The sequence below is a fragment of the Mustela lutreola genome, chromosome X, assembly GCF_030435805.1.
Source record: "Mustela lutreola isolate mMusLut2 chromosome X, mMusLut2.pri, whole genome shotgun sequence".
Lineage (NCBI taxonomy): Eukaryota > Metazoa > Chordata > Mammalia > Carnivora > Mustelidae > Mustela > Mustela lutreola.
Genome location: NC_081308.1, coordinates 114,085,740 through 114,229,918, shown reverse-complemented (window position 1 = coordinate 114,229,918; position 144,179 = coordinate 114,085,740). Strand labels below are relative to the sequence as shown.

The window sequence follows — 144,179 nt, the reverse complement described above, 5'->3', positions numbered from 1 at the left end:
AGGGTGGTGCAATTCTGCCTCGGGCAAAGACACTTGAGAATCAGTACAACAGGCCCCTCCCCCAGAAGATCAACAAGAAACCCTCTCTGGAGAAATAAAAGCCCTTTCTGGAGAAATAAAAGAACTAAAATCTAACCAAGTTGAAATTTAAAAAGCTATTAATGAAGTGCAATAAAAAATGGAGGCTCTTACTGCTAGGATAAATGAGGCAGAAGAAAAAATTAGCAATATAGAAGACCAAATGACAGAGAATAAAGAAGCTGAGCAAAAGAGGGACAAACAGCTACTGGACCACAAGGGAAGAATTCGAGAGATAAGTGACAGCATAAGACGAAACAACATTAGAATAATTGGGATTCCAGAAGAAGAAGAAAGAGAGAGGGGAACAGAAAGTATATTGGAGAGAATTATTGGAGAGAATTTCCCTAATATGGCAAAGGGAACAAGCATCAAAATCCAGGAGGTGCAGAGAACCCCCCTCAAAATCAACAAGAATAGGTCTACATCCTGTCACTTAATAGTAAAATTTACAAGACTTAATGACGAGGAGAAAATCCTGAAAGCAGCCCAGGAAAAGAAGTCTGTAACATACAATGGTAAAAATATTAGATTGGCAGCAGACTTATCCACAGAGACCTGGCAGGCCAGAAAGAACTGGCATGATATATTCAGAGCACTAAATGAGAAAAACATGCAGCCAAGAATACTACATCCAGCTAGGCTATCATTGAAAATAGAAGGAGAGATAAAAAGCTTCCAGGACAAATACAAACTGAAAGAATTTGCAAACACCAAACCAGCTCGACAGGAAATATTGAAAGGGGTCCTCTAAGCAAAGAGAAACCCTAAAAGTAGTAGATCAGAAAGGAACAGAGACAATATACAGTAATGGTCACCTTACAGACAGTACAATGGCACCAAATTCATCTCTCAATAGTTACCCTGAATGTTAATGGGCTAAATGCACCAATCAAAAGACATAGGGTATCAGAATGGATAAAAAAACAAAACCCATCAATATGTTGCCTACAAGAAACTCATTTTAGACCTGAAGACACCTCCAGATTTAAAGTGAGGGGGTGGAAAGCAATTTACCATGTAAATGGACATCAGAAGAAAGGGGGGGGGTTACAATCCTTATATCAGCTCAACGAGATTTTAAAGCCAAAGAAGATGAGGAAGGACACTATATCATACTCAAGAGGTCTATCCAACAAGAAGATCTAACAGTTTTAAATATCTATGCCCCTAATGTGGGAGCAGCCAACTATATAAACCAATTAATAACAAAATCAAAGAAACACATCAACAATAATACAATAATAGTAGGGGACTTTAACACTCCCCCCACTGAAATGGACAGATCATCCAAGCAAAAGATCAACAAGGAAATAAAGGCCTTAAATGACACACTGGACCAGATGGACATCACAGATATATTCAGAACATTTCATCTCAAAGCAACAGAATACACATTCTTCTCTAGTGCACATGGAAATTTCTCCAGAATAGATCACATCCTGGGTCCTAAATCAGGTCTCAACCAGTATGAAAAGATTGGGATCATTCCCTCCATATTTTCAGACCACAATGCTCTGAACCTAGAACTCAATCACAAGAGGAAATTTGGAAAGAACACAAATACATGGAGACTAAACAGCATCCTTCTAAAGAGTGAATGGGTCAACCAGGAAATTAAAGAAGAATTGAAAAAATTCATGGAAACAAATGATAATGAAAACACAATAGTTCAAAATCTGTGGGACACAGCAAAGGCAGTCCTGAGAGGAAAATATATAGTGGTACAATCTTTTCTCAAGAAACAAGAAAGGTCTCAAATACACAATCTAACCCTACACCTAAAGGAGCTGGAGAAAGAACAAGAAAGAAAGCCTAAACCCAGCAGGAGAAGAGAAATAATAAAGATCAGAGAAGAAATCAATGAAATAGAAACAACAACAACAACAACAAAAAAAAAACCCAATAGAACAAATCAACGAAACTAGGAGCTGATTCCTTGAAAGAATTAATAAGATTGATAAACTCCTGGCCAGACTTATCAAAAAGAAAAGAGAAAGGACCCAAATAAATAAAATCATGAATGAAAGAGGAGAGATCACAACTAACACCAAAGAAATACAATTATAAGAACATACTACGAGCAACTCTACGCCAAAAAATTTGACAATCTGGAAGAAATGGATGCATTCCTAGAGACATATAAACTACCACAACTGAACCAGGAAGAAATAGAAAACCTGAACAGACCCATAACCAGTAAGGAGATTGAAACAGTCATCAAAAATCTCCAAACAAACAAAAGCCCAGGACCAGACGGCTCCCCAGGGGAATTCTACCAAACATTTCAAGAAGTACTAATTCCTATTCTCCTGAAACTGTTCCAAAAAATAGAAATGGAAGGAAAACTTCCAAACTCATTTTATGAGGCCAGCATCATCTTGATCCCAAAACCAGGCAAGGATTCCATCAAAAAAGAGAATTACAGACCAATATCTTTGATGAGCACAGATGCGAAAATTCTCATCAAAATACTAGCCAATAGGATTCAACAGTACATTAAAAGGATTATTCACCATGACCAAGTGGGATTTATTCCAGGGCTGCAAGGTTGGTTCGACATCCGCAAATCAATCAATGTGATACAACACATTAATAAAAGAAAGAACAAGAACCATATGATACTCTCAATAGATGTTGAAAAAGCATTTGACACAGTACAGCATCCCTTCCTGATCAAAACTCTTCAAAGTGTAGGGATAGAGGGCACATACCTCAATATCATCAAAGCCATTTATGAAAAACCCACCGCAAATATCATTCTCAATGGAGAAAAACTGAAAGCTTTTCTGCTAAGGTCAGGAACACGGCAGGGATGTCCATTATCACCACTGCTATTCAACATAGTACTAGAAGGCCTAGCCTCAGCAATCAGACAACAAAAAGAAATTAAAGGCATCCAAATCAGCAAAGAAGAAGTAAAACTATCACTCTTCGCAGATGATATGATACTATATGTGGAAAACCCAAAAGATTCCCCTCCAAAATTGCTAGAACTTGTACAGGAATTTAGTAAAGTGTCATGATATAAAATCAATGCACAGAAATCAGTTGCATTTCTCTACACCAACAAGAAGACAGAAGAAAGAGAAATTAAGGAGTCAATCCCATTTACAATTGCACCCAAAACTATAAGATACATAGGGATAAACCTAACCAAAGAGGCTAAGAATCTATACTCAGAAAACTATAAAGTACTTATGAAAGAAATTGAGGAAGACACAAAGAAATGGAAAAATGTTCCATGCTCATGGATTGGAAGAACAAATATTGTGAAAATGTCTATGCCACCTAAAGAAATCTACACATTTAATGCAATTCCTATCAAAATCCCACCCATTTTTTTCAAAGAAATGGAACAAATAATCCTAAAATTTATATGGAAAAGACCTCGAATAGCCAAAGGGATATTGAAAAGGAAAGACAGAGTTGGTGGCATCACAATTCCAGACTTCAAGTTCGATTACAAAGCTGTCATCATCAAGACAGCATGGTACTGACACAAAAACAGACACATAGATCAATGGAACAGAATAGAGCGCCCAGAAATAGACCCTCAACTCTATTGTCAACTAATCTTCGACAAAGCAGGAAAGAATGTCCAATGGAAAAAAGACAGCCTCTTCAATAAATGGTGTTGGGAAAATTGGACAGCCACATGCAGAAAAATGAAATTGGACCATTTCCTTACACCACACACAAAAATAGACTCAAAATGGATGAAGGACCTCAATGTGAGAAAGGAATCCATCAAAATCCTTGAGGAGAACACAGGCAGCAACCTCTTCGACCTCAGCCGCAGCAACATCTTCCTAGGAACATCGCCAAAGGCAAGGGAAGCAAGGGCAAAAATGAACTATTGGGATTTCATCAAGATCAAAAGCTTTTGCACAGCAAAAGAAACAGTTAACAAAACCAAAAGACAATGACAGAATGGGAGAAGATATTTGCAAATGACATATCAGATAAAGGGCCAGTGTCCAAAATCTATAAAGAACTTAGCAAACTCAACAGCCAAAGAACAAATAATCCAATCAAGAAATGGGCAGAAGACATGAACAGACATTTCTGCAAAGAAGACATCCAGATGGCTAACAGACACATGAAAAAGTGCTCCACATCACTCGGCATCAGGGAAATACAAATCAAAACCACAGTAAGATATCACCTCACACCAGTCAGAATGGCTAAAATTAACAAGTCAGGAAAGGACAGATGCTGGCGAAGATGCAGAGAAAGGGGAACCCTCCTACACTGTTGGTGGGAATGTAAGCTGGTACAGCCACTCTGGAAAACAGCATGGAGGTTCCTCAAAAAGTTGAAAATAGAACTACCCTATGACCCAGCAATTGCACTACTGGGTATTTACCCTAAAGATACAAACATAGTGATCCGACTCTTAATCTCACAAAACAAACAGGATTGCTGGGGGGAGGGGGGTCGGAAGAGGGGGGTTGGGTTATGGACACTGGGGAGGATATGTGCTATGGTGAGTGCTGTGAAGTGTGTAAACCTGGTGATTCACAGACCTGTACCCCTGGGGATAAAAATACATTATATGTTCATAAAAAATAATAATTAATCAATCAATTAATTAATTAATTAATTTTGAAAAATCAAAAACTTGCCATGGCAAACAACACACCTACACCACAAGCAAAGTTGAAAGACAAAGGACGAATAGGGGACAATATTGGTAACTCACATCATGGGCAAAGGGCTAGTGTTAAAATAGTTCCTAGAGATTGAAGAGAAAAGGACAATAGCCAATATTTTAAAGAGAGTCTATGGAACTGTGTGAACAGAGAGTTCACACAAAAAGAAATCTAAACAGCCCTTAAGCACCTGAAAAGATGCTCAGCTTCTCTCATAAAAAGAAAAATTAAAATTCAGACTTCAAACGGCACTGAGAGGGGCTCCTGGGTAGCTCAGTCAGTTGAGTGTCCAACTCATGATCTCAGCTTAGGAATCGATCATGGGTCATGAGTTCAAGCCTCACGTTGGGCTCTACCCTGGGCATGAATACTATTTAGAAAAAACAAAACAAAACAAAACAAAAAAGAACTGGACTGAGATTCTTTTTCTTTCTCTCACTTAACAACTTGCAGAAACCCCAAAGTTTGACACCACACTCTGTCGGTGAGCCTGGAGAAAAGAAGCCCTGTCACACACTGTTGGTGGGACTGTGCCCTGCTACAACCCGTGTGCTAGTTTGGTAGGTCTCCCATCAGAGATGAGGTGGGTGGCTTACAACAACAGGAATTTACTTTCTCACCATTCCTGGAGGCTTGAAGTCTGAGATTGAGGGGCCAGCAGGGTTGGTTCCTTCTGAGGCCAGTCTCCTTGGCTTGTAGGTGGCCATCTTCTCTCCCCCATGTCTTACATGGTCTTCCCCTTGTACATGTCTGTGTCTTCATCTTCTCTACTTAGAAGGACACCAGTCAGATTGGATTAGGGCCCAACCTAATGGCCTTATTTCAGTTCCATTATTTCTTTATAGACCCTATCTCCAAATACAGCCACACTCCGAGAAACTGGGGGTTATGACTTCAGCACATGAATTTAGGGGGATGCAATTCAACCCATAACAAGTTTATGGAGGAAAACTTTGAAATCGCTATCAAAATTACCAACATGTAACTCTTGGCCAGCCATCTTACTTCGGTGAGTTATCCGACCGCTGTAGCTGCGCACATGTAAGATGACATACGGATGAGGATATTCGTTTCACCCTTGTTTATAATAGCCAAAGGTTGAAAACAACCCACGGCCACCGATGAGGAACCATTTGAATAAACTGTGTTTTACCTCCGTGGTGTAAAATCACAGAGCTGTCAATAGAAACGAGGAAGCTCTCTCCGTGCACGGCTAAAGCGACATACGAAGAAAAGGAAGACACGAAGCAGTGTAATAGCATGCTACCTACATAGAAGAAATATGTTCGGATGTGCTTGTACAGCATTTGCTTAAAGAAACACTGAAAGCTAAATAACTAACAGCAAAAAAAAAAAAAAAAAAAAAAAAAAAAAAAAAACGTAATAAAATTGGTTACTGATAGGGGTGCATGGGAAGCCCCCAGAACACGGTGGGCAGAGGGGGAAAACGAAGCTTTTCGGTATATTCCCTTTCACATGGTTTTTGTTTCTAGATCATGTAAATTCAAAACAATTAAAATTATTCTACATAAAGCTTCCTAGTTTGGCTATGAGCTTTCTAGTGCCCTATGAGACTAAGGTGAGTACCTAATCCCTTGACTTTGAAGAAGAGCTGTTCTCAGTTTATTCAAGCTTCACCTCAGGATTTCAGACCGTGCTCTTGTGAAATAAAGAAAATCCCCAGGGGTTGCGAATGCTTTCTCTCTTTTTCTTTTCCTTTGAAGAAAGGAACTAGTTTCAGAGGGCTAGAGAGAGTCCAGTTGGATTTGATGTTGACCAAATAGACGAGATTGCCCAGATGCTATCGATCACCAGCGCGGCGCAGCACAAACGCCCTGCTGGGATGGGGGGGGCTGGGTGGGGGTGGGGGCCCCCAAGCGCACGGCATCCAGCTGGAGAAAGCCCCTCTTCCTGTCACAGCTCCCACAGCACTCCAAGCCTGCTTGCAGCCCAACGGCCTCGCCGAGAATGCTACATTTAAAAGTACAGTTTTTGGATGATTCCCAGAAGATTTTTGTGGTTGATGTAAGTGGAAATCACATTGCTATTATTCCTTTATTATTCATTCAATAGTGGTCATTTGTGGACAGCCCATTAGCCGGCGATGTTATGTCTTCTTTAGGACCAAATGAAGGAGGACTGTGGTTTTTAGCTTTGGAAAAAGAAATCTGTGCTTAATATCACAGTGTAGCTTGTGTTTTCCCATTAACCTTTCTTCTAGAACAGGTTCTCTTTCCTCAAGGGACAACAACAGCGAGTTTGGAAGAGATGCTAAATATTTGTAAAAAGACAAAGCAGCAATAACTTATTCGTCTTACCCTGAACGGTATTAGTGCTCACTGAAATAACTTGTGAGTCTCACCCCAGGAACATTTGTGAGGATAAAAGTATGGTTGTGAGGGAAAGGAGAAGCTGAAGGCTACCCTCCTTTTCTGAAGGAAACCTGGGGGTTCGGCGGGGGGGGGGGGGGGTAGAATTATGCAGTCGTAATGAGAACTTCAGGAAGTAATGACAAGTATGAAGAGAAAAATAGGATAAGAGACTATTTAGTTTGATTTAGTACTTATAGTTCAGGGTTCTTAATATAATTCCTAGCTACGAGATGATTGCGTACAATTATACCTCATCTCTTCAAGGAAGAACAAATGTATTAAGCACATCATTTGGGGCTTGTCTTCCAGAATCTTAAGATTCGTACATTTTGATGTAAGGATTCATGTAGGAGCGTTTTGAAATGTTCTGTGATTTTATTGGAACAAAAGATGCTATTTTGCTCTCATATTTATATTAGCTACTAACAAGGAACAAGCAGTTCATGTTCTTTGAAATTCGTACAAAACGCCGCTTGTTTTCTTTTATACACAAACTAACAACGGCTGTTGGGTGTGTGGGTAACCCATTTTTCAAATGAGTATTTCATTTTTATTTGAATCATGTGCTTCGTGGGTGATGACTTCATGGCCGTCTCTTCCTTTGACTTCTATTTGCAAAAGGCATTTCTAGGTCCACGGACCTGAATGATTTGTTTTTGTAGCACATAGCTTCCATTATAGGGATGAGGCATTTCCTAGTCTTTCTTGGAACTCTATTTAAAGGGTGGAAAATATCTTTTGAGTAGTTTATCCATTTGCAGGCTGGTGGTGTAGGCTCGTCGTGCTCCCGGACCTGAATGAGTGAGCTGGGAATTCAAAAGACATTGCTTTAGGCTAAGTTTTTAATAGAGATTTCAAGCGACTCAAAGAGAAATCTTTGACCAAAAATGACAGAAGAGCTTTCTGAATATGTAGCTTAAATTCAGATCCAGTTAAATGAGGGGGGGGGGGGGGAGGGCGGGGGACAGAGCACCAGAGCTTTATAAAATTCACCTTCTGGGGAACTGGAACCAGTAACAGCAACTGGAAGCCAGCCTGACTTTGCTTCGAGTCAGTCTGTCTCTTTCCAGCTGCGGCACATTGTGTTCCTTGGGAAGATAATGGGAGAGATTTGATACCCAGCAATTCGGGTGTCAGAGCATCTGATCCCTTCTGCCCTGGGAAGGCTCCTCTGTAAGTAGCAATCGGAGTGTCTCCCAGAGTGGCAAGAGCACTGACGGCAGTCCCACGGGCAGCTTCGTCCCGAGGGGCGTGGAACCTTAACTTAGCATCCGTTCGTCCAACACCGTCTTTTCTCCTTAACGACGGGAGACTGATGAGAAGGGGGCGATAATGATGCTGACAATGATGGTGGGGATGACGGCAACAGCATCGAGTCACGAGTGGCTAACACTTTAAAATAGATAAAGCAATCTCGCCTCCATTAGTTCCCTGGACCCTCCATTCCACCCTGTGAGGGAGGGTAGGGGGAAAGTTCATCTTTGCCCATTTTGCAAATTAACAGGTAAAGCCTCGGGAGCTGAAGTGACTTGTGCTAGATTACGCGGCAGATAAATGCAGAGTGGGGACTTCCAATGCAGAAGTCTTCTCCACTAGTTCATACACAGTGTTCTATCTGGAAGGCTCATCTGTCAGTAGCCTTCTAGTCCTGTATTACTGCTCATGCACAGTATTTATTTTCTATTACCCTCAAAGGTCATACCTACAGTGAGCCTTTTATGACAATTGTAAACCAATGAGTAGATCCTTCCTTCCTTACAAATATTTGAGGAGTTATGAGAGAAAGTGGTTTCTAGAGGCCAGGAAGACCCTGGTGTGAATTTTTTTCATTGACTCAGAAGCTTAAAAAGGTCCCTCAGGGGCACCTGGTTGGCTGTCAGTGGAACATGCAACTCCTGATCTCGGGGTTATGAGTTCGAGCCCCACATGAGATGAAGAGATTACTTAAAAATAAAATCTTTTTAAAAAGTCCCTCAATCCTATTAATAATTCCTTAAAATGCACCCCTGCACCATACGTTGGGAGACTTCAAGTGGGAAAAGGGGGGAAAAAGCAACCTAAACATCCTCTTTCATTAGTACTAATAAAAATTTTTTAAAGATTTTATGTATTAATTTGAAAGAGAGAGTGGAAGTGTGAGTGGGAGGAGGGGCAGAGAGAGAGAGAAAGGAGAGAGGCACAGACTACTTACTGAGCACAGACCACCCCCCCAATCATGACCTGAACTGAAATCAAGAGCCCGAAGCTTAAAGTCTGAGTGCCCCAGGTGTCCCCATTAGTACTAATATCTAAAACAGGTGAAGAAATGCTTGGACCCATAGTAAAGAGAACCATTAACAGTGACAGAAAGCCACACAGAAGGGCTTTTGGTAGCAAAGTTGAAGTCTCAAGAGGCATGGATCAGTCCCGGGGAGAATTGTTCTTTAAGATGGAATTTAAGAAAAGAATTGGCTGCACGGTGGAAAAGAATGGTGTCTTGGGCACTGGTGTTGATTTTATAGAAAGTAGCATGGTAGAAATACAACAAGGATGCATGCTCAGGTAGAATAATGTCTCCCGGATGAGACTAACTGACATCTAGAACCCTCTGTTTTTTACTCCTACCGCCCCCCCACAACATTATCTTGATATTTACAATTGGGATGCCAGTGGCACCATTTACAGTGGGACCAGGGACGCTAGGATCCCCCCTCAGTTACATCTGATGCCGAGTATCAGAAGAGTCCGATTTAAAGGAATCGGACCCGTGATGCTAATACCTGATGAGCTGATAGGGCAGCCATTTCCTCCAAGGCCCTGTCACTGAGACCTTCCAGTCACCCATTCATTCATTTAGTCTCTGTTCTGGACCCTGAGACAGCCTGGCTCTTCGAAGTTTCTTTGCATATCTATACTCTGAGGTTCTATGTGTTGATTTTATAGATGAACTCTCTGAAAATATTAGTCAAACTTTTCCTTTATGCATTTCCAAGAGTATTTGGGGCGATGCAGGGTAGATACAGATACAATTCAGAATTGCTGGCATGTGCCTACTAAACTGTAATCCAATGAGGAAAAATGTGTTTAGTGAAAAGAAACCTCATCTTACTTTTCAAGGTGTCATATTTATTTGATAAAATTGATCATTTTCAAATATCGACACCATCCCTAGTGTCGCACTGATCCTTCAATGACAGAGAAGGACTCGATCTACAGAATGATGATGGGAGTAGACAGTCAGGAGGAGAAATGAAACAAGGTCATTACTTTTTAAAAATAATTTCAGATTTTAGTGTAAATTCAGTTTTGCCTCTTCAACATGAGGACCAGGACTCTTCGTGAGAGAAAAATGGAGGATGAGACCAAAGCTGAGGCCTTCTGAGCTTTCAGAAAAAGTAGAGGAGGTCAGGTGTCCAGCTCGAGGTTGAATCATCCCAACACCCACAGGTGCCAGGTGCAGTTGTGTCCTTGGAGGCTGACCTTCCTTTAAGCCTAATGTTTGTTTATCTCTGGGTTAGACCGTGAGTTTCAAGGTAAATAATCCCATCACCATATCTGACAAATTTCTGTCTGATACCTCCCCCACCTCCCTGCACCCCACTCCCTGAACCTGACACAGTTCTACCTTGGTAGAAGCATGGTGGAGGGGAAGAAAAGCTGTTGTTGGTGAATTTCCAAAAGCACACTTTGTTTCAATGGTTTCTAGAACCCAAAGTCCAAAGAAGAGGTCTGAAACCTCTCAGATCTTACATTTTACCCGATTGCTAAGTGACAGCATTGACCACTGCAGTGGGTACCTCGTAGCTTACCCAGGGAGAGAAGGTACCGAGTCAGCTTACCTCAATCCCTTGGGAACCCCTCAAAAGGCCACCGGGCCTCATTCTCTGGAAGAGGCAGAGGGGAGGCCGTGCCAGGACTAAGCACTGTTCAAGCTAAATAAGAAAGCAAAGAACTGTCCAGGAATTTTTCTTTTTTTTTTGGTAGTGGTATTTACCTTTGGTTGTTTGACCAGGAGGTGGTTTTTCAATTTATAATGATGAGGGATCTTTTGTACCTCTGTCAACAGTTAGATGTTATATGTCAATAGACATGCCACCCCTTCCGAAGGCAAAGCTTTGCAAACTCCCAATGAGATGGAATTGCGCCAGTGTAAGTAGAATGTACCTGGATTTAGGGCTACAAGAACTGCATGGTTTTAGTGTGTAATCTTGGTCCAGTCACTTAACCCCTTAACTCCCTGAGCTGTTGTGAGAAGTCATAGAAATTATATAATGTGCATTTGGAATCTCATAAAACAGGGTAAATTAGACTCTGCCCCTTATAAGCTGTGTGGCCTTGGGCAAGTCACTTGGCCTATCTGAAACTGAGTTCTGTCAACTCTGAAAACTTGGACTGGGGCGCCCGGGTTGCTCAGTCAGTTAAGCAGCGGCCTTCAGCTCAGGTCATGACCTGAGGATCCTGGGCTCAAGACTCCTGTTGGGCTGCCTGATCGGCGGGGAGCCTGCTTCTCCCTCTCCCTCTGCCCTTCCCCCGATCATGCTCACTCTCTACATGCTGGAGGTGCCAGGGAGAGTCTGGATGATAGTTTCAAGTTCAGTGGTGCCAATGTTAGTCAGCCTCTGTGCTAACCCATACTGCCCACTATCACAGTATTCCAGCCTGATAGGGAATGGTGGAGACAGGAAGGACGGATACAGAGATGCTAATGAGGTAGAATTTCTAGAAGCAAATGATGCTGGTCCGGATACAGGAGATGACCTTCAAATTCCTGCCTCAGGCCACCGGTTGCATGGGGGCCCCCATTCACCAAGATGAAGAACAGAATGAAAGGAGCATGTTTAGGGTGGGCAATAATGAGTTCTGTTTGGATTTATCGATGGCGTTATGGAAAGAAAGAGTTCTGGTCCCAGCCCTGGCAGCCTTAAGCAGAGGAACGTCATGATCTCGGGGTGAGTCCCCTTAGCTCTCTGGGATAATCATAGCACCTACCTCATGAATTCGCTGTGAAGACAAATGAAATGACCAGATTCCTGACCCAAAGTACAGAGTCAAAGCATGTTAATTCTGCACCCCCACCCCGCCCTTGCTTACAGACCTTTGGACTTCTACACTTGGCAAATCGACAGGGATCAGCCCTGATTTTACAGCCTACCTCCAGGCAAATAGCTCTTTCCCCAGGTCTGCCTTCCTCTGGGACTTCCTGGGGTTAATTTATCCCGCCTTTCTAGCAGTTTGCCCTTTGCTTAGTCAGCAGCCACTGTGGGGGAGGGGATTTGCTCTTCCCCCTGGAACCATTAATCCTGGGAGGGTCCCTAAGAACTGTCTAGAGTTACCTAAAATAATGTTAGGCTTCCTTTAAGGAAGCAGATGGAAATTGCCAAACCCTTTGTGTTTACCTACATTTTAAATTAGTCTGTGGTCACTACTCATAGTTAATCATGATAACAGTACCCCTGGCTAATAACCACAGATCTGATATATTCACAGCCTACATTGTACGTATGTTTTGCTTGGACTATCGTGTGTAATTTTTACACAAATCAACGAAGGAGCACTGTCTAGGGTAATTATATAACTCTCTGTTGTAGTGGGTTTTCTCATCTGTAAAATGAGGATAACATTAGTTAGCCACTCCATAGGATTGCTACAAAGGTTGGATGAATTAATACACATGAAACACTTAGAACAACACCAGTAAGTGCTATAAAAGTGTTTGCCACACCAATGCCTTATGGAACCTGGCTCCAAATTTAGATGGTGAACACATGTACTGATATTTATGTCCAAGCAGGAGGAAGGTTTAGAATGAGGATAAGGCCTGGACTATTATTATAAAAATAATAAAAATCCCCAATTTACAAGCATGTAAAGTGAGGTACAGAGAGGTCAACTTAGGCAAGGTCACTGTGCTGTTTAAGTTCATGGGTGAGCCAGGGTTCAAGCCCCAGTCTGCGTAGCTTGAAAACCTTGGCTTGTCATTTTTTAGGTGGTAGGTTTACGGCTCAAGCGGAATCACTCTAGGTTTGGTTTAGGGCTCAAGTCGGGGTGTGGGGGGGGGTCGCTGTAGGTGTGGTTTACAGCTCAAGTGGGGTCACTGTAGGAGTCGTGAAGCTTCCTGGTTTTCCAGAACCTCGTGATGTACCCTCTAGTTCCGAGCAGCCTGGCCCAGGCAGGCGTTCCATCGGTGCCAGATGACAGACTGCCTGTCTCAACTCATACCACGCCATGCCTGTGCAAAGAACTCCGAGGAGCATCCAAACCACGTCAGAAAAACTATCCTGCAATCTTCATAGCATCCCAGCCTAGCCAATGGAGGCCGTTTCTTTGCCAGGGATTTATTTGTCATTACAGGGGGCCCCAGCTGCCTGATGAATGCCTTTGTTTAAACTACTGAGTTTGCTTTGCCCCTCATAGCCTAAGGTTTGTTGATTCAGAGAATAAATTGAACTGAAAAAGAAAGAAAGTGCTTGTGCTTTGTCTGGCCCCGGGCCAGGCTGAGCAGCAGGCCAAGAGGGGTTTGGGTGCTGCCCCGCCCACTCCTTTAGGGGCCCCGGGCCTTCTGCTGTCACCTGGCTGCCAGCCTTCCCTCTAGATGCTCCATCTCAGAGAAGAGGCCTGAACTCAAGCCTCCCACCCCCCGCTGCTTGCTGCCAGCCCCCTCTCCCCACATCCCTGCATCTGAGAGGAGGAGGGAACCTGAACTCCAGAGCGCTGGAGGCACTGGGGGCGGGAACTGGGAACTCTTTCTGGAGCTGGTGGGTGGTGGTTGGGTGCTCGTTCAAGTCTGCACTCGTGGGAATCTCTGCAAAGAGTTTCAGTGAGTTGGGGCTTTGCCACTCCACCTCTCATCCGGGTGCAAGGCCCGGCCCACCGTGTGCACCACCCCCGCCCCATCTCAGGGAGGACTAGCCTAGGCTTCCCCCACCCCCCCCCCCGCAGCTAAAGCCCTCTGGGGGCTTCTCTGAATGCAACGCTAAAGGGCAAGATTCCCCTGAATTCTGTAGGATTTTCTCTCTTTCTTTCAAATGCCCTTGACCGCGCAGTTGCATTATCGGCCTGTCACGAATCCGAACCTATTATGCGAATAAGAGCTCAGCCCTCACTGGCGCTTTAAGCCAAGGCTGTTGTCAATTGCACCCATAGCAATTCTTCGAATTGCCAGTGCCATCTGGGGATCAAAAGGGGACAGCCTGAGGAGCAGAACCACCTGTGAGGTGGCCTGACTGAGCCAGCAATTCCTTAAAAGGACCCGGGTCCTGTCATCCCAGCTGCTGAGAGCAGTGCTGGCCTTCGGGAGACGAAACACTTTTTCCCAGACTGTCAGATCTGGAAGAACATTCGGTTAGACCAGTTCTACCGTGGGAGAGATCCACCCTTAGCTGATCATTTGCACCTGGGGAGGTCCTGGGGGATTGGCCAATCAAGTGTCTAGGCGAGGCAGCACGGGGAAGATCTGCAAAGCTCAGGAAGAATGGAAGGTGACAGGCGTTCAGGGGGGCACTTCTCCGGGGGCCGTGGAACTCTCTGATGTAGAACTTGTCTGTTCTAAACACAGCTGCTCTGCAAAAGCTGCAATTATTTACCCCCACAGGATCTTATTCCAGCCTTCTTTGCTCTATTCCCTGTCTTCTCCTTTAACCACTTCCTCCTTCTCTTCGGGGTCCAAGGTGTGGGGCCAGAGAGGGGTGGTCTGTCTGGGTGAGCTGACCCCAGGCCCTGGAAGCAATTAGGCGCGGCACCTCACCACTAATCGCCGGGCTTAGCTGTCTTAAACAAAAGGTCCTTTGTCCTCTGAGATTCGTTCTATGATTATGAAATTCACCTGTCAACAGACTTGAACAAAGACAAAGTTTCTCCAGAATTTTACACCAGAACGTTTTAAGTGATTGCAAGAGATCCATCACAAAGTTACTGTCAATTGCCTTTGGTGCTCTGAGATACCATTTCCTGACCTGTGTTCCAGGAATTTCCACTTACATTATGCCATTCAATTGTGAGTTAATAAGTGTGGTAAATAGGTATGATTACACGACTTTGTTCATTCATCAGTCAGTTGACAAGTTCTTAGGAGCCTTCCCTGCGTCCGTGCACCGTGTTGGCTACTGAGGATGCAGAGAAAAGTAAGAAATAGTGCCTGACCTCAAAGACTCATGGAAGAGCCAGAAATGCAAACAGGTACCCACACTACAGTGTGACATGTGCAAATGACAGCAGCAAGGATGGTGTTTGAATGACACAAAAGAAGAGGGGCAACTAACCCAGACCAAAGTGTGAGTGTTGAGGGGTCGGTCAGAAAGGTTTCCTTGACGGAGATGATCTCTGTCTTAAGCCATCATGATTAGTACTAATTACTGCGCGGAGGAGAGGGAGTTGGACTAGAGTTGAAGGTTGGTCCAGACAAAGGGAGAAACACAGGGAAAGGCCCGGGGAGGAGTTCAGTATGACCGGATCCTGCCGCGGAGGGCAGAGGGTTCTCTGAGAGCCATGAGAGGCAGAGATGAGTTAGGAGAGAAAAGCATGAGCCAAGTCATACAAAGGGATGTTTCAAATGAAGAAACTAAGGTTCAACAAGGTTAAAAACGAGCCCAAGTTCATACAACTGCAAGTAAGTACTTGTGTTGACTGTAGAGCCCCCCCCCCTTCCTTTCCCTACAGCCTGCTGCCTCCAGACTTCCCAGCAGCAAGTCTGGGTTCGCAAACTGCTTTCGCTGCTTTACCCAGCAAGGGCGACGCCGCCATGATCTTTTTCACGATTTGTATTTGTATTTCGGTATTTAATTAAAATCTGATACAGAAGTTAAACTCTCTAATATTTCACTGAAAGTCCCAGACAAGGTGGGATCGGGAGGGAGACAAACCACAAGAGACTCTTAATCTCACAAAACAAACTGAGGGTTGCGGGGTGAGGGGGGGGGAGTGGGGGAGAGGGTGGTGGGGTTATGGACATTGGGGAGAGTATGTGCTATGGTAAGTGCTGTGAAGTGTGTAAACCTGGCGATTCACAGACCTGTACCCCTGGGGCTACTAATATATTATATATTAATAAAAATAATTAATTAAAAAAAAGAAAGTCTCAGACAAAAATAAGACAAACAGCCAACAAGGCAACCTAAATAAGCCGAGGAACTCTACTGCTGGATAAACGTCTCCTAAGGAATGATTAAGGTTGTGTTCCAAGATGGAGGTACATCATCGTAGTGTTTGCAATAGCTAACAGGAGGAAACGATGTATGTGTCCATCATGTAGGTGGTTTCCTATACAGTAACTAAGGATGGTATTCAGTTTTTTTATATAAGATTTTATTTTTAAATAATCTCTACACCCAATGTGGGGCTCGAATTCACAACACAAAGATCAAGAGTTGCATGCTCTACCAAGCGAGGCAGCCAGGCACCCCTACTAATGATGATATTTATAATATAATGCTAACTTTTTAAAAATCTAGTGACCAGAAAGTGTTATTATATCATGTGAATTGGGAATTATCTGGAAAGCTTTACCCTAAGGTCCTAATACTGTCTGTCTTTTGATGGATGAGATTATAAATACTTTATTTCTTCCTCTAGCTTTTCTGCTTCTTTTTTACCCTGCTTTTTAAATGAGCATATTTTGATTCTGAATGGGGGTGGAGAAGAACCCTCAAAAACAATGAAAAGGGGGGCGCCTGGGTGGCTCAGTGGGTTAAAGCCTCTGCCTTCAGCTCAGGTCATGATCCCAGTGTCCTAGGATCGAGCCCCGCATCAGGTTCGCTGCTCCATGCAGGGCCTGCTTCCTCCTCTCTCTCTGCCTTCCTCTCTGCCTACTTGTGATCTCTGTCTGTCAAATGAATAAAATCTTAAAAAAAAAAAACAAAAAAAAAACAAAAACCAATGAAAAGAGGGTGCCTGGGGGCTCAGTTAAGTGTCTGACTCTTGATCCCAGCTCAGGTCTTAATCTCAGGATGGTGAATTCAAGTCCCACGTTGGGCCCAGCGCGGATCCCACTTAAAAAGAAAACAATGAAAGAAACTTCATTTCTATAATAATGGTGCTGTATGAGGTCCATTTCCCTCATAAGCAATCAAATTAGGGATTTTCTTTCAAAATGGCTGGGTCACATGTTCCAATCTGCTTACACCCACACCTGCCTCAAAGTATCAACCCCATTGCCAGTAGTCCACAGTTACTACTCAACTCCTTTCCAATCTAAAAAGTAATCATAAAAGCTAATACACATTACAAGAACATTTATTATGTACTAGGCACTAGTATCAGTATTTTACACATATTAGCTCATTGAAATCCTCGGTGAAGTAGATGCTATTAATATCCCCATTTGACAGATGAGCAATCTGGGCAGAGAAGTATAGTGAGTGGTTGAAACAGAATTTGCACGGGACTTCTGGGTTAAGAACTCATTCAGTTGACTACCATATCCAGTCTTTACAGCTTGTCTTTCAGGAGTCACTGTGCTGGTGTTATCTTGGTATTGATGCCTCCTCAGTGGTTAGGGCTTGTGTGTGTGCTCGGAGAGGTGATGCAGAAAACCAGCTCAGCAGCTTCAGGGGAAACTGACTGGGGGTAAGCAGGACCTGACATAGTTATCAGGGGCTTTCGTGGGACAGATGGACAATGGAAACAGTTCTCACAAATGGACAGGGTTAGAGAGACAAGGTTTAGGGTGTCTGAGAATTACATGAGGCAATCAGGACAGGTCGTTCTTTGGGGCTCAGTGTTGTGGGGGGTATCCTTCCAAAAGGGCACCATTAGTTGTCTTAATCTGGTGAAGTCAGAGACTGTCTGTAGTATATGGTCAGCACCAGCCTGGAAACATAGTAGATGCTCAAAAACTATCCGCTGAATCAATGAAAGAATGAATTGTCTTCTTGTTCTCAGCTGCCAGGCAGCTAATCCCTGCTCCGATGAGCTCACTGATAAAATGTCAGGTAAGAAAACCTTCTAGGAAATCAAGTCTTAAGTCAGGGGGGATGTGGAACAAACCTTTCATATACTACAGTAACAAAATTTCCCTGGACTAAACCTGCACCCAGGTAAAACCATGTGGTCACGGGAAACCGTCACTGACTGCCAGAGATGAGAAATGCTATGATTGGGCTTCCCCAAAGTTCAACAAAGGAGAGGTCGTGTCCTCTCCTGATAGCCTGCATAAGCTCTCCAAGTCTGTTTGGAGATGCCACCAACATGCCTGTTCGATTTCACATTTGTAGGAATGTGGGGTAGAGCCTCCTCAGCCGGGACGAGCAGATGTCAAGTTCAACATTCAGAAAGGAGGAGTATTTTTGGTTTTGATTTATAAACATCAATGAGTCAACTTCACCAGATCCTTCTGCACAGATAATCGCACCTAAGAAATAAGGAGCAAGATATGGGAGTGTGGGATTTGGGATTGTGCAACTAATTTTAAGACCCAAAGGTTAATATCTCTTGGGACCCCCGTTTCCCACTGAGGATGGCTCGTGACAATTCCTGCCGCTACTTCCTTCCCAGCTTCCCCCAATTCTACATTTTGCAAGTGAAACCATGCTTTGTCTTTCTTTCTTGAATGCTAGAACTTTAGAGGTCCAGTAGTTAAAAATATATATGAATGCAAATTGTTCTGGGCTTGGCCGTGCTTGTCCCTGTGTGCAGTAAGAGAATCCCAGACAACCGCTTTGAGTTAGGCTGCACATCCCAGCGACAACAGATCTGCCATATTGAAATAGCCCGGAGGAGGGAGGATGGCAGAGGTCTGCAAACCTGGTATCAGCCCCCAACTAAGTCCGACTGAGAAGAATATGTAACCACCAGGCTTTGGGTTGACAGAGCCCAGGTTGCCGCAAGACCCACATGCATGGGTGAGTCAGCACTCAGGACTTGGATGGCTATACACAGGGTAGACTAGAAGGAAAGGGGCAGAATGCAGCCCGCAGGCCCAGGAGTTCGGTGATACCGCTAAGCCACGGGCTCAGCAAATCTCACCTGTGTGCATGATGCAAGGTGAAGATCAAGCAAGAGGAGGGCGGAGCCTGGTGGAACCGAGCCAGCTGCCACGGCGGGAGCCAGCAGCAAACGGCAGCAGCCCAAGTCAGAGACTAGGCGAGTGAGGGTCAGGAACTCAGACAGACGTCTAAGAAGGGAAAGAGGAACAAAACCTTGAGGGTGGAGCTTGGCAAGATGCCAAGTTGGGTCTGAGTCAGGAGCCCCTTACTTGCTTCTTGCTGCAGGGCAGAGCTGGTCTCTTGGTGTAGTCCGCAGGTGTCGAAAACGCCAGCACACCTGGCTAACGTGGGGGTGTTGACGGGGTGTGGGAACGAGACGCTCGGTGGCAGGGAAATTAGCCTGAGTGATAGTTCATATGACCTCACGTCTTGCTAATCAGTTAAAAGCCCTTAGAAATTCATTATTATTTTTCCACTTTCACATCCAGCTTTAATACGTGATAAGACATACATTCGTTATGGAAAGATTGGAAAATTCTGGCAACAAAAAGAAAAAAGTAAAATCCCAATAAAACTCCACCACCTAGATTTTTAACATTTTGGTATATATTTTATACACTGATCTACTATGTTCTTAGGGATCCCCAAACTTCACATGTGCCTCCCCCACTCCATTTAGTTTGGCAGACTTTTCTGGATATATTTTTAAAAGATTCTCTGTTCAGACAGCACAGCTTCTCCACAGTAACCTTAATACGTTGTGTTTCATGGCCTCTTATTAAGTAGATGTTTTAAAAGGCATTATTCTTTAATGGCTTCTTTATAGAGTTTCTGTGAAATTCACAACCTGTCAGAACAAAGTGGCTTCCAACCAGTTCAGAGCCCCGCTGGGTGACATACTGAGCACTCTTTCTAAAGGCAATAAAACTAATTCAAGGAAGGAAGAGACAGAAATGGAGAGACGTTGGAGTTGTAAGCAGCACAGAAACAGGAGTCAACAGTACAGTCAAAAGGTGAGAAAAGATGAGGTTAGGAGAAAAGAGTGACCATGAAAGGGAAGAGTGGATCAAAGGAAGGCGTTTTGGGTGTTTATCTCTTTCTTGTCCTCCATGGACAGCCTGGTGTAATGCAATGGGCTCTGCTTTTATTTTTTTTTTTTTTAAGATTTTATTTATTTACTTTAGAGAGAAAGAGAGAGCACATGGTCAGGGGGGAGGGATAGAGGGAGAGGGAAGAGCAGACTCCCTGCTGAGCAGGGAGCTGGATGTGGGATTCGATCCCAGGACCTGGAGATCATGACCTAAGCCAAAGGCAGACACTTAACCAACTGGGTCACCCAGGTGCCCCCAACCCCAGTTTTGCTTTTAACCTGCTGAAAGCCCTTGGGCGAGTCTCTTCCTTGCTCTAGATCCAAATCTCCTCACTTAGAAAACGAAGGGGCCAGACTACATGACATCTGATGGTCTCTCTTGTGCCCTGCGTGTCCCGTATTGCTGCATACATACAGAATGTTTTATCGAATTCAGATTTAAAGAAAACTCCTGCTAGCATTTGGAATCTGGTTGTGCATCACGCACACCACACGGGTTTAGTGCTAAAGCATTACATGGAAACAAACAATTATCATTGTTTTAATTACCCGGAGTAGCTAGCAATTTCGACAAGACTTGGGAGCACTGTCTTGAAAACGCTATTATTACCCTGTCACTTTTCAACAGCCTTTCCAACATAGGCATGGTAATAACAGTGTCCCAGGAGTGGGGGCAAGATAGCTATTAGAGTGGTACTCTTGTTTTTTTTTTTTTCTTTTTATTCCTTTAGTACGAAGGCTAACTCTGAGCAATGAGATACCATCCAGCAAAGAGTGTGAATCAGTTGCAACCTGTCTAGATCATTGCCAGGCCTCCGTAAGGCCTCAGGCAATAACACCAACCATTTTCTGGTAGCTTCAAAAAGGTGTCTGCCAGAAAGTATCTATCAGGTACTAGACTAGCTCTCTGTCTCCAGAGTTCTCTCCCGAACTTGGTTTGGTCAGTATCAATACGGCCGGTAAAGAGGGCGGCAGTCAGGCGGCCACTCACTTTGATTCTCCTTGATTCTCCCAGACCGCTCCCTGCCGGGGCCGCCACGTGGGCTGGAAATCTTGCTGAGCACTTAATCTTAAACAACGTTGAGCGCCCATCTATCATACACGCAGTACTCTGAACTGCCTTGTGTTCTCAGAAATGAAACAAAACCCAGTTGTAGCTTGGTGTGAAGGTCACACATGCACAAGCAAATACAAGGGGCGTTCTCTCCGTTTAGCCCCACCAGGAAATCGTAAGTACCCAGTTAAACTGTGCTTCCCTCCGGAGTTTATGGCTGAGCCTCTGTGCTCCTTGGAAGAGGCCTTGGTTGACTTCCTACTTATTTTCTGCTCTTTGATGTGTCTAACTGCACCTTGCTCTCCACCGGATGCCTGCAGAGAGGGCTCCGTTTTAGAATGAATGGCTGCTACCTGGAAATCAGCCTCTCAGTGGTTCTTTCTTTTTACCAGGAGTTCAACCCCCCACAGAAGGGTTACAGCATAGCCAATCATTTCTTCTGCCTTGCCCTGAAGGAGCTCCATTTCCTAGGTTCCTGGGGAGTTTACCTAGTGCATACTCTGAAATCATGTTCAATTTCTTTCTTAGAAAACTGGTTGCGTCTGACTCAATGGGTAAATGTGTGAGACATGGGCTTAGCTGTTTTACTTTATTTTTTATTTTTTGCAACTTCAGGTTATTTGAATTTTTAAAAAAGGTTTTATTTATTTGACAGAGAGATAGACCCAGAGATCATGACCCGAGTGGAAAGCAGAAGCTTAACTGACTGAGTCACCCAGTCACCCCAGGATATTTTCAGTTTTAATGAAAAGTGAAATAGCCTTTTAAAAGGGGCCATCTCAGGGTTTAATCATCTCAGGGTTTAATCCCTAAGGGGTTCTGAGATTTTTTTGGATATAGCCTGTGCATGACAGGGAAACAAAAAGATTTACCTCTGGAGGGACCCACACTCTCTGTAAATGAGATGTATGCCTGTTGCTGTTTATAAACAAAGAGCTAGACTGAGGTGAAGGAGGGTTTTCCATCATTGAAACTAAACCAGCGTCACTGAAAACATTCTAGCCCTGGATCTGTACCAAATGGTACCCAAGTCCAGAAGTATCTCCAGACTATTCTACTCAGTACAAATCAGATACTCTTACTAGAGTGCCTTTGTGGTTCTGGGTTCTGAAATGCCATTCGGAGTTCGGTACATGAAGAGGAAAAGGAGAGATGGAAATTAGCCATCAGGTTGGCCAGAAGGGACTAGCTCACAGTCGTCTACATAAAGATGCCGAGTGGCAATGTGCTTATACTATCCTGGACAGACCTGATTCTCAGCCAGTTACAGAGCGGGTGACTGGGGTAAGTCGCAAATGGGATAATACATAAAAGACCAGGAAAAAAAATTTCCAAGTGGATGACTTTAGAAGGAATCAGTGAGAACATCAGAAACAGAGTGTCAAGGTCACCTGGGTGGCTCAGTGGGTTAAGCATCTGCCTTTGGCTCTGGTCATGATGCCAGGGTCCTGGGATCGAGCTTCGCATTAGGCTCCCTGCTCAGCGAGGAGCCTGCTTCTCCCTTTACCTCTGTGTGCCGCTCCCTCTGCTTGTGCTCTCTCTGTCAAATAAAGAAGTAAAATCTTTTAAAAGAGAGAGAGAGAGACGGAGTGTCAAGAAGATATTTTGTAAGTGTACATCGGCAGAAAACTTGGGTATGACAAACCATGATTTTCTTTCCAGACTGACGCACAGGGTAGGGAGTGTCCAAGGAGGGGCTCAAGTATGTGCAGACATTGGTGAGGAATGTTCCAAGCATCCTCACTCTCAGATAGGTGGGTCTGGGAAGAATTCAGTGGCAAGGAGTGGTGGGAAGTGAGGGAGGCAAGCTTCGGGGGGGGGGGGGTGCGGTAGCCCCTTGTTGTGCATGTGGTCGGTGAGGCACCCGGCAAAGAAACAGATGTCAGGAAAGAGCAGGGTGATGCAGAAGGGCGAATAAAAGGCAGCAGAAGCTCTGCCATGGTTGATGCAAACTCTGGCCCTGGCCGAGAGCAAAAGGGGGGCAAGTGAAGGGAACACCAGGACCTCCAGGCCTCTCACTCTCCCTGACCTCCCCAGCCCCAGTGCGCCGGCCGTGGACGCGTGTCTCATACCTCACCTCCTTGGCTGCCGAAGTCCAGGCCACCATCTCTCTTCTCTCACCCAAGCTGTGGAAGGAGCCCCCACCCCAGCTCCGCCTGTTGCCTCTTTTGCCCCCCACTCCCTCTGTTCCTTACACCCTCATCCTGCAAGTTGTTGGTAACAGAGCAGCAGAAGGACCAGTCTCACCTGGGAAATTGCAAGAAGTGCAGATTCTCAGGCCCCTCCTCCCACCCATCGAATCGCAATCTGTATTTTAACAAGATCCCCAGGTGATTCATATGCACTTTACAGTTTGGGAGCCTCTGCCCTAACCACTGTCCAGACGGTGCTCCGGAAACCCAGCTCTGACCATGTCAATTTCCACTTAAAGTCATTCAGCGATCCCCACCTTGAGCCTCGCCTTCCGGTTTATGGCTCCCCTGGCACAAAAGGCCCATCTTGGTAAGGCTCCCACCCACTTTTCCAGTCCCCGTGTCTCAATTTCTCCTTTCCGAACACCTCACTGCTAACAGTTTCGTTCACACCAGGCTTTCTAGGCTCTGCCTCTGACATCCTTCTCTTATCCTCCAACTCTTGCTTTCTGTCTTGGGTTAGGTGTCCACTCCAATCGGAATCCATCATGCTATGCCCTTTCCCATCTTTCTGGGTGAGGGGCCCATTGGATGTGATCTTTTATTACCCTCTGCTTACATACTGCCACAAGGGCAGTTAGCCCCAGCTACTGCGATTACCTGTTGAAGTGCCTGACTGGCCTGCCAGCCTGTTCTGTATTCCTTCATGGGAATGCCTGTGTCCAGTTCACCCCAGGATCCCTGGAGCCCCATAAAGTACCTGGCACAGAGCAGGTGCTCAGTAATGTGTGTTACATTGACAAGACGGGAGAAAGGTCACAAAAGAATAAAGGCATACATAAAAGGACCAAGGTAAGGGCATGAGAAGTAAGCCCGGAGTTGGGGCCAGGGGAAGGGGGATGATTACAATAGAAAAAAAAAAAAAAGAATTGGATAAAGAGTCTAGAGAATGGAGAAAAACATGCTAAAGGGATTAGCTTTTAGAGGGTTTATTAAGGAGAAGGCTAAGACTGATGAAGGCATTCTCTTCCTGTCTTTTTTTTTTTTTTTTTTTTTTTTTTTGCGAGGCTGTTCTGTGGAGTCAGAGGGTTAACAGGCCCCAAAGGCAACTCATTCACTTGCCAACGAAGGTCTGATCCACTGGCACTGGCCTCTATGACACCTACATTTACGTGGGTGATCCTTAATATTCCAGATCTTGAATATTCAGTGCCACCCTCATCAAACCAGACCCCTTGGGGGGCACCTGGGTGGCTCAGTTGGCTAAGCAACTGTCTTCTGCTCAGGTCATGATCTCAAGATCCTGGGAGTGAGTCCCGCATCAGGCTCCCTGCTCAGCGGAGAGTCTGCTTCTCCCTCTGACCCTCTCCCCCTCTCATGCTCTCTCTTTCTCCCTCTGTCTCTCTTCCAAGTAAATAAATAAAATATTAAAACAAAAAAAACCCAGACCCCTTGGGTGATCCAGATTCTAACAGCTAGGTGACCATCCACCAGGCTTCGTCCAGGACGATCCTGGTTTGCAGCTGTTGTGACGATATAACAATTAGTAGCCCTGTCAACCCTTGAGAGTGTGCCAGTTTGGACGACGGTCCTCCGACACTTAACACTTCTTTTTGAGCTCTTCCTACGGCCCTGACATTATGTAAAGCACTCAATGTTAATATTCTCATGAAATGCTCTCTATGAATCTTTAAAAATTGAGAGGCGATTAGGATGCCATAAGAGTCATCCTTTTAAAGTGTACGATTCGGTGGTTTTTAGTAGACTCACTGTGTCGTGCAAATATCACAACTACCTAATTCTGGAGTATTTCCATCCTTCCCAAAAGAAACCCCATCCTAATGAGCAGTCATTCCCCATTCCACCCCCCCCACCCCAGTCTCTATGGATTTGCCTGTTCTGGACATTTCCTATAAATGGAATCATAGAACATATGGCCTTTTGTGTTTGGCTTCTGACAATCCTATTTTACAATTAAGGAAATTGAAATTCAGAGAGATGAAATAGCCTGTCGGAGATCGTCCCTCCAGCAGGTAGAGGGCAGAGCTAGGGCTCCAGGGCCCACATTCTTAGCCACCTCCTCGTATTTATTACAGGTGCTCAGCACAGTCTTGGAACTCTGTTTTGGCCTTCTGTAACCGGGCACATTCTTTCCCAAATGCCTCATAAATCTTCGTTATTTGAGAGTGGATTTAATGTTCGGAGAGAGCCAAAGTCATAAAGAGTGGATATGGTAACTAAAGTGGGTCCTCCAGCATCCAGCTGGGTCAAGGCTATGGACAGAATCGTGTCCCACCCAAATTTGTCTGTTGAGTCCCTAACCCCAATGGGACTACTGTGGTCCTGTTTGGAGATAAGACTTTAAGGAAGTAATTAAGGTTAAATAGGATCATAAGGATGGGGTCCAGATCCAATGGGTCTGGTGGTCAGAGGAGAAGGAGGAGGGGGGGGGGCAAGGGAGGGGGGGGGGGAGGAGGAGGGAGGGGGAGCAGTAGAGGGGGAGGGGGGCGGGGAGGGGACAGTTACCTTTCCGTTAGGTGAGGACACAGCAAGAAGGCAGCCATCTGCAAGCCAGGAAGAGAGGTCGCCCAGAACCCCTACCATGCTGGTACTCTGATCTCAAACTTCTCGCCTTCAGAACTAAATGAGAAATAAATGTTTGTTGTTTAAGCCATCCAGTCTATGGTGTTTTGTGAGGCAGCCAGATCTAATCCAGTCATATTTGGGGATAAAAGTAAGACATAACCATAGAGTCAGGAGAATGAGTGATAACCATCTGTGACTTCAAGAACAATTTCCTGCGGGGAACATGAGAAATATTTTGAATGTGGGAATCAGCCCTGGAAACAGGAAAAGCATCTTCTATAAGACTTTTTGTACGGCACTACACTTTTAGATTTTATGCTGTCTATTGCGTCTTTCTGAAAAATGTAACAACTATAAGGAAAATGTGAAAATAATTGATTATGCTAGTGTTAAAAATATGCTGTATTCAGTTCCAGTTCATTCTTTTCCAAAACCTTAATGACAGTGTATATTTTTTTTAAAGTACACATTCAGGTGTAAAAACATTAGACTCTACTTTACCTAATGTCGTCAAAGGTGATTGTTGGTCAGTTAATCAATAAAATTTGTTAAAGCAGAAAATCATAAATACACACACACAAACACCTTAAACTTCTATTTTTTAAAGATTTTATTTTTTTAAAGTAATCTCCACATGCAACAGGGGACTCAAACCCACAACCCTGAGATCAAGACTCTCATGCTCTGCCAATCGAGCCAGCCAGGTGCCCCTTAAAATTCTAATTTTGACATAAAACATATACATCATTATTCATTTGCCAATCTTTTGCTCAAGGGTCAAAGTTTTTTGAGTAAGGACTTCTGATTCCTTTTGTCTTTCTTCTATACACCACACCCATGATGCATCCTCTATGATTTCCAGCGTTTGCTTACTTAGTGTGGAGAAAGAATGTGGATGTTTGCAAAGCATTTTGAGTACAGAATCTTTCCGGTATTTTCTTCCCCCATATTTTACTGCTGTCATATCTAAAGCTAATTTGACAGCACAGTTTTGGGGATTCCCCTCTATTGAGTTTTTGCAAAGTGATGAACTTAGTTTTTATAGAAACAATGCTTGCTTTTAGAAAACAATTTAATGATTCTCTGGGTCCATGCAATTTAATGGTGTGATTACATTAACAAGTAGAATTCTCAAAAATGCTTTCAAGAAAACAATTATTATTGAGCATGGAACTCAACTGATGGGTGCAGAAGTACACAACCTTTAGAGTAGCCTACTGGTCATGGGCTTTCATCATGACATAGGGTCCTGTCAGTGTTTTTTTTTTTTTTTTTTAAAGATTTTATTTATTTATTTGACAGAGAGAGATCACAAGTAGGCAGAGAGGCAGGCAGAGAGAGAGAGAGGAGGAAACAGGCTCCCTGTTGAGCAGAGAGCCCGATGCGGGCCTTGATCCCAGGACCCTGAGATCATGACCTGAGCCGAAGGCAGCGGCTTAACCCACTGAGCCACCCAGGCGCCCCAGTGGTTTTTTTTTTTTTTTTTAACATTTTTTAAATTTATTTGACACACAGAGAGAGAGAGATCATAAGTAAGCAGAATTGCAGGCGGAGAGAGAGGGGGAAGCAGACTCCCTGCTGAGCAGAGAGCCCGATGTGGGGCTCGATCCCAGGACCCTGGGATCATGACCTGGTCCGAAGGCAGAGGCTTATCCCACTGAGCCACCCAGGCGCCCCTCCTGTCAGTGTTTTAAAGGGGGAATGTACGGGTGTCTGGCTGGCTCAGTCAGTGGAGCGTGGGACTCTAGATCTCAGGATTGTGGGTTCAAGTCCCATGTTGGGTGTAGAGATTACTTAAAAATAAAAGCTTAAAAATAAGTAAAGAGGGACTGTAAAACATTCTGAGTGCATCACTGAGTGCTCGTTAAAAACGTATCGAGATATTCACAGAGTAAAAAGTTAAAATTCCCCTTTAATCTATCCTCCCTCCATTTACTGTGTATCTTTCCAGACTCTCCTATGCATTTATCTATATATGTGCATTGCTTAAGTCGTATGATGTGCTCGGCACTGTACTAAAGGCTTTGATGTGAATTATCTTGTTTATTTCTCACAAGTCTATGGGATAATACTCCTATTATCTCCATTTTACAGATGAGTTAACTGAGGCTCAGAAAGAGTCAGTAATTTGCCCTAGGTCACATAGTGACTAATTTGTTCTTCCTCCTGAAAGAGCTGTCTTCTTGATGCATAGGAATCAAGTTAATCGTTTGGCTCCGTCCATTTATTCAGCAAATATTTATTGAACATCCGCTCTTTACCAGGCATTGTACGTACTGCCGGGTATTCAAACACATGGCCTGTGTCTTCAGGTACCTGGAAAAGGCAGGTCAATCTGTGAGCTAAAAGATTTTCCCCAATTCATCCAGTTAGTAAGTGGGTAGAGCAGGATTACAATTCGGGTTTGAGTTAACAAATTGTTATATGACAGGTATAGCTGCCGAAAGGCTGTGGGAGATTGTTTTGTATGGGAAACCACCTTGAATATTTGTTGTGCCCATGAGAAAAGGAATTTGGAGCCCCCAGAAATCGTTATGAGTAAAACACAGTTTGTAAATTGGAAATTATAGATAGAAGTTCTAAAAAGTTCTAAATTATATATATATAATATATAAAAATATATATAATAGTTATATATATAAGTATTATATCTATAGATATAGATACAATACTTGAACAACACAAGAGTTACACTGTTGAAAATCCATGCATAACTTTTGACTCCTCCAAAACTTAACTACTAATAGTCTACTGTTGACTAGAAGCTTTACCAATAACACAATGCAGATTTTGTATGTTCTGTGCTGTGTGTGTGTGCGTGTGCGTATTTTTTTTTTTTTTTTAAGACAAACGCTGTTCTACTAAAATCAGGGGAGAAGGTTAAACAAGATTCAGGATTGTAGTTCCAATTCCTTGAGTGGGAGGACTGGTAGTAAAGACTTTAGATCGACGAAAGAACTGGGTTAGAATGTTGACAATGTCAGCTTAAAGAAGAACTTGCAATAGAAAAGAGAATCAGAAGTCCAGAAAGGGAAAAAAGAAAAAAGTCTTGAAAAGTTGCGTGTAAAGAGTTATTATGAGAAAAATAATCGCAACGTAAAAATCACAGAATTGGATTGTAACGGTTAAACAATATTAAAGTCTGCACGCTGAGACAGAACCAAGAGCTTGCCTATTATGCAACACGTTCCACAAGGCTGGCCAATTTCGAAGTACATTATGGAGGGCTGAAGGGAAATGCCTCTCCCGAGGTGGGGGTGGAGAGCCCCAGCCACGTGAGCACTGACCTCCAAATGCATTATTGCCAAAGGCTTTTAGAGCCAGTTGGCAACATGTGCAGGGACAGAAGAATCAGGAGATTATTCTTATAAACATGGTATGGGAATCTTATGGAAGAGAGCAAAAAGGAAGCCTTGACTGGCATCCTTACAAGAGGGCTATATATTCTTTGTGACAGCAGAAACCTTTAAATATACAAACACATGGAATGTGGCAGCCTTGATGGGGAGGATTAAATAGTTCAATGGAAAAAAAAGAATCCAAAAATGAGGAGGAGAAAGGAAAATCTTGAGTTTTTTAAATTGTTTGCAAAGAAACTGGAGTCTGTGACGGAATTTGGTCCTCATGACTGAAATGTTTCCTTGGTGTCGGAAAAAGTATTGCTGTCGTATCTCTCTTTAGAAATTCTTCTTCTTCTTTTTTTTCTCATAATAAAAATCCCATGGCAGCTCCTTGTCTGGACGACTTTAAAAATAGGAGCGATTTCATCTGTCTGGAATGGTCTGTGTCAGCATTTGCCCTAGGCAAGGTTGCCACATAGGCAAAAACTCCCCCTTCCCTCCTCCCTCCCAGACGCCCCCTCCTCCACCGCCCCCCAAGGCCTTTCACCCCCTTGTGTTCCACCCCCAACTCTGTGTGGGCTGACCCCCCTCTCCAGGACCGCAGCTCCAATGTGACCTCGAACATAAAAATCCAAGTGCCCCCCCCGGGGGGGGGGCTCTGTCCAGGTGCTGGGGATGCAGTAGGTGTCGCCCCTGGCGGCCTCTTTGCATTTCAAAATAGGACCCTGGTTAACCCACGTGCCTGTTGAGTCCGTGCAGCTTTGGGGGGTGAAACCAAGCGGAGCGAGGTCCAGGGGAGAAGGAAGGATATTTGGTCACTGGGGGAAGAGAGTGGGGTAGGCCACCTTCCTGGAAGCTATTAAATCCCAGATGTGGTCCCTCTGCTCAGCGTGGCACTGCCTGGAGGGAGAGGGTAGGGGGTCGGAGGAGGGTGGCCAGACTCTCTGACCTCTCAAGGTTGCCGTGAGTTCTACGGGTCGGTGATTTCCAGCTACATTTCCCTTCGCCGGGCTTCCTGAGCAGCACCATGGGCACTGCGTGACTTGGCTTTAACTAGGGGTTTTCAGTGGCGTGTCTCTGCACCCATCCACCAGGGCCCAATTTTCCCATCACAGTCCTCCTTGCAACAGCCACCCTCGGGTTCAGCTCTGATGGTGGCTGGAGATCAGTCTGGAATGGTCTGATGCTCCGCTTAAAGCTGTGCTCTGCTTAAAGAGATTTGCAAAGAGATCTTCAAAGCTCCTGTTCTCAGAGAAACCTGGGAAAGGGGCTCTTTTGTGCTCACAAGTCTGCGGGCTTTAGGGGAGGAAACATGATGTGTGGCGTTATGGGAACGAATTGCTGGGAGATGTGGTGGGAAAGGCTGCAAAGTGAAGTCTGCTCAAGGAGCTCCCATGCGTCACTGGGTCAGTTTCACGTCAGAGCAACAGACATTCAAGAGTCCCTACTAGGTGCCAGGCTCTGAATTAGACGTGGTGAGTCACAGGAGAAATGAAGCGAGGTCCCTTCTCTGAAGGGACTCAGTCCAATGGGGAAGACACACATCCTGAGTTGAGAGTATCACGTGTGAGGCAAGCGAGGGTGCTTGGGAGCACAGAGGTTGCCCTTGTCTCAACCTGTCGCCGATAGGATCAGGGCAAGTTCTCCAGGCAAGACAGCCTTTAAGCTGAGTAGGAGTAAGCCAAACCGAAGAAAGGTGGGAAGGGCGGTCTGTGGAGAAGGAATGACAGGAGCAAAAGCACGAGGCGCGAAACCACTTGACAGGTGTGGGGAACCTGGGCAAGCGGGCTGCGATTCTTAGAAAGGGGGAGGGGCAAGAGGAGAGGCTGGAGGGGCGGGCAGGGCCAAGGGAGGGAGAGAGGGCCCAGCCTCCCGATGGAGAGCCTAGACTGTAAACTGAGGGGAGCCACAGAAGGATTTTTAAGCAGGTCAGATTTGCTTCTTGACTAAACTGTCTGTCAGTTTGGGGGAAATCATTCAAATTGCCCGTGGGATGAATTGATTAAAGAATTCCACTGAAAGGGTAACACTGCCAACGTAGTTCAATGCAAGGCTCTCTTTTTCCAAGAGGGTTTGTGATGAGTCTGGGGCTTTTTGGAGGGGGGCGGGAGGGCTAAAACAAGCTACAGGTAGATGCATGTATTTATCCGTAAAACTTCGCGGTTTGAGAGGATGCAGGACGGCTGAAGGGTGCTTAGAGGAAACGGTGTCTGCCAAGAGGTGGGTGGCTTCCACCCCTTCTTCCACGTGGCCTGACAATCTCGGGTTAGGAACACAGACTGTGCTATGATCTCTCTGTTTTGTTTAGCAAAAGTCATCCGGGAAGGCGCTGTTTAACCTGAGTTGCAGCCACCTAAATCTCGCTGAAAAGGAGTATTTCGGATTAGAATTCTGTAGCCATTCTGGAAATAATGTAAGTTGGTTTCATTACAGGGTTTTTTTGTGTGTGTGTAGCCTCTAAAACGCTGTTTGCGGCTAGGGATGTAGGGCTCAAATCGGATTGAAAGTATGAAAAAGCGTTTGAACCCTTGCAAAGTGCCTGGATTTAATAATGAAGTTTCCCTCCTCCCTCCTTGCCTATCTAAAATCACCTCAGTTTCCCAAACTTTTCTCCCCTCTACTCCTCTTTCGTCACCCGGAGAACTAGAAGCTCTGCTTTATCGGTTCTGATTTCCCAGAGGCTGGACCTCAGCCTCTACCAGGAAGACTCCTAACTCACCAGTGAGGGTTCAGTGAATTCTTCACTCCTCTCTCAGCTCCCTGCTTTCTCTGTAAGTTCTTCCTCCTGTGTCCTGCCTTGGCATATCTGTTATCTGGCACCTTCCCAGAAAGGCTCATTAGATCGATTAAGCTGGCATTTGGGGGATATAGGATTCAAATGCAGAGCCAAATGCCTTCATTAGTCTTTGTAGTAACTAATGAGCCTTGGATGTGACACCTTTGTCACCCTACTTAGGCAAGGGAGCAGTGATTCAAATGTCAACAACAAAGAATTTATAGATTAACAACGTTCACTGTCACTGGAAAAATACAAGGGGGCTAACTGAGTGTGGTGGAGATACGTCAGCTCTTTGACACGGCTGTTTCTAACTTTCTTTAGAAGGGGGCCAAAATAGTTTGGTATTTGATTATTTTGTGCTGACTTCTGTTTGTTACAAAAAAAAAAAAAAAAAGCTGTACTCAATGCCATGTTCTACCAATTTCTTTTCATTACTCTTATCACAGGTCTGGTTGGAACTGCTGAAGCCAATTACAAAGCAAGTGAAAAGTAAGTATGGGAAATCACCGAAGGCATCTAATTCCCAGTTACAGCTTGAAAATGTTTCAGTGACACCATGCTTCCTCACCAAATATAAGCGGAGAAAAGGGCTTCGAAGCATCGTGTTAATCCTTCACAAGTCCAGTGAATTTAGCAATTTAAAAAATCACTGTAATGTTGTCCGAGATGGAAGAAAAAATCATGCTGCTGGATCTTTGGGGAGATTGGAAGAATGCTGGTAATGACAGCATCCTGGGGATTGGCTCAGATCTTGGGAGCATCCTTGACGTTCCCAGGGAGGGAAGAATTTCCTCTGGCCTTCAAGGTCCTTCTAGTCAGACTAAGAATCAAATTGACACAAGACAGATAAACAGAGGAAATTCAAATTTAATCTCATACATAGGGGGAGGCCACACAGACCTGGAAATTAAAAGACAGTCAGACATCCTGAGCAAAGAAAGCAATTCGCAGGGAAAAAGGAGAAGTAAATGTTTGGTAGACAAATGTTTGCTGGGCCACTCAGAAACAATGGAACAGGAGGACTTTGATCAAACAGACCTTGGGAGGTCCCTCCCTGTCTACCACACCTAGTTCATATTATAATGTAGTTATCTAAGGTGATAGCTCTCTTCCTGGTACAGGCTCTCCTTTGCAATGTAGGTTTAGCCTGTTAGGGTTGGGCGGTGAAGAGCGTTTCCTGAACTGTCTGGGTTTTGATTGCTTTTAATTCAGAATACTCTTTTTAGAAAAGATTTTATTTATTTGAGAAAGAGAGAGAGAGAGAATGAGCAGGGGGAGAAGCAGAGGGAAAGGGACAAGAGGACTGACACCAGGCTCGATCCCAGGATCCCAAGATCATGACCTGAGCCAAAGACAGACCCTTCACTGACTGAGCCACCCAGGTGCTCCTTAATGCAACATAATCTTAATTCCCAACTGGCCCATTTTAGGCAATCTGACCTTGCTACTTATAATGCCATTCACGCTCGGCCTGAAGATGTTTTAGTTTTATCATGTTACAGACATTGTCCATTTGTTTCAGTTCACATTCGAGTGCCCGCAGTGTACGAAATCTCCCCCCCCCCACCCCCGCCCCTTTTTTCAGCACCTAGTGCGGCGGTTCTGAGATTCCAGTGGGGAGTAGGAGCACTTGTTCTAATGCAGATTCCCGGGCCTCATTCCCGGGTTGGGGGGCCAGCAACCTGCGTGTTAAATTCCACAGGTGTCTCTGACGCAGGGGGGTTTCAGTGAACACTTTTGAGAAACGCTGTCGTATGGTGTCCCCTGGCTCACCTGCCCTCTCCATGTTGGTTCTGTCTATTCCCACCGCATTGTAATCATCTGTCACATTACTCCAACCGCTTCCTAACTGGCTGTCCTGATCCGTCACCTACCCTACATCCCAAGGGAACTACTGCAGATACAAAGGTGACCACATCACACTCTGGCTCAACAAGCTTCTGTGGCTCCGTATTGCCCTTAGAATGGAGTCCGAACTTGTTCGCCTGAGCCACGAAGAGCTCCTGCCGGTCTAGTTTTCCCTCTGCCACTGACCCCTTCGAATGCCTACCTCTCCTGTCTGTGGCAAAACTAACTTCAGGTGTAGGGCCCTCAGAGAAAAGAAAACATGTCCACCTAAATTGGAATTTCAAATTAAGAAAGAAAATTTCTCGGTGTAAGTATGTCCTTGTGTTATGATTGTTTATCTCCAATTTCGATCTAACCGGAGCCCTCTGTCCTCCCTCTCGTGCTTGCTCGGTGCTCTGTGCTCTCAACCGTCCGCCGTTCGCCAGGCTGCCTCTTCTGAGGGCTTAATTGCCTTTCTATTCCCGGTGCCTGTGCCTGCTTAGTACAATGCCTGACCTGTAATAGGCATTTGACAAATATTTGCTGAACGAATGGTGTTAATGGTGTATGGAAGTGTTTGCTTTTGATGCAAAGAGTTTCTTTTATTTTCTTTTCAAACCCGAGCAGGAGTGAAGGCAAGTTGATGTGTTTTCTTAAAGCAGATTTTAAGCAACAAAGAAGCAGCATCCATCCACTTCTAGTTCCCCTTATAAGATGCTTGATGCCAGATGATAATCACCTGCTTCTAAAGCTGAGCTCTTCTCTCAGCCGGGAATGCAGAAACCCAAGGGGCAAGTGGTGTATATCTTTTTAAATGGGACACTTCTTAGAGGACCCATTAGGGCTCCGGAAAGAGGCGCCAACTTTACAGAAAGAAACTCAGAGGGAAAGAGGGTAGAAAGAGGGCTGCAGGAGAACTTTCCCGATTGCTAGCCACATGAAGACACAATCCAGAGATAGCACCATATTAGAAAAGTGGAAAATTGAAATTTAAAAGAGAAGTCTGAGGGAGGGAGTGATGGGGCGGGGGTGCAGAAAGTACAGGGGGAAGCATATCTGTGTGTGTGTGTGTGTGTGTGTAAAAACCTGTAACTATTGTGATGGACATTTAAATAAAACTTATGGAGATATTGTGTTTTAAGATCCTAAGGAGGTTGTTTTCAAATTTATGGTGAAATTTTTCCCAGTGGACCCCGGACATCTTCGAGAAGAGCTTACAAGGTAGAGTAAATTCCCTGTGTGTCTGCTGCATGCTGTTACTTAAGAATTGTTATTCTCCATTTATCAGAGAACGGGCTTCCAGACTTCTTTGGAAAGCTTGGCTCTCACTCTCTGGGAGATCGTGAGGAGCTGGAGAGAAGGTGGGCCTAGCTGGTCCCCAAAGCGTTAATTTTGCAAAGAGTGGGGACCTCAGGGAGAAGGAAGGGTGGCATTCTAGCAGGGTAGCCGGCCTGGGTGCCCACTTGGGGGTTCTGCCATTAATTGCTACAACAATAAGAGCACTCGCCTTCAGTGCATCTGTGTTCCGGTCAGAGGGCAGCTTGATGGCACAAGTGTGATACCAGCTAATTTCCATAGATGTTGAAAACCGTGTGTGTGTGTGTGTGTGTGTGTGTGTGCGTGCACGCATGTGCGTGCACATGCGCGTGCATCCCATAGGTAGAGAGTGATGATGACGTGTACTTATAAAAAATTTAAAAAGTAAAAAAATTAAAAGTCTAAAAAATGATTTAAATAAATTATTTATCATATATAATATAAATCATTGATAATTTTATTATAATTCTTTAATAATTATAAATTATTCATTGTTTTATATCATTTTAACAACCATTTATAATTATACATTATTCATAATTTTCGATAGGTAAAATATTTTATACTCATAAAAATAAAAAAGTTAAAAAGTCACCAGTATAAAACAGTTTTTAAAAGTATATTTATCCTTACATACAATGCCCTTCATTATTACAACGTAACCCTGTTTCTCCAAAAATGCACTGTCAACCTAACGCTCTTCCAAACCTGAATGTGCTTGCTAGACTCTAGAATCTTCCCCTACAAGGGATGCATGTTATCATCTAGCCCAACCCTCCTGGTTTATAGAGGAGGAGAAAGTTCCGGGAGTTAGAGTGACTTGGCTGGGCCTTCCGCACCCCCACTCCCCCCACCCCCACCCACCACACGGATCACCCCTTCTGCACAGGGGCCCTAGTTTTCTGAGGGGTCTCTGCAGATGTCACCTTTCACAAGTCTGTCACTGGCTCGCCCCTCGCCCCACATGTGTGAGTTGTAGGCCACTTTCCCAGATAATCCGATATCTTGGTATCTGTATCGGTTTGCACTAGCTAACCCATTTGAGTCTCAAATTATGACCAATTTTAATGGAGATAAACTTTCTCCCCCGGCCACCAAAAAAAAAAAAAAAAAAAGGAATGAGAAAATCAATGTGATGATAAATGATTCATCAGCTGTTCAGAGTGAGGATTTGGTATTTGTAGCAGGCAGCTGCCCTCTTAATAGCGAGGAACGTGTCAAATGACAAGAAGTTTCCTTTCTCGCTTGCTAGGAGCAAAATGAGATTCTCTTTCCCTTTAGCAATTGAGGCTTATTATTCTCATTCACATCTATATTTGAAAGCAGGCAATGGCAAAGGTTAGACTTCCTTTATTTTTTCCTTGGTGGTCCGTTGAAGATACTTAACCATAGCTAACTTCACAAAGATGCCTCATTTGGGGCCAATCTGTGAGTTTCTGAGAGTGGTCTGCAAATATAAATTTTCTATTTGAGTCATTTCTAGCCCATTAGAGGAGCTCATAATTTGAAGGATTATAATGATGAGTGCGTTTAAAATTGAATAATCACCTACTAATTTTGCCTGTTTTTCTATCACCTGCAATTAATTTTGATTTACCACATTGTTTTCAAGGCTTAATTGATTTAAATTAAAAAGTCCAGATAAAAATGTTATTTAGAAAGGCTCATCTTATATTGGGAAATGCCCACAGTAGATACTCATGAATGCTGGATACCTACCCGTACTTGCTGGGTCCCTGACGAGCCTTCGGTGAGCAAAAGGGCAGTGTGGCTTCATTCCATTCAGAACATTGGCATTTCCTACCTGCCCCGTGGCAAGTGCTGGGCTAGGCTCTGAGGATACAGAAAAAGTGGTACAGGTGAAGCCCAGCCTCACGTCCTTGATTTCCACAACACAATCTTTTGGGTAGGAGGAGGCCTCAACTCAGTGGGTGACCTGACATCTGGCCGCAGTTTTGCTATCTTTGGGCAAAATCACCTTGCTTAAAATCCCTTCACCTCTGCCCTTCTATAATTGTAAAATGGGTCTGATCGATCCTGCCCCACCAACCTAAGCTGTTTGATAGAGAGGGCTTGATAAGCATTTGCTAAACAGAGCGGCCCGAGCCAGCTTTGTATTGCTGAATCTCCCTTTCTCTCGGCCTGGGTCTGTGGCTTTGCTCCGTGGCAGAAACCACGAGAGGATGATTGGCCAACTCCCCCAGGCTGGCAGAAGGATTTAGCCGGGGTGAGGGAGGCCTGCCAAAATGCTGCACCAGACCTCTGCCTTAGTCACCCTCCCAAAAAGGCATCTCACTGTCTTGGGGTCGCCGTTTCTTTCTTGAAACATCTTGGATCGGGGAGAAAGGAAATAATTCTCTCTTGTTCCTGTTTCTTTCTCAAGAGTTTTTCCCCCAACTTCTTTTCAGGTATCTTTTTACTCTTCAGATAAAGAAGGATTTGGCTCTAGGAAGGCTTCCATGCAGTGAGAACTGTACTGCGTTGATGGTATCTCACATCCTACAGTGTAAGTAGCAGACGGCGGCTTCGGGGCGAGAGCCAAGCAAGGGAGCCGAGCACCCTCCCTATGCCCATCCTGTGGTAGGACTTACAGAGGAGAGAAAGCCTGCATAAAGTGTCCGGAATCCGCATGGACCAGTACAAAGAGGCTGACCATTATAGCCACTCAGCTTTGAATTCCAGATCCAGTCCCTGCTATGTTCTAGCTGTTGTAGGCTTGGGTGAAGTCCCCTCACCTGTCTGTGCCTCAGTTTCCTAGTCTTTACAATAGTGACAAGAGGTGCTTCTCATAGAGTGTAGATTATAAAAGTCAATGCGGGTTTTCTTCCATCATGGTGTAACCTCCACCCTCACCAACCCCCACCCCCCACCCCCACCTGGGGCTTGCTGTCCAGGAGCTGGGCTGGACTCATCTGTCCAGGCATGGATTTTGCCAGGCAAGCTCCACCTCCTCTGCTTGCCCCGGGATACATTTCTGGTATGTGCTTTCTGTAGCACACCATCATGTTTGATGGGATTTCTGCATTGCTCTTTATCCTGAGTCTGGGGAACCAAGCACAGAATACAGCAAGTAAAAGAGGCTAAAAGGAAAAAAGGCCCCAGGGGTCTACTAGGGTCCCCCATTTGCTGGCAGCCAAGTAGCTGGACTAGGCTGAATAATGAAGGCAGGGAGAAGGAGACCCGGGGAACCGCGGGGGCCTGCTTGGGAGGGGGTAAAGCAAGGCAAGCCAGTCTTCTCCTGCGCCCCTAACAGCGGGGTCGAGGCGGCTGGAGACAGTATTTCATCTCCTATGGCCAGTGGACTCTCTCCCTTTTCTAGAGAGGCCTTCCAAGAACAGGCTGTTCTTTACCACTTTTGCGGAATCGTAACATCATTTTTTGGCTTGTTTTACAAGTTCGGTGTTGACCTCTGTCCCTGACCATTCTGACAGGCCAGAGCTGGTCGATTTCTGATTTCACTGGGAGCACCAGGATGAAGTGCTTGGAGAGAGACATTGTCTAAATCGGTGTTTATCTCAGGGATGCCTGCCTGGGATAGGTGACCACAGCCCCAGGGTATCAGGAATGCAGTGGGCAGTGAGAACAATAGTAATCAGGAAAGGCTTCTGGAGGAGGTGACTTTTGTGCTGGACCTTAAAGGAGCGCATAGGTAGTGATAGGCAGAGACACAGCTCAGGTATAGGTCAAGCATAGGGTCTGTTTAGGGGAAGTAACAGAGAACTACAAGTTGTATGGGTGGGCTTAGAATGCTCGGCTGGTGGGGTGGGGTGCGGGGTAAGGCGCATAGACAAAACAATGTTGGAAGACTTCTCCTTTTTCATTATCAGCCTGTTAATGACTGGGGCTCCCCCGCAGCCTCTCATGGCTGTGGGGGAGCCCCATTTCAATTTTAATAGCTGAGCATTATGGATTTGGGCATTCCCTAGTGGCCATTTGAGGCATAGCACTGAGGACTTTTGCTTTTCTAGAGAATACTTTGTCAATACAAGTTCTTTCCATAGGGAAAAATCTAAAGTTTCAGTGAGTCCTAATCCTCCCAGTGCAAGTCACTGGAAGCTAGGGCAGTGTGCAGAACATCAGCAGGTGGCTCGTTCTTTTGCCCATTTAGTCATTCATCTGATATTTACATCATAGGCACTCCAGAATCTCCACATGCTGACCTCATCTGCCTAAGTCTCTCTTACACATCCCTTTTATGAACGCTCTTAGTAATTTGTTTGTCATTCATTCAACAAAAACTTATTGAGTGCCTACCACATGGCAGGTGCTGTTATAGGCACGGGGAACTGGGCAGTGAGCTGGACAAACACAAAGCCTTGCTCTCATGGAGCTCACCTTTTGGCAGTGAAGGACAATCAGACAACCTAAATGAGGAAATATAGCATGTATGTTAGAAAGTTGTAAGTGCATCGGGGAAAAATCACATATGGGAGGAAGATGGGGAATCCAGGGAGTGGATACTCAATTTTTCAATAGAGTAGTCAGGGTAGGCTTCACTGTGAACATGACAGGTGAACAAAGATTTGGAGGAGGTGAGAGGGCAAGCTTTACAGAAATCTGCTGGAAGGTCGTTCCAGGCGGGGATAACATCCTGTGCAAAGGGCCCGAGGTGAGAATGTGCCAGGAGTGTTCAGAAACATTTAAGCAGACTTTGTGGCTGGCTGGAGCTGGGGGAAAAGTAATCATGGAGGGCCTTAAAAACCTACTAAAGAACTAGAACATTACGTGAGATGGGAAACCATTGATGCATGTTAAGCAGAGGAATGAGATTATTAGAATTAGGTTTTAACGGGAACTTGTTGGCTGCCGGGGTGAAAACCTTATTCTGGAATGGTGGAAGTAGGGAGACCAGAGAAGAGGCTGTAGCAGTAGAGAGAGATGATGGTACTTTGGGCCAGCGTGGTAACAGTGAATATGCTCATAACATTTGCTACCTTCTTGTACTGCTGATATTTACTCATGTGAGTTTCATAGGTCTCTTCCTAGATTGTCATAGTCTTGCATGGAGTGAAAAACTAGCAGTCTTATGTGTTCTTGTGTTTTCCAAGGGTCAACATAGGGTCAGGGTCATGTGCTTAATAAATAGTAGGGTTGGGTGTGTGTGTGTGTGTGTGTGTGTGTGTGTGTGTGTGTAATTTATTTTTTAAAGATTTTACTTATTTAATTGAGAGAGAGAGCAGGAGAGCATGAGTGGGGGGAGGGGCAGAGGAAGAAGGAGAAGCAGACTCCCCACTCAGTGGGGAGCTTGATTTCAGGACCCTGAGTTCATGACCTAGGCCAAAATCAAAAGTTGGACACTCAACTGACTGTGCCACTCGGGCACCCCCTCTAATTTATTTTTAAAAACAGCTCTATTGAAGTATAATTTACTTATCATAAAATTCACCCTTTTAAAGGCTACAACTAAACAGTTTTTAATAAATTTACAAAGCTGTGCAACCATGGCCACAGTCCAGTTTTAGAACTCTCCCATCATGCTGAGAGACCTTTCCTGCCCATCTGCAGTGACTCCTTGTTTCCACACTCAGCCCCAGTAACCACTAATTTACTTTCTGTTTCTATAGATTTGCCCTTTCTAGACATTTCACTCAGAATGATAGAATATGTGATCTTCTGCATCTATGTGTCTTTGTTTCACTCAGTATAATATTTTTGAAATTCATGTATGTTACACCATGAATCACAGCTATTTCTTCCTTTCTTTTGCTGAGTCGTATTCCATTTTATGGACATACCACATATTGTTCATCTCTGTACTTGGCTGTGGACATTTGGATTGTTTCCAGCTTAGCTAATATGAATAATGTTATGGACATTCGTGTGCAAGTCTTTGTTTGGGCACGTTCTCATATCTTTTGAATAGATTCCCAGGAGGGTAATTGCCTCATCTTAAGGTAAATTTATGTTAAAAATGGTAAGAAACTACCAAACTGTTTTCCAAATTCTAACAATAAAACCAGAAATGTATCACATTTCTAACATGCCACATCTTCACCAGTAGTTGGTATTATCTGAGTTTTGGAGTGTGTGTGTGTGTGTGTGTGTGTGTGTGTGTGGTGTTTATTTGGTTGTGGCCATTCTAATGGATATGAAGAGCTATCTCACTGCAATTATACTTTGCATTTTCCTAGTGAGTAACGATGTGGAGCACCTTCTCATCTGTTTATTAACAGTCCCTTTTTGTTGGCAAAATGCCTTTCAGATCTTCTGCCCATTTTAAAATGGATTGTTGTCCTCTTATTGAATTTTGAGAGATTTTTATATACTCTGTTTTAAGTTTGCTTATTCTTGTAAATAATCTCTATGTGGGGCCTAGACTCATGACCCTGAGATCAAGAGTTGCATGCTTTCCCAACTGAGCCAGCCAGGGGATGTTTTGAGTTATTTTATTTTTTTTTTGTCTGCTTGTATGGTGTATGTTGTGAAGTGGGGATCCAACTTCTTTTTTTCGTGTGGTTGTCCATTTTCCCTCATTTGTTGAAAAGACTATCATTTCCCCCATTAAATTGTCTTGGTGTCTTTATAAAAAAACAATTGACCATTAATGTAAAGGTTTATTTCTGGATTCCTAACAATATTCCATTGATCTATATGTCCTTATGCTATTATTATACTGTCTTATTTATTGTAGCTTTGGATTGAGTTTTGAAATAGGGAAGTGTATATCTTCCAACTTTGTTCTTCTTTTTCAAAATCGTTCTGGTTATTTTGCATCCATGTGTTTCCATGTTAAGATTATCTATCAATTTCTATCAATTAATCTATCAATTAAGATCATCTATCAATTTCTATTTAAAAATGTGGTGGGAATTGCATTGAATTTATAGATCAATTTTGGTAGAATTACCACCTTAATTATATTGAGTCTTATAATGCATGAACCCGAAATGTCTCTCCATTTATACAATCTGTTAAAAATTTAAAAATGTTTTGTAATCATCAGTATACAAGCCTTATACATCTTTTTATTAAACTTATTCCTGAGCACTTTATTTTTTAGATGCTACTGGAAATGGAAATTTTTTAGTTTCATTTTTGGATTGTTCATTGCTAGTGTATGCACATACAAGTCCTTTTTGTATATTGATCTATTTTGCTAACTTGATGAACTCCTATATTCTAGACGTTTTTTGTGGATTCCCCAGAATTTTCCACACACATGACTGTGTTGACTGCAAGTAAAGACAGTTTTATCTCTTCCTTTTCAGTGCAAATTATTGATATTTTTTCTTGCTTATTAATTGGATTGACTAGAACCACCAGTACAATGGTGGATAGAAGTGGCAAGAACAGATGTTTTTGTCTTATTTCTGGTCATAAGAGAAAGCATTCAGTTTCTCACCATTTAGTAGGATTATGATGTTAGCTGTAGGTTTTTCATAGATAACCTTTATCAGTTTGAAGAAGTTCCCTTCTATTCTGTGTTTCTTGGATTTTAAAAAATTTTTTATTATTATCTTTTTCTTGAAAGAGCAAGAGAAAGAAAGAGAGCAGGAGCATGGGTGAGGGGCAGAGAGAGGGAGAGGGAAAGGCAGAATCTTAAATAGGCTCCGGGTCCAGTATGGAGTTGGATACTGGGCTTGATCCCACAACGCTGAAATCTTGACCGGAGCTGAAATCAAGAATCAAATGTTTACTAGTATTTTGTTGAGGATTTTTGCCTCTGTATTCATGAGGTATATTGATCCGTCGTTTCCTTATGATGACTTTGTCTGGTTTGGGTATCAGAGTAATACAGCCCTCATAGAATGAATTAGTAAGTATTTTTTCTATTTTGGGGGAGAGTTTGTGAAGAATTGGTCTTCATATCTTCTTTGAATATTTGATAGAATGAATCAGTGAAATCATATGGGCCTGATTGTGTTTTAATGAGATTTGTACATTTATCAATTTTGGCAAAAAGTAAATTAAAAAGCCACTGATATGGCCTTTTTAAAAAGAACTTGTTTATGAGGATTTTTATGTAATGCGACTTATATACATACATACCTCATCTGTCATGAGCATATTGGTGAACATGTCATCTGTCTAAAATGTAATACAAGGGTGCCTGGGTGGCTCAATTGTTAAGCCTCTGCCTTCCGTTCAGGTCATGATCCCAGGGTCCTGGGATCAAGCCCCGCATCAGGCTCCCTGCTCAGCGGGAAGCCTGCCTCTCCCTCTCCCACTCCCCCTGCTTGTGTTCTCTCTCTTGCTGTGTGTTTCTCTCTGTCAAATAAATAAATAAAATCTTTTAAAGAAATGTAATAGAAAAAAAGAGAAAAGAGGAAGTAAGTTTCCAGCCCTCAAAATCAGTGTCCCATATCCATATATTTTAGTCACAGGATTCCATGGAGAATGTATTTACTCTTACAATTCATAAAATGCCAATTGTTTTGGATATCTATATCTTGGTTAGGAATCCTAATTATGACCAAGTGTGGAAACCTTTTCGGGAGAAGTCAGTAACCAAGAAGTGATTCATACCAATCTGACAGAGAGGGAAAAGGCATAAAAATTATAAGGAAGACCCAGTAATTCAAAAATTGAAAGATTTTGAAGCCATTAACTATAGGAACAGATAATCCTATATACCTCAATCACCTTTGTAGGCATTGTGCTGTGACAGGTGTTTACAACAATAAGCTAGAGACATCTAGAAATGAGTAGATTATGATCAGGGATAAGCTGCCAGTGATTTGGGAAAGCCAGAATGATTTCCAAAATGATTCATTTACTGGGCATTCTGGATAGCTGGGGTTTTACTCGTTTCGTCCACAGTGATGAAAGGCTGTGGCTGGCTTGCATTTGTACTTGGGATTCAGTCTCCTTTTCTGTTAATGCACAATCGGGGTAGAGTGAGATTAGGGGCCCGTGTGAGTTTGCTAGGGTTGCTATAATAAAACACCAGGAACCAGGTGGCTTAAACAACAGAAATGTCTGGACGCATCCTCACCCGCCCTTTCCTCCAGGTACCAGGTTCCTGGTGTCTCTCTGCAGGGTCAAGTTTGCTCTTCTTCTAAGGACACCAGGTCCAACTCACATAGGGCCCACCCTACTGACTCGTTTTAACTTAATCCTTTCTTTATAGGCCCTATCTCTGAATATAGTCACGTTCTGAGCTATGGGGTTTAGGACTTCCACTTCCGTGGTGGGCAGGGGGTGGGGGCACCCATTCAACCCATAATATGCACTGGTGAGAAGAAAAAGACCAGAAACAGAGTGTGGAAGAAGGAACCAAAGAAATATTCATCTGTGATCCTGGAGCCTTTAAGACACACTGTGCCTATGATTTACTATACCGAGACTTCATGGCAACCCACTGCTTCTGATTTGAAAAAGACCCAGTTATGCGGCACGTGGGTGGCTCAGTTGTTAAGTGTCTGCCTTCAGCTCAGGTCATGATCCCGGGGTCCTGGGACTCAAGCCCTGCGTCGGGCTCCCAGCTCAGAGGGAGCCTGCTTCTCCCTCTTCCATTCCCCCTGCTTATCTGTCTGTTTCTCTCTCTCTCTCTGTCAAATAAATAAGTAAATAAGTAAGTAAGTAAATAAATAAATAAAATCTTTAAAAAAAGGAAAAAGACCCAGTTAATCCCCCCCCCCCATCCTAAAACATAAATACATATAAAGCATGGAGTAGGGGGCCTAGGGCTGCACTGGCTGCAAAGAAAAGGCTGTTGGCGTGGTTGGAGGGTCTGCTGAGTGCTCCGTTGCTAAAGCCCCCAATGCTAATGTGAAAAATGTCACTTCTCCATCATGCAGCAGAACTGGGAGACTTTCATGAAGAAACAGACAAGAAACACCTGGCACAAACCCGCTACTTACCGAACCAGGACTGTTTAGAGAGCAAGATTGTGCACTTTCATCAGAAGCACGTGTGAGTCCTTCAACCAGTACCCACTTCTACCAGCAGGGAATGGGACAGCTGGGGTCAGCCTCTTAAAAGCAAGTCCTTGGGGCGCCTGGGTGGCTCAGTGGGTTAAGCCTCTGCCTTCGGCTCAGGTCATGATCTCGGGGTCCTGGGATCGAGTCCCACATCGGGCTCTCTGCTTGGCAGGGAGCCTGCTTCCCTCTCTCACTCTCTCTCTGCCTGCCTCTCTGCCTGCCTCTCTGCCTACTTGTGATCTCGGTCTGTCGAGTGGATAAATGAAGTCTTAAAAAAAAAAAAAAAAAAAAAGGAAGTCCTTAAGTCAGAGAAGCTCCAGGCTCAAGAAAACACTGAGCTCCTCCAGGATCCCTTAGGGAGGAGGTGGCATTCTTGCTGCATTTATTAAGCTCATAAATTCTTTCCCTTTGCAGTGGCAGGAGCCCCGCGGAATCTGACATCCTGCTACTGGATGTAGCGAGGAAGCTGGATATGTACGGCATCAGGCCTCACCCTGCCAGCGACGGCGAAGGCACGCAGATCCACCTGGCTGTTGCTCACATGGGAGTACTGGTGTTACGGGTAACAACCATTTCATTCCAAGTCCTGCGGCTTTGGGGGTTATCTTGGCTCCAACTTGGGTGACCTTGCCCCTCAGTCTTACCACCAGCCAGGAAGGAAGGGGATGCTTATGAGTGTCCCGTGTCCAGATTCTTGCCTGCCTGGGCTTTGTCTCCATTTGTGACACTAAGTACACCCACCTTGTCCAGATCCACCAGAAACAACCCAAAGAGACCCAATGAGAGCTCCGAAGAAAGTCCCAAACAGGTCAGGTGCAGACTCGGCTAGAAGTTTCTTGGTCTTCTCATGTTTCGGGTTGTAAACTTTGCAGCACGAGAGTCACACAGGTGGGCAAAAGACCCAATGGGTCACAGGAATAAGTGTTCCCCCAGGAAGGAATTTGACCCATTCTACTCTAACTGCCCCCCATTAGTCCTAGCCGTTTCCTACTATGTGGGAGAGAATGGGAAGGGGAGGGGAGCAAGGCCGTCATGTTAGTCGGGAGCTCTTCCAGCCCGAGCACTTCTGTGGACAGTGTGGAATAAAGTAGCCAGTCTATTTTGTCCTACCCCAAATGCAGTCTAAGAATACTTGTGTACCGAGTACTTTGTATGTGTTCGGTATTGCATTATTCTTAAAAAAAAAAAAAAAAAAAAAAAAACCAGCTTTATTGAGATATAATTTGCATAATCTACAATTCATCTGGTTTAATTGTTCCGTCCAATGGGCTTGAGTATATTTACAGAGTCTGGCGGCAACTATTCCTTCATTCTGTCATCCTTCTGTCGGTGTAGTTACTGTATAGCTAGCCAGTGCTGGATACTAGAGCTGCAGAGGTAAACAGGAGGGATGCTGACAAAGTCTTTCTTTTCTTAAAAGATGTATTGATGTATTTACTTGAGAGAGAGAGAGAGAATGTAAGCAGGGGGAGGGGCAGAAGAGAGAATCCTCAAGCAGACTCCCTGCTGAGTGCAGAACCCAACATGGGGCTCAATCCCAGCACCCTGAGATTGTGACCTGAGCCGAAATCAAGATTTCTGGCTGAGCCACGCAGGCGCCCCACGGACCTTGCATTCTAATAGGGGGGAAGACAGACAATGAAGCAAGTAATTTTAAGCAAATGCCATGTATTTGTTTTCGAAGAAGTATGGGGTGCTAAGGTAACGCATGTGAAAAGGGTTTAACATTTGAGCTAAGGGGGCACCTGGCTGGCTCAGCTGGAAGAGCTTATGACTCTTGATCTTGGGGTCATGAGTTCAAGCCTCATGTTGGGTGGAGAGACTACTAAAAATAAGTAAATAAATAAACTTAAAAAAAATTTAAGCCAAGACCCAAGGAAGTTGTCCAGATCAAAGAGATAGGGTTGGCTGGGGCTGGGGGCGGGGTGCGGATTCCAGACAAAGGGCACAAAGACAAAGGCCCCGAGAAGGGTGAAGGACGGCACAGTCAACAAACTAACATTAAGCATGACCTATGGCTCAGGTCATTAAGATTCTCACAATTTGGAGAGACCAGAGTAATAGTGATCAATATCAGTAATCAGTCATAAGTAATCCAAAGCTAATCTATCCTACACACATGAAGCTGCACAACAAGCATACCTAACAAACTAATAAAAGTGGTTATCCATAGAGAATGGACAGATGGGTACAGAGGGACAGATACAGGAATGATGGTGGTGGGAGCGAGACTTCTCGATGTGTATATTTTTTGTATACCTTTGGTTTTTGGACCATTTAAACAAACAAACATCAAGCAACTGACCAACCGGCCAACCAACCAACCAACCACCCAAAAGAGCTAAATGGTTTGAGCAGACCAGAAGAGCCCAAGGCATTCAGAGCAGTTAGAAATGGATAGTTACACAGAATATTTTAGAAGGGGGTGCTGGCACACTGGCAAGACAGCTTGACAATGGAGAAGGCAATTCTGGGTAAGGAGAATGACGAGCCCTCTGGGTGGGAAGGCACAGAGTTGGATGGAAGGGTGTTTTCGAGGGTCAGTGGGATAGAAGGCTGGATGTTCAGTACAGCTGAGACAGGACACCCCAGCCAAACATGTTTAGACTTGATGATGCCTGCAGTGAGAAGTTCTGGAACGTATTCGAGTAAATGCGGTGGCCGTTGAATCTGGAAACATAGGAAGGGGGTGCAGTTAGAGAACTGACTGTAGTCATCCCTTCCTCCCGTGGTCTCCCTATCCTGGCTAGAGAACTTTCCCACGTGAACCCCTTCTTGCTTGCATTTCAGAACAGCCTTATGTCCCCCTGGAATACCTTCTTTGCCCACAGCTCCTACCTAGTACAACAGGATCATCCCGTGCAAGAGGCGCGATGGTCCCATGCATGAAGTACGTTTTCTACGAGGTTCTCATTGTTTTCCAAACCAGCTTGTGCTGACATTCACCTTGAAATCTGCCATGCGTGTCATTACAGGGCAATACCAAGATCAATACTTTCAACTGGGCTAAAATTCGCAAGTTGAGTTTTAAGAGAAAGCATTTTCTCATCAAACTTCATGCCAACATCTTGGTAAGTAGTTTCTAATAAATTCTTTTACTTTCTGTTCACTTGGGATTTCTTGGTTGTTTCAGCAAATGGTCTGAATGTGAGTGGTGAAAGCTGAGGGGTGAGGTACTCCCTTTTTTGCCTCTACATAAATAAACCGGAGCATTAGTCATATTTTTACTCGAGGCAAAACACCAAGAAATCCTATTGGCAGTTCAGAATGAGTAAACTAAGTCGGAAAATGGGGTGGCTGAAATGAAAGCCAAGTCTCCTTAAAAACCATGTTTTTCCCCCCAGGGATTTGATAAGTCAAATTCAAGTGACCAGATCTAGGACTACGGACATGTTTAATGGCTGTTACCTGCCCCATTTTATATTTTCGTCTCCTTTCCTTAAACAAAAACAACTGAACACTGAGTACGTGCCAAATAATTGAACACTTATTTGCCAAAGCAGGATGCGGTATGAGGGGGTGGGGTATAGATTAGGCAAAAGCAGCTCTTATTGATCAAGGCTGGATTGTACAGGGTAAGACAAAGGTGCTAGAAAGGAAGCTTTGTGACTCTAAAGGAAATGAACATGTGTATCAGCTCATTTTTTGACTTCCAGAAGATGCTGTAGTATGGCCTTCATTCTCTGGATCTTAGTCTCACACAAAAGTGTTCATTTGAGGAGTTCAGGAGACTGTCTCCAGTGTAAAACTCAGGAAGTGTCCCAGGGCTGCATGTGGGAACCTGGAAAGGAATGAGGGAAGGGGGGAATCAGCAGAAAACAGGGCTTCATGCACACATGCGCAAATGGGGGTCATAAAGTGGGTTGGGGTATGGGGAAAACTTAACCTTTAGGTCTGAAAGGCTAAGCTCCCCTGGAGCAGATGAAGACATGCTAAATGAGCAACACAGAGCATCACAGAACAAGGCAGCATAGGGAGGGCGAAGTGCTTCTAGCTGGTATGTTGGAAAAACTGCTATACATGTAATCATCCTACAAAGCCTACCATCTATAAGGAAATCGCCTCCTCCCCCTCTTTCCTGTTGGTCATTTATAACTTCTTGTCATCTTGAAAGGATGTCCTTTGATGTTCATTTTAACCTAATTTACAACTTCATAAAAATGTTCCTGGCAGAGAAGAGGGGGTAAAAACGCGTTTGAGGTGTGGGGGCTCCAGTGCAAGATTGGCTTCTCAGAGAAGGCTCTGTTTTTGAGCATTGGCCATGTCTGTTCCTCGGAAGGTTGCCAATCGTTTGGTTTTAGTAGGTGTGAAGACTGTAGGGAGCCAGGTGGAAAATCAGAAGCTGCATGGGCCCCTGAACCAATCGTTTGGAAAACATTAGGAATCAAAGTTCTTTGATAGTCTTGAAGGATGTTTGGTTTGATGGAAATTGGTTTACACAGGTGTTGTGCAAGGACACCTTGGAGTTCACCATGGCCAGTCGAGATGCCTGTAAGGCTTTCTGGAAGACCTGTGTGGAGTACCATGCTTTCTTCAGACTTTCCGAAGAGCCCAAATCCAAGCCCAAAACCCTACTGTGCAGCAAGGGTTCCAGTTTCCGCTATAGGTAATGAAATATTGCACATAAGCAAACAGGACACACAGCTTCTTTTCAGTAGTGTGGAAGGCAGTGGGAGGCATTAAATTCTAGAAGCAATAAAGAATCCCCTTTACTGCTCCTTCTCTGTGTCACACCTGACGTCCATATTTCCTAAGGGGGAGGCCAGAGAAGGGAAGCACCCTAGTCTAGGGGCTAGATCAGAATATTGGCAAAGATGGGGGGGGGGCTTATGCTGTTTAAGAATATGTATTTAATGAATCTATAGTTTTCCTTATATTGCAACTTACGTGCAAGGTATCTGTTTGGTGATGGTTGGGCAAGAAAGGTGGGGAGACAGTCTTGGAGGAGCTCAGGGAGGCCGAACTCCGAGCTATATGGTGGCAGAGGTGGCAGGTGACACTTTGGAGGAATGGAAGCAAGGTCAAAATCAGATCTCATTTTTACACGAATGCACCAGCCTAGGAATTCTTTGGAAGAAGCCTTCAAAACTCTTAGCTAAGATTTAAAACAAAACAAAACAAAACGAAACGAAACAAAACCCTCTTAACTGAATGTTTCCCATAGGGGATTTTCAAACAGTGGAAGCCCTCCTAGGAATTGAGATCTCAAAAACATAGGTATTTTTTGATGGAATCTTTCCAAAATGTGTTTTTACAAATCCCCACCTTCTTAAACAGATGATACTGGGCATATTTTGCCCTTTTCTTAACTATCAGAGTTATTATAAACATCACTTATGATCCTCTGTGGGCAGCTGTGGTCCAGTGATAGCCACCGGGTCGGGGCAGGGGAGACATGTCAGTCTCTGTACCTCAGTGATAAATGGCTCAGACTTGTTGGGTTTTATTATTTTTCCTGACTTCTTTTTTGGCTCTTGTGTTTCTCCCCGCCGTCAGCTGGCTTTCTTTGCTGGTGTATGTCTGGCTGTTGCAAACGTCTTCTACTATTTAGTTAGCTGTTTTCCTTGTCAGGAATTGGAAAACCAGCTAAATAGCCTTATTAGAAATTGTATATAAATTTGCAGGTAGGGAAAAGGCCTTTATAGGAAAGTCGGTTTGTTTTCAAGGCCAGAATTTTTAACTGTGATATAGTCCTGTTCTGAAGCTTTTAAAAATCTTCTGGGTTCTGAGTAGTTGAGGTTGCTCTAGGCCTGATAGTTGAAAAAGCGGGTAGTTATCATTATTGTGATTGATGGTCAGCCATTCAGGGCATATGTCATTCATGGGGACGCTTGACTTCAATAGTAATTGAAGCTTTGGAGTTTTAGTAGCCTACTGGCTTAGGAGTGGTGTCAATAAAATATCTCTCTCATTCTTAATCACAGTGGAAGGACCCAACGGCAGCTTTTGGAATATGGAAAGAAAGGGAGATTGACGAGCTTGCCCTTTGAGAGGTACGGGATTTTCTCTCTCTCTCATGTTGATTTGAAGCCGAATGTAGAGATTTCTGTGTATTGTCTGTGTGCCTGCAGACCATCTCAATTCCTTCCCTTTGTGGATTACAGGAAACATTACCCATCTGAGTACCATGAGCGACAGTGCCGGTCCTCACCAGACCTCCTCTCTGATGTGTCAAAACAAGTAAGGTTTCTGAGAATCCCTTCTTCTTTAGATAAATGTACTGCATCTACATGTCAAATGCTTTTAAGAATTGATTCTGCCAGAAACCTCCCGGTGTGTGAAAAGGTGACTCTGAGTAGGCTAGCCTCCTCAGGAGGTCTGTTAGCTCAATCTTTCCAGCCAATAGAAGACCATTTAATAAATTACCACTGGTGTGCACCTTATGGACTGAAAGGATCTGGCACATCTCTAAATTGCAACTTGTATTGCTAACGTCACATAAAATGCGGATCCAAGTGAATTTCTATGGCTTTGAATTTTTTAAACTAAAAGCTCTATTTTTACCTAATGAAAAATTTTAAGGCTTAGAGGAAGCTTTAAGGTCTTGGGTTAACGTTTTAAAGTACCCTTGTCGTGTAATTTTGTCACTTAATTTAAGAACAAAGTGCTATTCTGGAACCGTGAGATGATGGCTTCATTTGAGTTTTATAAGCATTAACCATGTTAATTATTTTTCTTTTGCTCTCCCTAAAAAAAATATATATATATAGTTCTCACCACCTCTCATGTCTTCATTCAAATCGTAGGCAGTTATTATCTCAAAGGCATCACGGAGGTATAATGCCATCAGAGGGTCTATCAGTGACCCTCTGATGCCATTTGTAGCCCTCCTTCCCAGCATTTTACAGAGAATAGGAAGGAAGCTAGAGCAGAAAGGTCAGGAGATCCACCTCAAGTCCCAAGGCAGAGCCAGAACCGGAAAGCAGAACCCCTGGCTCATTTATAAATGAGCTACTAAACCATTCTGCCTGAAGTACCATGCCAGCGGAAGTACCTGGAGAACTCAGGAGGCAAGGAGTGGGATGGCAGTGAGAAAGGAGACTGTCGTGGGTCTTTAGCACAAGGATTGGGATAGGATACAAGGTATTTCCCTTTCTGTATACATTCATCAACTTGGAATAGAACATGGAGTTGAGATGACCTTGTGAAAATACCTTCGTGAAATTCAAGGCCAGTTGAGATCCTTGCCCCACCCCCAAGCAAATAGCTTTTCTCTTCTTTCACCAACGTGTCCTTTCTCTCAAGGTGGAAGATCTGAGACTCGCATACGGCGGTGGGTATTACAGAAATGTGAATGGAGGGCACGCGTCGGAGCCGGTGCTCGACGGTAGGAGGAGGAACTCCGCAGTGGAGGTGACGTTTGCAGCAGAGCTGGAGCGTTCCAAACCAGAGGCGGATCCCACACTGTTACACCAGTCCCAAAGCAGTTCCTCTTTCCCTTTTATTTATACAGACCCCGTCTTTAGTACTGACCCGGATCCCAGAGACTACTTTGAGGAAAGGAGTCCTCTGAGCTCCTTCCAACCAAGCTGTAAGTTTGCTGACAAGCACATGAGCACATCTTCTGGCCTTGCAAGCAAAGTGAGTCCAGCAAAGCAGCTAACTTACACAGATGTGCCCTATATTCCTTGCACGGGTCAGCAGGTTGATATTATGCCTCCCCAAGTCTTTTTTTATGTGGACAGACCACCCCAGGTGCCCAGACGGTCCCCAGTCATGGCAGAGGAAAGGGAAAGGCCAGACAGCTGTCTAGAGCCCACTGCAATGAAGCCAGCCAAAAGAAGCCCAAGGAATGTCAGAATGAAGAGCTTTCAGCAAGACTTTCAAGAACTCCAAGAAGCTATGGCCAGGACTAGTGGGAGGAGCAACATCAATGTAGATCTTGAAGCGGAAGACCCAAATTTAGAAGATGCATTTGCATACAGCATTCAAGACCAAACCCCCAAGCGATCCCAGAGCCAGTCAGACATGAAAATGATGCGTTTTCCTTTTGGGTCTGAATTTAGACCTTTAGGGCCTTGTCCTACTCTGAGTCGTAAAACTGACCTTTTTACATATATGTTTGCAGAGCAGGAGTTTCCAACAGTTTTAATGGATCAGGGAGCAGCAGAAAGGTACATAGCTAGTGAATCCAGTGATTCGGAATCAGAAATTCTTAAACCAGACTACTACTCTTTGTATGGCAAAGGAATCAGGTCGCCCATGGCCAGAATCCGCTTGTCTTCTGGTAGTCTACAGCTTGATGAAGAGGATGAAGGTGTTTCTTTCAATACGCCAACTGCTGAAGACAGGACTTTGTTAAAACCATGTAATTACTTTTTAGCTTGAAGGTATGAACTCAGTGAACGTTTCTGGGCCAGTTCCACGTTGTCAACTTGGGTAAAAAATAAGGAACCTCTGCACAAACCATTTTCTTAGTTACCCTTCATTGGTAATGAGGGGATCTGCTATGTTTGGGCACCTAGCTCAGGAAAAGATCCAGCTGCTGCCTCATTCCTCAAGCTCCCCTCTTCAGTTTCCACTGAAGGGGCTCTAGAACATACCCTCTCCTCATCAGCACTGTGGTGGGGCGAGATGGCTACTTGTCATCTGCATTATACATTTCCCCATAGAGACATCGGTGACTGTCAGCATTGTATGATGTTGACAGTATGGGTTGGCATAGCATTGGCCTCTGATGTCTTTTCGTGATTTGGTAGATTGTGACTGTGTTGGCCATTTAGTTTTTAAGCCATACTGTGACTAAAGGTTCCTGTAAAAATGGTCCTGTTTTATGGTAAAGACTTCAATTTTTTTTAACATATGTAAGGGGGAACATGGCCATCCTATACCTCAAGAACAAGATGGTGGCATAGAACCTCCCATCAGATGCATCTGGGACTTGGAAGCATTCTAAACCCTGGAATTTCACGAATCGGTCAATTTCTAAAGCCAGATAGATGCCCAGAAGATATTATGACGTTTGACTTACTACTTCTCTACTCTTAACTATGATATGTAGTGACAGATAAAAGTTTACATGTTGGTTTCTCTACTTTCTCCTGTAAGACTTTATTGTTTTGCCATCTCTTGCATGTATGTAGGCAAGGAAATGAGATGAATGGTATTTTAATAAAGAGTGATGGAAATCCATTTACTAAAAAAATAAATTGCAAGTATGATCTTCATTTTGTTTTAGTCAATTTCAGAAATGGCTGGTTCTGGTCTATTATCAAGGGAAGAGACAGAGAACAAGAAAAAGGAAGGAGACAGGTGAAAATGTAGAGTCAGGGAAGGAGAAGATGTAGAATTGGGGTAGTTGATGAGAAAAAGGATAGTGCTAAAACCAGACTGAGTTCATGAACCAAGATTCATTCTTGAACCATTCAAAATTTTCCTACTATTCCCCCTGGAAGGTCCAATATTCCATTTGAGCCCTTTTGGTTATTGATTTTAATGTTAAGTACAACATATTTATGAGATAATGGTAGGTACTAACTTCAAAGAAACGATGCAATTATAGAAGCAAGCTATTTTTTAGAACATTTTATTTATTTATTTGAGAGGGAGAGAATGAGTGAGGGAGCAGGAGTGGAGGGGGAAGGGCAGAGGGACAGGGAGAAGCAGATGCCCCACTGAGCTGGGAGCCCAGAGATGTGGGGCTTGATCCCAGGATTCTGGGATCATGACTTGAGCTAAAGGCAGACACTTAACCAACTGAGCCACCCAGGTGCCAATATGCAAGCTCAATATACATTTATATAATATATAAATAAATATTTAGAAATATAAATATATATTATATATAACAATATATAAATGTATATATAGCTTGCATCATGGTATTACTTTCCTAGTCCTTGTATCAGAAAAATTCCTTTTAATACATCTCTCTAGCCCTTTCCCACACTCTAGCACTTTCTTCCCTGCTCCTACCCAGTAACATGAATATAAAAAAGCGATTTAAACTTAAGAATATAATGAAGCCTAGTCACCTATATGTTAATCCTATAGATTCTTTTTTTTTTTTTAAAGAAAGATCTTATTTATTTATTTGACAAAGAGAGACACAGCAAGAAAGGGAACACAAGCAGGAGGAGTAGGAGAGGGAGGAGCAGGCTTCCTGCCCAAGCAGGGAGCCCAATGTGGGGCTCGATCCCAGGACCCTGGGACCATGACCTGAGCTGAAGGCAGATGCTTAACGACTGAGTCACCCAGGCGCCCTAATCCTATAGATTCTCAGAGCTACAGTAAGTTCATCCTTGACTTTTTCCCTAGGAAAAACTCAAATTCCTTTAAGCTCTCAATTTCTGGAAGTCTCTGTGAAATTTCTTTTCCCCAGAGAACTATAGGGTTCAAATCTGTGTATGACTTCCTAATAAAACTATAGTTGGGGTGACCATACAATGTACTGTCCAACCTAGGGCATTTTTGAGCGAAAGACGACTCTACCAGTAATTGTGTCAGGACAGGGGGACAGATATGCACTGTAAATACCATCAGTGCTTCAGTGTGAAGAATACCTTCTAGTTTTCAATGGAGATGTTGGTGTCCAAGTTCCAACAACAAATTAAAAGGCAGAGGAGACAAAATGTCAAACAATAAAAATTCTGCCTCATACCCCCACCTGGAGAAAACAGACGCTGAGGGCCATGAAATTTAAATATTTATTTTTAAATCCCCCACAACACTGGAGTATGCTTCACCTAGACACAGTTTATAGGACTAATAACTCTAATGAATAAGCAGTATGATTCCTAACCATGATGCAGCTGTATTGTAAAGTTTCAAATAATCCATTTGTAAATTCACTGCTTTTGTTTTTTACAAAAATATTCATTTAACCCATGATATAAGTTGAAAAATTACTTCTAGACCTCTAATAGATTACGAACTGAAACTGTGTTTCAGTCACACAGAAGGTGAAAATTTCAACTGAACCATTACTTCAAAATACAATGCATTAAAAGTAATTGTTACAGTATAGGCACCAATGAAAAGAACTTTCTTGGCATATGACATGACCACGACTTACTCAAGTGTCTGAATTATTACAGAAAGAGAAGAGGTAATGGCCACTTTGAGGAAAAACGGTATTCTCTACTTGAAGAACACCTTTCTTCTAATATTTGGCAATTATTCAGATTTTTAGAAATGACTTCGGTGCAAAAACCAAACTGTGCAGATTCAAACAACAAAACGTTAACTACCAAAACTAATTAATATCAATAATTCTACAACTACTGAAATATAGCCCCAGTTTGGAACTTAGGCAGGCGTAATATATATACTGGGCTTTAAAGAAAAAAGGTATTATTACCCATGTAACAGTACCATAAATATAACTGAAAATTAACTGTACAGTCTAACAACTTCTCTACGGACATAGGTCATCCCGTACTATGGTTATTTTCACATGAACTAGAAAATGCTTATTTAAATACCCTTTCAAAAATGAACAAATGATGCTTTTTGTACTGGATAATTACGAAGAACAAAAATGTATAAATAGTTTATAGGACATTTCACTACCATAATGAAAATATGCTGGTGTCTAAGGTATATTCACACCTGTTGATCAGGTACTTAATCACATGAATAACAGCTCTTACTTAAGCTCCCCCAATCCAAGCATATAGTATGTGATATGAGTTGAAGACTTTAAAAATGAAGCCTGACAGATTCCTCCAGGACTGCCAAAAACCCATCCTTGGTTAATTAGCATTGCTTGAAATCTCCATCCATGTTAAATAAGGGTTAACCGCCTCTTCCGCAAGAGAAGGTCAATACTACACACCAAGAGGTACCTCCGCTGCTACATGTTGCCTAGACATGCTTCAAACACAGGGCTCTCAAATGCAATCATCACTGAGCTGCCTAGAAAATCATCCCAAGTTGGTAAAGGGAGTCAATACTTTTCAGGTTTCATTTCTAAGAGCTTATTAAAGAAAATTAAGAAAGTATGACTTGTTTCTACCTCCCCACCAAAAGTCATTTTTAGAATATGCTTGTTTTTTTTTTTTAAAGAGTTTTGATGCTTGATGACTTGCAAACATTCGGTATTTAGGATGACTTTGAAAGACCTGTACGTTTCATGAGTGTACAGTTAACTAAAGATCAAAACATGAAAGGTATTCATCCCAGTAACTTAAGTAATAATGATACCTAAAAGCAAAACTGTATCTCAACATTTAGTAGAATACAGGTGAAACTATAGTATTAAAAGTTATTCCTTACAAAATAATCTCTTTAAAATATAAAATGATAAACACCATCACAAAATAGTTGAAGAGCTTCTTCCAAATCTTCAATGTTGCAAAGATCCAAAAGGCACATGGAGCTCATGAGTTAAGCACTGTTAAGCTTGAAGTAGCTTTGGTGGGTTTCTCTGGGTCCGTATGAAATAGCCAGTAAGAAGTTCCTTAGGGGGATTCATCTGCTGAACACCTATAAAATGAAGAAAAACTTAAACCTATATACAAATACACATTTGTATTTCTCATCTGTATGAACTCTGCAATAAAGGTACTGATTCAGCAAACTAATTCTTTTACTGAATCTTATCAAGTAGAAGTTAAAATATAAAGAAGTTCAAAAATCTCTTCTGTGGGGCACCTGGGTGGCTCAGGTGGTTAAGCGTCTGACTCCTGATCCTAGCTCAGGTCTTGATCTCAGGGTTGTGAGTTCAGGCTCCGTTGGAGCTAAGGAGGTGTATGCATGTTTGTGCTTGCAAACAAAAGTCTGGTTTCAAAAGAGAACTTAAAAATTAAATGTATGAACTTTACTGAATGGGAACAAAGTTAAACCAACAATTTGAGACAGTGTGGAAACTAAAGTCAATCATAAAAACCTTCTGTAGGCTATACTGACTTCCTCTACCTACAATCCTTCCCTTAACTTTTCTTATGGGGGCTAAACGTAAGAACTTCAGCACTGCAAACTGCGTGAATAGTAGTATGATGAGGGTACTGGCAAGAATGAAAGCATTCCTAAATGGTATTTATAAGGGCCCAAATAAAAATACACTCCATGACCTTTTGTCTGTACCCCTACTAGCGGGCAAACTAGCAGGCAAAGGAGAAAAAAGACAAAACAGGCCATTTCTTTCAGGGGGAAAAGTACCTTGTAATACCCAAAGATAACAATTCCAAAAGCTCGTGTTTAAGATGAGCAACAAATAAAATAGTTTTATGCATACAACTATTAAGAAGGGACTTAATAATGAAGAAGAGCCAAAATGACTGAATCAAGGTAATCATATTGTAAAATAAACATCCCAGAGAAAAATGTAAAAATAATTTCTTAAATGACATTTCAAGCTTACTTTTGAAATTTTTCAATTAATTTCTTCACCATTTTATCTGTGATGCCAGGACAGGCGGCTTCGGCCACAGCAATACTTTTCTCAAGTTCTTCAATCGCCTGATTCCTGCTAGCGTTATTCTCATCCTGCTGTTTAAGCTGTGGAAGATCAATAGTAATAACATTTGAAATCGCCAGACTTCTTAACATAGATATCCAAAGCTAATGAATCCGTACTTACTTCAGCAAATGCAGGTGTGATTATCATAGACAAACAGCTCAGTGTTTGCACGAGATCTTGCTCCTTGGAACAAACAATATAGATTATGCAGATGAAACTGACATAAGTAGTCACGGTTTTCTTACTCTTTAACAAGTGAGGGCTAACTGGAAACCTCTCTCCCATCATCATCCAGAAGACCTCTAACCTCTAGGATTACAACAGATACCCACGATTCCACTGGGTTTATGCATGTCTAGGTTGCATTTAAAAACATACTGATGGCCACTTAAATGACTCCCATGAATAATGGGAATAATTTTTAATAATTTAATAATTTAAATAATGAGTAATTTTTAATGAGCCCAAAGCTAACGGCACATGAAGCATTCTATGGACACAATGAGGTAAACGGGCACTTAGGGGTATTAAATTCTAGTAATTTCTGGCCATCACAATCTCACTGTATTAGTCCACAAGAGTCCTATCGAGAGAAAGTGATCATCGCCATGTACATACTGCCCCATTCTGGAGTTTCTTTGGATCAGGCTTCTTTCGCACGGTGGTAAAGCTCCATTCGGGATGAGTATTACTTTCTCTGCTGGTGGATTCCCTAAAGAGATGGCCCAAAATACTGATATAAGTTCCTAAATTATTCAGCTTGGTGAAGATACCAAATCAATGCAGCCAGACTCTGAAGAGTTGTTCCGATATATAAAAAATCACAGTATTTAAAAGCATTTGCGTTCAGTTTTGGGTGGAGACTATTTACTGACGAAGGGCAGTGATCCTCAAATCCTAAGCGTGCATCAGAATGGCATGTGGAGACCTCTCACCACATAGAAAGGCCTGCCCCCACCCCCTCCGCACTGACCAGATCAGGATCTCTTGGAGTGCCTTTTGCTTCTTTTTTAAAGTTCCATGGGCCACTTTCATGGACAACCATGGCCAACAAACCAACAGGGGCACAAGAATCAGCCTGCTATTTTTTATTCTTTTCAAAAGTAGGGCAATTTCTCATAAATGCAAGGACTCTGAGAATATTATCGAAAGAAATTTCGTGTTGCCTTTGTGCTGATTCAGCCAGTAGAAGAGTAAATTCTGGTGTGACCTACAGACTTCCCTGGTCTACATTAAGTATGGACTTAGAATCTCAGATGTCGAATGTCAATGCTGCAGTTAGAAAAACAGTGGAACTGTTTTAGGGGGGTAGAAATCATATATAGATGAGTATTTTAATGTATCAGTCTGATCACAGTTTAGTATGCGGCCAAGGGGTGGGAAAGGCCCAGAGGTCACTCTCCAGAAGGATTCTGCAGGTTCCCTGCCCCCCACCACCGCTAAGTATGAGAAGACATAGCACCTTATCACTTGAAGCAAACTAATGTAACACTTTTGATCGATTTTTTCCCCCAAATTTTGTAATATACTCAAGTATCCACTAGGGGTTAGACCGAGACCATTTAAAACCAGAGCAATTCACTTCTAAGAAAAAAAAAAAGTTTCCAAATTCATTGTACTTACTTCACAGACTGTGAGTTTAAAAGACTTCCACAGTTTCTAAAGTAAAACTCTAAAATAAGGTTTGTATTTTATGCTAGAGAAGGCACAGTGGATACTAGCTAAAAGACAGGCAATATTAGAATGAGCTACCTACATAAAAAATTAAATGATTTGTACATACGAATCAGAGCCCTCCGAATCGGATTCATCATCACTGTGGCCTTCTGCCTTCCATCTCTTAAATCGATCTATCAGTTCGGTCAGATAAGAAGTCTTCTTTGAATTTTTTACAATGAATTTGTGTTTCAGAAGTTCTTTTGCTGTAGGACGCTAGGGAAAAATAATAAGGATGCATGAATACTTCCAGGCTCTTTATGATTACAAGGGGTGGTAAAAAATTATTTCAATCATTAAGCAGGAAAGGTACACCTGGAAAGTAGGTCTACAAACATGAGGACAACTAAAATGCTATAGGGCAATAAACAGCTAATTCTACTTTTTGAAGTGGTTCAAGGCAACCAAATTAAATTTACTACCTTAGTACCAATTTGTTCAAGCCCAGTGGGCAAGGCGGTAGCCTACCTACCAGCAAACTGGCAGGCAGGAAATCTCTCAAAACCAGAGAAACACATGGCAGGATTTTGAAGGTAAGTTAAAAACTGAAAAATGTTTCAAAATAGTGCTTTCAAATACTCTTATTATATTTACTGTAAGTTGAAAAAATGGATGACAACTAGCAAGGCTGTAATTTGATCATCAACTACACACGTATGATCCCCAGATTAACCCTTTCTCCATCACCCATTAATTCAAAGTGCATCTAAATGCAAATACCAGGGGCTATAGGGGCTATTTCTCCCCTAGGGCTTTGTTAATATCAGAATATTCACTCTCAATTTAAAAACAGTTACATCAAGAACTTAGTTCTTGTACAGTTCTAGCTTCTAGAAGTCACCAGGCAGCTTTATTTTAGAAACAGTAAAGCAACTGTGATCAATTCTGCCAGGTAAATGAGTAGAGCCCCCTAGACTTCAGTAAAAGCGTATGACTCCATATGCTGGAATTTCTCAATATTAAATTCTTTAAGAAGTGAAATGCACACATCACTTTTCAAGAAAAATGAAAACACAGTTGAATAAAAACCACTGTGGATAGTTACAAGTGTACTTTAATAATGACTTCCTATAACAGGAACTTTATTTCTCAAATTTCTTTCCCTTTGAAATAAGAAATAATCAACAGAATGAAGGAGCTAGGGACCATGAGAAAGTGCAAAAGACACCGGGGAAAGAGAAAAGGAAGAACAGAACTATTAAGAGAAAAGGAAGAATCAGGTTCCTAGAAGGATCTTAGGCAATTTTCACAGTCACTGTATTCCTCACTGCAGAAAAACCCCATTTGCTAATGCAGATTTAATAATCAAAACCAAATAGTAGCAATAGCAATATATACTCACAAATGACGGATCTTTGTTCAGGCAAGCATCAATAAACTCCTTAAAGGACTTAGTAAAGTCTCCAACGAGAGTTGGAGGATTGTTTTTTGGAATAAGGAACAGAACTCTCATCGGATGCATGTCAGAGTTAGGTGGCTCTCCTTTGGCTAGTTCAATAGCAGTGATGCCCAGTGACCAAATGTCAGCCTGATGTAAGAGAGAGAGAAAAAATTAGCCTGACATTCCATTCCAACAGACTGCCATGAAATAGCCTATGGGACACAAGACGTTAAGTGTCTTAAGAGGGGCACTTGGCTGGGTCAGTTGGAAGAGTGTATGAGTCTTGGGCTCGTCAATTTGAGCCCCACGTTGGGGACAGAGAGGAAATCAATCAATCAATCTTAAACAAACAAACAAACAAACAAAACAAGGTATCTCAAGAAATGCAATGTAATGTAATAAGTTTTTATTAATTGAATTAATTAATTTTTTTTAATGACCAAATTTCCTTACGGTTTGCCAGATACCACATTCTAAGCACTGAGAATTCAGGTGGTGAATAAAGCAGACAAAAAAAATCCCTGCTCTCAAGGGGCTTGTGTTCCAACAGAAGAGACAGATGAGTAAATAAATAGTATGATGTCAGACGGTGCTAGGTTCTGTGAAGGAGAGTAAAATTAGGGTAAGGGAATAATGAATGATGGGGTCAAGGGGCTGGAAATTTTACACAGGATGGCTAGGGAAGACTGCTCTGTGAAGTAATTTTTTAAAAAGATTTATTTATTTATTTTAGAAGGGAGGGACAGAGGGAAAGGGAGAGTATCTCAAGCACATTCCATACTAAGTTCCAAGCCCAACATGGGGCTGATCCCCCAACCCAGAGATCATGACCTGAGCCAAAACCAAGAGCTGGAAATCCAACTGACTGAGTCACTCAGGTGCCCCTACTGTGAGGTAAGGTTTAGGCAGAGACCTGATTGGAAGAAAGGTTATTCCAGATAGAGGGAAGGGTGTGTGCAAAGGTCCTGAGGCCGGAGTAGTACTTGATAGGTTTGAGGAATAGCAGTGAGGCCCCTGTGGTTGAAGGAGACAGAATATAGAGAGTGAAAGGAGCTGAAGCAGGAGAGGCAGACAAGGGCCAGATCATAGACCACTATGTATGTGATCGTAAGGACCTTGGATTTTATTCTAAGTGGGATGGAAGGCTACTGAAGGGAAGAAATCGAGTCCAAATACAGGAACTTATGATTTAGCAGAAGACTTGATAAAATACTAGCTTTTGAAATACTTTTAAAAGAAGGAAAATTAGGGCAGTTTTTTTTTTTTTTTTACATAGCATAGCATGTGATATAAAAGCTATTATTAAAAACAAAAGAGTTTTATACAGGTAACACTTTACTTTTGAGTCATAAGCTGACTGCTGAATAACTTCAGGAGCCATCCAAAATGGTGTTCCCACAAAGGTATTTCTTTTGATTTGTGTATCTGTCAGCTGGCCGGCAACTCCAAAGTCAGCCAGTTTAACATCTCCTTGTTCTGACAGCAAGACGTTGGCAGCTGGGGGGAAAAAGAAACAAAAACCCCTCAGCTTCCTTAGAATATAGCTATGTTTCTCAGGGTCATATAAGATTTCTGTGTACCTTTTATGTCTCGGTGAATTTTCTTTTCTGAATGCAGATAGTCCAGACCTTTCAAAATTTCCTTTAGCATGGTAGCGATCTGGAACTCATCAAATGGACCAGCTCGAAGCTGAGGAGGGAAAACACACTTTTTATACACAACTGAACAATCTAGTTCAAACCTGGTATTATCTGTGAAATCAGGGAATCACTTAGATATACGAAGCAATTCTGCTTATTAAGCTAACACTGAAACAAATGGGGAAATAATTTAAAAGGTGAGGGAAGAGACTAAATAAGTTAAGTCGAAGGGAAAGCGTTTTTTTCCAAGATTTTATTTATTTGCTTGGCAGAGAGAGAGAGGGGGGGGGAGATCACAAGTAGTCAGAGAGGCAGCCGGGGGGGGGGGTGGGGTGGGAAGCAGGCTCTCTGCCGAGCAGAGAGCCCAATGCAGGGCTTGATCCCAGGACCCTGAGATCATGACTTGGGCAGAGGGCAGAGGCTTAACCCACTGAGCCATGCAGGCGCCCCCTGAAAAGGTTTTTAAATGATTAGATTTAATCTCGAAAGATAATATAAGCAGTGTGACCTCTGTACTAGCTCCAAGTTCCAGGGTTCCTAAATATTTACGTCCAAGATTTAAGAAATATGCTTAAACAATGACAGAACTAGATTTCTTTTCCTTTTTGGCTACAAAAAAAGAAATCAGCTACTTAAATTTTGGTGTTGGCTATTTCAATGACTAACTATTTACACTGAACTGATTTTGAGGTAAGTCGGCCCAGAGTACAGTTCTTAACTTTTGTGATCTCAATCACTTTGGAAAGCAGAGAGAATTTTTGAGACTGAAATTTAAAAGTTAGCCAGGAATATGATAATTAATCTATTCAGACTTACACTGTAAAAAAAAAAAAAAAGATCAAATTGTGAAGGGATACGGTTTTTCAAATAAATGTAACACATTTGCCTTTCTTTCCCCATCTCTGTACCAAAGCCAATCGTTCCAACTGGAATACAAGGAAAGCAATGATTAGGTTTCAGGAGAACTTGTAATGGAATATCTGAAAATCTCTCTTTAAAATAAATGGTTATTTTAAAGTTCTGGTACCTCATAAAGCACAAACAGTGGACTGTACAATATTATTACAGGAAAGGGTGGGAATCTAAAGTCAGAGCTGAGGTAGAGTTCTGTTTGCTGGAAGGAGGGAAGAGGTGGTGAAAATCAAACATCGCCCACTCTGCCTCACACTGGGAGGGATTCACAGCTCTTTGGCACCTTGTGTATTTCATCTTTCATGAATACCATATTTATTCTGAATAAAGGGCACTTTCATGTTGAAATTTAACAGCTTAAAATAGACTCTGTACTTCAGTCTCACCATTGAATAGGAACTGTGGGCTGGATATACAGTATACTCCGGGGATGTCCATAGTTCAATAGGTGCCTTTCCTAGGTAACATTATCTATTTACTTATAAATCTATCAACTTCCACCCCAAAAGTTTCTATTTAAACAGGAGTGATTAAAGTTGTTCTCAAAGGTGAAAATGGCATTTTACTGATCGCTAGCAATGAAATTCTGAGGGACTACCAAGGAAGTGAGAGACCAAGGTCATACTAAGGATTCGTAGTTAGTATCACTGATCCTAATATGTTGACGGGGGCAGAAGACGTATATCCTCAGTTAAAGAAATCAGGCAAGATCTGTAAGGGATACTACTTGTCATTCTAAAGGACTTCCAAAAGTGGCCTGGATAAGTCAGTGTATTAAGTAAGAAATTAAAAAATATATATTTCCATAAAACAAAAACAAAAACAAAAAAGGGGTCCTACAGACCCACTAGCTTATTGGGTATATTTAGGACCGGTTTAAAATACAGGAAACACAGACTCTTAATGAACGGGCTACTGGGGGAGGCAAAAAGGGGGAGACTCCATGGCAGGGAACTGGGAATAGGGTGCTGCAGTTCAGTTTTTCTGGTTCATTATCAGACATAAAACTATTTCAAGGCTTGTGGTTAAAATGTTTCCTTAGCCATGTTGACAACAATGGGAAAAGGAGAAAAAAAAAGGGAGTTGGGAAAGAAAGCGAAGGTAAAGTCTATGCAACAGAGATTTTTTTTTTTTTTTTTGGCCATACGACCTTGGGAGAGATCATGATGAAATCTTGGTTCACTGGCCTTGGAGTGCATAATTGAACTTCTCCTCAATGACTGAAGACGGTAACAATGTCTCTAATAGCTAATACCCATGCCTTTGGGGCCGCATACCGGCCTTGGGTACTTTGCCTCTATTGTCTGCTGAGAGTGTGCAATAGAGGGACATCTGCTCTTTCACAGACTATATACTTGTGGGCCTGGGGCTCTCCCCCACTCCTTTAGACTTCCAGCCGGTCCTAATCAGCCAGTCCCAAGGCAGTACATTGTATTATGTCTTCTCTTAAGGCTGGCATATTGTTTCCAACTTTTTTCTTTGGTGCTCCTGTTTTATTCTATTAGCCTTATCGTATGAGTTTTTGTTGTAAGCCACCGCAATTCTTCTTGGAAAGAAGTCGGGTATGATCAATTCCATCAAATAAGCTACAATAGGCACAAAGTCTGTTCATACACAACTCGTTTTTTTTCCAATGGGAGAGAATCTTGAGGTATACACTCTGAAATGTTGATGTCAGTTACAAGTTGTAATCATGCTCCTTTAGTGGGGCACCACCTTAAAGTGAGAAATCCTCTCTGCCCAGCATCCCTCTTATTTCCTCTTGTCCCTAACAGCAGTGCTCTCCCTGCCACCTAATCCTTTCTTCCATTCCCCAAATGCTAGCCTTCATCTGTACAGCACATTTTCTCATCATGCGCCCTCCTTACAAAGGCCAGTTACATGAACTTTATCATTCAATCACAGCGTTCTTGAAATTGAGAAACAAACCTCGAGCAATTATTAATTGAATTTCTTCTTTCAGTATTCGAGGAAATCAAGGCACAGAGGTTCAATGATGGTTTGTCCAGTATTAGCCAGCTAGTCAATCGTAGAACGAGGACGAGGACCCAGGTTTCTTAATTTTTTACAGCACAGGGAAGGGATATGGTGAGCACCTTGGGGGACCAGATAAGGTAACTGTGATCAATTTGAAAAGGGCTCTTAACTATATGAAAAGTAGAAGGAGGATCGTGGAGCAACTGGCAGGCTTCTTGTAGCCCTAATGAAAACACTATTGTGAAGGATTATTATACAAAGAAACACCAGTTGTGTTCTATCACTAGAGAGGAGAGAGAGAAAACACGAACTCCAGCTTTGGGGTGTAAGAATTAGATTAGATACAAGGAGGGTAATACCTAACTCAGCAAATGATTACAATGAGATGAATTCCTAGAAGGAGATGAGACTCTCTCTCCGTCAAGTTTAATTACCATTTCTTTAGAAAGCTTTAAATTTGGTTCTGTTTCAAGGACAGAAAATCTCTTACCGTCATTTCTGTTCATAGGATTATTTGAAACTTTGGAGTCATTAGCAGGGAGGATTAAACCCTTTTAGAAATATTTAATCACTCACGGTTGGGAAAACTCATCTCCACTTGAAAATAAGAGTTAAAATATTACTTGATGATCTTAATCATGAAAACACTTTATTTTTAGAAACATCACACTCTATAATTTCAAAAGCAGAAGCATGCTAAGAAAATATAAGTCATATAATATTCAAGACAGAAGGGAACTTAGAAATAACTTCTTCGTTTTATAGGATATCCAAGTCTAAGGAATTTATGTGTCTGGTTCACAGGCACAGATTTAGTTATGAAGACAGCCCCATAAGATCAAACTCCTATAGGCCAGCTCAGTGGTCATCTTACTACACAAAGTTGCCTTTAGTAATGCATACTGAATTTTAAATACAATGTCATATTAATAAAGATTTAAAAGGGGGAGACAGCAATGACAGAATCACACCAATTTAGGGAAAACCACCTGTGTTTCTCAAAGGGATTATGTGTGTGATCACAGCTTCACTGGGTGAAACTTCTGCCCATCGGAGGATTTCAGCACCCTGATCTTTGCCCACTAAAATGGCCCTAGCACTTCCAAGTCATTATGACAACCAAAAATACCATCACATTTCCAAATGGCCTATAGAGGGGCAGAGAGTTCTGTAGGGAACTGGGTCCATAGGCCTCTTTGGTGAGAACACAAGAACCAGTTTAATCACATTTTTAAAAATCCAAGAACGCGGTCTTTTCAGGGAAATCCTTGTGAAGTAAAACTCTAAACTGATAGCAATGGCCACATACACTGCTAATTTGCAGAGCTTTATTTTATTAAGATATTCATGTTTCATTCACATGCTAAGAATATCAGCAATATGTTCAATCCTGCAATCTAGCTCAATCTACATAAGGGCAGGGGTCCCGAAGTAAGAGTTTAACTTGAACATATTACCAGAGCAACCATTCAGCTCACCCAAAAGCCACTGCTTATGCCAGTTAAAAGAAAAAAGTTAAAGTATAGATATGTTAAGTGTATAATTATTTAAAAATACTTACAAGATCCAGTGCTGAACCACCACCCAGGTATTCCATTATTATCCATAATTTTGAACCCTGTAAAATCCATGAAACAATTTAATCATTGTAAACCCGAGCCTAATAACTAGCATAATATGTTAAATCTGACATACTAATGTACTGGTCTTAAAACACAAGTTTAAAATTAGTTGTTTGAAGCCCAGCATATATTTTTCCATAGAACATTACAAATAAAAGTAAAGTTCTGAGTCTTGATCTTCCTCCCAACCTTTTCAGCCTGTGATACGGCTAAATGAAGAACAAATTATTATTTTTTTAATTATTTATTTATTTGACAGAGCTCACAAGCAGGCAGAGAGGCAGGCAGAGAGAGAGGAGGAAGCAGGCTCCCTGCTGAGCAGAGAGCCTGATGTGGGGCTCGATCCCAGGACCCTGAGATCATGACCTGAGCTGAAGGCAGAGGCTTAACCCACTGAGCCACCCAGGCGCCCCCTCCCCCTTTTTAAAAAAGATTTTATTTATTTGACAGAGAAATTATTATTTTTTTTAACTGTTGAACTATTAGCAATTTTTATAAAACCCGGAATAAAGAAACCATAGCCTTAAATTATTATTTTGGATGACTTTGAAAGGAAAAGAGTCACATTAAGGAACGAGGAGGTATATGGAGACTTGTAGAAGTTTTAAATGGAGCTTCTGGGTACCTCCCATGTGATTTTAAGAGTTTGAGTACACTGGTTAGTTTGCCTTATTACGGTTTTTGGCTTTTGTTCTCATGTACTGTACCACTTCTATCAGCCATGATTACTGGGCATTTTTCGGACACATGTGGAACCTAGAAAGGATATTGTTCCTCCTGGCCTCCAACTCCTATTGCCGAGGTACATGGCTAAGAGAAAGGGAGTGTGTAGCTTGAAAAGCATAGAATTACTTGATTATTCCGGAATTAACTTCATTCTGAGCTGTACAGAAGGAATGGGGCAAGTTACCTGAAGTATGTAAACTTCAATCAGGTGCACACACACGTGCACACAGGCACCACTCAGCTCTGTCAGATAAAAATTGGAATCAACCCTTAAACCTCTTTCAGCGATAGCCTGAAATACGAGGGACACTTCTCTCCCCAAATCATTTCATGAGTGTTATTCTCTGCATTTTTGTGGGACCCCAGATTTGACTCTAAGTGGAATGGTTGATTTTACTATCCTGGCAAGGGGCCAAGTTGTGAATGGCTGGTGTTCTAAAAGTCCATTTTAAGTAAGGTGTTTCAAATTTGAAAAGCAAGCACTTTTCCCATAAAAAATAATGTTGAGGTTCCTAGGGTAGTCCCCCACAAAAGAGAGCTGAACACGACGGTCTCCACAGTGTAGCAGAAAGAATGCCAAAGAAATGACTGTTTACACCCTCATAATGTTTCCAGGGGAAAAACACATTCAGTGTTGTGCTTCAACTTGGGATGCCAGGGACACATTTTTTACCCTTACAGCCTCAGCTGTGGGATAAAGATTCTCGAGCTACTGCCAGGAGCCATCAAACTCTAAACTCCTCAGGAAGTACTCAAGAGTTCCAATCAAAATGTCTACATGTCCCCATGAGGCTGGGGCTTTAGCATGGCAAAAGAATGGACACCAGTAATAGGACGATGGGTGACACTATAGTGAAGGGACTGGAAAAGAGGCTTAGTATTGGGGCCGGGGGAGGAAGGGCTCCGGTTAAATTAATATGCAAGGATTCCTCCTTTCTTTCTGGATGCTGACACCATGTAGGATGCACAGCGGGGGGTGGGGGTTGGGCGGCAACAATGCGCACCCCCCCCCACCCCGTGCCTCTTGACAGCCACCAGCCACTCCCCTATCACAACCTGAAGTGAAGGAAGAAGCAGCCAAGAGTCTTTGCTGGTGGAGGTGTCTAGGGTAGGAAAGAGAGGAAGTATGTTCTCTTAACAGTGGGGAAGGAGAAAGAGCTCTGGGAGTGCTTCAGGTAACTTGTTTTTATGTCTAGAATCAGGCCCTCAGAACCTGAAAATTGACAACCTCATGTGTCTTTATAGTTGATTTTCTTTCGAGAGAAGAAAGAAGTGGTTCTCACAAGGCGGCACAGCCTGCGGAATTTTTTCTTTTGCCAGTTTGTTTCTAATCAGCCTTACCTTCTACCTCATGAGCTCAGAATGCTTCCCATTCACCTGATACTTACAAGGCAAACGAAAAGATCTTATTAAACACAGTTCTTCATGAATGAAAGCATCTGTTTTCCGAGTCTGAAACAATGTGTGTCCTTTTGGGGGGGGGGGGGTTACTGACTCAAAACAGAAACTTACCATCTGTTCTCCACTTAAGCATATTCACAGAGAGCTCAAAATGCTATTAAAGTTGTGAGTAAGCAACTTCCAGATCTGAAAAAGGCGGCTTCCTCCTCCCAAGCAAGCCACTGGGTGGGACCAGGACTCTCTGGAAACAGCAGGGAAGGAAGGGGAGCTGCCAGACAGAATTTTCTGCCTGCTTCCTTCTGATTGCCACTTCTGGGGACCAAGTCTCACTAGATGATGGCCACAGGTCTGGCCCTTCAGAAGATTGCTACGCAGGTGTGGGGACTGAAGTGAGGCTCGTGGGGCTCTTCTCTGCTCAAGGAAGCTTTGTCCACAGAGCGTTTTCTGACAGGTTCCTTGTCCACAGCAGGCCTCAGGGAAAACACCAATTGCAAACCAAACAAAACTGAAAAGCCTAGACTCTCTGTTTGTGTTCTTTTGGAGGACTACAACTTTTACCTTTGATTTCTGTGAAAAGATGTTTGTGTTGGAGAATGCAAATCAGTATGTTTGGCTTGCTTTTAAATAATTTAAAAGGCTGAGATGATATCTACATACCGGCTGAAAATTCCAAAAGAGCCAGGGACTGTAAACCATGCCCGTACATCCGGCACATTGAAGCAGAGGAAGTCCCTGAAGGAAAAACTCCACTTCTCCACTAATAAAGTGACCCGCACAGTTTCACAACGGGTTGGAGGAGTAAGTTTAAAGTCCTGCATCAACATGGGTGGTCAGGGGTTAGGAAATGGCTTTCTGATCCAAAATTCAGAATGCCTAAAGCGTAAGGACTCCAGAGTCATACTATTTACTGGGGAGAACTTGGAGCCTAGTGTTAACAAGTTATCTCTGCCACCCCACAAGAAGGCCCCGGAACCCCACTGTTTGCTGCTAAATAGACATTTGGGCAAAGCAAGGAGGGAGAAGGGCTACTGTGAAATTTGGGATTCATTTGTTCATAGAAAAAAAATTTTTGAATACCCATTGTATGTATCTGAGAGATGATTATTGTACTATGTATTAAGTACATGTTGAATTAAATGGGCTGGTCTATGAATCATGACATTGACCACATAATCCAACATGGACAACTAAAGTCAGCCAGTTATCAAAGGACAAATGTTGTCTGATTCCACTTATATAAGGAACCCAGAGTCATCCAATTCATAGGGACAGAAAGTAGAATGGACTGTGGAGAGGAGACCATGGGAAATTACAGTTTAATGGGTACAGAGTTGCAGTTGAAGAAAATGAAAAAGTTCTGGAGATGGATGGTGGTGATGGCTACACAACAGGAAGGTATTTCCTGCCACAGAAATGTACACTTCAAATGGTCAAAATGGTAAATTTTATGATGCATATTTTACCTCAATAAAGAAGAAACAGCACATAAAATTTTAGAGAACCATGAGGGACAGGACAGATCATCTGGCCACATGCCTTACCACCCCTGAGTTCCTTTTTTCCAAACTGGAAGACCATCTCTATACTCCACCCTCACCAAAATGACGCTCAAGTTCTTGTTCAAATGCTACTCCTCCTTGTCAGGGTTACTGTACTTCATGGACCCATAGATACGTGGGTAATATGAAGCAAGTTAGATGTATCTATCTGGGGTTAAGTAGAGAGGCTAGAACCAGAGACCTGAATTCAGAAGTTGTTGCCCTAGGGGCGAGTGGGTGGCTCAGTCAGTCAGGCATCCAGCTCATGATTTCAGCTCAGGTCATGAACTCAGGGTTGTGGGACTGAGTCCCACATGGGGCCTGCACTCGGCATGGGGTCTGCAGGAGATTCTCTCCCTCTGCCCGTGCCCCCTTTCAAATCAATCAATCTTAAAAAAAGAAAGAAGCTGTCACAACAGAGTGGATGAGATGGACCACGACAAATATGCAGAATGAAAGGAATATACATAGTAGGGCATTCGAAAAGCAAATGTCTGCGAAATTGAATCTAATAGGGGGCTCCTTAGAGCTGTGTTATTTCAAGCTTAAAGCTGTATTTGTTTTGAGAAAAAAAAAAAAAACATTGTAAGGAGGAGAACATTTTTCCCTCTTAAATTTCCTTTAAGTTTTATAAGAAAACTCCAAAACACAATTTTTAACTAAGGAACATTCCAGAAACATTCACCATAGGCTGGGAATAAACACACACAAAAGTCTCAGGAAAAACAGTGAGAAGGCCACAAAACTGGACTCTGTTCTGGAATATTTTACTTCTATCATTTTTTTTTTTTTTTTTTGGTATCAAGGTGGTGGTGTGTATGTGGGGGGGCATAGTTCCTTAAAATAAACAGAAATCTAAAGGCGATTTTCAGCAGCAAATAAAGGCATGATTCAAATTCTAGTCAATGCCTGAGTGAGCTTCATTTTAAGATTTACATCGAACTAGAAAAATATTTAAAGATTATAAAAGATTTTTCCAATATTATGAGATCAGAAGGGAAGGGTTTGCTTATTTTAGCACTCTTCATAAAGACCAACTTTGTCTCTCAAGAAAATCTGCAGTGAACTAAAATTAAAGGAAAATACTGTGGTCATACTGATGTTTGTCTGGTTTTTACTCTTGTTTTTAAAAATGAAGTTATACAGTGAGCTCAGTCAAAATGAATACCTTGTACATTTCTGCATGTTTCAAGGAAATCACTACAACTGCATACAGTTTCAGAGAGCATATAATTTTCTCTCAAATGCAGTAACTTTTCCTCCAGCTTACAGTGCGGTCTTGGTTATGTATAATATCCTGTGTAAAGACAACCTGAGAAAAACCCTTATCCTACTGTACTCAATTAACCTGACTCACAAAATCCCCCATGTCTTCTGAAATGGAAGGATGCGCCACAATAAACCCTAAGTCGATTGATAATGCAGGCCCCTGATGGTACTTAGAGGATGTAGCCTTGAGTTATATTGACTGCATTAAACAGAACCCTGTTCCATCTGATGTGATTTTAGTTTAAAGAAAAGCAAGCCTACAAACTCTCACTGTTTTAAAATAAATGGAAAATAAAGAAGTCGGTCAATTTAAGTTGGTCACTTAAATAAATATTACAAGGTTATAAAATCATAGGCTATTTCTGTGTGTATATATGCACAGAGACAGACAATACACATGCATTTATTTACTCTAATGTGAATAAATTCAGGATACGAATAATCAGTATCAGCCGGCTGTGGATTTCTACAATTCTATCAAGAAGTGACATGTTTTTTCAAAGTAGTCTTTCATATTGTAGACTTTAATTAATGATGGTAAAGGGGATAAAAATTATTCAGTTTAATCCTTTAAGAAGACATCATGGATAATGGCCCTGATTCATTCACTAGTCTGAAAACATTCTATAATCAAGAATTGGGCATGACAATCTGTTTCTTTAAATATTAAGTAGTCATTGGGTGACTGGTACATGTACACTGTGAAGGGAATTTTTAAAAAACTTTTTAAAGTTCTAGGAATAAATAATACAAACAGAGCTATAATTCATTTTCCATAAGGGTACTGAGTCTGATTCAACAAAGGCTATAAGCAACCAATGAAAACAGTCAAAACCATGTTGGTACCCATTTTCAATATAATATAGAATAACCCATTAGGAATAGGGCTTATTTAATATTTTAAGTCAGTCACCAAAGGGAGCTTATCTGTTGTTACAAGTGCCTAAGAATAGCAAACCTTTAGGTTTGCTCTAGAGTAGGTCTGGAATCACCAGAGTCCAATCCAGAAAGAGTAAACCAGACATGTTTTAGAGTAGATCTGGAATCACCAGGATTCAATCCAGAAAGAGTAAACCAGAATCTGTAAAGAACACACAACAACAACAACAGATTCTTGAGGCTGCCTCAAACCAAGTGTGCTATGGGAATCAGGAGGGAGACCTGAATATATTGAGACTGAGTGACCTTTCAGGATTCCTTAAAAAGAATCTGACCTGCTAAGTAAGTTTTGTAGGTAAGAATTCACAAGCAAAATATGCCACGAAGAATCCAATCATTGTGTGTACAATTAGAGAGAGTAAAGGCTAACACTGAGAAGTGAATTGAATGGTACCATCTCCTCTTGGAGCCGCCACCGCCCTCCCCTCCAAATAAGAAAAGTGACTACATGCTTATTTGTGCTGTCTGTACGTTGTACATACGTAATCACAAAATCTGCACTCTGTTAGTGCAACGTGGGATTGTGTGCTCCTTAAAGGCAGGACTGAGTTATTCATTTTTTTAAAAGATTTATTATCAGTGAGAAGAAGGGAAGGAAGGGGTGGAGAGAGAATCAGCAAGCAGATTCCGGCTGGGCGTGGAGCCAGACGCAGGGCTTGATGGATTGAAACCAAGAGCCCGAGGCTCGGCTGACTGAGCCACCCAGGTTCTTCATTTTTCTATCTCCAGCACCTAATGCCGTGTATGACACACAGTGACAGCCTGTTTAAGGATTTATTCTACTATGCATTCATTCCACATTCATCTAATTCATGTAATACTAGAATAAACAGGCTTTGTAAAAAGGCAGTGAAATTTTTGATTTCTAAATAAGTAATAACTAATATAGCTAGATTATTCCAGGGTTTATTCGGTCAGCAGAATAAAAAAAGATAGCATTAATTCTTATTCAGGCCAGTAGCCTGATGAATTATAAATACACTCTTTTTGACCCAGAGATAGGTGAACATAAAACTAACCAACCAGGATGCCTGGGTGGCTCAGTTGGTTAAGCGGCTGCCTTCGGCTCAGGTCGTGATCCCAGCATCCTGGGATCGGGTCCCACATCGGGCTCCTTGCTCCACGGGGAGCCTGCTTCTCCTTTGCCTCTGATGCCACTCTGCCTGCCTGTGCTCTCTCTCTCTCTCTGGCAAATAAATAAATAAAATCTTAAAAAAAAAAAAAAAACAACTAACCAACCAACCAACTAACCAACCAACCAAACTCCTCTGCCCTGCCCCGTAAACCCTGAAAAGCAAAGAACTAACTAATAATGCCTTCCTCTGAAAAATTACAATATGGGGATACAAATTTTTAATTTTAAAGTAATTGTATCTCTACCCAAAGCTAGATTTTTCGATTTATTCTTCACAAATCCTGACCTTTTTTTTTTTTTTAGATTTTATTTATTTATTTGAGACAGAGAGAGAGAATACAAGCAGGGGGTGTAGCAGAGGGAGAGGGAGCAGCAGACCCCCCACTGAGCAGGGAGCCTGACACGGTACTCGATCCCAGGACTGTGGGATCATGACCTGAGCCAAAGGCAGATGCTTAACCGACTGAGCCACCCAGGCGCCCCCAGATCCTGACCTCTAACTCTGGAACCCAAGAATTCTTGGGTTTTACTAACCAGAGTATTGTGTTATGCAATCACATCTCCACCTGCCGTGACCTCAGGTGTCTGCTAATTCCATGATCCTGGAAACTTAAAATTCCAACTTCTGTTGAGGGAGGGAGGGAGAACAGATAGTATTCCATTTGACTCTACTTCAACAGATATTTATCACGGACTTAAGATGTGCCATGTCCTGTGCTAAGTGATGTAAAAACCAAGCCTTGTTGAGCTAAATTCCCTGCCATCGAGGAGCTCATAATCTGGAGGGAGAGAAAGATGTGTATATAACCACCATAGCTCAACGGAGTAAGTGACATACTTATATATTCCATCAATTCTAGGTTGAGACAGACTGGACCACTGAGAATTATGTGTCAAAGCCCAGGGGGAAAGCTCTTTCCTGACAAAGGATACGTCTCAAGGACCAGCTGCATTTCTGCTCCCCCGTCAACCCGGAGTTCAGGTGTGGAGTAACGGCGCAGCCGAGTGCTGGGATGCATTCAGGATACAGCTGCTAAATCTAAAAACAGTCTATTTGGCACTATAAATGGAGCTGGACTCTGCCTGGAGGCCAAAGACTGCCAAATCCTAATTTAAGACATTGCCTTTCAAAAAATAGAATTTAAAAAAAAGGAAGAAAAACTTCTAATGAAAATACCTTATGACTTAAATAATACAACACACACATTACCTTTAAATATGATCCGTAGTATTTGGTTACATATGAGCTGTCACACTGACTCAAAACAGTTATTTCTTGCTGAATGTCTTCAATTTCATCTTCGGCTTCCTCGAGGTCTATGATTTTAATAGCAACCACTTGCTGGGTACGGTTATCAATTCCTTTGAAAACTTCTCCAAAGGAGCCTTTCCCAATGCGTTCTAATTTTGTGAAGAGTTCCTCTGGATCAGCTATGTTATTCTAGGGGCGGGGGGGTGGCGGGGAGAGAAAGAAAGAAAGAACACAAATGTTTTGCATCAAGTTTTTTTTACATGAAAGGAAAATAAATCACATAAGACAATAACACATTTTTAAAAGCATACAAACTCCCCTGACTCCCCGCATGTGCTTTGTTAGAGCAATTACAATCCCAAACAGCCAGCTAGTCCATATTCTACAGGGTCACCCACGCTAACTGGGCTTAGCTGATCCTGTTACCACAAACAGTCCCTTGTAACAAATGCTGTCTCTGCTGCCTGCCAAAGGGCCAGGTACTTTTTACTGTGACAACGGCCTTAGCAACATTTTTTTCTAAATACACGTCCTTAGGCAAGGGAAATAGAAACAAAAATAAACTATTGGGACTACAACATAAAAAAGCTTTTGCACATGGAAAGAAACCACCAACCAAGGGACAAAGGAACTACTGAACAGGAGAAGAGATCTGTCAATGATATGCCTAAGATAAGCGGTTAATACTGAAATGACATTAAAACACGTATACAGGCCAACACCAAGAAAGAACAAATAATCTGATTAAAAATGGGCAAAGGACCTGAGTAGACCTTCTTCTAAGATTTATTTATGAGAGAGAGAGAGAGAGAGAGAGCGTGCACGGATACACATACACACAAACAGGTAGGGAGGGAGAGAGAGAGAATTTCAAGCAGACTCCCCACTGAGCTCGGGGGCCCAATGCCGGCTCTGATCCCAGGACCCTGAGATGTTGACCTGAGCTGAAATCAAGAGTCTGATATGCTTAACCCACTGAGCCACCCAGGTGACCCCTGAATAGACATTTTTCTTTTTTTCCCCAAAGATTTAATTAATTAATTTATTTGACAGAGAGACCACAAATAGGCAGAGAGGCAGGCAGAGAGAGAGGAGGAAGCAGGCTCCCCACTGAGCAGAGAGCCCGATGCGGGACATTTTTCTAAAGGCATCCTGATGGCCAACAGACCAGTGCAAAGATGCTCAACACATCACTAATCATCAGGGAAATGCAAATCAAAACTGCGATGAGGTATCACCTCACACCTGTCAGAATGGCTGACCCCAAAAATAACAAGTGTTGGCGAGGATGTGGAGAAAAAGGAACTCTTGTGCACTGTTGGTGGGAATGTAAATTGGTGTAGCTACTGTGGAAAACAGTATGGAGGTTCCTCAAAAAAAAAGTTTTAAAAAATAGAAATATCATATGATCTAGTAATTCCACTACTGGTTAATTACCAAAGAAGATGAAAACACTAATTCTAACAGATATAGGCACCCCTCTGTCTATTGCAGAATTACTTACTATTGCCAAAATATGGAAGTATCCCAAGTGTTCACTGATAGATGAATGGACAAAGAAGATGTTATATATGATATAATATTACACAGCCATAAAGAAACAGCCAGATCTTGCCATTTGTGATGACATGGATGAAACTAGAGGGTATACTGCTAGGTGATATAAGCCAGACAGAGAAAGACAAATACCGTATCATTTCCTTTATATGTGGAACCTAAATAAAACAAAACAAAAAACAGACCCTTAAATACAGAGAACAAACGGATGGCTGCCAGGGAAGAAGGGGTTTGGGGGCAGGGGAAAGAGATAAAGGGGAATAAGAGGTACAAACTTCCAGTTATAAAAGAAATCAGTCACAGAGAGGAAAAGTCCAGCACAGGGAAGAGAGTCAACAATCCTACAGTAACACTGTTTGGTGACAGATGGCGACTCTACTTACTGTGGTGAGCACTCAGTGATGAATGAATCATTATGTTGTAAGCCTGAAACTACTATAACATCGTATGTGAATTATATACTCCCAAAAAAGGGGGGGCAGGTACTTTTTAGAATAAAGCAGCTGACTAGACAAGAGTCTGTACATTAATGCAAGGATAGGGAAGCACGTGAATTGCTTAAAATTCTAACATTCTGCCAGCAGAACATTACTGTTTCACTCTCCTCTTTTCCAGCTCTGACATTCTAGTCACCCCACCTGTACTCCTGAACCACCGTGTAATCACGGAATGCAAAAGACTCAAGAATCTCGGAGTCTTTTTTATTAGCATGGGATCCTATCTGTATGACATTGAAGTGCACTTGGCAATGGTAACAGGCTGAGCTCCCACAACTCATCTTGCAGCAGAAATCCAGAGTAAGTCAACATTTTGCTACAATAAAATCTGGAATGAAGCATAGTTTTTTAGGTGAACCAATGCTTTGGATATTCAAAAATTCACTGTCCCTTCCTGATTCAGAAATATCCTGTGTCTTCCACAATTCAGAATTCAAATGTTCCTCTCGCGAGACGGTATTTATATCCTTACCTAAAACTCATACAGCTGAACTGAAGACTCACAATATTTATATCCTTTCTTAAAACTCCTATAGCTGAATACGTACTGCTGATCAAGAAGAAACACAGGATTTCCAAACCTCCCCCAAAAGGCACGTTATTAATTTGTACTTAAATGCTTCAAAATACAGAAGGATGCTGCTAGCTAGGTGTGGTAAGCTGTATATCCAGTCTGAACATTGGACCGACATTTATCTGTTCATTTACTACAATTTCACCTGATCAACAATTTCAGGAGACAACTATAGAGTTAGTGTGGTCCCTTAGATTTTCTGTTACTAGACAAGATCATTGAAGTTTATTTTTGTCTCTCATCAAGTTGCTTGTAGCCTTGGCAGCATCAAGAAGTAGTCTCCTTGATACTGCGAGCTACTTGTTATCCCCGCCCATCTCCAGTACCCACAAAGAACAAATGTATGTTGAGCTTCCCATACGGGCTTTTAAAAATAATTTAGGGGGCGCCTGGGTTGCTCGGTGGGTTAAAGCCTCTGCCTTCGGCTCAGTCTCCTGGGATTGAGCCCCACATCGGGTTCTCTGCTCAGCATAGAGCCTGCTTCCGATCTCTGTCTGTCAAATAAATAAATAAAATCTTAAAAAAAAAAAATTTAGATTTCCAGTAGGCTGCAAATGTGTTTTTACTACTTACATTTTATTATATACCTTCTCTAACACTTTAGTACCATCATTACTGATTTCCTTGGTGTTCTCTTAGCAAGACACTATACTTTGCTGTGATTAATATCACATAGTAGCAAAACCACCAGTTACCTCTTCATACTTTTGGTGATGGTTCTTGTCTTTCCAGTATCTTGTGGCAAAAATACTCACCAAGGTCGGTGACAGAGTCACCTCTCTGTAAGTTGCTAAATACAGTGGATTTGGAAAAATAAAAGGAACAAATCTTTCTATTTTTCTGATATAATCACAAAACAAATCTGAAAGTGGTAAGCATACCACTGATTAAAAACTACATAGTATGCACTCTCTGATAACACATTCTGGACTAGGAAGTGTATTCGTTTACTTTGTAACAAGATTCTTTGTTGTTGTAAGCAACAAAGATTAAATCCTAATCTCTTTAATTCAAGTTTTAAAAGGATTTCACTGAAACAATCCACCCCTGGGAGAACACAGCTGTTCTATAATAAAATGGGTTCCAGAGAGTATGTAAACAAAGATTTAAACATCAAGTCACATTTTGCATTTTAAACAAGCTCTGAAGTGAATCCTCACTCAGGGATAGTTTCGGATTTTAAATCAAGGAATACCAAATTGGAGAAAGGAAAAGAGAAAGCTTTTACACAAAGCTTGCACTTTCTACTCCTTTATCTTGAGATGAAAACTTGTCACACAGAACCCCAGTATCTAGAGTGGGGGGAGATCATGAAAACAATTTTTCCCGAGTAGAACCTCACCTCTTTGACTTCAGAAGGCTAGAGGTCCCTGCCCTGCTTATCAAGTCCTGAATCTGGGCTAGATAATGCCAAAGTTCCATCTCTTCCTCTTCTATCTCACTAGCTTCTTAAGCCAAAGTATACCAAATCTTTATTAGGACAGGTATTCTTCCTGTTTTTGTTTTGTTTTTTTTTTCTGTGCAAGGGCAAAATCAAGCAAATACATGGTAAGTATCTCAAACAATGCAGTAGGATAAAACCTGTATGAAGAAATGGAACTGCCCACTTGTTCACATCATTCTTCTTCAGAGTCTCTAAGAAAACCAAGTCGGCTCCCTCTGCATCCCAATCAAATTTTAAGAATATTAAAATATTAGAGAATATTAAGCATTTCCAAAGAATATTAAAATCTCCTAATCTTCCCACCTCTACTGCAAAATTCCAGTTTACTTCTAGATCCGTATTTGCATTGCCTTCTCAAAGCCATGGCACAGGACGCAGCTCTCAGGTCAGTAGCAGCAAACAGGAGGACTGGCTACGTTAACTCATGGTTTTTACAACTAATGGTAGACAATTTGTATATGACCCCACGGAAACCGGTCTTTTCACATGGGAACCTCACAGGTCCACCTCAGGATTTTCAGTGAATTGTGATTGGATCTGAACTCTTCGGCTCTAAGTACAGTGTTACATATTTAAGTCTTAGAAGTTGTCATTACTACTAAAACAGTAACTAAGGGCAGCAACAAGCTTTCAGTATGGAAATACTCTTAGTATCTCTAAAAGGGACATCTTAACCGTGGAAAGTCAGGGGCAGATGGAAGAAGTTTTCTTGCACACTTTAATCACAGAATAAGAGGGCTGGAAAGATTCTTAAGGGTTCTCTAAGGGCTCTCCAGTCCTGGCTACACAATAGAGCTGGCAGTGTTACTTTTAAAATGCAGATACCTAGGCCTCATCCCCAAAGTACTGATTTGGGCATCTCTGAGCTTAGAGCCCAGCAGTAAGTTCTTGTTTTAAAGTACTCTGAACTGCTTCCTATGCAGTCATTCTGGCACAAGACTTGACATCGGCATTGCGAACTACCGAGCAGACATCTGAAATTTCTATCCTTGATTATAGGGAACTCATCACCCCTATTTTTCCCAGACAAACCTCTGGCTCTCTTCTAACTGTGCACACTGAAAGTGGACAACTTAAGAGATAAAAAGTAAACCAAAGGGACTTTGGTATTTATATATATACTTAGCTGTATTTTAAAAATTTAGTCTGTAATAATTCTAATGACACATCTCTAAAATTAATGTCTAACCTCAAATAAGGCCAGAAAAGTAATATTTACCAAAACACAAAATGTATCCTGTACTTTTTTGGGGTTTTTTTTGGTAATTACTTCAGTTTGTTCCTTTACTACCTGGAGGCCAGGGCCCCAGGAAGTGCCACAAAACTGAGGCAGGATAGACCAAAGTGCAACCTCCCTTACTCTTGGTGTGTATATCTTTGAACACTTAAAAAAAAAAAAAACACGCAGTATGGTCTATGTATTAATAGGGTACGTAACAGGTTCAGATCTAATTGATGACCGTTTTGAGTTAATAGTCAAGTCTGGCAAAGAGTTTAGCTAGTAGAAAATGGGTACAAATTGTGGAGGGGGTGGAGGGAGGATAATGGTTTCCTTGACCCTCTTAAGGTCCCTGGCTGGGTCTGAAAATTAAACTCACAAAGATGGATTCACAGAAGAAAAGCATATATATTGATTTAATATAAGTTTTACAAGATACTGGATCCTCCATAAGGAAATGAAGACTCAAAGAAATGGTTAAACTGGTGGGTCCTTTTAAAAAGAATCAATAATTTATTTATTTGGGAGAGAGAGAAAGAGAGAGCAAGAGGGCATGAGCAGGAGAGGAGCAGAGGGGAGAGGGACAACCAGACCCCAAGCTGAATGTGGAGCCCAACATGGGGCTCGATCCCATGACCCTAAGATCATGACCTGAGCCAAAACCTCGAGTTGGATGCTGAACGGAATGAGGCACCCAGGCGCCCCTAAACTGGTGTGTTTTAAAGCTAGGTTTGACAAAAGAGCAAAAAAAATGTGGAAACGGGCAAAGAGTATGAACTAAATGTAGCAAACTGGGGGAAACGTAGCAAGGCCTGTTTGTTCAGACTCTTCTTGGCATCCCTTTGTCCTTGGAGATATGGATGCTCCTTTCTTCCAAGTACTATGAGAACACCTCCCACATGAGGGTCTTAAGACCCACTTCAGGGGAGAGGGGCAGGGGGGAATGGAAGGAGGAGAGTCAGTCAGAGTAACCTTCCTGCTTCTATTTCCTCAAACACCTTCAGCTTAAAATATTCAATATGCCAAGGTGCTGTATTTTGGGGTAGCATATCCTGAACCCCATCAGGGGCATTAAGAATAACTGAATCTGGAGAAACAAGAAAACTGTGGACAGAATTAGAATTAACCTTGAGGTTTTAACAGAATGGAGACCTGGAGAGCCAAAGGTGCAGTAAAAAAAAAAACCCCAAAGGTGCGGTAAAAAACCCAAAGGCACAAAATCTAGTTTCTTTGAATCTGAGGTAGTCAAAGTAAAACCTCTAGTCTGCAGCTGAGAGTAAAAATGTAACAGATTTAGGGAAGAGAAGGTAGATTTCTCGGAGAATTTGACCAGGAAGGGTAGAGCTCAAGTGAAAGAACCTTCAAGAACTAAGAACCCAGCTGAGCAAAGCTGACCTCAACATAGGTTTTGCACTTGCCTCCCTACCTTAATAAAAGCCATATTATGGATGCTCTTGGTTATATGATACTTTCTGCACTTTACAAAGACTCATCTGTGTAGAGGCCTACCAGTGACTCACGGATGAAGACAGGTATACAGGAAATAATGAGCAAAGAATGTGCTAATGATATCCGCTTAGAAAAGAAGACCTCTTACTCTCTTCAAAGTCTCAAGTGCAACACCAGGAGTGACCTGCAGTGAACTCAGGAAGCCTGGACAGTCACAGAGGGTAACTAAAAACTGTAGCCTAACAATATACTAACAACTCGAATCTACCCATTGAAATTGCTCAGGTTAGTTCTCCCAAGCTAGAGAGGAAACGCTTTTCTGGAATACTTCCACGTCTACACTATTACTTGTCATCTAACAAGTAGAATGCATAGAAATCATTTTCTAGGGGCTCCATGAGCCTCAAATGCAGTTAGTTCTATGATGCCTGCCTATGTTAAGATTCGTCAACTACCTATCAATATTGCCTCAAAAGTTATACTGAATGCTTCCTAGTCAAGATACTGCCAGAAAAAAATATGTAAAGATTTAAAATCAACAGCCACACATCTCTTAGCACTGCTTGTGTTCAAGACCACAGGACACTACCTATCTTTTTAAAGTGCTATATATTATCCAGGCACAGCTGACTGCTCCCTAGATAGATAGAACAGTCACAGGCTTTTACAGCTGGAAGGGAGTGTGTAGGTCATGCACACCAACTCCTTATCACCACCATTAGTAACAAGCATCTACCGTATGCCCACTGGGTCCCAGGCTAATACCACCAAATGGAAGCTAAGAAATTTAAGGCCACCTAAGTCAAAATGATGGCACAGGTAGGGAAAGGTTAAGAAGGGAAACAGAAATCCTGAAACTAAAAGAATGATGGGATCTTTGAGATGAACAGGAACTTAGCAAACATCTGACCCAAAATCCATTCTTACCAGGGAAATAACTCCGTAGCTTATGGAGGTCAGAAACTGTTCAAGGATGTAAGGTAGTTAACTAATGGCAAAGCCCCAACTTGAACCCAGGTCCCCTGACTCCTCTAAGTGCAAGGTTCCTTCACTACAGCTTGGACCAATTTGTAACTTAAATTATACTCTTCTGCTATAAAACCAAAATTATTTTCCATCACACACAGAGCACGTAACTGTTGAAGGTCTACTTTGGAATATCCCTACATTTAAAGAGTCTGAAAACTTTTAAACATCAAAAATTTTGGAAAAAAAAAAGTAGAATTTTCCTCTCCTCCAAATGATATGATTTCTTACAATTTTGGAATTACTCTGCAATTGACTGATCCCTGCAGATATGCATGATTACCAAATATTTTATACTACAATTCCACAGAGAAGTAACCTGTATGTAATCTTGACTTTCAGGCAAGGGTACTGTATTTGGCCCATTTTTTCCCATGTCAATAACTAATCTGGAATGGGCTAGCCTCTGGAGTGTGGGAGGCAAGGTAGTGATGATGGTATTCCATACCATGAGTCCCACAGGATCTAATGTCCGGAAACCAAGAGCTCCAATTCCAGCTTTATCAGTGATTTACTGTAACCCTTAACACTTTCATAACCCTTAACACTAGGGCTTTCAGTTCTGTTCCTTTAAAAAAAAAGACCCTGAGGTTGATGAAATGGTCCAAGAATAAAAATACTATTTTTGTGCTAGGTTTTATACAGGGCAGAGACTGTTCACATGACTATGTGAACACTCAGATTACTTTAATAATGAGAATAAAAGAAACTCATAATTTTTTCTAGACTTTAGAAGGATGTGATGTTAGCAGAGTGTTTTCTTCCTTTGTACAACTTCAGGTTCATATTACAAGTATCTGATAACAAAGTTGATGGAATTCTTAAGAGACCTCTGTGATTTAGATTTCTGGAGTAAAATATTTAGCTTCACTGTATTCTGTATGTGACAGAATAAGAACCAAGGTAATAACTGGTATGTCTGTATGTGTTTCAAATTAAACATGGAGAGTTGGGCTTGAGGTGATCAGTCGTCTGAATTTTTATTTCCATGTCTGAGAGCTCAAAATATTTATCTAAGTGCATACAGAAAATGTTCCTAGTTTGCCTATTTTTATGCCACACTCACATTTTTTTCTCTCTCTCAAAGGTCATGATCTGCTTTGTCAACATACTGCACATGTCAAACTGCCCAGTTTTATGTATATGCAATAAAATAAATGAACTGTAGTAAAAAAAAAAAAAAAAAAAAGTTGTTACGACAACCCCGGTCTTCCTTGTGGTCACCACATGGCATTTTATCAACTCACAGTGGCGTCTCCTTCTTTTCTTACCACTTAAAAGGAAGTTTTGAGACAGCTGAGGCAGCCCTGGTCTCACTGGCAAAAAGCACGAAGTCGAAGGTCTCATACAGTATTATTTTGTACTCTTAAGCAACAATTTAAACTTCCAGCAATTTTGTGCACAACAACAAGAAGAAGAATGTGTTCATAAGGCAGAAATAGAATTAAGTTTATAAGTACTTTTTCATCCTTCCTTTAGTTTATTATTCCGATTTTTAAATGTACCTCATTAGCAAAAAATACTTGGAAAATATTGTAGCAAAGGATAAATTCGTTGAAATTATTACAAAAGGTTTTGACACGGTGGCATGAATAACACAGCAGTTTGAGGAGTTTCTCCTTATTAATTTTGAGTCTACTTCGCCTCTAAGAACAAAAGAATAATTGAAAATACTCCATCTGAATTCCTCCTACTCAAGAGAGGGTAAGGGAAGAGCTTCCTCTGTCCTAACGTGCTTTCTTCTTTGTACTTAAGCTCAGAGCAGAGGGAGAGAACAAAGGAGTAAGCGGGACACATTCTGGGATGTGAAGAATGAAGTTCTTTACACATGTTGGTAAGACAGTTCAATTTACAATCGGGGAAAGAAGAATAAAACATCTCTTTGATTCCACTGTCCCTTTCCCACGTACCACATTTTTTCTAAAGAAAAAAAAAAATTAAATGCAGAAAAGCATGAAAAGAAATTTCACCGTAGCTTCTCCCCTCTTCGAAATCCTTAAGAAACAGCGCTTTTATTAGCTCTATTTCCATCTTAGATAGATCTTGAAATTCCGGCCATCTTAACTGAAAGTAGAAACATCAGATTATTCTGTTCAGCCAGGTAAATCACCTTCAGGTCTAAGGCCACTTAAATGGAAGGAAATAACTAATTTTGTCTTTTTGACTAACTTTCTGGGATGTACAGTTCCCTTAAGCCTTTAATTATAACCACGGGTAAGGGGAAGGAGACATCCTGCAAACAATCACATTTTTTTCTCAATAAACCAAAAAGTCCAAGGCTATCATCACAATAAATGCTGGATGCAAAATGCCATTGCATCATTTAGCTCATTTCTCTGTGACCTTACAGCTATCCAGAGGAAAAAGGAGGTCTGGTTTCTTACAAGGATTGCAGAGGTAAAGCAAGCAGAGAGGTCAGGCAGAATTGCCCTCATTTTGCTTATCCTGGAAATTATGAGAACTCGGAGATTAGATGTTGGCTTCGCCATCTGTACAATGAGGGAAAGAGGACTCGGTGATCTCTAAATCGCTTCCTGTTTTGACACTGCGAATCTGTGAGGTATTAAAGCCAAGTCGCTCTGTTCCCCTCCTTGCATCACTGGCAATTGCCAACTCTAGTTTCGAAGCGATCACGAAGGCAGGGGGTGAACTGGCAATTCTGTAGTGGTATACGATGGCTCAAATGGGAAGTTTACGCTACCCCACTGCTGCAGCCAGCAATTCAGAATCTCATTCGCAGACTGCATTCAGGGCCCAACTCGCTGATACTGTAACGAAGTAGGCTCAGAAGCCGAGGGCGGACGGAGAGCAACAGGATGAGTTACTGTCCAGACTGCCCTCTCGCCTCTCACAGGGACCAGGTCCCATTGAGTATGAGCGACTGCTCTAAGGAAGTCAGGGGAGCCAGAAGCGCAGCTAACACAGGACTCAAGGTTATATTCGTCGCCTTCTCCTTTCATTGTAAATTCATTCCCAAAGTAATATTCAGAAAAGTAACATAATTGTACTTGCCCATATACAGAACTAGAACGCCCAACAAAACTAAGTGCCCAAGGGGAAAACGTCGGGATTAGCTTCTCATATATCGAACACAAAGCTTCAGTGAGTAGTAGCTTGGACATAAAAATCTGAAGGCAATACTCCATTGGAGAACAATTTTACATTCTTATTATTTAAGATTTTTATTTATTTATTAGACAGAGGTGACAAGTAGGCAGAGAGGCAGGCAGAGAGAGAGGAAGGGAAGCAGGCTTCCCGCTGAGCAGAGAGCCCGATGCCGGGCTCGATCCCAGGACCCTGGGATCACGACCCGAGCCGAAGGCAGAGGCTTTAACCCACTGAGTCACCCAGGCACCCCTTACTTTCTTATTATTGAGGCTTTGAGTCATGCCATTTTCTCTGCCAACAATACAACCCTCACTCTCCCCCCATTTCTGGAAATACCACAACTCTTAAAAACAAACAAACATACAAAACACCTTCCCAACTCCCCAGGGTAACCTGATCACCTAACAATCAACTGCTTCATCCACTGCCCTCCCATAGCTCTTTGCTGGAGCCTTGGACTCAGCACACATTTTATTATCTCTGTGTTCTCTTTCACTGCCATGATCATTCTTTTTTCAAATGAATAAGCTCACTAAGGATGGGGCTCTGTCTCAGTAAGCACCAGGTACCCTCACAGCACCCAGGGCAGCGCCTTGCACACTGGCTGTAGTTCTTGGTTATTTGCAAGGTGTGTGCAACTTACCTGCAATCTTTGGCATTGAAGCGATCCTTTCATTTGTAGTTTGATTTCAGACTTTTGGTGCAAGGGAGAGTGCATTCGGTACACTTGAAGGATGTTAAAATAGGTATGAAATTCTCTGTGTCAATCGCTATTGTTGCATGTGATTAACATAATAGAAACTTTCCAAAGTGACAACTTCGAGAGAGTTTTTTTTCTTACTTGGAGAGCTCTTTAGGTTGCAAAATAGCAATTCTTAATTAATATGCAGCCATACCCAAAGGAGAGTAGGTAGTAGTCATACCCACAAGGATGCATATCACTAATATATGCAAATATGATTCTGGAAGCACATCCGCAATTACTATTAATGAGAGCCATATGACTGTGTGTCCTGGAGAGTAGCACAATTTCATGCTCCAAGGCAAAGATTAAAGGTCTCGAAGAGTGGCAGTCGGTGTATCATTCTGCTGTATATTTCTTTTAATTTACCTGGGCTAAACACATATAGAAATACACAATTCCATCAGGGATCAGGTTTAACCTTAAGCATGAATGTTAAAGTAAAGGGATTATTACTTACTAGACAGGATGTTACATAAATATGGCCTGGGATTGATAACAAGCTCTTACTATAAAATATTCATTTGGAAAGGGGGATGAGGCCATAGAGTGAAAGGAAGACAAAGATTCTGCTAATACAGAAATGATAAAACAGGTATCCTAATTTATTCAGGCCATTATTTAATCAAACCCACACACAGGGCACTTTAACATGATGGACGCTGAGAGCCTCATTTTATGCTATCCATCCTGGAGGTGAAATAAAAGGATGCCATTCAAGTACTTTCAGAAATACACATCTTTGGATAGAATCTAAGGCAGAGACACCTTATAGCAAATATCGAGCTATTGCAGATAATATTACTGTGAATCTTTAGCACACTTATTAAAATGCATCAGATTAAAACAAAAATTGATTTGCTCACTGCCTATCTTCCTTCTAGATGGCGAACTCCAATTAAAATCAATAGGTCTGAAGCTTGTAAGCACAGTACTAAATTATTAACACCACGAGTTCTTTTAGAAAATTAACACTGATTGAAAAAGTGGAATTTTACATAGACTTACCTTTTCATTCTTAATGAGAAAGTGGCTGCAGTATAATTTCCCTCCAACATTTTTCTCTTTAATCAAATCTATACTTTGAACGGATTTAATCAAATTGTATTTGCAAGGAGTTACCCAATGGAATCTTAGGACTAAGGAAAATTACCTCTTAGGTCCTACTGGTTTTAACATTCTATGATCCCAAGAAAATCATACTGATGGGATGATGGGTATCAACACTAAAGAATTTTAAGTCTGACAAATACAAAGACTAGAGAAGATTCTAGAATACTCTAAAAGAATGGTCTGTAATATTTTCAATAATCCACTCTGTAGTTCCTCAAAGTGAGAAATATCATCAGAGCATCTGTTTATGTGTGTGTGAATGGGTGCAGGGCTACAAGAATAATGCTTTGTTATTTTTACGTATTTTACCTTAATTAATATCTATGTCCTTAAAGAATTTGAAGAAGTGCATTCATAAACAATACATTCAGGAATCAAGTAAAGTGGGTGTCTTTGTGGGTCACAGCTGTACCTGAAAACCTAAGGCAAGAAGAGCTACAACAAATGAACATAAAAAGTTAGCTCTGAGCTCAGCACTGTGGTGCACCCAACATATATGAGAAATTAGCTTACGGGAAGAAACCTGTTACACTAACAAAACAGGGGCTGGATTTCGACATTCTCACTGAGGATTTTTATTACCATTACTCCTTCCCCCTTGCATAGGGAATACCAGTTCATTTGCCAAAAGAAAAAAAAAAAAAAGGCCCTGTTTATCACAGTATTTCCATTTCTCCAAAGGATTCCAGCTTGGAGACCTCTTCTGCTTTTTGTTGTCAATTAATCTCCTCTTGAAGTTTACAAACTTGTCCCAAACTGAAATTTCTCAACCCATCTCCATCCTACCCTACACTCCACTGTCCCCGCGTGAATATCCTAATCCCTATCCCTAAAGGTACAAACTTACCAGTTTGAACCCCCACCGATTTGTGTTGACCCTGCTGACACCTGTTCATGTTACCGAAGCAAAACATTTGACAAACTCAATAATCAAAGACAGGGGGTTAATGCTACTGACATAATGAGCTACTACGAACATGAGTTGAATCTTTTAATTTTTAATGAATACCATTATAAACATAAGGCTATTTACGTGTTCTTGACACAGCTGTGTTTGGGATATTTTATTAGTTAAAATCTATAGCCTTTGTTCATTTACCAATCAACAACACTGCAACTCTCCAAAAAGGAGAATCAACATCCAGTACCAAATTTCTTTTTTTTTTTTTTAAGATTTTATTTATTCATCTGACAGAGAGAAATCACAAGTAGGCAGAGAGGCAAAGAGGAAGAGAGGAGGAAGCAGGCTCCCTGCTGAGCAGAGAGCCCGATGCGGGGCTCGATCCCAGGACCCTGAGATCATGACCTGAGCCGAAGGCAGAGGCTTAACCCACTGAGCCACCCAGGTGCCCCATCAATACCAAATTTCAACACATGTACAAAATCTGAACGTTTTTCCTCCAAAAAAATATGCTATATGGTCTCTTTAGGAATGTTAAAGTGTCATTTTATTTTAGACCTGGGAGGAACCCTTATAAAATATTTAGGTTTTTGATTTTTATAACGAGTGATTTCCAGCTGGGGGCAGGGTGGGGAGGGACAATAAACAAACATACAACCTCAAGACGGAGACAAATGACAAAGTTCCTTAATTAGTTCTTGTATTGCCACAGCCAAAATAAGCTTGATGAGCAATTCAAGGTCATTAAAATGCTTTGAACAGTGTGCTACCCAAAAAGATCTGTGATCTACAACTTGAGCTGACTCGTACCCTATCATTTTACAGCCCTAACCAGAAAGAAAGTACCACTCACCAAACAAATCCTCACTGCCCACCCCGAAAGGACCCATAAAACATTCTGAAAAATTTCTAACCCTTTGTCCTTTCCTGCCTTGGCAAACTTCTTTCCCTTCCTTTACCTTCTTCCCACCCAGTCTTAAAGCCGGCTCAGCTACCCAGGGATGCCTTTCCTGACCATCCCCGGAGGCTGGTTTAACACATCATTCCTAGGAATTTCTGGACAGGCTAGGACGGAGTCACCCAAAGCTGTCAGCAGACAAGTGGAAAAATCAAGTCTGTGTTCTAGGTAGCTCCCTCCTGTCTGCACCTAGCCCTGAGCCTACTTTGTGACAAAGGCTAGAGTGCCATGATAAAAGACGAGATGATGTCTGACACTTTCTGGGGGAGGGGGGGAAGCCCTCATAGACCTTCATGATTAACTGAATATGGAGATAAAAGAAATCAGCAGCAAATTACAAATAATGCCTGCTAGTCTTTTTCTCCCTTGATAATTCTGTGATTTACCAATATATGTTTTATGGCCAATAGCACCTCCCCCACTAAATCAAGTAGTTAAGCGGCATTTGGTAGAGCCTGATTATTTCATATGCTATGATCTAATAATTTTAATGCATTTTTGATTAAGTACTATTCTCCTTACTGCTGACAAACCTGAGACGTTAATTGTAGGGTGAAGGCACTCATTCAGTACAAGGAGGAAACAAATGTGATTATGTCTGACACTCAGCACTCTATTCACTTTTTTCTCTAACAGATACCACCCTTTAATTTAAAATAGTGATGAAAGCAATCAGTGCCTTCTACGATGTTCCTATATGAAATTCTCCCACTTTTATTTTCTTGCTTTAGAAACTAAGAAAAATATTAAAATCTATCTGTATATGTACACACCTACATATAATTTGTATTATCATTACCAGTACAACTTTCCATATAATTCAACCACAAAAATTTCTGCCTCGAAAACAAAACAAAAATGTCTATCTATTTAGCATCACAGTAATGGGACCAATACATAAGTCAGTTACTTTCATAAAGAGCAACTTTCCTATTATCTTACTGTATCCCTAACCTCCGAGCAAATGCTATAAAACATTTCCTTTATTTAGATCAGCAATTTCAGTGTGGTCCCATAACCTAAGACAGAGGTCATTGAACTATTCTGTAAAGGGCCAAACAGTAAATGTCTCAAGCTTTGTGGGCCAGGTACATTTTGTGGCCCCTGTCACATATGCCTTGTCTCGTTCAATGACTCTTTAAAAACATGAAAAAATATTTTTTAGGTTGGAGGCTACACACAAACAGGCTGGAGGCGGGGCTTGGCCCTTGGCTACAGTTCTCCGACAGCTGCTTTAAGGAATCCACTGGATGTATGTAATACATAAACTCTGCTCTACCACATCTAGAATGGTCTTAGCTTGAGAAAACATTAACTTAAATCCTTTTCTCGGCTTTGTGGTTCAGATGACAACCCTGGTTGAGAAAGGCTGCATTACATTAACAAAGGTCCAAAAACACTACTGGAAGAAGATGATAGTTATTATTTTCGAAAGACACAGGCATTCAAAAATATTTAACGCGGGGAAGTTAACTCCAAAAGTTTCTAGAAACTTTTGTCCAAAGCATAAGCCAAACACTACAGCCCTCACTATAATTACACACAGAAGCGAAGTAATTACACATTAATTGCCTCAGTAGAAAATTAATTACATCTAATTCAAAATGTGTTTGGAACAGGTACCTGATCCCTTCTATACATACACAGTCACACATGCTTTATCTTTGTAAACAATAACCTAGTCCAGCCTCCCTAGCAGAATCCCCCACACTCACAGTTTCAGATCTCACTTTACATTCGAGGACAGGCATGCAGGCATGGTTTCATAGTACAGAGGAACAGAATACACTACATTCCTCATTCTAGTACCTAGGAGGAAATGACTTCGTGTCTTACCAGGAAAAAAAAAAATCATTAAATTCTCAAATTCTGGAACCCCCTGCCCATATGAAATAAAAATATTCTTTCACAATATACAGATCATCTTTCCAGTTAGAGTTTTTTTAAAAAAATCATTTAAAACTGTGCTTCGTCTTTGAATCAGGATCATACTTACACCATCATTGTGTGACACACAAGAGAAATGAAAATGCTCCTGGTTATACGGATGGGACTCTCCCAAAGAACCTTGGCAAGCAGGTGAACCAGGGAACCTGGGGTGGGGGGAGGTTGTAATCCCTGAGCAGAAAACAATCTTCGTTGGGTTTTTAGGTAGGAGAACATTTATACCTTTTAAACTCCTGAGAAGTTAACAGCCAACAATAGAAACACATGGTATTCAGTACCAGTAAGTGTTCTTAGAAAAAAACCAACTGGATTACATACCACTTAGAACTCTTCTCTTAGCCAAGACATAAATCAAATAGTGCTAAAAAGTCATTAAGCAAACTTATTTTAAAGTAAATTTGAGATGCCACTCAGCCTCGCAATACTCCAAAGAACTGTTTTAATCATTCTCTGAAGGAGACTTTTAAGGCCAGCACCTACTGGAAAAGTAACAATAATATTAAAGCCAGTCATTTCAAAGAAAGCTTCCTTCTCTTTAGCCTTGCTCCCCGCCCCACCCAAATAACAGTCCAAATGAGCCAAAGATAACCCAGTGATAATCTAGCGCTTTTCCTTGTTAATGAAAGGTATTCATTTTGCCTACAGAAGGAAAAAAGTAAAAGGCCACGCAAAACGACTCCAAGTGGCTAGAAACAATTTATTGGCCCAGTACACATGCCACCAAAATTGCCCATCTTAAACAGAAAAGCAGCTGAACTCCCTATGCCTTCCCCCCCAGATCTTTCCCAAGCTTTCTCCTGACCCAAAAGACTCTTTACATACGGTCCCTTGCCACAGCGAATCAATTATGTAAATGTAACTGTTATCACAGAAGTCATAAGCAACAAGAAAGAAATGAATGACTATTACCTCCCCAATTTCCTTTTCTGTTAGCTTTTTCTCCTCTCTGCAGAAAGTAGAGAAATTTCCCATTCTCAAAAACAGAGAGAGAATTCGCAATCTTTAAAGCGAGAGGCTACTTTTCTCCCCTTCCTTGGAAATACTGTCTTTCTCTTCTTCCAGAGTCCACACCTTTCCCCTCACCTATATTTTCTGTCTGCTCGTGAGGCGGCAGGAAGCCTCTGGTATTATGAAATTCTACCTTCCTCAAGCAGGGTTTGCACTGCAGCCTCCAAAACGATGCCTGAAACTCAGCAGATAGAACCATAGCAACAGCGGTTAATAGTTTTGTTTTTTTTTTCCCACTTGCCATTACCAGAAATCACAGTCCAAAAGGACGACCATGGAGTGTCACTTATGCTAAATCCTCGAAACTGATTCATTATTTAACTAGTTAAATCCCACATTTTCATTTTATGTGCCCTTTGGAAAGCTGTGACAGAAGAAAAAAGATCTTTCAATGACAGCCACATTTTTCATGAAGAGATAAATAGTTTAAAAAAAAAAAAAAAAAGGCAGCTCTCTGGGTACAAGATTTTATTGGTCCCTGAAACAGAATCCGATGTCCCATCTCCTCTGTTCCCTATCATCTCAGAATCTATAGTGTAAAGTACATATAGCAATTTTAGCTTCAAAATAAGAGCTTACACACAACGATCACAAGTTTCTGTTAACCAGAAGTCATTTGCATACTATCCATAGGACTCTGATTTTACTCACAGGTAAACCAACTGGTATTTATTTATCCTAAGCAATTCCTTTGATGCAATGACGCTCTGTAAAACTATTCTATGGGAGAAATTAAGCAGAGAACTGAGAATCTTGATAAATATAATCCTTCATAATGTTCAACTCAACCCTAACTCACTAAAACAGCTTAACACTGGTACTGGATTTCACTAAAAGTCACTTCCCATGATCTGTATCCTATATGGAACAGACTGCTGTGAGCCCAATTTCTTCAGGAATAATAATAGTTTTAGCAGTAAAGGCAGAAAGAACTAGGCATGATAAAAATGTAGCATGTGTTGCATCCTGATAACCCTGTTACATATACAGACAAAGGCACACATATATATACGTATTTACCTTAGAGTAAATATTTTGAAAGATGGTAAAGAATTCTAAGTATTTTCTATCTAATAAAAATATTTAGCGGGCGCCTGGGTGGCTCAGTGGATCAAGCCGCTGCCTTCGGCTCAGGTCATGATCTCAGGGTCCTGGGATCGAGTCCCGCATCGGGCTCTCTGCTCGGCAGGGAGCCTGCTTCCTCCTCTCTCTCTCTGCCTGCCTCTCTGCCTACTTGTGATCTCTTTCTGTCAAATAAATAAGTAAAATCTTTAAAAAATATATTTAGCAAATCCCTGGATATCATAATGTTACTGAGCACATAATTTTTATATGTATTTTACTGAATTCCCCTTATACACAGAACTTTTTTAATTCTTTAAAGAAATTGTTTTAGATAATCTCTATACCCAACATGGGGCTCGAACTCACAACCCTCAGATCAAGAGTCGCACATTCTACCAACTGAGCCAGCCAGGTGCCCTATACACAGACCCTCTTAAATGATATTGCCAAATAATAATTTCCTGCTTCTTGACTTTAGTGACCATCCTAACATGTATTCATTTTTTATTTCAACAATGCACTTTTCTACTTTCTATGTTTTAAAATTTATTGCCTATTTTTTTTTCCTTTTTTTAAATTAACATATAATGTATTATTAGCCCCAGGGGTACAGATCTGTGAATCATCAGACTTACACACTTCACAGCATTCACCATAGCACATACCCTCTAAAAAGATTTTATTCATTTATATGGAAGAGCAGGGCAGACAGGGGCAGTGCGAGAAGAACAAGCAGATTCCCTGCTGAGTGGGGAGTCTGAGGTAAGGCTCCATTCCAGGGCCCCGAGACTGTGACCTGAGTCGGAAGTCAGATGTTTAACCAACTGAGCTACCCGGATACCCCACTTTTCTACCTTCTAAAACAGTTATGTCTAAAATTGATATCGCTGATTAAAAATTCCAAGGCAAACATTGAGCCTCATCTTCTTGAAGAGAAGAATACACTTTGTGCACAATACAAATTGTGAGTGCATATATACAACCCCTATCAATTTTCAACAAAAAGTTAATCTACTACCCAGAACAATGAAAAAAATGGGTCACAAGAGTAACTAAGTACCCTGGAAAAGAGACAGTTAGCACATAAGAGGTAAGAAGTATAAGGTAAAAGTACCAGAATTTTTACACCCAAAGAAACTGAATTCCCTCAAGGGGGAGCAAGTTACCTAGGGACCCAAGCAATTTATCTTCATGATAATCATTGCTTTAAATGTGTTCAGAGGTATACTTCTTCTATGCATGCTTTTGAACATGGGCATTGGGGGCAAATCTTTGATTCTGAAGGATAATTTTGTTTCTGTTGGTTTTGGGTTCATTTTAGAAATTGAAAAGTGATTTAGATCCAAGGCCAAAGAATGAGGCGCACCATCAAGTTTGCTCACATTGTTTGGCGTTGGCAAACTCTTTAAGCAGGCCCTAATTGCTTCTCTTATTTTCATTCCTAATCCTTTGTTTAAACGAAGCTCTGAGCTTCTCTACATGGTACCTGTTGGCAAATGGGAATATATTAATCTGACAGGTACAGAGAACAATTTAGAGAGCAAGAGCTGGACCCAGAAAGGCCATTTAGGAATTGGTATTTCCTTAACGATTCAGAAGTAACTTCCTCTCCCCGCCCCAGGAATTTACATATGTAAGCACAAGTTGGCTTTGGACTGTCAGGACCGCGAATGGGCATTTTTTGACATAATAGCAGTCCGGAGTTATTACATCCAGCAGGGTATTTTTGGGGAGGGGAGGGGGCAACAGCAGCAGGGTGGGAAAAAAAGGGGGATTCTGAACAATAAAAACTGATATGATGCATCAATATTCTTTTTTTAAAGATTTTATTTATTCATTTGACAGAGAGAGAGATCACAAGTAGGCAGAGAGGCAGGCAGAGAGAGAGAGAGAGGAGGAAGCAGGCTGAGCAGAGAGCCTGATGTGGGGCTCGATCCCAGGACCCTGGGACCATGACCTGAGCCAAAGGCAGAGGCTTTCAACCCACTGAGCCACCCAGGCGCCCCTGCATCAATATTCTTAAGAATATAAATCTTTGGGGGGGAAATATCGCCATTTGCTAGCATTTGGGAAACTGGCATTTTATTTCACTTCAGACAAGTTGCATTTTCACAACTACAAGCATAAAAAGGTTTCATGTTCTTGATAAACGTATTTGCATTTGAAGATAAGAGTACTGAGTTTTCAAATCTACCTAGATCAAGGGAAACGGAAGTGACGGGTGACACTGAGATTTTGCCAAGTTGCAGCACTTCCAACACAAAGCTGCTTTCAGCTCCTCCCATCATGTTTCTCTCCTTTCCATACCAAGTCACTCATCAAGGTCTGTTCGTCTTGAGTGGTGCTCGGAGTGGTCGCCAGATCAACGGAGCAACTAGGAATGCATTAGAAATGCAAACACACAGGCCCCAGTGCAGACCTACAGAATCAGAAATTCTGGCCATCGGGCCTGGCAGTCTAGCAAACCCTCCAGGTGGTTCTGCTGCATGCTCAAGTGGGACCATCACTGCCCTAAATCCAACACTTGCTAACGAAAGCCTGGGCTATTTCAACATCCGCTGATTATATCCAGCCTTCCCCCTCTCCAAACCATCCTGTTGGGTTGGAAGCTCAACGCAACTTTCCAAAAAAACAAAGAACAAACGAAATAACCACTGCTTTTATCACTTCACTTTCTTGAAAACACGTCCTTGTTGTAGACTGAGTTAAAAAACAAAACAAACAAACAAAAAAAAACAAAACAAAAAAAACTGTCTCAGTCTGGCATTCAAGGCCTATCACAGTTTGGCCCTAAGATTTGATGCCAGCGGCACCTACCTCAAATCTGTGATGGAGGGCACCTGGTGCGTTCTCCCTTTGTATCTTTTCCCTTGCATTATCTCCTGTTCTCCTTTAATGGCATCCTGTAAATGACCGTTCCCTTCCCTTAGTCTTCTCTACCCTGGAATGCTCCTGAATCAGTTTCTATCCCATTTGCGATTCATCGCCACTGTTCCACCTTGCCAGCTTCCTAAACGTGTAGGTGTCTAGTCTCTCCAGGTATGGCAAAATCTTCTCCAGGCCTGGGATTCTTTTTTCTACTTTCTGTACCTCAAAGATAGGCTTCAAGTACCGTGTCCAACGCAAAGTAGGCCTTCCAAACTTTGTTGCTGATAATTTTCGAACTTAAATCACACCCAGTTGTTTCATGACAACTAAGGGCCGAAAAACATTAAACCAGGATCACCAGTGTCCAACTTGGGAAAGTCTAATATGTTACCATTAACACATAGGAAAGCTCAGAGTTAAAAAGTTCGAACAAAGGATTTAAACTAAAACTACAGAAACAAACAGGACCCTAATTAATGAGCTTGCTTACTGTTCTACCCATGGGGTCAGTAGCACTTTAAAAGCATATATTTGAAAAATGCTTCTTTCCCTGAGGCCGCCAGACACACTGACTGTAGTCTCCTTAACCACAAGAGGTCAAAGTTCTATTTTCTGTCACCATACTTAGTAGCATGTGTGCATGCTTTGCTGATTGGTTTCTTTTGTGTTTCTGCTCAGAGTGAAGGCATGCAGCAGGAAATTGAGACCAGGGAGTCCAGAAACTTTCCCAGGTCGAGTGGGCAGTGACAAAGAGGAGGCAGAGGCTCTCGGAAGAAATAAGGACTTTATGGTTTCTACTGGCTTGGCTTCCCCAAATTTTCTTGAATTTATAAAAACAACTTGTGCCCCCCCCCCCCGATGATCTGTGCTGTCCATCCCTTTCCTGTCACCCACTGCTGTGTTATTTATACGACACTGCATCAAGCAGTGAAGTCCTAGCTTAATATAACATACTGTAAAGTGATATGTTGCAAAGCCAAAGGTTTAATGGAAAGCTGGGGGGAGGGGGATAAAACGGGCACTAAGAGAGCAACTCAAAAATGCATTTTCAAAGAAAAAAATCTGGATGCGTCTAGATGTCCTTAAAGTATTTCCTCCACCTGCCAAAAATTCACTCCTAGGATTGTGTTACCAGGCACTACTGAAACCTGGTAGAGTAATTCACTAGTATGCTTTGAAATTCCCTAACCTATCTAGTGTGGTATGGATTTCAAATCCAGTAAAACTTCATTAAGTTGGTACTGGTGAGCTGTTTCTATAATTCAACGCAACTGTTACTCTTCAGCTAGACACCCTATTGTTCTGTAAGGAACAAACTGAAAATTCCAATGGTGGCTGATTTGAACACTACTTTTCTCTGTCCTTTGCATTTAAAATTGATAGGGTTTTACACAGCTTTCTTTTCCCTACGTATTTTTTGAACAGGTGAAAGGAGGAGAGAGCAGAAAAACACCACAAAGAACACACGATCTGCTACCAGGATCACAAAGAAAGACTGAAAAGTTTTCCTGTAAACATTTTTCGTGAGAAAAAGACAAAAATATAATGTCTTCCATTTCCTCAGCAGCACATTTTCGAAGTGACTTGACCGAAGAGGAGGAAAGTAGCCACTTAAAAAAAAAAAAAAAAAAAAAAAAAGTATTTCTGGGCGCCCAGATGGCTCAGATGTTTGAGCATCTGCCTTCAGCTCAGGTCATGAGCTCTAGGTCCAGGGATCGAGTCCTGCGCACTGAGCTCCCAGCTCAGATAGGAAGGAGTCTGCTTCTCCTTCTCCCACCACCTCTCCCCGTGCCTGTGTTCTCTCCATCTCTTTCCCTCTCAAATGAATAAATAAAATCTTTAAAGAAAGAGTATCTTCAACTCTTTCACCTAAAGCTGTCTGCAATTTTGCTTGCGTTAGTTTCTCAGGAAGTATGAACCACAATTCTGTTCTCATTTTGCTAGAAGAGCCGAAGCTATGCCATACCAATGACTGATCTGATATTTCAGGACACGGGTCATTTTAATCCATGACGGTATGTATGATAAATGAAGGAAAAGCAAGGCCAGCAGGGTACAGTCAGGGAAATGCTGGAACAAGCCCAGAACAGGCTGAGGGGGGTGCGTAGCTCCATCCCCAGTGAGGTAAATGCTGGTGACAGGTGGTGCGTTGACAGAGGCAGGAATGGAGGAGAAGGACGCGATCAGGCTGCACTAGGTTTCCTGGCTTCTCTGAATGGGCATGTCAAGTAAACCGCCTGAATTACAAGGGATCTGGGGGAGTGACATCGAAGAGGATGATGGGTAGAGCTGGCTAGCAATGTGGTTTGCTTTAAAATCCAAATGTAAAGGCATTTTCGGATTGGATAGCTCTTCCTAACTCACAGGACTACTGAGAGGAATTAGTCAATATATATGTTTTAAAAGATTTTATTTTTTTATTTGAGAGAGAGACAGAGTACAAGGAGAAGCAGAGGGAGAGGGAGCAGCAGACACCCCAATGAGCAGGGAGCCCGACACGGTGCTCGATCCCAGGACCCCAAGATCATGATCTGGAGCTGAAGGCAGACACTTAACTGACTGAGCCACCCAGGCGCCCCAGATTAGTCAATGTATTTTTAAAAATGTTTGATTTCACAAGCATTAATTCAAAGATGACCACGGAACACCTGTAGTCTAAAATGGCAGATGGCAAAATGAAAAACAGTCCTAATTTTAGTAGTGCCTATTTTATTAATCTTTGTTCTCTTAAAAGCGAAATTACCTCACAGCTTTCTTCCAGAGACATTTCTTTACATGTCCCTGTGGTGAAAATTGTTCGGGTCTTAATGACAAGAAATGAAAAGCAGTTGCCGCTGTTAATTTTGTTCTCCTAATTCTATTTTCTAGCAACAAATAAGATGAATAAAACCAGCCCTCATTCAGAAGACACGGTTCAGTCAAAAACAACCATCAAGCTATCTAAAGTGCTACTACTGGATTTCCTTTTTTTATTTTTTAGACATTATTCCCTGTAAAATGTGAACATCCATGGGAGAGGTCATTCACTGAGCCATTAATCAAAAATACCTTAATATGAAATTTATCAGATTCTTTCTAATGTGACAGCTGGGACAGAGAAGCAAAACAATTTCTTTTATTTATTTGTTTGCCTTTTGAGGACGGTGGGGTGGGGAGAGGAACAGAGAGAAGAGACAAATGGTTTATTTCTCATAAAGACACAAATTTGTCTGCAATCAGCCTGAGTTACAAGAAAAGCAACGAGTTTCCTTTTTCGCTCAAAGGCCCTGGAAAGAGAAATGAGAATTTCCTTGTGTGGACAGCTGATTAGTTAGAAGTATAGGTTGTCAGACATGTTACATATAATGTATTAAAATCATTTTAGTGAGTATAAACAGTCTACACCGTGTACACATAAGTCAGCCTCCATGACCATTTAAGAATTCAAGCATTACACAATATACTCAAAGACAAAGAATGGAAAAAAAGTTAGAAAAGTCTAGTCTATATGGGACTCATTAGCCAACAATTTTACATACAATTCATGCCTAGTGGCATAAATAAAAGTAAAATATAAATATAGTAAAGTATAATATAAATAAAGTATGAAAAAGTAAAATTCAAGAAATTTACGACCCTGTTTGGAAGACAAGTATGTTAGAGAAAACCTAAGGCAGTGTATGAAGCCAAGGACTGGACTGCATACTACGGACAAGAGATATAATGGGTGCCTGGAAATACCAGAGATTTCTGTAGCCTGGACCATTCAGGCATAGTTCACAGAGATAGTAAGTTTGCAGACCTTGAGAATCAGGTAGGATCTGGTCAGCCAGTAACTGCTAAAAGGTAAGTGGCATGGTGGAACAAAAGGGATTTCTTGCCAGGGAAATAGTGATAATGCAAAGTTTGCATCTCTAGACCAGAGCCAGATAACGGAAAAGTCTGGAAAGCTGAGCAGAAGACTTTGGGTAGGGTACTGGTAGTGTGGGGAAGAGAAGAGGAAGACAGGATTTCAGCAGAAAAATGTGGGTTATCAAGTAGGAGAGAGATAAGATAATGAGAGTGTTTTCATGTGATTAGTCTAGCGTTGTTTTGCAGGATGAACAGCCCGTGTATACATCGTAACACCTTTTATAAAGGGGCTTGAAATATACCCCACAGATGACAGTTAATTCATCCTAATAACAGCTCATTGAAGCAAAGGAAATGCAGCTTTTATTAGTCCCCATTTTGGAGATGATTTGCTCAAGGTCACTGAATAAATAAAAGGCAGAATAAAAAAACACAGTATCATGATGCCCATAGGTTCCTAAGTACCAGTTAAATTATGTTCTCTTATTTTCTATGACTCAAGCAAGGGACGCACATGATGGACCTCTGTCCTCAAGTGCCATTTCCAGACCCTCATTAGTGTTCAAGACACGTATCCTACCACCCCCATTCCTGTTACTCTCCCTCTGGCCCCTGGCCCTCTAACTCCACACCTTTCCCCCACCTCCAACTATCCCAGCGAATAGTTGTTTCTGATTATTCTGTTCCAGTTGGTCTTAGCCATTATCATTAGTATATTCAACTTTTCTGCATCAACCACTCATCAATATGGACAATGGTATGGCTTTATCAGTCCAAGCCAATGCTTTCAAAACTCTTTCCACCTCAAACTGCAAAGCTCAAATGACACCTTCAGAAGGTGTGAGGGAGGTAAGAACTACACATACTAGACTGTGGCACCAAGCTGAGTTCCTCTCCAACTTTCTTCAAGATCAGAGTTAGTTAAAGCATTGCCCCAGTTAACCCCTTCTTGGTGCTGACACATTTTCTCATCCTCCCATGGATCTTGAAGTCACCCCTCCTTTTCTTACAAGCTAGTCCCCCACTTACACTTCCTGTCTCCCGAGGGCCCACACCTGCCACATATTCTCTCTGGCCTTAGCAACTTCTCCCTTCTTGGTGGCTCCTCTTCAGTTTCAAGTAAAGAGATCGGCATATAATAAATGCTCAGTAAATGCCTGATGAATGACTAAAGCTCCAGATCTGTATCTTCAAATATTTTTTGGACATTTAAAAAAATTATTTATTTATTGGGGGGAGGGGCATAGGGAGAGGAGAGAAGTTTCAAGAAGACTCCCTGCTGAGTGTGGAGCCAGATGCGGGGTTCAGTCCCAGAACCCCAAGATCATGACCTGAACAGAAATCAAGAGTTGACTGCTTAACCAATTGAGCCACCCAGGTGCCCCGGGACATTTTTTAAAAAACAGCCTTATTAAGGTATACTGTGGTACAAAAAAATTGTACATATTTCATGCATACAATTTGATGAGTTTGGACATACATATACACCTGTGAAACCATCACCACAATCAAGGTAACAGACGAATGTTCCACATTTTTACTTCATCATCTCATTGTTACCTCAAACTTCCCAACTGTAGAACAGAAATCATTAGCTTCCTACCAGACCTGGCTCTTCCTCTTGATTTTCCAATTTCTTTCATATATGTACTGTAACTCCCAGTTTCCCATATTCAACACCATAACACCTTCGATGCCTCCTTCTGTAATTAGCTAATTATTAAGTCTAGTAATCATATTTTTTTCTTCATAGTACTGGGCATATGGAAAGCAATCAGTCAATGCAAGGTCCACTGCCTCTGTACAGATGATGACCATCCCCCTGAAACAGCCTCAGCAGATCCAACTGCCTCAAGACTCTCAAACCTCCATGTCATCAGTTCACCCCATCTTGGGATTTCTCTTTCTATATATAACTGTTCACTGAGCCTCCTTTACTTGGAGAAGTTTCACAGCCAGTCCAAAGGCCAGAGTCCTTCCTTAGCATTCAAGAACTACCATGATCTAGACCCAGTCATGTTTTCCAATCTCAACTCTTATTATTCTAGAGGAATTCATCATAATCCAAATGATTTTATCTCGCTCTCAAAGATTCTGTGTGCATGCACACTTGTGGGGGGTGCGCTTTTCCCTGTCTACATGCCTTTGCTCAGGATACGTCCCTGCCTGGAAACATCCTCCCCAATATGGACCCCAATAATCCTTAGTGGTTAGTTTACCTTCTGTAAGCCTTCAACACCTCCAGTCAGTAAGTTCTATTCTAGAATAATTTTTATTATTTTATATTTCATGTACTAGATTTAACTCCTCAACATCTGTAAGACCTTCAAGGGCTAGAGATCATGCAGTATAATTGTGTGTCCTTCCCAGAACCCAATAATGAGGTTCAGCAATGCAAGACAGTGTTTTCCATCTCTTAGATAAAAGTCTTTAATAAAGTGTTCATTAATTCTTAAACTTCATTTCCATTTCACATCTCAATTAATAACCACTTAAAAACTGTCCCACCTAGGGGTGCCTGGGTAGCTCAGGCAGTTAAGAATCTGACTGTTGATCTCAGGGTCATTGACTTCAAGCCCTACACTGGGCTCCACGCTGGGTGTGGAGAGGACTTAAAAACAAAGCAAAAAACCCCAAAACCAAAAACCAAAACCATACCACCTTTATCATACTTAAGGATAGATGAAGGCTACTTTTAAAATTCTTTAATAGACACTTTAAAAAGCTTTCACAAGAGACCTAACATAAAGCATAACATAGTACCACTGAGTACTCCAAGTCAACATTTAACTTTATTCTCCCACCTACATTTTATGGAAGATTTAACAACCAATTTAGAATACTTGCCTAATAAATACTAATGCAGGTTCTAAGGGAAAATATCTTAAACTTAAGTGTAACTTATAACTGAAAACTTCAAAGAAAAATATGTTTTAAATCATTAAGGAGTAAATATTTGAGTGGAAAGAAACAGGTTTATTGGTTTATTATTATTTTTTTAAAGTTGTGCTTTAAATATTTTTCAAGAGTTTAGCTCCTGGTATGGAAAATTCCTTTAGGTACACACTAACAAAGTAAGCACAAATTACAAAACAAATTCATACCCTCAACATTTGGTGTAATAGGGCAAAAATGTTCATTCCCACAATATTAAGAAACATCAACAATATGAGTTTGAATAACTAATTCATAAGGAAGAGTTTGAACTGGACCAAATCCTGGATTTTCTTTCGTCACTCCAAGTTTCTTTTCTATTTTAAACTAGTGGCAACAGAAATTTCTTTGTTCGAAAGTCAGGAATGCTGGAAGTCTTAAGTGATAGAACAGGTAGCTCAGCTTCTAACTTCATGTCTCTCCTCAGGGGGAGAAAAACACTGCGGATAAAGTAATTTTGTTTTTATTTCTGGAAAAATGATTTTTTCCATCAATCTTCATAATTCTCTAAAATAAACTGTTAAAAAGTTATAGGCCGGTCAACCACTTCACCCTGACTTGTGGAAATACTAGACATTAATTTCAAGAACACATGGCTTACTCAAGTTTTCTTACTACTCTAAGAGTTTAAAAGTTGCTCCTAAGTCTTGAACAAAAGTCCAGGAGAATTTTACAAGCTCATGATATATTTCTGCATATCATCTGCAGTATTTGGGAACAAAAGAATAGTCAAAGTAGTCTAGGCTCAAGAGTCACACTGAAGGCCATCAAATTTATTTTTAAGGTACCGTACAATTTTAACAGTGGAAAACTTTTGTGTTGCTCAAATGCTTAAGGACTACATCTACAAATAAAGTAGAAATAAGCAGCTAAGAATTTACCATTTCATTACAATGGAGAAAGTGACAAATATCCCTCTCTTCTTTGCTAATATGGAGATGATGCCCTCCCCAAATAATGTGGGACAAAATAACCACAACCTTGAGAAGGTGTACAGTGAACAGCAGAACTTGTAAATTAAAAGATGTGATTCACATTCTAAACTACCTTAATTAAGATTTTAAAGTTCAAGAGATAGGGAACTCCGATAACTAAACAAAGCAGGGAACATTAAGAAATACTGAACAGCACGTAGGTCCTAAACCATATAAATCAAATAAACACAAATCAAGTAAGGACCAGAAACCATTTTCTCCTTAGCACACAGAGTTCCCCAGAATCGCAAACTTGATGAACGCGAGGCACTCTCTGTGCTGACGCAGGCGCACACAATGGAGACAAGCATGGAGACCCCCAGAGAAAAACTTTCCATCTGTACCGTTCTACTCTCCACATAAAGGAAAGCAGAGCAGGGTGAGAAGTTTTTCGCACTTCTTCCACATCAGACGGGGCAAAACTGGGAGTTAGTATTGCAAGCGACTAATCTCTGGCTACAACCAAAGGCAGACTGAATGAATGGAGTGTGGGGCAGGGTGCATAGGGGACCGAGCAAGGCGGGGAGGGGGTGGCCTCAGAAAAAAGTTTGAAGCATTCTGTAAAGCCTAAATGGATTAAACTTTTAAAAAGCCCCAATATTTCTCATTTCCCTTTTTCTTCCTCCCTCCCTCCCTCTCTTTTTATTAAATACACACCGACTTCCTGGGACTCAACACAGACATGCTCTATACTCAGCTAAAAGGCCTGGTGCTTAGTACACACGGGAGTCCTAGAATTGATGTATGTCCCACACAAATGGTCCTTTTGTGATGAAGTATTTTTAAAATTACTTTTTTGTGACCATGCATAAAATATGACCTATTGCTAAAAAAAAAAAAAAGGATGAATTCCATGCATCGATTAGTAAACTGAGTCCCCAATCCACAGCGCTTGATTTTTACTAGAAACATAAGGTGTCTATTTACTACTCTAAACGTGTTTTCTGAACTTGAAAGTCTGCTTTCACATTTTTAGAAGATAATGAGGGACTGAGGCTTTAGGGTTTCTAGTCTCTGATCTGTTCACAAATGGGTTGTTTAGACTATTTAGCAAAGGAAAAAAAAAGTGAATTCTTAAAAAAGTTAGTAGATCTGAGTAACATTTAGTAGATAGCTTGAAATGCACCAACTTAAAAACCTAACCGCGTAAAAAGTGTAGGGACACATCGCTTATTTCTTCTTGAACAGAAATAAAAATATAATGGGGGGAGGGGTCTGGGTAAATCTGGAGTAAGGAGGTGGGTCCCAATCATTAGTCCCTTGTCCAGGACAAAAAGCTTCCTTTAACCACATGCAACAGTCTCTTGTGGGAAAGGCCGGGGGGGGGGGGGGGGGGTCTGGGGAGTCATCACCTTGGCCACTCTGACACAGGACCCTGCATTTCTCACGCCACACTATGGGCTGGGCCAGGTGGGGGGAGCGAGACAGAACTTCGCCCTTAAGAAGCAACAGCAAAAGGGGAAAAGAAGCCACCTCGCTCTTCACTCTACGAACACAGGAAGAGCCCAATTCAATGCCGCCGCCACCGACACCCCCTTGTCTTGCTCCGCCCCAACTTGTGTGTGTGCGGGGAGGGGGGGCACGACTTGCATTTTACTCCACAAATTCCGAAACACCTCCATCTCTCCCAGGTTAAGACCTCCCACCTCCACTCCCCAGCCGGACCGAGCTCTGCAGACGCAGGTGTCTGGATCTGGCCTATTTTTATGCTCCCCCGCCCCCTCCCCCCGCACCTCGCCGCGCGCCGGGTCCCTCCCCGCCCTCCCCGCGCAGTGCACCCCCGCGCAGTGCACCCCCGCGCAGCGCACCAGCTAGCCGAAACGCCGGGAAACGCTTCGAGCCCTACTCCAGGGTCACCTGGCCCCTGCGCTCGGCCCTGCCTTCAGGGGAGTCCCGGGGCCGCCTCCGGTGGCCGGGGACCGCGCTCGGGGCTCCGGGGCAGTCACGTGGTCGGCAGCGGCGGCCTGGGCTTCCTCACCTGCATCCCGGGAACTTGGACAGCCACCGGTGAGTGGGCCATGAAGGCGAAGGCTGCTCCGCACTGCTCCTGCGGCGGCAGCGCCTGGGGCTCGGACTGGCTCCTCTTCCGGGGGTAGCTCGGCGGCCCTCCCAGGCTTTTCGACCAGGGCCTGGAAGGACACACAGAAGTGGGGTGACGGGGCTGGTGGCGCGCAGCCCCGGGCTGGCGGGGGGGGTGGGGGGGGTGGGCGGTTGGCGGCGCGGCTGCCCGGGACTCAGTCTACCTTTCTGGCGCCCGCCCGCCGCTGTTGCCGCCGCCTCCGCCGCCGCTCCTCCTCCCGAACGCGGGGCACAGCGTGTGGCGGTGGCCGGGACCTGGGCTCGAGTGATGCCGCCCGTCTGCGCCTCGCCGCTTTAGGAAGAGGAGGTGGAGGAGCCCCAGCAAGCCGCCCGCCCGCCGGGCCGGGAGGCGGTTGGGGGCGGTTCCGCCGTTGGCCCTGCCCCCGCCCTGCCGCCGGGCGGTGTCAGGAGCGCCGGGGCTGCTCGCGGTGCAGGGCTGTGGCTGGGCTTACCCGCGGAGGGGCGGGCTCCCCCCGCGCACACGGAGAGGAGAAGCCGGGGGCTGGGGCACCCGGCACCCGGCTCGGCCTGGGAAGGGAATGGAGGAGTCTGGGTGACCCTGGGGGTAGGAGGGCGTCCCAGACGCGGCCACGTTGCAGGCAAGCGTTCGAAGCTGGGGCACACGCAGCTTCGGAGACGACTTGAGTTGAAAGTTGGGGAGTGTTGGAAGTCCCTCTGGGTTCCCCGATCTAGTCGAGGGTGGAGGCACGGAAGACCACCGAGTCGGTGGACCCCGACTCATCCCCGCAGTCGGGTCTCTGCCCCCCCCCACCCCTCCGGGGGGGGGGCGGCGCCTCTGGACGGATTCTTAGCCGCTCGCTCGCGTTCTGGATTCCCCGCCCCCAGACATGCTTCAGGTGACTTGAACCTGAGGCTACCCCTGCCTCTTGGGCTGTCAGTTCGTGGAAGGCGGCCAGACTGGGGCTTCTCTTCCCAAGTTTGCACGTGGAAGAGAGAGAGAGAGAAATTGGAAAACAGTACATCAACAGAAAATTAATGAGGATGGTAGAGGCATGGAAGACGAGACTGGATCATTAGCAGTATGCCTTACTGAACTCGACACACACGCAGCCGTGGTTTCAGCAATTCCTTGCCTCTGCTCGCTCTTAAATTCCACTCCAGCAGGGAGAGGAGTCCTTTTGAGACTACCCTAATGATAGTAACAGTAACAATGATAATAGTAACAATTACAGAAATCTCATCACGAAGGCACCTTTGCGGACCAACGGGGGTTAATTAAATTTAAAAATGTCATGTCCAAGTGCCAATTTAAGACAAGGGTGAAGTTCCTTACATTGCAGGTTGTTATAAGTCTATACCCAACACAGTGTTGGGGCTCTAGTAGACTCTCGCTAAAAAGTTTCTTGTGTTTTGTTGTTGTGGTGGTTTTGGTGCTTTTGAATCTTTCTGAAAAGATAGCATCTTACTGTTATCAATATAATTATTATTAATGGGTGTCATTTTCTTTGTGCCCAGACTGCCGGGCTAGTGCTAGATATGCATTACCAGATTGAATTGTTACAAGGGCCCTCTGATGTCATACTGCCTCCCCCATCATTTTACAGGTGATGAAAAGGCCTCGGTGGGGTTAAATAATTTGATCCAAATATCACACAGTTAAGAAGTGGTAGAGCTGAGAATCCAAACACAAGTCCCTCTAACTTTTAAGATTTACTTTCTTAGCAACTGTCAAGGATACAATAGATTGTTGTAAACTATAGCCACCATGCTGTACGTGACATCCCAAGAACTTACTCATCTTCTAACTGGAAGTTTGTACCCTTTGACCACCTTCACTTATGTCCCCTCTCACCTGCCCCTGCCAACCACCAGTCTTCTCTCTATAAGTTTGGTATTTTTTAGATCATTCAGTATTTAGACACGCGCGCTCTCTCTCTCTCTGACTTCTTCCCCTTAGCATAAATGCCCTCGAAGTCCATCCATATTGTCACAAATGGCAGGATTTCCTTCCTTTTCAAGGTTGAATAATATTCCATTGCATGTAGAGCCATCACATTTCATTATCCATTCAGATGATAAAGGATATAATTGCATTCTCCTTACTCCTAGTTCCCCCTGTCCAGGCCCTCACAACTTCTAACCTTATGATCGGCCCCAATCCACTCTCCATTTTCCACCAGCCCAGCTCACACCTAACAATGCCAGCCTGGCCAGAAATCTGTAGTTCCACCTAAACTTTAATGTCCTTATAAGTTCCCTAGAATTCTCGGGGCACCTGGGTGGCTCAATTGGTTAAGCATCTGCCTTTGGGGGCGCCTGAGTGGCTCAGTCACTAGGCGTCTGCCTTGGGCTTAGGTCATGATCCCACGGTCCTGGGATTGAGCCCCTGCATCCTGCTCCCTGCTCAGCAGAGTCTGCTTCTCCCTCTCCCTCTGCCTCCCCCCAGCTTATGCTCTCTCTCTCTGTGTCAAATAAATAAATAAAATCTTTTTTAAAAAAACAGAGATCACAAGCAGGCAGAGAGGCAGGCAGAGAGAGAGAGTGAGAGGAGGAAGCAGGCTCCCTGCTGAGCAGAGAGCCGAATGTGGGGCTCCATCCCAGGACCCTGGGATCATGACCTGAGCCAAAGGCAGAGGCTTTAACCCACTGAGCCACCCAGGTGCCCCTAAATAAATAAAATCCTAAAGAAAAAAAAGAAGTTCCCTAGGATTCTTTTTAAAGTGCAGAGTTTGATTTAGCATGTCTGGGATGGGCCCAAGATTCTGCATTGCTGTTTCCCAAGTGGTGCCAGTGCGGGTGATTCTCAGGTGGTGCTTTGAGTAGCAACGGTCTAAATCTCAAGTCCCAACCCCACAGAACCTTCCTCATTGTTCCAGATCCTCCTTCGATACTCCTCCTCTTGCATATTGGTGGAAGTAGTGCTCAACATTGTAGTTCTTTCTTCTTATTTCATGGATTTCATTTGTTTGGTCTGCCCAACAAGATGATTAACTCCCTGAGGCCAGAGATCCAGCTTCTCTTACCTAAAAATTATTCAGGTAGAACGTCAGCTTTCTGAAGGCAAGATTTTTGTCTGGATTGTTCCGTGCTGTATCCTCAGAGCCTAGAAGAGTGTGTGGCACATAATAAGCCCTCAGGAGATATTTGTTGAATGAATGAATGATGAATGAATGAATGATTCCTTTGAATTGTTCACTGAGGTTAGTATAGTGCTAGGCTAGTAATGGGTCCACTGTATTTTTAATTGATTCTTGGCTAACCTCCTGGTCACTGCTCTTGTTGAATCTTTAAATTGTTCACTTTACTATATGTTACACTGTTAATTTTTTATGTCCTAAATTCTTTCCAGTCACTTTAATCTCCCAAGTGCCTAAGAGTGAGTTGTGTAATTTTAATAAATAAGTAAATTTACACCTATCTGAGAAGTGACTTTCCCTGACGTCCTTCTGAGCCAGACTGTGGAAGACCGAATGCTAAATTTTGAGACCTGAACTATGAGACATTTCCTTAAAAACACTGCATTTGAAATCTTAGTAAACTTTCTGACCCTTATTTAGGTCCACTGCTATTAAAGAAATTATCTGTTGTCGTAATTATACTTGATCGTGATCTTTTGAGTTGTGACATGGAGTTCCTTGTGGTTTGGTTATGCTTTTTCATATATACGTATATATTTTTCTTTTTCTTTTTTTTTTTAAAGATTTTATTTATTTATTTGAGAGAGAGACAGTGAGAGAGAGCATGAGCGAGGAGAAGGTCAGAGGGAGAAGCAGACTCCCCACGGAGCTGGGAGCCCGATGCGGGACTCGATCCCGGGACTCCAGGATCATGACCCGAGCCGAAGGCAGTCGTCCAACCAACTGAGCTACCCAGGCGTCCCCGTATATATTTTTCTTAATTTAAAGATTTTATTTATTTGAGAGAGAGAGAGAGAGAGAGAGAGAGAGAGAGAATAAGATAGAGAGCACGAGGCAGGGAAGGTCAGAGGAAGAAGCAGACCCCTTGCTGAGCAGGGAGCCCAATGCAGGTCTCAATCCCGGGACTCCAGGATCATGTTCTGAGCTGAAGGCAGTTACTCAACCAACTGAGCCACCCAGGTGCTCTATATTTCTTAATTTAAATAAAATGACAAGAAATTCATGTGTGATTTTGTTACCCCCCAACCAAAAAGGACACTTGAATGCTTTACTTCAAAATGTCAGCCCAGAGTCGAATGATACGTTACCATGTATTCCCACAACTTGATGGAAGCAGTTCCTTGAGGGGAAACACCACATCGTATGCTCTTTGGTAGCCTCATAGAATGCAAAATTGTACCTCGGAGTGGATTTGCTACCTGCTTGTCGGTCGGGACCTGAGTGGCTATGAATACTTAATAACTGTGTAAGTCAAGTAAGCTCATATACAGATTAAGCAAAGTCAGTGAAGTTAGACATTGTCTTTGAGCCCACCAAAGCTTAATAATTTAAATTTACAATCTGTGGTTTCAATTTCCTGACATGTGTCATACCCTCAATACTAAATATTTAACTTTACCCATGTTTTTAAATATTTACTGAGTGAATTGGTTCATGGCTACAGTGTAGGGAGATAGAAATGGCCAGACAAACTTTGATGTAGGCCGTGGTGAGGTAATGATGTATTAGGGCTCTGGTTCTCAACCAGGGGCAGTTTTGCCTGTTGGAGATGTTTTGGTTGTCACCAATGGGGAAGAAAGGATGCCATCGGGAGTGGGTAAGGCCCAGGGATGCTGCTACCCATACTCCAGTGGGCAAGACAGCCCTCACAACAAGAGACTGCCCAGCCCAAAATGTCAGTGGTGCCAAGCTTTGAGAAACCACGCTCTGTACTCTTTGCATTAAGGATTACTAACCAAGAAACAGACTTGGGAAATACTGTTCCCTGAGCATGTCAGTTCAGTGTGGTGGCTGGGGCAGAAATCAAAAACAAAAGCCCAAAAAACAGCCCGAAAAGCCCTCACCAAAAAAAAAAAAAAAAAAAAAAAAAAAAAAAAAAACCACTCCAAAAGATATTGGGCCCCATCAAGGGACAGTACTGGAAACAAAGCAGTTATTTTTATGTTACCTTTGTATGAAACCATAGATCATCTTCCCCCAAAGAGTGAATACTACCTGGTAAAAAGTAATATTGAACAGAGAATAACTTTAAGAAAAATTTAATGATTGACTTACAAATATTTAATCATGGGGGCGCCAGGGTGGCTCAGAGGGGTAAGCCTCTGCCTTCGGCCCAGGTCATGATCTCAGGGGTCCTGGGATCAGGCCCCACATCAGGCTTTCTGCACAACGGGGAGCCTGCTTTCCCCTCTCTCTCTCTGCCTGCCTCTCTGCTTACTTGTGATCTCTGTCAAATAAATAAATAAATAAAATCTTTAAAAAATAATAAAGTGGTAACCACGTATTTAAAAAACTATTTAATCATGGAGCAGGTTGTAGTGCACTAGGCATTACCTAGGAACCTTCAAATATATGACTTTGTTGAGGTAAATTTGACCTCTTACTCCACTTGACAAAATTTAGAGGTAGGGTTTCACATTTGGGACTTCTAACAATTTGAGCCTTACTTAAGAACTACATTGAAATGTATGATATGTGTCAATGTATGAAGCACAGGGACGAGCGGTTCAGTTATCTGAATTTCTTTCAATTATCCAAATATTGGGAATGGAAGGGAATTATTTTGGTAATTCCAGAAGCTCACCGTCCAGGGGTAGGAAGATTTGGATTCAGGCTGCTAAACTCCGTACTGATATTTGGAAGGACGATGGTCAAGGGTCCTTTTTTTTTAAATACGTAAAAACCTAAGTGATGCCTCCAGGCTCCTCTTTACTGTCTGCGGGCATCAGATTGGAAACCATGACGTAACAGTTCTTGTAGATGTTGCAGCCTCGCTGTTGTTCCAGCAAAGTGTCTGGAGAAAAGCCTAGAGAATCAGTTCTCGGTCAAGGAGCGTGAAGCCTTTGGGGGCTTGCACGGGACTCTACCACAGTATCACTTACAACAAACACTCATGTCTAGGACCCAGCCCAGCCGCATTGTCTTGCTAACTTTACTTCCTGATGCTACTGCGGGGGAATAGAGCCGCAGAGGAGGTGGGTGGAGGCAGATGCTGCTTCAGTGGTTTCCTGCTTGTAATATCTCTTTACATGTACGCGCATTCACTTGCATTTAGGTACGGAAAGAATTGAGCTCGTTACCTCTTGCCCTCACTGATGAGTTAGAGAGCCGAGGGGTAAGTGCAGCCCAGACAATGTCATTCCCATGTCGAGGTAGGAGTCAAAAGATGGAATGAGAAGAGGTTTCCTCCTGGTTCCAGTTGTGCTGGCTGCTGGAATTCTCACACAATTCCCCTGGGGATCTTTCTGGGCCTTGGACCTAAGGCAAAGGCCCTCGGAACCCAGCATGCCTTCACTCCCAGCCTCCTTGGGGGTGACAGAGACACTGCTTGCCGCACCAGTCATCCCATAATGAGAGTTTTGTGGTGCCATGGGGAACATGAAGACTGGGGAGTTTCTTAGGAGAGAGTCTTGGGGAGACTGGGCTCTTTGTAATGGAGTCAGGTAACTTCTCTGTGCACTTCAGATGCCGGTTTTAGCCACAGGAGAACCCTTCATGTGTTACCGTGAAACGACGCCGAACACCCAATCGGCGTGATCCTTTCCCCTCTGAGTTACCTTCTTAGGATGGATTGAATTGACCCCTTGTTCTTGAATTTGGAGGCTCCTCAAGAAAACAGTTCTAGTCAAAGGTGGCAGTTAAAAACAGGAAAAAAAAAAAAAAACTGGCAGTTGAGACCAAATAGGAAGTGACTATGCCATCAGCTCTCACTGAGGAAAAGGAAGTTGTCGCCAGAACCTCTAAGAAAGGCAGTTGTGTAAAATTACCACCCTTCAACTTGCTCGGTGAGGTTCTGTCACCCTGTGGTAAAAGCTCCCATAGTTTTGTTACTGCTGTTCTCAAGAGGACATGAACAGAGCCGGGGAGTAACAGGCAGCCCTTGCAGGACTATTATCAGGGAGTGCCAGAAGTTTCTGGGGGCAGAAACTCAACACTGTAGACAAGCAAAGCTTCTACCCTACTCATTGTTTCTTTCCTGTGCCGAATTGAAAGTTGAAGATTAGTAAAAAGTCAGTGGGTTATCCCATGAGGCCCACCACAGGGTCCAACTGTAGACTGTAATGGGGTTTTTGCTGAGAAATAGAAGACAGGATGTCTTTTTATGTTTGCACTTGGGCTCCAGAGCCAGCCGAGGCCACACCACCCTTCCCTTTTTCCTTTTCTTTCTCCCTGTTCTTCTCTTCCTCACATATCTCTTGAGCACAGTGCTAGGAACTGTGCTAAGTGCTGAGAATACGAAGAAATGCAAAGAGTTTGCCTTCCTGCAGGAGAACACTATAAAAAACAAGGAGCACTCAAAGTGATACTGATTATAATAACACTACATTTGAATGTTAAGGCAGTAGGCACCAGAGAGAAGTACATTTGACCTGTATAGATCCTGGAAGGCGTCACAAAAAAGGTGACATTTGAACTAAGCCTTGAAAAATGGCCAGGACAAGCCTTGGGGAGAGGGAGTAGAGAAAACCTTCCAGATAGAAAGCATAGCACAAACAAATGCCTAAGCCGGGCATCATCACTTGATGATCTAGTTAAAATCTACATATTCCGCTCTATTTGTAGAGATTGTGGTTCTGTAGATCTGAGGTGGAGAAAGGGCTTGTGTATTTTATTTCAAAACAAAACAAAACACACAAAAAGAGCAGGGGGTGGGGCTCCTGAGTGGTTCAGTAAGTTGAGTGTATAACTCTTGGTTTCAGTTCAGGTCATGATCTCATGGGTTGTGGGATGGAGCCCCACGACGATTCTGCTTGAAAGGTTCCCTCCCTCCGCCCCTCCCCCCAAAATAAATAAATAAATCTTTTTTTTTTTTAAAGATTTTATTTATTTATTTGTCAGAGAGAGAGAGGAGCGAGAGTGAGCACAGGCAGACAGAGTGGTAGGCAGAGGCAGAGGGAGAAGCAGGCTCGCGGCTGAGCAAGGAGCCTGATGTGGGACTCGATCCCAGGATGCTGTGATCATGACCTGAGCCGAAGTCAGCCGCTTAACCAGCTGAGCCACCCAGGCGTCCCTAAATAAATAAATCTTAAAAAAAAATTCCTTGGGTGATCATGATGTGTCCTCTTGGTTATGAATCACTAGCTTAGAGAAGTGACAAGCTTTCTTTGAGGACTAGCTGGTAGTTTGGTTTCACAGGCAAAAATACAGAGTTCATGAAGCATCCTAGTAATGAGGTTGGAAGGGGAAGTGAGGGGCAGACAGTGAGCCTTATGTGCCCATGCTAAAGACTTTGGACTTGATCCTGTAAGCTCCTAGGGGTACGGAGTGGTTTTAAGGAAGAGAGGAATTTGCTCCAGATTTGAATGTTCAAAAAGCAAAAACAAAACGCCCCTCTGGTTAGTACATAAAGGATAGATTCGATAGATTCGATACGCCCCTCTGGTTAGTACATAAAGGAGAGACTGGAAGCAGAGGGACCTATTAAGAGGCCATTAGGAGGCCATTGTAATAGTACAGAGGAAGGACTGAGTTATATTTATGGCTACGAGGATGAAGAGCAGGGGATAGATTCCAGAAACAATTTGGGGGTGGAATCAACAGCATTCAATTGATTGCAAGTGGCCAGGACCAGAGGGAGAGGTTTAAAAAATAAATAAATAAATAAAATGCCAGAGACATCTAGCTTAGGGAAGTGGGTAAATGTTGATTCCTGGAGCTGAGCCAGGGAATACGGGAGGAGGACCAGGTTTGGGGAAAAGATAAGGAGTTCCGTTTGGGTGCGCTGAGTTCGAAGTGCCTGTGTGATATCCAAGCGTGGATGTCCAGAAGCTGGTTAAAAATAACAAGAGGTCAGATTGCAAATATAGATTGAGAATTGCAGAGAAGAATCCTTTGTTACCTGATGGCAAGTTGTCAATAAGGGACATAAAAAATAGAAGCCAAGTTGGAATCATTCACTTCCTATTTCGAGAGTCACTTCTTGAATAATTGTCCCATGTTTTGATCCAGTGAGATGCTGCCTGTGCCAACTGACATCAGATCTGTCTGCAGAAAGCATACCATTTTCTTCAAAGCAGTGATGATTAATCTCGTCTCTATAAGATTATGCTACTAAATATTTCTGCTGTGTCCCTGCATACATAGATAGCCCTTTGAATGCATGATAATGACAGCTAAGAAAAGAGTGGAGTAAAGAACAGGAGTGACGTGAAGAGATCTGAATGCTACGTGGCCAGGTTTTCTGGGACAGTTTTCTTGCATGCAACTGTAAAACAGATTATTGTGCACCAGAGCAGTTTGTATTCGATTTCTCCTCCTACACTCTAAAGAAAATGAGGTGGGAGATGACATGCATGCCTCGTTTCATGAAGCCAAGTTAGTGTCTTCTACAGTGGAAAGAAAAACAGGAAGAATTTATTGCAATCTAAAGCGGAGATTACTGGCAAAGCCATGTTAGTTGCCTGCTGTGAAAGTGCACAGCAACTTTAGTTAATATTCCTCCAATTTTTCAGAATCATTCATACTATTCTGGTTCTTCCATTCTTTCTGTGCTATTGACCTTTTGTGAAACTTCACACATCCCTGTAGTTTACCATATGTGAAGGTAAGCATTCAAGTGGCTAAATGCCAACTTGAAATTAACATAGATAAATCATGCTTTTCATATAAATTGGGAAAATAGGGGTAGACATTTACAATCTGAAATCATGAAAGCAGATACAAATAGATTGTGTTCTAAATGTTTTGTACAATGCATTTTATTATGTGTTTGGGTTTTTCTCAGGTGTTACAAGAAACTGAAACATACCAGCTCTTAAATTTTAATGTTACTTTCGCATCTGACAATATACAGATTCCTGCAATGCAAATACAGAGAACTGGGTGCTTAGTATGTTGTGAAGGATGGATTTAATTCATGAAATATATACTAAAAAAAGATACTTTCTTATTTTTTTTCCAGACTCTCAAAGCATAAAAAGGTTATTGCTGTTTGGAAAGGTCATTTATATGAACAATAACAGAAGAAACGGTGTCTTGGTTGTAAAATGCTGAGTTATTGAATAGGTTTCCCAGTAAAAAAGTAAGGTATTCGATGTGAGTATGCATAACAATACACTTCAGTATTGCTCTTCCACTCTGGTTCTGCACCTAGTAAATGAGATATAAAGTTATTCTTTCATTGTCCTTTTTAAAGCAGGAGCCCAAGCCCAACTTGTATTAAGACTTGTATTACCTAGTAATACAACTTGTATTACCTAGAAAATTAGGTAATTATAAGAGCTATCATTCATGTAGTGCTTGCTCTGTGTCAGGCATGGTTCCAATTTACATATATTTCCATGTCATTCTCACAACGCCATGGGCTTGTTACTACGATTGTAACATCATTCCCATTTTATAGTGACAAAACTGAGGCACAGAGAGATGAAGTAACTCATCCAAGGTAGGAGTGCCAGATAAAATACAGGTTGCCCAGTCAAACTTGAATTTAATTTTATTTTATTTAAAAGATTTTATTTATTTATTGAAGAGGGAGAACAAGCAGGGGGAGCCGCAGAGGGAGAGGGAGAAGCAGGCTCCCTGCTGAGCAGGGAGCCCAGTGCGGGGCTTGATCCCTCGATCCTGGGATCATGACCTGAGCCCAAGGCAGATGCCCGACCAACTGAGCCACCCAGGCTCCCCCTAAACTTGAATTTTAGATAAGTAATGAATAATCCTGCATGAGACGTACTTATACTGAAAAACATCATTTATCTAAAATTCAAATTTAACTGGACATCCCACATTTTTACTTGCTCAATCTGACAACTCTTCAGGCCAAGGTCATATAGTTCTTAACGGGTAGAGCTGGAATTTGAACCAAGGGACTATGACATCAGAATTTCTGCTTTTAACCACTATGCTTCTACTGATTATAAGAAATGGGGGGTAGAGAGCTTCATTTTCTCTATGTGGAATATTGAAAAAAAATCATGGCCGATGAATATATCATGGGCGAGATCACAGGTCTACAAGTTTGAATTTCTTTTCATTTACTCTGATTGTTGATATCATTTGGGCACAGCATTTTTAATGGGAATTTTTGTTCTAAACTTGGTAAGATCTATAACATTTTGAATGAATTTTTCCTTCCATGCTCTCCAGTAGGAGAGGTTTAAAAAAAAGTGTGCTTCACTACAACGAATGGAATTAACTGATAGGTACTGTTGTTCAAAACCCATTTTTCTTCCTTCACAAAGCAGTTTTATGTTGTTTTTAAAGAGTAAGGGCTTTCTAAAAGAGAAATATAGGATAATTTACTCACACCATTTTCTTCTTTTCTTTTTTGAAATTTTATTTATTTATGAGAGAGAGATTGAGAGAGAGAGAAAGAGAGAGAGAGAGCATGTGCACGCAGGCAAGCAGGAGGAGCTGCTGGCAGAGGCAGAGAGAGAAGCAAGCTCCCTGCTGAGCAAGGGGCCAGATGTGGGATCTACCAAGCTGGGAGGGATCATGACCTGAGCCAAAGGTGGATGCTTAACCAACTGAGCCACCTAGGTGTCCCACCATTTTCTTCCTACTTTGAAATATTTACTCTACACCAGAGTAAGTGGCATCTACTTTTTGAAAAGCAGTACAATTTAATGGGGGAAAAATAAACATGGGCTTTGGAGCACAGACCTTATTAACTTTGTGAACTTGATGTCTGAGCCTCCTTTTCTTCATCTGCAAAATGGGAGTTATTAATCCTTCTTTCGAATGCTGACAGGATTAAATGAGATGATGAACATAAACTGCTTTACAGAACTGACGGTCCATGAATAGTGGTACTTCTGCTCCCCTGTCCATTTGCCTCTTCCACCAGAGCCTCCACGGTGCTCAGCAACCCCCATGAAGCTTTGAAAATCTGATGCTTATGTACAAAAGTGTCTTCACTCACTCAGAAGTTACGTAGCAATCAGTGGTTGAGTCAGCTGGAATTCAGTGCCTAAAAGGTTTTCTTTCATTCCATGGTGTTTTTTTTTTTTTTGAACCCCTAAAATGTTTAGGTTCTAACAAAAAATTACAGTGTGGTTTTTTAAAGATTTTATTTATTTATTTAAAGAGACCCAGAGAGACAGAGAGAGACCAAGAACACAAGCTGGGGGAGGGGCAGAGGGAGTTGGAGATCATCTCAAGCCAACTCCAGTGCCCAGTGAGGGTCTCCATTCCAAAACCAAGAGATCCTGACCTGAGCCAAGATCAAGAGACTGTCGCCCAACCGACTGAGCCACCCAGCCGCCCCTGTAGTGTGATTTCTGCCCTTAGAGATTAATTGCAAGGATTTTTAGGGTGTTTATTTTCCTTTAATGATGAGAATATTCTTCGAGTTTCAGGTTAGGGTTTATATACTTTAGTCTCATGGGGAAATTCACCATGGACATCTCTGATGGACACAGAGGGGCATAAAAAGAGATGGCAAGGGCAGGGAAATTATGTCATCAATGCATTTTCCTGTATATACATGCGTGCATGTGTATATGCATTGGAGCAAGGGGGTGATATATAATGAGGGGAAAATACAAAAATAAGTGCAGTTAGGGTCAAATACAAAGTCACCATCAGGAAGCCACTAACATTGCTGCTAAAAACAATCAGTTCTGCAAGGTGGTAGAGAGAGAGTGTGCTTATTAAGAGCAGGGACTGTGGAGGTGTGCCTGGATGGTGCAGTCAGTTAAGCCGCGGACTCTCCGTTTTGGCTCCAGTTGTGAGATCGAGCCCCGGCTGTGATCGAACCCCAAACATATTAGTGTGAGCCAAAGTAAGAATTTTTACTCAAATTGTTAAGAGACCAAGAAATGGAAAATGCATTTGGCAGAAGTTTTTTAGGCCTCAGTTTCCTCATTGTAAAAGGGAGAGAATTGGGCCATCTGTAAGGTTCTTTCCAGTACTGACATTTCATGATTATATAAAAAAAATTATTAAAAAGCAAAATCTGGAACTCTCTGAACAATTATTTTATAGCCAAATAATAAATCTAAAGTCAAAGTCAAACATGACCTTTCAGAAAGAAGGCAGCAGGGTTTCTGTGAGGGGAAAATCATGTCTGACTAATCTATTAGCACTCCTCAAGAGAGTAAATAACATATGGATGAGGAGGAACCAGGGGATAGAATTTACACAGACTTAAAAAAAAAAAAAACAACCCTTGACAAGCTTCCTTACTGTTGACTTTTTTGTTGTTAAATGAGTCCCTGTGGGATCCGGGGAAACATTTTGTCATGGAAGGCAAGCGAACTCACAGAACGAAATGGAGGGTAAGAGGGGCGCCTGGGTGGCTCAGTTGGCTAAGCCTCTGCCTTCAGCTCAGGTCATGATCTCAGGGTTCTGGGATTGAGTCCCGAGTCAGGGTCCCCGCTTAGCAGGGAACATGCGTCTCCCTCTGCCTGCCACTCCCCCTGCTTGTGCTCATGCTCGTGTTCCCTCCCTTCAAAAAGAAAAAGAAAAGAAACGGAGGGTAAGAAGAATGGCTGCTTCTGTGGATGGAGAAGTGTCAGCATTAAGACTCCTATGGTCCCAGATTTATTTAAGTGTTACAGGTGGTATAAAATAAGGTGTACACAGTGGTATTTCTGTGTTTGTAGCTGGCACTAAGCTCTTTTCAGTAGTGAAATGCCAAGCTGATGTAGCATAAATGGCAAGAAAGTCTCAGAATTGGGAGAGTCGGGGGATGCCTGGGTGGCTCGGTGGGTTAAGCCTCTGCCTTTGGCTCAGGTTGTGGTCTCCGGGTCCTGGGATCAAGCCCTGCATCAGGCTCTCTGCTCAGCGGGGGGTTTGCTTCCCCCCCCCCACACACCCCCGCCTCCTGCTGCCTCTCTGCCTACTTGTGATCTCTGTCAAATAAATAAAATCCTTTTTTTTAAAAAAAAAGGATTGGGGGACTGGGAAAAAATGAACAATTATCTCAGCAAGGTAAAGCATCTAGGGAAAAAAAAAAGAAACCCTAACTGCATCATACAAATGATAAGATTGTTGTCATTTTTAGCTCACTGCACCATTTTGGCCAGAAAGGTCAACAAAATTCTGTGCGTCCGTAGAAAACAGATTAGAAACAGAATGATATATTATCCTGTTTTTGAAAAAAAAAAAAATTAAGAACCTGGGGCAGGAACACAATGTTTAATTCAAGAAAGGCAAAACAGAATCCGAGATGGTATAGAGGTGGGCAGGCAGGACAATGGAATGAAAGTATTAGGAGTTTTTAACCCCAAAAATTAAAGATTTGAGGCAATGGCCAAAGTCCATACTAATATTGGCACTACGAATAATAACTGCTTATTTAGTGCTTCCTCTGTGACTTGACATGTCCTGGATCATTCAGCACCTATTACCCCTATGAGACGAGCCCCCCTATTATCCACACTATAAAAGCATCATGAAGAATATGTACAGAGTAAATAATGATCAAAGCTGTTTACTGGCTAGAACTCTAAAGAACCAAGTTCGAGACTAACAAAAGTGAGTCTACATGGGGTGGGCAGTAAAACCTAGGGAACTCAACACCTCAAGCAACAAGTTGAGGTGAAACACATTCAGGAAGGATTTAGGCTATATTTGTAGAAGATAAAACCATGATAGCTTACTAAGAGAATCTTGTGAAATGTCTTTAACCTTTGAGGTTGTCATTAAGGAGGCCAACCACACCCTTTCCACTCATACTGCCAACATGTCTCTGAGTCCTCCTATAAAAATTTGGGGCTGGATAGACCAAAAATTTGGTCAAGTGTGGCTTTTCTTTTTTAATTATGGAGGAATAGCATGTAAATTCCTTGTGGCTATTTCAAAATGGTTGTACTTTATCCTATGCTTGAGGCTGTTGTTTTCATTGATAGCCTAATGTGCACGGAATCTTACTGAAAGCAAAGCTTTCCCATGTAGAAATGGAATCTAAAAAACAATTACTTGCAGAAGAATAATTTGCTGCAAAGAGGGTAGGTGGAGAGTTTTCCTTTAACACCATTCTCTGGCCAGCATTCATCTGGGGGCATTTCATGCCCATATTTCTTTAAGAAATTCCATTTCAGAGAAAATAGATTTCACATAAGGAAAAATAGCTTATAAGAGTATCCCTGTATAATAACCCTCCCATAAGGGCGCTTGGTTGGCTCCGTCAGAGGAGTGGGCAACTCTTGATCTCGGGGTTGGGAGTTCAAGCCCAATGTTGGGTGTAGAGATTACTTAGGAGCAACAATAACAACCCCTTCCATGAAAACTACACAGTATCTTCTCTGTCACATCAGTGCTCAAAAATCCCAAGGATGGAGCCATCCAGGGTTGCTCGGGGCTGCTTCTGTCTTCATGGTGTAACATGGTTAGTTTCCATAAAATGTACCCCTGTCCTCCTCTGGCTTGGTGACCTCTGCCTTACTGAAATACTGTATGTGCTATAGGCACACCATGAAAAAGAAATGGGGAAGAGAAGGAAGCCTAAGTGTGAACATCTAGTTCACAGGGAACTCGCCTTACCTGTGGGAAGGATGTATGAAAAGAAAAAAGAAAACTGGAAAGCTGAGAAATAGAAAAAGGGTGAAAGGACAGATGAAACGATAGGATTGTTCTGAAGTCCATGGAAATCTTTTAAAAAGTGAGAGAGGACAAAATGTGGATTTCAGCGCTAATATGGATAATCGGGCCATTAGCCAAATGATGAAGGTGTGTAATCCTTTGAGCTCATCTACTTCTCATGGAAGAGTCTCTGCTCTCTGTCCACTCCCCTGACCCTGACTCTGTGTCCCTGACTGTCCAAAGCCCATTTTGGCAGCTAGTGGCTGAGCCAGTACTCCCCCAGGCTGTGCCCTGGTTCTGGGCTTTTCTCATCTCTCTGGATCCAAATGTATCTATGTTTTGCCCATTTCGTTGCCCTGCTGGAGAACCTCCTCATCTTAATAGAGACTACTTACTAAACATGGCTCTCTACGTCTAAGTGCAAGTAGAGAAAGGGATTCGGGGAGCAGAGACCTCCTCACCCACTCAGATAACAGGTGGAAAGTCTCCGAGGTAAACCACTCTGACCATAGGTTGCCTCATCTGTAGAGAGGAGATAATTAGGCCTTTTGTTTCTGTTACAGTTGACAACACTTTCATATACATTTACCTCTGGGATCTTCACGGCCACCCTCTGAGGTAAGGACTAGTTCTCCATTTGACAGACAAGGGAACTGAAGCTCAGTGAGGTTAAGTGACTTGTCCTGGGATGGTATGTGAAAGGGCCCAGGCACGAGGAGAAGACTCAGCTGGCCAAGAGAGTGAGATGACACAGGATTACAGAAGCTGCCTAGGCAGCGGTGCCTGGCGCAGGAGGCATGCGGCTGTGTGGAGGCAGTTTGATACCAAGGTTATTCGGATGGGATTTGGAGTCACACACACCTGGGTAGGAATCCTGTCCCTGTCCCTTGTGACCTGGCATCTCTTTGACAGCTCCCTTCTCTGGCTCTATGTTTCCTCATTTGGAAGATGCAGATAAGAGCCTTGTGAGGGTTACATGCAACACCGAGTGTAATGCACTCAGGACAGGGCAGAGCACATGAGCAACAGGCAAAAGATGTGGAAGCTCCTGGAATGATGGTTAGTGGTAGTAATACTTGGCACACATGCCGGCCCAGAACATGGAGTCCACTGGCCCAAACGTGGAGTTAGCTACTAGAGACCAGGCCATTGGCAAACAGAACCAAACATGGCTGACGCAAGGAGAGAAAGAGGAGGCTTGGTGCTCTGCAGGGGCCACTGGTCAAGGCTACTTAGAGTGAGGTTGTGGTTTCCTTAGAATAGTGGTTCTCAAACTTGAGCCTGGGTTAGAATCACCTGAAGGCTTTCTTCAATGACAGACAGCTAGGCCTCCCTCTCAGAGTTGCTGATTTAGAAGATCTGGGATGGGGCCTGAGAATTTGCATTTCTATTGAGTCCCTTGGTTGCTGATAGACCTCGGGAGCCCACTTGGAGAATCACTGTCTTAAAGAATCCTTTCCCATTCTAGGCATCAGAGTTTTCCCTTGCTTTCATCTCTTCTCTCCTCAGTAAAAATCCACTTGAAAAATGCCTCCCCTGTTCTGGCAGAAGAAAGGGAATTGCCCATTAGTGGTCCAGGAGGGCTAGTGTAGAGGACCACTGGAAAGCAGGGATCACCAGGTGTCAGTGGTGGCCCCGGCGCAAGGCTGGGGACAGCCTTAGACTAGAACAAAGGTCAAAACTCGGATGGGTTTTACAGAGCCTTTCCCAGCTTGATTTTTCCCTCATAAGCTTTTTCTTACGTAAGCTTTTTATCCCTTTTATAACTACTACCATCTTTGGGCTGCTGGGGGGGCGGTAGGGGAAGGATTCACTATAGTTTCTTCTTGCGCTTTTCCTACTTCCTTGTTTTACTCTTTGTCAACCGCAAGGCCAGTATGAAATTCTTGTAGAGCCTAAAGCAGCGTGCACAGATGATGGAAGCCTGAGCGAAAAGTTTAACAAAATTAGACATCTCTCTTAAAGCAAAATATGTGCTCTGTGCTCTGTATCGTGTTACAGCAAATTCGAAAAAAATCAAGGGCTGGATTCCAAGTCACTGCCTGGCAGTTGTCAGGAACTAAGCCTCCGCTACCTGTTAAACACAGTTAATGAAGCAGTCTGTGTTTACAGATTAGAGGATTTGTCTTTGAAAATAGTAACCCAATAGAATAAGAAAGATGGATAGCCTTGTATTTAGATTTAGGGATTAGAAATCATCTGTCCCATGAATTCCAAGGGAGCCAAAGAGCTCGTGGCTTCACTTACCGAGAATGTCTATTTCTAGTGCAAATTTTCAGAAACTGACATGCAAATAGGAAACATTGCTGTAATTATAAGAATGCAAGTTTCTTTAGCTCTTGAGGCAGAGATACTTGAGATTAGGGATTCCATATACTGTGTCCAGGCCTGTTTAGTGCCTTTAAGCTATCAGGTATTTGCCTGTACCAACCTGCCCACATTACATGAAAACAGGCCTCCCTCATTCTTTCAGAATTCATGGCTTCTGTCCTGAACCATTCACCCCAGCTTATCTCACACTCATTCCTAACCCTTCCTCAGTCTGTTCTCCTTTCTGACCTCATGACTCATTTTTCCTCTTACCACTTTGCCTCGCCCTAGGACCTGGCACTTGCTGTTACTTCTTCGACTTGAGCCTTTTGCAGAGTCCTCTTTGGCCAAGAATCAGATTCTCCACTTGGCTAGATTGTGGGGGACAGCCATGGATGAGTGCCCTGAACTGGGACCAGCCCACTTCCTGGGACTTCTACACAGGCACCCGTGGAAGGTACCGCTGCCCAGTGGACTGAGTCCTGGAAGCAGAACTCAGACTTGAGAGATTTGTGGCTCCTTGATAATGGTCTCAGAAGGAACAGAAAACAAATGGAAAGGAAGGAATTTGATTGCCCAACCAGTATCTACCAAGGAGCCAACTGAATTTCTGTATCGCCTAAAGTAAATGAGGAAGAAAAGTGATGGTTTGTAGCCTCTACTCTTTAGTAGTTCTTGCTTCTCAGATGTGAAGGATTATTACTTATTTTCCTCTCTCCTTCATACCCACCTGCCTGCAGCAGCCCACCCGTCAGTTGGTGGCCAAGACTCATTAAGTCTACCCTCCGTAATGTCTCTTGACTTCATCATCTCTTGCCTGAGCTGTTTGCAATAGTGTCCTAATAATTGGTCTCCCTGCGGCCAGTGTCTCTCCCTGTCCTGCTTTTCCATGCTTCTTACCCTCTGCCTGTCCATTCTTCACACCTCTGCCAAAGTAATCTTTCTAAAACACAGATGTGTTCATGTTACTCCTCCTCTTAATACTTTTCATTCCCATGTATGTATCAGATTGTTATTATATATATATAATATATATATACTTATATATATGATTCTTGTTGTTATATATATGATTATTATATATATGATATATGATATGTTTTCTGGAAAATAGACTCTGATAATTATGACAATAGTATTGATCTACTATATCTATATTGTGTTTTCACCGCTATTCTATAATTATAAGATATTAATCCTGTGACTCAGCTATTATTTTATCTCTATTTGTGAAGAGAGTCTAACTTCTATGTATAGTGAATGGTACATAGTGTGTGTCAGATATTTACAAATTATGTATTGCATCTATTTGGCAAAGTGTTTAGTTTAGGTCCTCCAGAAAAAAGTCAAACTTTCAGTTCCAGAGAATGATCTTGTTAAATCTTATTCGGATGCTGGCAAATCTCAGTTGTTTAGAGCATGTAATTACTGAGGTCAAAGTTGGTGGTTCAATTCCCATTTGTTTAAGTTAGCCTCATTCGGTTTCATGGACGTAGTTTGTAACCCTAACCTCAGCTAGCTATTTCACAATTGCAGGTCCCAGTGGAACATGGGTAACAGAATATGGATAAATCTATGCCACGACTCCATCCCTGTTTCTTGAAAACTCAAATATAATGCTGACTCCCTAGTGTTATATAGAGTTTTGTGTATTCGGTTACACAAAGAAGTTTTAGTAATAATCATCTAGACAAAGAGACAAAATGATTCTCCAGAATGGTACTTCAAGGACCCCAAAGAATGCTTAGCAAATATCTCATTCCGATAGTAGTTTCCTAATTATACAATCCCTGTCCAATAATGCTAATGCCACCTCTAATGATGACTTGGGTAATAATTTTTAACATAACTCCAGATAAATCCTGTAGTAATCCTACGTATGATTTTCCCCATTTTTCTCTTGAATGAATAACAAAACAGTGTGCAGTTTCTACTAGCTTTCTCATTCAGAGATGTGGTGAGCACCAGACAGCCTGTGTATAGATGGCATTACTAACAGGTAGCACTGAGAAGACCCTGACTTGAAATTTTCAGGTCCCCTCTTACTGACTCTGGGTTCAGGCAAGATTCTATTGTGAAAATGCAGATGTCAAGAAATGTTAGCTATTACTATATAAATAAAAATCTAAAGTTGTATTTTATCCTCAACTATATATACTGTATTCTTAGTGGACCAGTGCTTCCATGGATTCAGATTTATTCCACCCCAACATAAAAACTCTAGCAAATTTCTTTGATGCTAGAAAGAAATAAACCTGAAATAACATGAGAAATAAGCCCAACAAAAACAAAAGGTCAGCAAGGGTCCCTGTGTTCCAGCAGAGACCCAAAAGCCACACTTTGGAAAGATGAGGTTTAATCAAATGTGCAAAGTTGACAACTGAATTAGTACCAGGAGAACTCAGAGTAGTGTAGAAGGTCAGCAGGTGAAACAGAGCTAGAGGTAGAAGCACACATTACCTATTCACAGAGAAGCTGTGTGTGTGATCTCTGGTCAGCCTGTACAAATAAGATGTGGTTTCCTTTGCAAAAACCATTTAGAGGAAGGCAATGAAAGTGCAACCTCTTTTCAAGATAGGAGTTTAGGGGCAAGACATCACTGGTGACCTACTCAAAGGTCATGTTTATTATTATGCATGTAGACTTTTAATTGATAGTTCAGAGAAAATAACATTTGTGTTTGTGTCCTCCTGGGGCCTGAGGACATTCTTCTTGTTCAGAATCCGCTGATTAGCTGGTATAAACAAATCTCAAATCACCAAGTTACAACTGTTGCTTTTTAAGGACATATACAATGAGTTCTTACCTATGTGACTAAAAGCAGGCCAAAGCACTAGGTTTGATGGAATGTTAAAAGTATGGCTGTTAACTGTCACCCGCACAATAACCCCTGACAGCCATTTCCTGCTTGACAGCATAGGGGAGAGCGCTGGGGAGTGTGGGTGATTGACTTGTCATCTTGACCCGTCATTAGGACTTGAATAAGCCCTTCTGCGTACCTATCCTGCACAAGCAACATTTTCTTTAATTACGAGAGACACAGTGTCAGTAACTTGTTCTAAGGAAAAAGGTCAGAGTTGGTTCTGTTAGATTCAAGAAGTGAGTTTTCACGTCAGTGAGATAACAATTAACATTTGTATGTAGCTCCTTCCAGCATGTAAAGCACATTTTCCCGCATGATTTCATTTAACTACTACAACAGATCTGTGATGTAAATCATAGCTATTTTTCGCTTCTCCTGTGAGGAAACCGAGTTTGCAGGGAGAGAAGCCTTGCCCTGGACTTCACAGCTAAGTGACGAACATTCCAGCATTGACTCCCAATTCTGGGCTCTTGACTTCACAGCTAATCTCGATGAACGCTATCCCTATCTGCCAAGGTTCCCCATTTGACCTCCTTCAGTCTCCTTCTTCTACTAGTCATAAGAAGCCGTTAATTTTACCGCCATGATAATTCTCAAATCTGTCCCCTATTGAGCTTCCTGTCCCCACTTCCATGGTCCTAGCCTAAGGCATCATTGTTACTCACTTGGGCAATTGTAGTCGTCTCCTAACTGGTCTGCTTTGGATAGTCTGATCTGTCCCACCTGCAGCTGCGAAAGTGGGCTATTTAACCATGCAGATCTGGCCACAACACTCACGTGATTATAAACCCGTCAAGAGCTCCTCAGCTCCTTCAGAATGAGATCCTTATTCCTTAGCATGGCCGTGCCTCCTGTCTTCCCTCTTCTCCTTCTTATACACGACGGTATGCTCTGGTTGTAACCAGCTCTCTTCTCCTCCTTGAACCTCTCAGGACCGATCTTGTTTCTGTGCTTTTCATTCCATTGGAAAAATTTCTTTCTCCTGTTGTCCGCCTTACTGTGTAGGCGCAGCCTTGAACAAATGTCTTCGATGGTGTGGTCTAACCCTGAAGTAGTGCTCCCATTCGTCTTCATTTAAACTCTTGTTATGGCATTTAACAAGTTTGGCTGTAATTAGTGGTTTACGTGTCCATCTGATCTGCAATAAGAGCCAAAGACTTGTCTGATGAAAGGTATATCCAGTCTTTCTGCCTACAACAACATTTGGAACATAGTAGGGAGTAAAAGCTGTTTATTGTGTGAAACTCCTAAGCAATGATTCATTATATGCCATATGCCCAACTCTGTGACACGTAGGGAGGTACTAGGTCCAAGCCTTAACTGAAAAGAGAATTACGCGATTCATTTTGCTAAGGAGCAACAGACGACATTTTATAATTGAGATATTGTGTGGTACCGACTGAAAGTCTATAGCAGTTCAGGAGAAGATTGGAAACTAGGGAGACACCTTTTTCCTTTAGAAACCGATGATTACTTACAAAGGGCCAACAGCAACTGAATATTTGCCATCTGGCAACTGTCACAGTACTCATTGTAAATCAGATTTAATAAAACCAAGTCCTTTGAAAAGTGAAGGTGTTTTCTGTTATTTAGGGAGAAATATCATCCCCCAGGAGACAGACTCAAGGAAAGTACTTAGAAACTGAAACTAAATTCCTCCAAGTGTCAGGAGGCAGAATTCTACCTGGCTGGGATGTCACATGGTTGGAATACCTTCTTGAAGGGAATTCATATCCATTATTTTCATCGAGGAGAAGAAAGCACACTTGCTTTTCATTTAACCCATCAAAGTTTGAATAAATCAAGGTGGACATTTGGCGCTGCCCACTGGCCTGCTTTTCCCAGGTCAGCACTGCCAAGTCTCCCCTTACACTTAAACAGAATGTGATGCCAGTGGTCTTCCTGCTTAGGGCGTAGACTCTCTGGAATACCAGAGCACAACCTGTAGAAATGTGCCCTTCCACTCTCCGCTGGCTGACTGGGAAGCTGCGTGTCTTCCCACAGAAGTGATTTTGAACTGCCACCCAATCACCACTCCGGAGAGCTGGAAGTAGTTGTTTTCATTTAAAAGTGTGGGACCGGGCGCCTGGGTGGCTCAGTCGGCTAAGGCCACTGTCTTTGGTTCAGGTCATGATCCTGGAGTCCCAGGATCGAGTCCCACGTCGGGCTCCCAGCTCTATGGGGAGTCTGCTTCTCCCTCTGACCTTCTCCTCGCTCATGTTCTCTCTCACTCCCTCTCTCACTTTCAAATAAATAAATACAATCTTTAAAAAAAAAAAAAAAAGTGTGGGACCTTAAGTATTTTCCCAGTAAAGTTGAAGTAAATCCGAATTGTCTTTAAAACATGGATGTGCTGTGGGGGATGCTAGGTGGTGAATGTCATTCAAGAAAACTGGATCAACAAATCTTTACTGAGGATTGGCTCTACGTAAAGCCCTGTGCTTATCGTGGTGTGGGACATGCAGAACCATAAGCCATGGTCCTTGCCCTTAAACTGTTTAATTCGGTGGCAGAGGGGTCCCTTTGCCTGGATCAGGGATGGGAAGAAAAAGTGAAGTTGACCCTCAGTTGGCATGTAACAAAGAATTAACAGGCATTTTCAGAAAACAAAAAGAGCAGACAAGCTATGATAGGAAAATGTAGGCTGGGGGACAGGGACTGGCTTAAGAGTTAAGAAAAGAGAAAAGGAAGATCCAAAGCCAGGGATTCTAGATGCACGGTAGTGGGTAATGCCAGGCAGAACCTCCTAAGACAGTGAAGGTCATAGGAAAGTTGGTGGCGAGAGCGAGGCCTATGTCATGGGCTGGGGAAGGGAGGTAAAAAGAAGCATCATTCATTGAACAGAATAGTCAGAATGTACCAGTTGTGTTGGTAATGAGGATGCAGGCTGCATACACAGAAATGGGTTCTTCCAGAAGCAAATGGGTTCCATCTAGGGTTCAAGCAAAAAAAGAACCTTACTCCTCTAGAAACCAGAATGACAACCAAAAATAATAGATCCACTCTGGACTGGAGGGTGAAAGTAAAGCGAACTTGGAATTTCTTGACACAGAGAGAGGACTTCGTTATAAGCTTAAATTACTTGTTGTGTTGGTCCTCAGAGGATAAGGTGGAAGGAGAGGAATGGTGCTGGAAACTCTGGACAGTCTGGTGAGAATGGGGAACCTATGACTCTGAATAAAGAAATCTCTAGCCTCATCACGCACCGTGTCTTAATAACCTGAGATATGTCCAGACGGGGTAACTAACTGCCTCAGGGTCTGAAATGTCCACCGTGAGATTCTATCTTTCATGGCCTTGTGGAAACATGTGCATTAATTGAACTAAGATATCCCTATCTGGGAGGAGTAACACCTTATCCGATTTGTTACTTTTGTCTCCATTTATTTAACAAATATTGAGGGCCGGGTGCAAAGGTAGTGGATGCAGATGTGTGTCAAACCTAACTCTGAATCCCTTGCCTGGGGCCTTACATGACAATGGCATAGGAACATCGGAACATAGGAACATCGGTCTTATGGGAGGTGTAGGTGTAATGAGGTTACAACGTGGGGGAGGGGGTTTGTAGGAGCCTAGGAAAAGCTGAGCCTGGAGCTCTGTGAGGAATGACAACCTAAACTAAGGAGGTAGGAAGAGGCTGCTAGCAAGAGAAGGGCTAGCACAAGAGGGTGGCCAGCTCCATGGATTGGCAGACCGATAACAAAGCCTGTGAGGAAGAGAGAGGAAGAAGCCAAAACTAGAGCAAACTTGAGTTTTCTGAGTCTAAGTTTATGAATGAAACAATGTCGTTTCAGTGCCTCTAGGGTGTGTGTGTGTGTGTGTGTGTGTGTGACAGAGGCAGAGACAGAGTGAAGCAGGCAAAGAGGGACAGAGGGAGGGAGAGAAAGAGCGAGAAAGAGCTGGAGAGCAAGAGTTAGCAACTAGATCAGTGAGGCTAAATTGAACTTTAAAAAAGAGGAAGTGAGGAAAGTTTGTTTGTGAGCTCTGGTGGCAGGAAATCCTGTGACTAACCTTATTTCACACATCTCAGATTATTCAAAAGGATCTTAACTTTCTTAAGAACAGTAACTTAAAATGGAAGGGGTTGTCTCAGAGGCACACACACGCCTGAGAAGAGCTCACACCCTTGCTAAATCAACTAATCCAATTTGGGTTGCCCTTTACTGTGTTAGGGAGCATGACCCCCTGGTATTTCCAATCAATAGAGTAAATAGCATTAACAAATGGATTCAACTCTGGGGGTTGGGGGGGGGAATGCGGACAGTTTGGAAACAAAACCAATGGGTGATCCTGTTTTTCCTGGCAGAAATGTTTTCATAGAGCTGAAAGCAATCATTACATGAGTGTTCTAATAATTTTAAATAGCCTGGGTGGAACTATGGAGGTGGCGAGGACTGGCAGGGGCCTGAAGAGCTGGTGCGGAGGGGACTGGATGGGGGTCAGGGTCGGGCGATTACAGAGCAGCGCACGCCCAGGCAAGTAGGGACCTGTGTTCTGGGGGCCGCACGGTAATGGGAAGGAGCCCCTGTGCTGGGCGAGGCTGGTCTATTAGCAGGGACAGTTAGGGTTCCAACCACCTGGAGCTTTCATTTCCAGCTGAGGGTGAAGTGTGGCAAGAAGTGGGGAGCGGCTCAGACTTCTCTTTTGTAACCGCGCGTGGAAATGTATCTCAGGCAAACACAGCAGTGCTTTGCTTTTCTGTTATTCCAGAAGTGTATCCAAAGCACGCTCAGTTGTCTAAAGGCAATAAAGGAACAAAGCTGGGGAGTTCTTTATGATGTATGCTGAGGGCTGGCACAGTTCGGGCCAAGTGACTGGATTTCCTAAATGGCCAGGGAGACCCTCGTTAACATCCCATGACTGCTCTCCTTGATGGGGTCCACAGGACTCTGAGCCTAGTCTCCCTTTCAGATAAAATCCTCTATCTAAAGGTGCACGAATCATGTCAATACTCATCTTGGCGCCTCCCGTCCGGGCCATGCATCTCTGTGGGGGTGTGCTGCGGGGCTACGTGTCTCGACAGGCAGCGGAGCCATAGAAAAGGCCAGAATCCCATTTACAGGCCTGACTTGCCATTTCACTCCTGGACTGATGAGGGCAGGTTTCTTTCTGTGCTGTCTGAAATCGTTTGGGGGAACCTGCTGTGTTCAAAGAACTCAAACAAAAGGCAGGACGAGTAAATAAGTCAGATATTTGCAGGCGCAGGCTGGAAACCGGGCCTCCTGTGGACACACACACACACACTGGTGGTGATTTTCCGGGCTCTTATCAGGCTCACGCTGGCCAACCACCAGATCTGAGGGGCCAGGTCAAGGTTGGAGACCCCAGTAGGCTGAAGTAAGTACTCCCAGCTGGTCTGGAGAGCTGGGACTGGAGACCGGGGCTGGAATTACATCTGTACCTGGTTCAGGGAAGGTTCAGGAATCTGAGACAAGATCCAGCAGAAGCCAAGACATGGGGGAGGGGCTATGTCAGGCCAAGGGGAATTCTGTGAACGAAGGCAAAGAGCAGGAAGGCTCAGAGCACTTCTGAGGAAGAGGGGGGTGTATTGTTAGCACCCAGGAACACGGGGGGACATAGAAGCCCGAGGACATGGGAATCAAGCCTCAAGACCTGGGAGAAAACTGAAAACTGTCCAGTACCGGTGAGGTGCGTTCAAGGAAAGAGCTTCTCATTCTTGACCTCAGAAACGGGAAAGCAGTTACCTCAAATCCTGGTGATCAGGTTGACTGGACTTGCAATCTGAGCTGAGGGCCTTGGGACTCAATTAAATGCATTTATCAAAAGCCTACTATGTGCAAAGCACCCTGCTCGGTTCTGAATCAGGAATGTGACGATTAGGAACACCAAAGCCATATCAAGAGTGTAAACCATACCAGATTTGGTTCTGTCAAAAAGCCAAGTGTATGGAATCTCCAGGCCGGATTGGACATATGATGTGCTATAGATTTGTTATTATAGATTCATTATGAATATGGCAACTATAATTTACAAATCCCAGGTTGGATACATGATCCAACTAAGGATTTTTTTTTCTCATGACTAAATTTATTTACATAGTTATTATAAGCTATTCTAAGATTCAGACATTAAATCACATTCAGTTCTACGTTTTATAACTGATCTTTATTGAAAATAATAAACACACATGAAGAGAACTATACTAATGAAAATGTACATGAGTGAGAAGCAAAGAAGTAAATTAGAATATGCAGGGGTGCCTGGGTGGCTCAGTGAGTTAAGCGGCTGCCTTCGGCTCAGGTCATGATCTCAGGGTCCTGGGATCGAGGCCAGCATCGGGCTCTCTGCTCAGTGGGGAGCCTGCTTCCCTGCCCTCTCTCTCTGCCTGCCTCTCTGCCTGCTTGTGATCTCTGTCTGTCAAATAAATAAATAAAATATTTAAAAAAAAAAAAGAGTCTATTGTGAGGATTAAGTGAAATAGTCTACATAAAACATTTAGCAAATTGTCCATACGTTAAGTGCTCCAAAAATGATCTTGTATTTTTGTTGTTGATTTTGTCATTCGCTTGTTGAGGCTGATAACATATTGTTCCATTTACACTTTCTTTTTAAATGGATTCAGCTTATTCCAGAAATCTTTATCCTTAATTTTTTCAAACAACTTTTTCAAACAAATCTCGGCAAGCATTTGTGTATTCATTTGGATTATTCAGAGAAAGTTTACATTTTTTAGTGATCAGGAGTGGTTTTTCCTAATCCCCTTAATTTGCCAATTTGTGAAAATGACCCTTGATCCCAACATTCCTACCTCATAGTCAAAGGATGATTCTCCACATCCCTTACATTTACAAGATTGATACTCTCAAGAGGAAATTATTTAAGTATATTATACTTCATCTGATCCATAGTTACTCTCTCTATATCCCATTTGGCTAGCAAGTCCTCATTAGGCTATGATTTAAGAACCAAAGGTTCGTTACACAGATCATCGTAAGATACAATAGAAAAAATACTTTGACAAAGACCGTCTCTTTCAGGGCTCTTTATGGACTAACTCAAGGATAATTGCGGAGTCTTAGCTTGGGTTCTCCAGGAATCAGACTCTGAGACAAGGTTTTTGAATGGATGCAGTTTGTTTGGGAATTGCAGCTGACAACTCTAAGGGAATGGGATCCTTATAAAGGAAATGAAAACACTCAATAAAGATGGTGCTGTTAAGCCAGCTACCATAGTGGTGGACCGACACCTAATCAGACAGGGCAACTCTGGAAAATGCCACAGCACACACCATGCCTCAGAGTTACCCCACTTGAGGGGCAAGGCAGCTGAAGTATTTATACACCAACTCAGGAGCCCCATCTCACCACTCGGTGTGGGGAGGGCGCGGGGAGGTTAATTCACTGCCATTTTTTGGGTTGCTGTGCTTGGAGACCGCATGGAGATCTGCTGTTCTGGGGAAGAGGTCTCAAGCAGTTGTGCAGATGCTGACTGCGGGAACTCGGCCTGAGGATATGGAAAGGTCCACGGGATGTTACAGGAGCTCTGACAATACCTGTTATATCAGGAGAAACTCAAATGGGCTTTTATCCTATGGGGTGTCAGGCTACTGGGCTAAGGTTTGGGCTAAGCTCTGACTCTGATTCTGGCTGTCTTACTCTGTTGCCTTAATCTGTTAATCTGCTTGCCACGGACTGACATGTACTTTCTTGCTACTAGAGTGGTAATAGCTAACAATGGAGGATGATCTTGGGGGCAAAAACTGGAGAGAGAAGTTCAGAGGATCTGAGCAAGGGCATTTTCCTCTATACCTAGAAACACTGGCCCATCTTTCTGCACCTGTGGCCCTCCTGTCATCACCTTACCTCATGCAGGGAATCAAGCCAAAAGACTGAGAGGGAGAAGCGGGAGATGAAGGGAACAGAGCTGTTACCTGCCTAACATCATGGAAGCCAAGAGATTGCCTGAAGAGGAGATCCCAAGAAAGAGGCAGACCCTCAAAATACTAGCACAATGGCTCAGCATCCCAGAATGTGATGACTCTCTTGCTATGCTACTCTTCTTCTAGATTTCCAAAAGAGTTAGGAAAATGAAGATGGCCAACATTTATTAAGCTTTGTCTTCAGAAGGTCTGGCTTAGTAGTTTGCACACTGCAGCAAGGGTATAATAGACATTTGCCCAGCTTTGGCTATCTACTGCTGAACTTCTTAGCAGTTCTCTAGTCTCCCACTGAGGAATTTTCCATTGTGGGCCCAGTGGGCGGCACTGCTTACCTTTCATTATGGTAGCCCAAGGGCCAGTATCTTGCTCTCCACAGTTCTTTGCAGCCATGGGGCAGGCAGGTAACAGTAAGAAAACATCCTGGAATTAATTTGCATAACTATGGAAGACTGGGGGCATAGGATAGCAACAGAAATGAGATCAGAGGGTGAAAGGAAGACATTTCTTTATTTCCATTCTTTGATACGTGGAATATTTCAGAGTTCAACAGAAGGAGCTTTCTGTGTAAGGGTCCCCTGAACAGGTTTATCACACTGGGAGCAGGACTGATGATGGTGACAATGATGACGATGATGTCGATGGCGAGGACAACAAAGAAAATGCCTCCTCTGGGTCAGATATTTAACCTGGGTGATATTATTTATTCTTACAATAATCCTGTGATCTCAGTGCTATCATGCTTTCCGTTTTTCAGAAAAAGAAGCCGAGGCTTGGAGAAGTTAAGTAACTTGCTCATACAGGTAGCAAGTCGTTTCAAATCCAGTTGCATCAGATTCCAGAGCCTGAACTCTTTACTGCCATGCTGAGCTGCAGCTTCTCATCTCCAGGAAGTCATATAGTTGCAACAAGTTCAGCTGAAACAGAAGGGAGTCCAAGTCCAAGGTAGAGAGGAGGGCACCCTTAAACTAGCTGAGCAGAGTGTGACCTGGGAAGGGAGGCTGTTGTGACCAGATCATGCGGTTGTGATTCAAATGGAGTGGAAGGTACTGAGCGATGAATTCTGTAGGGAGGGTGGAGAACCGGCTCAGTGACTTCGAGGATGATGGAGACAACATGGGAGAATGATGCCATTCGAGAAACAGATGCGGTGTGTGTGGGGGGGGGGGTGGCCTGTGCTGGTCTGTGGCTTCTGTAAATTTAAAGGGGATAGCTGCTCTATCTCCAGCCGTCATCTTCTTCACATTTTTGTTGATTTCCTGATTTTTACAAAACCTGTCAGTCTTGACTTCCCAGTTTTGTTCTCTTCCTGGTCACCCAAGTACAATTTACATTAAATTTAAATCTCCATTTTTAAATATTCTCCCAAGCAGTGCTGGGTCCCACTGGGACAAAATTCAAGTAATGATTTGGAGGCCTAAGTATATTTGTACCCATGCAGTTCCCTGCTTATTTCTCTTTGGCTTCATATCTCTAGTGGTAGGGAAATTATATTCAAGAATGCTCAGTTCAGATATGTGTGATATGCATGCTTGAGGGGTTTTAATGATGATTCGCAATTTCAAACATTAAAAATGGACTTCAGGTTTTTTTTTTCTTTTGTCTGAGAGTTTCTAAGGGTGTAGAGAAGCTACTTCTGAGTACGGACTGCCAACTCTGGCTTTATGCCGAGTTGTGCTTGCGTGCGTGCGTGCGTGCATACGTGCATGCGTGCATGCATATGCACATGCATGTGCTCTTGCGTGCATATACATGTGCCTGCCTGCCTCTACCCACCAGGAAGCTGGCAGGTACCCTGAGGGCTACTGGTAGTGTGATATTCTCAGGGTTGTGAAAAAGAAAGGAGAAATCAGGTTGAAGAAATTATTTTTCATTTACTTGGGCCTTAGGGATATAATAGTATGGCTAGATATAAAATTTGTACTGGTATCTCTAGCCAGCATAAATTAGAAAGGATGAGGCATAGCACCCCTCCTCTACACATACTCCTTGCAAACACTTCTCAAGACCTCTTGTTTATATTGGTTGTTGGGGAAATGTGCTTTCACATGGGGGCAGAAAGGATTGGAGGAGAAAGAATGTGTGTTCAGGTGTCTCAACAGCTGTGGGAAGAACATACTTGCTGGTGGAAGTCAGTTGTTCGCCAAGATCCAAGACCCCTACGTACATCACCTCCTCTGCTGTTGTGAGACTCCAGACCCTGGAGAGTGAGCCTGGCAGGCTTACAGGCTGGCTAAGACCCAAGTCAGAGGTTCATTATTATTGAAAGGAACCATAGGGTTTATCCAAATTACTTAGACAAGGTCACAATGGAGACCAAATCCAATTTTCTATTTTGGGAACTTTGTGATAAGAAGAATAAGCCATCGGGAGTCTCATTTGCATAAGGACACCAGCCTCCTGGGATAATTGTGAAGGCTCTCAGCATAGCTGGACTGAAAACGTGAACAAAGAAGGGAGACAAAGACTGTTCCAACATGGGGGGTTGACAGGAACTCACTTGAAAGTAGGAGAGAAAGTGCAGGCCCTGAGCTCTTTTCTGTGACACTAGTCTGGGAACATCGAGAATTGCATTTAGTGGTGCACTGGAGGGTGGCCCTCATATGCCCTCTGGCCTGATCTTTTGGACTCTATAGCAAAGGAAGGAACAAAACCAAAATAGTCGGAATACCTCTCCTAATGCAAGGTAGTATGCCTATAAAGATAGATCACATCAGGCTGGCCAAGCAAATGGTATTGAAAGGAAGAGATGCTCCCCATTGGAGACCCCATTAGCTGTGGCAGTGGCAGCAACAGTGGTAATGAAGGGGTGACAACTGTATGCACAGGGCACAGGAAACGGTTAGCAGTCTGCCCCAAACACTAATAGTGATAACTACAACTTACCGGAGCTTATCGTGTGTCGGGCCTCGTTTCTAAGTTACCTTGATCCCATGGACTCAGTACTGGCTGACCTCCAATTTACATATGAGAAAACAGAATCGGAGAGGTGATGGCAAGCTTCTAGTCACTCCTGCTATCATACAGCCCAGTGACTAAAAGGAAGGATCACTCTGGTGGGCCCCAGTGAAAGGCTGCAGTGATTCGGCAAAGGAAGGGCCCCATGACATGATGCGTTCTTCCTCTGGGATCCAGTTTGTCCTCGTGGGAACTGAGAACAGGGTGGAAGAGTGGTCCTCAGCAGGCTAGCACTGCCCATCAGATGAAGTTTTAGAAATTTCTTGGGGGCATGTTTGTCTTCTCCTGTATTTCTGCCCAAGCTTTTGAGTGTAGAAATAAATATTTGTTTTATATGAAATCACTTTCCCATTTGCCCCTCATTTACATCACAGGATGTTATTTTTTTATTATTATTTTTAATTACACGTGTAGGCAGGTTGAATCGTCAGTGTTTTCCATTTCGGGATAACGGGAGGTGTTAACTTTGTTTTGAGAGCAAGTATTAGGTAGGTTAAGCACCACGGTTCTATAAGGTTGATAACAACCCCTCCAGTCCTGATAGTCTATGGTTCGTTGGGACTGGTGAAGTGATGCAATGCCTAGTAGACAAAGTGTTGGGATGACCTGATTTCCCTCGTATAGCTCAGGTCATGCTAATGAGGTTCGAACCATAGATTTTTTTCTGTTCCACCCCACTCAATTCCTCCCCTCCCCTTCATACTGGTTGGTGAGCTCTTCCTTACTCCTGATTTAGAAGACTTTCCATCCTTTCTCCTTAGGCCAGCTCCAGCCATAACCCTTGAGTTTCAGTCTGAGACTGCTCGTTAGGCTAGCAGCTAAACTCAACTCCAAGGCTGTGTCCTTCCAGAACTTCTGCTAGCATCTCTTAACAAGTCTCTCCTTAGAGCCTTCCTCTTAGCCTGCCAGACAGTTGCTTCCAGAAGTGACTTCCTCTTCTAAGGCCTTTCTAAACTACCCCTAACTCAGGGCTGCCCCTAGTCATTGCAGCCTGAATCAAGTCCTTGATGGTGTTACATAACTTCAGTTTCTCTGCACAGCACGTTTTCTCTCTGGTACACTGTCCAGTGAGTTCCCTCTTACCTCCATCATCTTATCTCCATCATTCTCCAAGGAAGGGGGGCTTCTCAGTTGTCTCAGTGGTGATAAAATGTGTTCTCCGGGAAGTTGCGCAAGGATAGGGACCCATCGGTGATATTCACTGTCATCTAACCTGATCCTGCAAGCACAGATTCTGGCATCGAACGGGCACTCAGTAAATGTATTCCAAGTCCCTGACTGCCTATGAAGTCCGCTGTCCCACTTCCTGTTCAATGTAATGAGGACTATTGTACCTCCTTGGTCCCTAAATAACTATTAAAATCTCAGGATTTTCTATAAGGAGTCATGGGATATTGATCAGCCCTGAGACCCAGTCTGGTCCTCACCAGGGTCCTAAAAATCTCATGGCCCAAATTCACGAAATCTTTGCCCTAGATCCATTTCTAGAGAGTTCTACAGACCCCAGGGTATAGTCCAGCAAGGCCCATGCCAAGCATGTGCAAAAAACAGCTTGACGTGGAATGGGGTAAGAAATGAGAAGAGGCACTCCTCTGTGTTTCTTCCCTGTCTTAGTGAAGGCAGGCGTGGACCTTCATTGCCCTAGTCTTTCAGAGCTGTCCATGGCTTGAGATTCAGTTTAAAAAGGACTCTGTAGTTAAAATTTGATTCAAGCCACACAGTGTCTTTTTCTCCTCAGAAAATGGGAAAATAATACTGGCCTGTGAGTCATACATGGAAAGTGTTCATCATGATGCTGAGAAAAACTACTTCCAAAGGGCGTCCAGATATTACTGTTGTTTCCACTGCACCCCAGGGGCCAAGGAGGGTGATGTGCGCCCTGTGAAGGGGACAAGAAAATTGCCTACTACTTAGGGCCCTGCAGGGATTGGGAATGTCGTCACTCTGATTCCTTAGAGTGTATACCCACAGGGAAGTTAGTGAGACCTCTGACCTTGGGCAAGGTGATTCATGCTCTTGGCCTCAATTTCTGCATTTTTAAAATAAAGGAATTGGACCTCCTGGAGGAGGTTTCAGGCTCCTTCAAAGAGATGATATTGAAAACATACAGGCTTCGGAACAGATAAATGCAAATCTCATCTGCATCTCTGCTCCTTGGTGGTTCTGTGATTCTGAGCGAAATCAGTTCACAGCTCCCTGCCTCTGTTTCCTTCTCTGTAAATTGGAGATAAAACCTACTTCATTAAATGAGGGAGCATACAAGAAAACACCTAGCACAGCATTAGAACTTAGCAATTACTAGTTTCCTTCTCGTCTCCTTTCTTTCTTCCCTGCTCCGTGTGGCCACAAATTATGGTCAGGGGAGTGCGAAAAACAAGCGTCACTGCCCTCTGCAGCGCGTGGTGATGCGGAGTAACTGCTTCCATTTGCTGCTGAACGGGCAAAGAAGAGTGCCTGCGCCAGATGACAAGGAAATTTTCTTCTGGGAGCGTCTGGCCATGAATTCAGCTGCATTAGCAAGATTCCTGCCTCTGTTCATTTACCCTACAGTACAGTATACCCCCGCTATGTGCTGATCCAATCTGTAAGATTAGGATTTGCCCTCTCAACCACTGGTGATTTTTTTTTTAATCATTTGGGAGATTGGCACTCACTTTTTTGACTCAAGGTAAGAGGTCAGAGTCTCCCTTTAAATCCACTTAAGAATTTCTATTTCTGGGGACGCCCGGGTGGCTCAGTTGGCTTAGCAGCTGCCTTCGGCTCAGGTCATGATCCTAGCCTCCTGGGATCGAGTCCTACATCCTGCTCCTTGCTTGGCAGGGAGCCTGCTTCTCCCTCTGCCTCTGCCTGCCACTCTGTATGCCTGTGCTCGCTCGCTCTCTCTTCTCTCTCTCTCTCTCTCTCTCACAAATAAATAAATAAAATCTTAAAAAACCAAGAATTTTTATTTCTGGACCTATTTAACTAGGACCTATACAGTGAGTGTCAGCAAATAGGCTCACATAGTCTCATTATCCATGGAATGTACATTCTTGTTGCGTAGAGTAGATTACAAATGCCGTTGGAAACCAGAGCTTGTTTCTGTGGATTTCAGCAGTTTCCCGGCGGGTGCTTTTCCTTGATGCTCTTGTTAGGGAGCATATATTGCCTGCTCAATTACTGAATGTTGGGGCCCTATAATTTAATGGTTAAGAAGGTGGCTCTGGAATCCTGAATGTGAGGTCCTGTTCTTCTATCTTACTAGCTGTCTGACCTTAACCAAGTTAATTAATTTGGCCTGAAACAGAAATAATAATAATAATAATAATAATAATAATAATAATTGCCTTGTGTGGTTGGTGTGGGAATTAAATGAGATAATGTATGTGAATCTCTGAAAACAGTGCTTGGCATAAAGGAAACATTCAATAAATGTTAGATCTCACAAGGATTAGTATTAACATTTGGCTCGCTATTATTATTAGGGCCTTTTGTGAAGGTAAGCCTAATCCTCTATTAGATTCCATCCTGTTTTATAAAGGGGAGTTGTGGGGAAATGCTTTTTATCTTATATTTGTGATAAAAATTTTAGCAATGAAGTAAAGAGGAAAAAAAAGACAGCAAAATCTTTGTTCTAGCCAACATGAGGCTTGTAGTGGCTCTTGGGCTGGTTGGATTGCTATCCCTAACTCTGTCCAAAATTCATTAAGTATATGTTCAATGAACACTCCCTGTGTTTTGGGCAGATCTGTAATTTTCTATTTTATCATATAGCTCTATAGTTTCCCAAAATATGGTTCTATTTCCCATCCCCTTAACTAATTGGTTTTATTTTGAACAGTGTGAGCATTTGTATTGGGGTTTGAGGGAACTACTAAATACCCCTGAACTCCTATCTGAGGTTAGAACCAATGGAGAGATAGAACCAGGTGTCAGGCAAATGGAAATCAAAATAATCAGCTTTACTACTCATACAGCTGATGGGACAACATACCTGGGGTTTTCGGACCTTACCGATGTTTAACTGAAACTATCCACTGCGACATTTCAGGTCGGCCCCACAGGGGTTTCACCCGCCCCACTAAGCCTCTGGGAAAGTGTAGCAAGCAGACCAGAAAGCACCAGGCTGTGTAGGCAGGCGGGTCACAAGAGAGAAGAAAGGAGGCAGCCAAGGCAAAGATGCCCAGGTTATCGGTGCAAGCTCACCAACTGTGTCAGTCTCTTCTCTGTCAGAGGTGAGGAAAGAAGCCAGGAATGTTTAACAAATCTTTCCATCTGCATGGTGGGAGATTAATTGCCCCCCCCCAACTTTTCCTAGATTTTTGTTCTTTTAACCATTGAACATGTGACCAGCTGGGGATACAGCTCTCCCCTTTGGGAAAGGAGGTCAGTGGCCTATTGAGATTCTCTTCTTCCTGGAGCTACTTTCCTGATACACTTCTCACTGGGGGTATCCTACTAGGATTATTGGTGGACAGTTGATTGTTTTGCTTCCAGAAACAGTTAAGAATCATACGTTAATTATAGGTAACCTGAAACCTGGATCAGCATGGCTGGAGAAAAATGCAGAACCCTGGGGAATTATCTTACTTTATATTCATGGCAATGAACCTCCAGTGGGTTCTTAGTGCTGCTGCCGGTTATAAGACATTTCTCTAGCTCGTTCATTCTCCTACTCTCCTAGACAGATTTTTTTAAAAGATATTTTTCAAAGATTGTATTTATTTATTAGAGAGAGACATCACAGAGAGGAAGAGGGAGAAGCAGACTCCCTGCTGAGCTGGGAACCCAATGTGGAGCTTGATCCCAGGACCCCTAGATTATGGTCTGAGCTGAAGGCGGACGCTTCTTGGGACTGAGCCACCCAGGCTCCCTAGACATCGGTTTCATGTTGTCTCCTCTCTTCTCAAACTCCTGCATCTCCTTTCCCATCCTCACCTTCAGCTGATGGACTTGCTTGCGATCTCACTGAGAAGCTAGAAGAAGCACTCGTCAGGGATTTGTCCTAGGCTCATGTCATTACATGTTCCCACCTGCTGATAGCTGTGCTCATTATACTGTGCCTTGTTTATGGAAGCACTGCCCTAGCGCCTAGCAGAGGCTCTCTCGCCCATATGCTAGAGCCAGTGACCTCTCCCCTGCTTAAGGACGTTACTCTGACAATTCTTCATGCTCCTGCATCAGCAGTTTTTCTTTCTTTACTGGAGCTTTTCCATACCGAAACATTTTCCTATCCTAAAGACAACAAAACAAAACCCTCTCTCCACTTCTTTCTTGTACTGTCCTGTCTCTCTCTCCTGCTTCTAGCAAAACTCCTTGGAAGAGTTATCCATATTCCCTCTTCAATTCCTCTCCCATTTCCTCATGATCCCATTCTTTTTTTTTTTTTTTTAAGATTTTATTTATTTGAGAGA

The 144,179-nt window shown here is 42.6% G+C and overlaps 2 protein-coding genes across 4 annotated transcripts; one reads left to right on the top strand and one right to left on the bottom strand.

Annotated features, from left to right (window-relative positions):
- Positions 1 to 30,405: 30,405 nt before the first annotated feature.
- On the top strand, positions 30,406 to 54,158 carry FRMD7 (FERM domain containing 7). Of its 3 annotated transcripts, none has more exons than XM_059157251.1 (12): positions 30,406 to 30,969; positions 31,514 to 31,618; positions 32,431 to 32,473; positions 34,954 to 35,032; positions 37,537 to 37,634; positions 44,869 to 44,983; positions 45,406 to 45,553; positions 47,967 to 48,062; positions 49,434 to 49,597; positions 50,916 to 50,984; positions 51,096 to 51,171; positions 52,237 to 54,158. In XM_059157251.1, exons 4-12 carry the CDS (start codon positions 34,980 to 34,982, stop codon positions 53,317 to 53,319), a joined length of 1,902 nt encoding a protein of 633 aa, XP_059013234.1. In that variant the 5' UTR covers positions 30,406 to 30,969; positions 31,514 to 31,618; positions 32,431 to 32,473; positions 34,954 to 34,979; the 3' UTR covers positions 53,320 to 54,158. The 3 variants fall into 3 exon arrangements, with proteins under 3 accessions (XP_059013234.1, XP_059013232.1, XP_059013233.1); XM_059157249.1 differs by lacking the exon at positions 30,406 to 30,969 and adding an exon at positions 31,069 to 31,133; XM_059157250.1 differs by lacking the exon at positions 30,406 to 30,969 and adding an exon at positions 31,338 to 31,425.
- A 1,465-nt stretch (positions 54,159 to 55,623) lies between these two features.
- Positions 55,624 to 107,549, bottom strand: STK26 (serine/threonine kinase 26). The gene is made up of 12 exons (XM_059157252.1): positions 107,360 to 107,549; positions 107,095 to 107,245; positions 75,860 to 76,090; positions 67,581 to 67,637; positions 63,071 to 63,179; positions 62,830 to 62,987; positions 61,452 to 61,637; positions 60,177 to 60,325; positions 59,012 to 59,105; positions 58,514 to 58,576; positions 58,295 to 58,431; positions 55,624 to 57,417 (listed from the first exon to the last, which is right to left on the bottom strand). The coding sequence occupies exons 2-12, from the start codon at positions 107,134 to 107,136 to the stop codon at positions 57,393 to 57,395; spliced, it is 1,251 nt and encodes a 416-aa protein (XP_059013235.1). The 5' UTR covers positions 107,137 to 107,245; positions 107,360 to 107,549; the 3' UTR covers positions 55,624 to 57,392.
- Positions 107,550 to 144,179: the final 36,630 nt, after the last annotated feature.

Coding starts and splice junctions, on each gene's coding strand:
- FRMD7 (XM_059157251.1), top strand. CDS start 34,980: ATGGTGAAATTTTTCCCAGTGGACCCCGGACATCTTCGAGAAGAGCTT. Junction 44,984..45,405: donor CACTTTCATCAGAAGCACGT/GTGAGTCCTTCA, acceptor TTCCCTTTGCAG/TGGCAGGAGCCCCGCGGAAT. Junction 48,063..49,433: donor AACTTCATGCCAACATCTTG/GTAAGTAGTTTC, acceptor TGGTTTACACAG/GTGTTGTGCAAGGACACCTT.
- STK26 (XM_059157252.1), bottom strand. CDS start 107,136: ATGGCCCACTCACCGGTGGCTGTCCAAGTTCCCGGGATGCAG. Junction 62,988..63,070: donor AATTCACCGAGACATAAAAG/GTACACAGAAAT, acceptor TTTTCCCCCCAG/CTGCCAACGTCTTGCTGTCA. Junction 60,326..61,451: donor TGAACAAAGATCCGTCATTT/GTGAGTATATAT, acceptor ATTTTTCCCTAG/CGTCCTACAGCAAAAGAACT.